Here is a 137,747-nt window from a genome sequence, read left to right as displayed (position 1 = left end):
TTCAAAACCAATTCCAATGATTCAACATTCAAAATAATTGATAAACCAATTCCTTTTTGAACCAATTTCGTTAAATTCAATTCCTCACCCAAGTGTGCACACCCCCCAAGCTAGTCTCCTTATATTACAAGGCTATTCTTGAGGAAAGACTAGGTCATACAAAGTCCATAGTCTTATCAATAAACCAAATCCGCATAGTGGGATTACCAACATGCTTAAAAAACATTAATAATAATATTTCAATGGTTCAATAATAAATCCTTTTAATATCCAATAATTCCAATATAATTCAAACTCCTTTCACATGCTTTCAAAATCAAAACCTTTTAAATAAATACTTGAGAATAAAATCTCATATTAATAACTTTTCAAAATCAATAACTCCTCCTTGAAAACCTTTTAAAATTAAATCCTTTCTTTAAACACGATAAGTAATTCAAACATGATTTAAAAATCAATCATTCAAAATACTTTTATCAATACCTCCAAACATTATTTATTTCAAATCATAGTTCAATCACCAATCAAATCATATAAAACATGTTATTCAAATCAATCACTTTCAAAGGTATCTAGCCACCTAACGTACCTTGATCCTTGCTTAGCAAACACACCAAAAGAACCTCATAGCAAAACACACCAAAAGAACCTCAAGAATCTTGATAGAACACACCCTACAAATAAATATAACCTTAATCAATATAAGGTTAACAAATAATTAAAAAACCCCAACTATATGTACATGAACCTTTTAATTAATTTTCATAAACATCATTAAAATATGATTTTATATAATTAAAACTACTCATAATAATTTTTATAAATCCCCCATAATAATAATAATAATAATAATAATAATAATAATAATAATAATAATAATAATAATAATAATAATAATAATAATACTTGAATAAGAGAAGAGAAGAAGAAAAGATAAGAAACCAAGGAAAAGAGAAGAATTGGATTTGCGTTGGAAAGAATATGCAGAACTTGCAGAGGCTATAATCCTTCGATATAACTCCGAACTGGGTGATTCTTGAGCCTAACCTCAAGGATTTTTTGAGAGGAACAATCTTTTGTGAAACGTCAATACCCTAAAAACTGACCAGAAGTGCCCAAAAATTGGCTTCAAAGATAAACGGGATGATTTGTGTAAAATTGAGAAGAAGAAAAGAAGAGAATTGGTGTGAAGAATGTGAGAGGTATGATGTAACACCCCAATAGTTCTCCCTTTTTCAAACCACTTACTTTAAATAAAATAGTGGAGAACCATTGACATGTTACCGCCACGTGTTAAAACGTTAAGGCTTTATCAAAGTATCGCAGCGGAAAAACAAACTTAAGTCTTTAAAATAACATAATTTAGAAAACAAATAAGTCAAAGCTTACAAATTGGAACCATATAAGGCCCTTATTTAAAACCAAATCAATATTCAAATCCCAAAACATATATGAAATAGCAAAGCATAAATAAGTTCGACACAAAGAACGAATACTCTCAATCACACCAATCCCTTGACAATGCGTATGTCAAATCCCCGAACTTCACATCATCAAGCTAACCTGCCCAATACTGCTCCCCAATAATACAAGTGTAATAATTGGATCATCACAGGGTCATTGAAAGGCGAAGGCCATGACCAAAAGAAAACACACACAAAAGCACGCAATCAGCAAAGCTGAGTACATACAAGCTACAACGTACCAAACCTAGCATGCTCAATTAATTAAAGTAGATAAACATACAATGCGAATTCAATAATCAAGACTCCACACTTAACAATTCAATTGACTCAACATACTTACTAACTAATTCCAAACACTTGACTCTTTATATATAATTTAATTAATTTAGTTTGGAGTAAGCAATAGACCAGGCTGTCCAATCCACCAAATCATTTTGGTCCCAAATGACCATTTGAAATAAAAGTTTAGCACGATGCAAGAATAGGCGCGACTCCATTCTCACAAAGTTAGTCTAGGATCCCATCTAACTTTCATTATAAAATAAAATGTAAATACCAAAAGAGAAGAGGACACGTTGATCAAACAAGCCTCGAAAAGCCACGGGCTACCACCGTGTACCCCAACCCATAATTGTCAGTACTCTAGAAGTGCACGCTTTCCAGAGTTTTATTGCTCATCCATGTTTCACTTTACGTGATTACAATTTTAATTAATAGCCGACTCATTCAAGAAGACCATACATAACATTGATACATCAATTCACTTTTAATCTTATTTAGGACAATGGTGATCACAACACAAATTGACCTTGAATTCCATTAAACTTCTAAATTATCCAAAATTGTTGAACATAGTCAACCCACCTAACCATTTCGGCTTAATAAACCACCTTTACTCAACATACTAACAAGTCATGATTGAGTAATAAATAAATAAATAATAACATTGTGGAATAATTAATAAATTCATTCCACTTAAACCATTCAATTCCAATCCTTTAATAATCCAAATGTGGTTAACAAACCAATCCAATAAAATATGTTGTATCAACATTCCATACAAACAATTAATCCAATATAATTCAACATACTTGCATCCATAATTCCATACAAGAATAATTAATTCACCAAAATATGCCTCATAAACATAAACACATGAATTAAATCAATGTGTAACCAAACAATTTCCATCCAAGTGTTCCCTAATCATGAACCTAAGTTCTTTCCTTTTGGTACCTAACATGATACTACTTATAACGAAGTAGACATGTACGTACCTCGTGTAAACAATCCTTTGTGCCACTTTTAATTCTAGAGAAAAATCACTTCAGAGAAAATAACCAATAATCACAAATTAATACTTACAAAAATTTCCAGCAATATAATCTAGATTAAAAGTCCTTAAAACTTCATTAGAAACATGTTTTTATGCTTAATTAATCATTAGAAATTGACTAGGAACAAAAGCCCCAAATTAATTAGTCATAAGAACCCTAAAATCCCAATTTAAATAAATTGAAACCCTAGGTTTTAAAATTATAAAATCTGAAAATTATAACATAAACAAAATCTGAAATTTATAAGTTTAAGCTACCAAAACATGATTTTAATACTAAAAATATAATCTTTACACTAAGAAATCAAAACCCAAAACTAATTATATGAAGATTAAACAAAAATAAGAAAATAAAGGAGGAGGAAAGGGGGCAGCGAGGTGGGCCACGGCTGGGCCTACGGTGGGTCGCCGGCGGCGGGTGGCGGCAGCAGCAGTTGGCGGCAGTGAGAAGCATTCTCACGTGGAGGAGGAATAAGGGGAAAAAGAAAGGAAAGAAAAAAAAGAAAAGGAAAAAAAAGGAAGAAAAAAAAAGAAAAAGGAAAAATAAAATAAAGGAAAAATAAAATAAAGAAAATAAAGAGGAGGAAAAATAAGACTAACCTTTTGTGTGGGGAAAAATTTGGGGATGTATGGGGTATTTATAGGAGAGATAGTGGTGTAGGGTTAGTTTTAAGATTGGGCCTCATAAAATTAATGGGCCAATTAAATAAATGAAATGGGCTAGCTTTGTTTAATATGTATGGCATAAATTGTTGAATGGACAATTAGAAATCCTTTAAGAACAGAATCAATCATCAACCCAAAAATAATTTGGAACTTTAAAACTTAAATCCCAAAAAAACACATATAAATATTATAAATAAAATAAAAATTCATTTATAATATATTTATAAATATGGGGGATTACATATGAAGGGGTATTTATAGGCTAGTATGGGCATGAATTATGGTAGGAAAATGTAGGAAGAATTATGGTAATTAGGGTTTAAGAGATTTCTTGGAGAAGTGAATAAAGAATTAAGAAAAGTTTGGATATTAAGGTGATTGTGTATATTTGAATATGGAATGTATGTATGTCATGAAAAAATAATAAGGAAATTAGAATTACTTGGGGAATAATCAAGAGGAACAAAAGGCAAGAGAATATGATGATTGGATACTAAAAAGATGGAGAATTAGAATTAAGGAAAATAGGAGATTCCCTTACTAGTATTTAGGAAGATTTTGCTCGGTTTAAGGAATAAAAATAATTGTGTAAATAATATAGAATAATTAAATAATTAATTAATTAATTAAATACCAATTATTCACCAATAATTAACTAAGAAAATCAAATTTTCTATATATAGAAAATCCAAATTTCCTAGCTAAATAAATGGGAATTTTCGGCCATTTAATATAATAAAAATTTGCTTTAATTAAAATATCCGAAATATGTAAATAATCCGGTTTTTAAGATAAGATAAATGGATAATAATTCTTATCCAAAATAATGATTAGTTTTCAAAAATGCTTTTGGCGCCAAAATTCAAACATTATTTTGGCTCCAAATAATAAATTTACTAAAATACCCTTTTTATAAAATAATTCCTAATTAATTAATTTGGAAGATACGTATGAAAATACGGGGTATTACAGTCGTGCCGCAATTTGCTGCCGTGGTGGTGAGGCAAGGGAGGTGTGGTGATGCTGCTAGTGGAGGGAGGTGCGATGCGTGGTGTTTTGCGGTGCTGCTACTAATAGAGGGATGTGCATGGTGGTGTTTGTTTTGCGAATATAAAAACCAAGCTAAGGGTGGAGCCAGGGGGCTGGCCCTCGTGGCCCAACTGCAAGTTTGTTTAATAGTAAAAGTTGGCCCCCTTAAATAGTTATTATAATCAATGAATTTGCCTAAAACTAATGCCTTGTAATCTATAGCTCAGTGGTAGGAGTGGTCATGACACGACCCATTAGCAAAGAAGGTTTCAAGATCGAATCTTGTTTGTTTAGTTTTTTTTTTATCCATTCAACCTTTCTTTTTGTTAATTTTGCGAAGTTTCTATTTATTAATTTGGTTTATTTGTTATTCCAATCATTCATATTCTTACTTGACTTAATTGTGTAGCGTAAATTTAATTCTTGTATTATTTTATATTTATCTTTTATCTATTAGTTAAGCTAATAAATTTAATCTTTGATAGCAAAATGGTTTATTTAAAACTATACATTGAATTTGGTCATAGTACGTTAACCTATTAGCTAACAACATTTGTTTTGCTATGTAGTAGTAAAAAAAAAAGTTATCGAAAAACATACTCGAAGCTAATTTATAATAATGAAACAAAAAAAAGTTTGGAACTGAAAACATATACTACCTCCGGTTCAATTTAGGGCCTGTTCACATTTACATAATTTCAGTTCAGTTCAATTCAGCTTTAATCAGTTCAGTCAACTCATAATTTCCCCTTCTCATAAAATATTTATTTCAACTCAATTCAATTCAGTTCAGTTCAGCTCCAATCAGTTCAGTTTAGTTAAACTCCAATCAATTCAGTTCAGTTCAGCTTCAGCTCAGTTCGGTAAATGTGAACAGGCCCTTAGTCGCAACAAAGTACAAGTTTTCGGAAACCAAAGCAAAAGATTGAAAACATAATTATGGAAAAATAAGGGTACATGCTTAACTATTAATCCAACCCAAAAAAAAGAAAAAACAAATTCAACCTTAATTAGATTAAGGAAATTTTCACATTTGCAACCAGGGAAAGGACCCTAATTCACATTTGCTACCCCTTTAATTTTTTATTTTATATTGCTACCACCTAAATCAGTGTTTTTTAAAAATCACTATCACTTAACGGAATCTGTTAGGCTTTCCGTTAAGTTTATTAAAAAAAACATTAAAAAATTTAAAAAACTAAAAAAAAAAAAAATTAAAAAATTAAATAAATAAGAACCACCCTCCCCCTCCCCTGCCACCACTCCCCTCAACTACCACCCCTTCCCCCCTGCCGGCGGCTGGCGCCCAGAACTTCGACCAAAGCCGGCGCGAACCCTCCCCTCCCTTTCCCCCACCCCTACGAAGCCAACGAACCCCCCTTCCCTTTCCCCATTCTCGCTTCCCCGTCCCCCACCCCGAACCAAAACCACCCCCTTCCCCTTCCTCCCCCGGAATCCGCCTCCAGCCATGTTCCCTCCCATCGAAATCGACCCCTTTCCCCTATCGTTTTCTGCCTTCAGAAACCCTAAACCACCACCCACCATCCCCGTCATGGACAAGGCCCGAATCGGCCACTTCGTCGAAGCCCAGATTCTCGAATCCATTGGCGTCGATTAGGTCGATGAATTTGAGGTTCCAACCCTAGCTGATGATGAGAATCATATCAACAAGCATAATTTCCAGATTCCTTTTGTTTGTGGTTGCCGGAATTTGGGTGAAGCTCTTCGCTGGATTCAAGAACGGGGAAAGGGAAGGGGTTCGTTGTGGTGGCTGGTCAGCAGCAAGAAAGGGGGCTGGGTGGCTAACGGGACTACGGGAGGGGCTGGCTTGGTGGCTGGTTTGGTCGAAGTCACGGGTAGGGAGTGGGCAGGGTTGGCTAGACGGTGAGTGGTGGCTGGACGGTGGTTGGGTGGTGGTAACAATTATACTAACGGTGTCCGTTAAGTGGTAGTGATTTTTAAAAAACGCTGATTTAGGTGGTAGCAATTTAAAATAAAAAATTATAGCAGTAGTAAATATGAATTAGGGTCTTTTTGCTGGTAGCAAATGTGAAATTTAACCCACCACTACCAACACCACAAAGCATCACCCAAACCAAACACCACCACCCAGTACCAACCCAGCACCGTCGACGCACCACCACCACCCACGAACCCAGCAAACTGTCGACGCACCACCACCACCCCACACACTCAGCAACCCGCCAACCCACCACCAGCAACCCACGAACCCAGCCACCCCACAAACCTAACCCGCCGACCTACCACCACCCCACGCACCCAGCAACCCACGAACCCAGCAACCACGAACCCAGACCCCACGGACCTCGAAACCCAGAAACACACGTTCGAGCTAGTAACCACGAACCTAGCACCGCCGAACTGCAACAACGAACCTAGCACAGCCGATTGGCAACCACCGACCCAACATTGTTGATCCACCAACCCACCAAACTGACGACACCTACCCACGAGACCAAACCCAGGAAACCCGACCACGAATTAAACCCACGAATCCCGCCGATCTGAAACCACGAAACCCGACCCACGAATCGAACCCACGACGCCACCGATCTGCAAACCCCTGCCGCTCTTAACACCATGAAGCCACCATGAAAATGGGGTTGGAGGAGGAGAGAGAAAATTAAAGGGAATCAAGGTTTAATTTTTTTTTTTTTTGAACCAAGGGTTAAATTAATTAAGCTTGGGGTTTAATAATATAATAAAATCAGATTTGTAATTTAATAAAGTTGTTAAAAAAAAGTAAGGGTATATTAGTCAATTAACACCGAAAAACATACTTCGTACTAAAAAAGGAAAGAAACAATTTTTTATGTGTAAATTGAACCACCCAAAAACGAAAATTGTTGCGAGTAAATTAAACCGGAGGTAGTATAATACTAGTAATAAGCAGTGAGATTCTGTAAAATTCAAAATCATGACGTACAGAATGTGTGGATTGTTGAAGCATGCATGGCTTAATGTTTGGAGTATGCGTCAAACTTATTCATGAAGGAGGTTCAATGAAATATGAAATACATTACTTCTTCCACAATTTTACTCTGCCTATTATATATATATACTAGATATAAGCCCGTGCGATGCACGGTTCTAGTAAATCTTTTTATTAATTTAAGATTTTTTTTTATATGAAAATCATTCATTAGATATTTGGATAAAATTCCTAGTATCATAAGATAATTTTTTTTTTAATTTTAACACTAAAGTTATCTTTCGTAGGTTTATTTATTTTAGGTGGCGCTTGAATTTAAAATCCCAAACCTTATTCTTTAATTTTTCTTAGGTGACAATATAATTTTTTAATAAAAAATAAATGACAAATTATTTTATTTATTGGTTAAAATAAGGCCTTTGCAAATGCATTTTTTTATATACTCGTTCTGTTTCAAAATGTTTTTTTAACTATAAAAAAAATTAGGGGGAATCTTCTAAATTTCTCTCTATATATAAGGAAAAACGTAGTGATATGAGATTTAGTTTTATTCGTTTCGATGAGTACATTATTAATATCTATTTTTTATAATATTTGCTAGGGAGGGATTAAAGATATTTACGATCAAAGATTTACATCCATATATGTAAAAAAGATAATTATTAGTTTATTAAATAATTTAAATTTTAATTGTTCACTATTTGTTATTTTTACCTAGGTGGCAAAATTCTTAAATCTTATTTGTCACTTTTTCTTAGGTGGAGAGTGAATTTTTAAATTATTCTAAAATAAATTATTAATCTAAAATTTCATCAGTTAAAATAATACCTTTTCTTATGCGGCTCACCGAATGCTCCCGAAAAATGCCTACTTTATTTATATATGAAAGCCTGTGCGATGCACGGTTTTTTCATATATAAATCTCAAGAAAATATATTTTCGTATAGATTCTATGTTTTTTTAAAAAAAATTATTTGATTTATTTTACTATCTAATAGTAAAAAAACACATAATATTTTAATTAAAGTGTTATTGCCTATTACAAAAGTTTTTTTTTTAAATGTAATTTATAATTCGATTTTTTTTATTGTTGTTTTGTATTTATTGTGGTTGTTAATTATATGAAAACTGAATTTAAAAATATGAATAAATTGTAAATATGATATCTTTCAAAAATAAATTTGTAAATGTGATATTTTATCTGTTACATATTAGGATAAAATCTTTAATATGAAACGATATATTTTTTTATTTTTAAATAATTTAAATCCTAAATCATTATTCATTGTTTTTTAAAAGATAAATATATTAAAAAATAATAAAATCATGTATACTATTTATTTCTATATAGATAGAATCACCAACTTCGTTCACACCTATATCTCTTCCATCTAATCAAAATGGATAAATAAAACATGTTAGCAAAAATAAAATTTATATAAAATAATCTTTATAGTCTTATAAAAGAAATCAATATATATATTTACCGGAAGTGAAAAATTGTTGTGAAATTGATCTAAAAATTAAAATTGTACAAAATCAAATCTAGATCTATGCATTGAAATTTCATCATCATCCTCAATTGCCCGAACAATAATATTTTAAAAAATTAAATCATTATTTTGTTGTCACTTACAATGCGTGCGATATTGCTTCTTATTTGTAACGATTGAAAAGTATCTAATGGAGTAAACGTTTCTTTCAATTTATTTTGGACGAAAAGTTACAAAGTTGGCTTTAATTGAGGCATGAACGCAATCATCCTGTAATTAAAAATAAAAATTAAGTTAATTTGATGGCTTGATTATGCTACCTAAATCACAAAAAAATTGTTTTAATCATAAAATTAATTAATAAAAACTAAAAAGGTTTATAATGTAAACGATTTATAAAGATATAATACCTCTTCGTACTTTGATTTTCCAATCATTTTTGAATGAATTTAATTCTCTGATTTAATTAGATCTACATGTAAAAACAAAATTCAATAAACAAAACATAAACATATAATCATTAAGTTTTCCAAATAAACACAATGTAAACAATAATCACAAATATATACATTTAACACATGAATTTAAAAATTAAACTAAGAATTACGCAACCATTGATGACCTAAAACGGACACAAAATTCGCTTGATTTGGTTTTGTATTGATATGAGATTTTATGTGTGTTGTAGAATGCGTCAATTTATAGTGGTAGGCATCACAAATTTTAATTTAATTACAATTAAAAAATAATTTTTATTTCTTATCATAAACACTATAAAGATTATCTTAGATACATAAATCCTATATCTAAAGATGATTTTTTTAAAAGATAAATTTTAGTTTTTTAAATAAATTGAGGCCTTCCAAAGGGAGGTTTGATATGTACGTGTTAATACATATCAGGGGGCATCATAGTCATTTCCCCTGGAATTTGAAAAATCTTAGTCAGCAGCCCCGTTATTCTACTCTGACACCCGTTTTGTACCATTTGAATTTTTTAATGTTCGTCTTGTTCTCTGTGCGGTCTCTCTCTCCTCATTTCACAAATTGCAGCTTCTCTTTCATCTTCTCATTGTGTTTTCTCTCTCTCCTCTTATATCTCTGTCCTCTCTCTCTTGTGTTATATCTCTTCATCTTCATTTTTGTTTTGGATTTGCTGTCGAAAAAAGCGAAGCTTCCGTTTTACACGTAGTAGTCGGCGTTTTGCGTTGGTTTAATTCCCCGGTCGCTATCGTCGATTTGCCGGACTTTGCGAGTGGTTGTCTGTCGTTTGCGGTGTGCGTCTTCAATTGCGAGTTAACCAAGGTTATATTATTTAAATTTTTGTTGGATGGCCTGTCTCGAATTAGGGTTATTTGTAAAATGGTTTAGATTGTTGGAAATATTGGTTGTTTATCAATTGCATGTATTTTTAGGGTTTTGTTATTTTGCTTTGATTGTGCGTGTTGATTGTGAAGAGTTGTAAATGTTTGTGCTGATTGTGCGTGTGTGTTGATTGTGGCGTGTTGATTGTGAAGAGTTGTTAGAGGTGTAGTTAATAAACTTGTAAATGTGTGTTTGAATTGGTTTATTAATGTATTTGTGTACTGTAATTGATGAATTGTCAGTTGAGGTCGAATTTTAGTTTCAATTAAGGTCGAATTTTGTGTATTTCTGTTTCGAATTGCTCGAATTGTTTGTATTGTAGTTGTGAATTGGTGGAATTATGGGTATTGTATGTGTTTATGAGTTAATTGATGAATTTCTGTGGTCTTTTAGTTGTAGTGTTATAATTGGGTTGAAATGATTTGAAATGAGGGGAAAAGTTGGAATCTTTGGTAATGGTTTCTTTGTGCATATGTTTGTGAGTAATTTGTGTTGCTAGAGCATGATTTGTTATTTGTATGTGGTGTTGGCAGAATGAGGAAGGCAGTAGTCCGATCAAACGGTTGGAAGAGGGTTTGGTGAGTTATTTTGAACTCTACCACCATGTCAATTATGTGTGATTGATATGTGAAATGTAAAAAAGATTAAATCTTTGTTTAAATGTGATGGTTTGTAGGGTCCTGCAAAGCGTAACACTGGTGTGAAGAGCTCTAGTAAGTGTCCTGTTGAAAAGGGTGGGGTAAAGGGTACAGGAGGCAAAGGTATTGCAATCAAAGGCCCTGGTAAATCCCAGGTGGTGGATCGGAAAGCAAAGGGTAAAGGTAAAAGGGGTGAAGAAAGTGAGGATGATGAGGACTATGTAGTGGAGGATGATGAGTACGAGGTGGAGGATGATGATGATGAGTATGAGGAAGAAGGGCAGTCAGTTAGTAGTAGTGATTTTATGGAGAACATGATGATGCAGTACATGAAAATGAAGTCGAGGAAGAGGAAAGGGAAGGATCAAAGTGTGTACAAGAAGCGAAAGGTATAATACTTTTAAGTATGTCATGTGCTAGTGTTAGTTGTATGTTATGTATTGAGTTGTTTTTATTGCTAGTGTGGTGCTTATTGTATTGAGTTGTTTTTATTGCTAGGTACCTAAACTGGAAGGACATAAGGCGTTGTCTAAAGGGGAGGTTCTGAAGACTCACCATGACAATGTAGGCAAGGTAAGGAATTAAGTTTTTGAGTATGTGACAGTTGAATGGGTAATACTGTTGTTGTGTTCTTCAGTTAGTGGGTATTGGTTGATTTGATTTTATGTTTTTGATTTGAACAGTATCCGAACATTGTATGCCGTGTTGAATCTTTCTGTGATTCTGTGAAGTTGTTTGATTTGCGAAGGAAACAATTAGTGAAGCAGATGGGGTTTGGTGGATTGCTAGAGTTGGATATGAAAAATATTCCTCGGCAATTCTGCTATTGGCTTATGGCCAGAGTACTTGAAGATGGGACAATGGTCTTTGGAGAAGGGGAAATTTCGCCTTTGTGTGCTAGTCAAGTGAGAGCTGTGCTAGGTATTCCTATGGGTTCGCAACCCGTGCCAATGGACATAGGAGATGATGAGGATAAGATAATGTTGGTGAAATTGTTGTATGATTCGTATGGTGTAGGGCCGAAGAATGAAACAATTTCTTTGAAAATGGTGTCTGAGGTTTTGTGCCCTGTTGATAGTGAGAATAACCCTTTTCCTCTATTGACAGAAAATGATGAAGAGGAGTTCATGATTGCGTTCTTGATTGTGGTTCTTGGTAAACTTTTGTGCACAACAACAAACTCGTCAAATTTAGCTTCCTCTCTTATTCCAAGTTTGACAGTGGCAACAAAAGCTAGTGAATATGATTGGTGTACATTCACTATGAATTGGCTATGTGATTCTGCGCACCGTTTTCAAGCAAAGTTTTTGCGTGATGGTTTTAGGTCTGGTTCTGGAGGTAGCTTTCTTTTTGTCATGGTGAGTATTTGTGGTAAATAATAGTTTTTATTTTATGTGTTATCCGTTGTTTTGAGTTGATGTAACACAAGTTTTGTTTTTTTAGATATTTTATTTAGATCACCTGCATAGGAGACCTTTGCAGTGGGGAGTGTTCCGTAGGGTGAAGGTGTGGAATTCTGTACAGATTAAGGCAGCGTTGATGGAAGACAAGATAAGCCGTGATGAATATGGGAAGCTGTTGGTAAAGTGTAGCCTTGATTTTACTTTTCCTGATTATGTTTTGGCTTTGTATATTTTTTTTTGTAGATCAGTTAATTGTTGAATTTTGTGTTAGGCTTTGGACATAGCTTATGGGGAGGAGCATCCTCTTGACCCAAGGGATGAGGAGTGCTTGCGTGGAGGAAGTGTCTCTTCAGCAGGAAACCAGGCAGGAATTCAGTTGGAAAAGGTTGATAATGTTGTGGTTGAAGTGATGGATAAGGTAAAAGTATTATGAAAATCCTGATTATGTGTTTTGCTGATTTTGAAAGCTAATATGATTTGGGGTGGTAATAAATTGCTTGTTTGTTTTAGGTGATTGAGAACTTGACCCCAAGGTTGGAGACCTTTGTTGAGGGTGTGGTAGGAAGGGCTTTTTCTGCGTTTGTGTCGAAGATGAGTAATATGGGTAATTATACTGTTACTGATGATTTCTGTTCAACCCATAGCCACTTGGCTACGGGGAGTAACGGTCCGTTGCCTCAGAATCGTGCCCCAATAGAAAGAGGTGTTTTCACGGCCGAGAATATACTACAGCCCACGGTGGAGGAGGAAGATCCCAGGCCTCCTAAGGTTAGTGTGTTGGAGAAGAGGCTGCTCAACTTTGTTCGTGGGTGGAAGGAATTGAAGAACGAAAATGCGTATGTGGAAAGTGTTTAAAAACCTTTTGTTATTTATTTTGCGTAGTTTACTGGTTAGTATGTTTACTGGTTTTGGCCCCTCCTGTTGATTTGTGCAGTCCTGGTCCTTGTGTAATTGAGTGTGATGGCATGGATGCATCGCAAAGGGAAACCAAAGCGTTCGAGATCATCCATCCTTTGCCAAAGTAAACCCACCGCGTTTTCATTCATGTTTCGGATCAAATCCCCCTCATTTGCCCACTGCCAGAAATTGCACGATCTGCACTTGTAGTACGGCCGGAGAGGATTCGCTTCAGAATGGGAAATCTGAAACTCGGCTAGGGACTGCCCCCCACAGTTACATTTCTTCGCGGCAATCCAAGAGATGTCAGCGTTTGTGTTCTCGAAACGCCTAAGCCTGGAACTAGAGGATAGGGAGTGCGAAGACATTGAAGTGTTTGGAAGGTAGAAGTCAGATTAAATTGCAAACCCCTTGCCTCACAAACATCCAATTTATAGCTGAAGCGCCAATAATATTGAGCGGGAAATATTTAGTGATTATCCCGCCCAAATGCTTTGAAACACACATCTACCTACAACTTAGAATAACACCAATGGAATATAAAAAACCTGCAGTGGTACCTTTAAAAAAGTGAATCGTATTTTACGTATAGAACAACAGAGAACCGTTGGACATAGTCTACCAACCATTACATATCAATACTAAACCATGGGATCTCATAATTGTGTCGTTCAACATCATAACAGAACATAATTCCACATAAGTGCTATATTTTATATTCTCAGTGGTGCAAAGAATTGCGCTGTCATATTTTACGTATAGAACAACAGAGAACCGTTGTACATAGTCTACCAACCATTAAATATCATTACTAAACCATGAGATATAATAATTGTGTCATTCAACATCATAACAGAACATAATTCCACATAAGTGGTATATATTATATTCTCAGTGGTTCAAAAAATTGCGATGGTATAACTTCGTAGATTTTTGATCTTAGACAATGACACAAATTCTGTTCCGTTGAATATTAGATAGTACCGCTGCAGATTGGTGAAACAAGTATTAGGAAATGTATTTACAAATTTGTTTCAATTTCTAGTAAATGTACAAACACATTGCTTTACAAATAAAATAAAAAAGGACCAAGCACCGGAAGTCCAATAAACGAGTGTCTCGAACTTTGTTTCATTTATCATAATTAATTTGAAAAGCGTATCAGTTCATCATAACATGTTTACAAAAGGGAAATTCAATTTCCCACGACTATCTATCAAACCATTACACTGCCTTAACAAAATGAATATGTAGTTAATGTACTTCCATAAGAAATAACAATTACCACTGACAACCATATGTCGGTTATTCCCTAAGAAATATCTTGTGAGCTTCCCATTTGGTTATGCAAATCAAATGTAACAATCCAACATCAGTTTCACACAGAATGATAACGTGAAGGATACCCTCCGTCATTAACGTATTTTGTTGTATTATAATACTCGTTGTGGTTAGAAAGAATGTGATCTGTCCTCTACATAGTAAGAGAAACCTATGAATTTTAAATAAATCTAACAGTGGTACCCTACTAGGTGTTAACTACATACATCACTAATCCAGTTAGACTGGGTTTAAAATTAAAATTGGACTTTTTCTATTGCAGTAGTACATTTTTAGGTCCCAACGTAAGTGGTAACAGAATGAGATAAGAAATAAAGGTTAAACCCTAAACCCTTGATGGTACCCTAGAGGTAGTTAACGACACCCTTCTGATATACAGTCGGATTTTATTCTGGTGGAATATTTGTTATCGTAGTGTGTCAAATTAAAATAACAATAGGGTGGATTCGGGACCAGTGCAACATGCCTGTTACTATTGTGGTTACAGGTACACGATGCTAACTATAAGCAAAAGGGGGAATACGTACAAACGTGGTACATGTGCAAACTTTGCATATTATGATTTGTCTATTAATATTGTTATGAGTGTTTAATAATAATTGGTAATTATGATCTTTCGATGACGCTACAGTAGTTCACTTTCTAGCCTCAGTAGTACCACACACTGTAACTCGGGTTGAACATTTCTTAATACCAATGGTACCTCTTTAACGTACACCGGGGGGTAAAAATCTAATTTTGCGTAATAATTCCTATTGCTATAAAAAACTAGTCTCTCTCCTCTCAATAACAATATTCAACTCACATCTAATTTTGACAGTTAGTGAAACCATTATCATCTACAGTGCTACAAAGGTAATTACTAATAATTGCATTTGTTTTATATCACAAACACATGCATTACAAAAAATTATATAGTTCGGAACATAACTTCACAATTCACATCATCTTTCTTATGCTGCATATACAACCATTGTTCAAAAAAATAAGATTCAACCTTCAGCTACTGCATATGCTGTTCCGTGATGATCTCCTTTCTTAATGTGAAGATTTTACTGGGGTAGTGGTTGATGGTCCACTGCAGTGCTGGTTAGTAGCAGTAGGGAGTGCCGCCTGACCGTTAGGATGGTGGTTTGCATGAATGTAATGATGATGGTAAGGATGTATATACTGCTGATGATTAGGCACTGTATAAGGAGCAATGGGTATAAACATCGGTTTTGGAGCAATGGGTCTGTATTTTCCTGTCGTCGAAGAAGCACCTCCAAGTGGTGATGCAGACTTAGGGGTACTAGGGGAAGCCACGGCCTGCATACAGGGAATGACAGGTCTGTAGTGATGATGGTAAACAGATTGACCATCAGTTCCAGACAGGTTGGCTGATGGAGTATTGGGGGTATTGCCTGATACACCAGTAAAATACCCAATTGATCCGTCAGCATCAACCATCTGTATTCCTCCTATAGAGTGAGGGCTATAAGGAAACACAAATCCGTTTGGTGGAGGCAAATGCATGACAAAACAACACAGATTTAAAGTCCATTAACACATCCATAAGTAATCAACATCTTAATTTGCAGAAAATAAAGAACAGAACCTGAGAATAAGATGGTGTAACATTTGAAGTTGTAGTAGGCTGTGAGTCATTTTGCACCTTTGTTGATTTTTTGGAACCTTTATTGTTTGTCTTACCCCCTTTTTTAGACTTCTCAACACAGGAAGGGAACCGCACATCAGTTGTTCTGTGAGCAGGCCTCTTCGGCATTGGGGGATCCTTCGGTACCTCAGAACAGCTTCCTTGTCTCTGTGTGGATGGGGTGACTGGAGTTCCCTTCTCACCTCTACCTTCACCTTGTGCGTTTGTATTCACCATTGAAAGTTTTTCATCCACTTGAATTTCTAATAACTGGAGGGTTGCCATCACAAGATCAGTTGTGGTTTTATAAACACAAGCCTTTGTTGTAAGTGAACCAAACTTCACCATCATTTTATCAAACCTGCAAACCTCTTCGGTCTTGTTTGGATCATGGTATGCAACCTTAACCCTTGTGTGCTTCCTTATCACATCTTTCCTCCACCGCCTAAGGATAAATTTGTCAGGTATTTCGTAATGATCATTCAGCTCGTACACCTTGATTATGTGACGACATATAATACCTTGGCACTCAAAGTACTTGCATTCACAACTAGCTTCCTTAGAAAAACGATCAAACAAAATTTTGTACCTCCGCTTCCTCTTAGAAGGTTTCTCCTTAGAAGAGTTTTTCGGCTTGTACCAAACTCTATCCTCAACCACATGCTCAACCAAGCTCTCAGAAACACATTTCTTTTCTATGGGACTAACATACAAAATCCGGCTACATTCTCGCTGGACTTGTTTGAATTTTGCATCAGTATAGATCTTCTGGAAGATCAACTCAGCTGGGAAGTCGCTGTAAGTCTTCCTGACATATCTGGCGTTGTTATCATCAACCTTTTTTCACTTAAAGCTCTAACCTCAAGAGCCTCTACATACCGCTCCACAAATTCATGCAACAGGGTGTGTTTGCTCAGATATCCATCAAAGAAGCTGTGAATGCTTTCCACTCTCTGCGTCGTCCTCATCCCAGCCCAAAACAAGTGCTTCACATACACTGGAACCCACATTCCTCGTTCCTCAAACAATCCTGCCACATGCATTTCAAAGTGCTTAAAACTACTGCCTCAAATACATTATTCAAAACTTACTGCAATTTTGTAAATGCAACATAACATATCAACACATTCACAACTAATCTGACAAACCCCATAAATAAACAGATATAATTATTACCTGCCAACCATTCATCATCTTCAACCTCGTATTTCTTCATGACCTCAGGCCATCGTTCTTCAAATTCCTCAGGGTCAAGACTATCATAAATTGCCTGCTGAAGCGCTTCCTTGAGCTCCGGATACTTCACATGCTTGCCTAACTTCTTTCCAAATTTGTTAGTGATGTGCCAAATGCACCATCTGTGGGTTGTTCCTTTTATAACAATCTTTAGAGCTTTGCGCATTGCCGGGTCCTGGTCAGTTAGGATACCAATAGGGGGTTTGTCGCCCATGCATCGAAGCCAATTTGAGAACACCCACTCGAAAGTCTCAGCATTCTCACGGGTCACAAGAGCGCATCCAAAAAGAATGGTTTGCCCATGATGGTTTACTCCTACAAAGTTGCAAAAAGGAAGTTTATATTCATTAGTCAAATAAGTTGAATAAAAAACAACTACATCCCCGAACTCTTCATAAGCCACCCTACTCCTTGCGTCGACCCATAAAACATCCTTCAACCTTCCTTCTTCATCGACTCGATGTGTGTGAAAGAAATTCGAATTGTCTTCCACCATTCTCTTAAAGTATGCAAACATGGCTTTTGCATCGCCTTCTTCAAACACCCTTTTCCGTTCCTTAGCCACTTCATCGTGTAGGTCTTTTTGCTCAAACTGCATCCCCTCCAAACCATTCCTCTGCCGAGCCATACTTCTAAAAATGGTTGCAACAGGCACCCCTGCCCTTCTTTCATGAAATAGCTGCTTCACAATATGTGGATTTTCAACCAAAAATTTCTTCCTAAATTTACTTATACTCTTCGATTTGCTAGGAGTTGGAATGTGCCCATCATGTTGCATTTCAGCCTTTGTTATCTCCCATTGTCCTACGCCGTTTACATGTGCATATACAAACACAGGACATTCACATTTTTTCGACTTTCGTTTAGGACACAATTCTTCTTCTTCACTGATTTGGGCATCTGAAACAAAACCAACTTCTGCCTTTCTCCTCTTCCGACCAGGCCTTCCATAACTTTCACACGTCCACCTACAATTCCGCTTTGCTCCTTTTCCATTATTTGCACCACTTGCACGAACAACACCAAACCCATTCTGCTGCCCATATTCCCTGAAATACTTATCCACTTCTAACATTGACTCAAACACCATTCCAATGGACGGAGGTGGCAAAGCAACATCCATCTCCACTTCACCACCGCCTTCCTCAATCTGAATACTGATGGAGACATTAGCCTTCCCTTTAGTTGGAGTCTTAAAAGACTCCTCCCTAACAACAACCTTATTTACACAAAACACAACACATTCACCCAACAAAATATATCAGCATTTTAAAAACCAATTTATCATAATTACAAATTTACAGACATACAACATCCAAATTTACAGCACATATCAAGCAAAAAACTCAGACTACAATAACAGGATCTACATTTAAGGGTAATTACATGAATTTGGACCACATGCAATTCGAGGTTACATGAATTAGGAGCACATGCAATTACATGGACCGGAATTACAATGCAATTAGTCATTAACAAAACCCTAGTTGCTTTCTCTCAGAAAACTCAGAAAAAAAAACCAACACCCACAACAATCGCTTCGTGAAAGTAGCAATTAACACTTACCCCATTCAAAAGCGCCTCCAACGCAGCCGCACAGTCTTCTCCTTCACCTCCTCCATCGTCATCGGGTTCGCAGATGCTCAGACCAAACTCCCCGCCATTGTACCTTTCGAGATCCTCCGTCGTTTCAAGGTACTCCATGACGCAACAATACAACAATAATTGGCGTTTTTTTCCCTTCAAACCTCCATTTCTTCAGTTTTTTTGAGTTCAACAATGGAGGAAAAGCTGCTCACCTTTTTCTAATTTTTTAAAATGACGAACCTTCTAAAGTTCAGTGGGTCTCTCTCTTCCAGGAAGGAAGTACATGTGGGGTTCCTTCATATTATTTTTTTAGTCTGATAAAGGTCCCACACTGTTACACCATTTTACTATTCCGTTCAGATTTTCCCTCCATTTTCACAACCCATTACACTAAAGTTGCATTTTATTTACAACTTTGCCATGTTATGCACTTGCATATACATATCAGACCTCTATTAGTACTAAATCCTCATAAATCATTATTCGTTGTTTTTACCTACGTGGCAAATTTCTTAAATCTCATTCGTCGTTTTTATTAAGGTGGCAAGTGAATTTTTTAATTCTAAAATAAAATAAAATTCTAATTTTTAATTGGTCAAAAATATACCTTTGCTTATGTGGCGCGCCGAATGCTCTCCGAAAATGTCTACTTTATTTATATATATTAGATTATCTTTGTTAGTATAAGTCTCTCGGTGCCTATACATTTTAATTCCTGGCTTTGCCCCCGATAAGAACCGTCCTGATCATACGTGTTTCAAAACGTCATACATTTTCGGAACGTCTCTGAAACGATACGCCGGCGAAAATAGGTGTTCTCGATGCAACAGAGTGTACGACCCTGCACCCTCCCTCTTTATATCTCCTCCATTGAAGCTGCTTCTGAGCTTTCTCTCTCCTCCATTGAAACAGCTTCTGAGGTAAGCTTTATTTAATGTATAAATGCTGAACTTATGAAAGATTGTTACAAACGATTTCGTGGCTGTACCGCTATAATTTTGCTGTTCATATTCTTAAGCGAGAAGAATTTAACGTAAATTTTTTGAGCTTAGTTTGATAATTGAGTCAAATTTGGTTGTTAATGTGTTGCAGGCTCTTGTTTAATGTTTTTTTTAACACTATAATATTAGAGAACTATGAAAATGGAATTCTTCCCTCATTTGTATTGCATTTAATAACAATTGAGATGTTGAGGAAGTAAAGTAGAGCTTTGGAATTGCTACCTATTAAGCTTATAGACCATTTCAATTTTTTTCACTAAACCCTAAATTTGGAACTGCTAGAGGAGTGAAGAGGGTTGATAATGCTAAGTACTCAATTGATGGAAAATCCTTGGATAGTGATGAGTTAACTTTGCACCTGTGGAATTGCGAAATTTGGAAGCTGTTAGGCGGAATTTCAAAGATTGGTAATTTTATAGCATCTTTGAATGAAATTATTGAGCTCAAACCCAATGCTTGATTCTTAGGACCTTTTATAACAAAAGGTAGGAATCGTAGAATTCTCATTTCAACAACCTTAACTGTTTATTGTGTTAGTTTTCAAAAAAAAAAAAAAAAAAAAACTGCTTATTGTGTTGAATTGGAAAGAGTATGACTTAGTTTGGTGAACTTGCTGAACTAATTGGATTATAATCTTATCTGAAAGATGCAAATTGAAATTGCTCCTTTTATTCTTGGTTGTCCCGCCTCCTGCGTGATATAATCAGTTAATCATTCCTATCTGTTTGTATGATTGGATTGAGCTGAAACCCAATGCTTGATGAGAATAATGATATGTACAAGATTGAATTCAATGGCTAAGTCAATGTAGTATATAGGGTGGCTGGTAGTGTCAAATATAAATAGGTGTAAGAGTATAAGATTTGTGATCCACGAATAAATGGGTGTGGAAAGAATTGTTGATTTTGTAAGTAGATTTAAACCAATAATGTTCTTCATAGTGGATTGAAATTTGTGTAATGTTCAGTGGGGCTGCTTGCGTTGGTTTGGGCAACGGAGACCCGAGGGTGCACCGGTTCGAAGAGTGGAAGAGTGGGACCTTGGAGGGCTTTAACGAGAGAGAGAGGGAGACCGAAAATGACTTGGTTGGAAGGAGTTAGGAAGGATGTGAAGTATATGGATTTGCATGAGGATGAAACATTGGACCGTAAGAGATGGAGGAGGAAGATTTATGTCGATGACTACACGGAATAATCAAATTTAGTTCATGTTAGCCGACCCCACTAATGGGATTAAGGCTTTGATTGATTGATTTTCAGTGAGGCTGCTTACATTGGTCTATTTATTTGGATGGATGAATTGAACCAAAGGTCGTTAGGGAATGATTTTAAATAGAACTTGAAGTGTCTACACTCTTCCTTGATTGCATTTGACAATGGAGTAAATATAGATCTAGATGTCACTATGTCAGTTTAATGAACATCTGCAGGGACTAGTACTTGGGTGGTGTAAGAAAAAGGAATACACTATTAGTTGGGCTGACTGGGTTGTGTACTGTAAGGAGCATAATCCCTCTTGGTGCCGGCTATTTACATAAAAAAAAAATAATAATAATAAAAAACACACACACACACACACACACACACACACACACACACACACACACCAAAATGTCCATGTCCAACCTGATTACCGAGTCTAGCTGGGCAGTGGAAAAGTTTCACAAAAGTGGCCGAGTCATGCGCATGGACATGTATATGTGTCCAACCCTAGCACAAGCCCTATTAACATAGCCCATCTCTCTACACACAATACAAATTCTGTAGAATTTGATCCTTAGGACTTCTTACAATAAAAGGTAGGATACTTACATCAACAGCCTTGACTGCTTATTGTGTTGAATTGGAAGGTGTATGACTTGATTTGGTAAAACTCGCTGAACTAATTGGATTATTATCTTATCTAAAAGGTGTAGATTGAAATTACTCCTGTTAATCTTGGTTGTCCTGTGTAATATAATCAGTTAATCACTCCTACCATTTTGTCCTTCATGATTTTCTTCTTCTTTTCTCATCCAGGTATCTACTTTGAAACAAAGAGGCAGATAGTTAAAGAAAATCTAATAGTGTGATAGTATTAGCTCACCTGGACGAACAAAGGATGGCAGCTTTTATGAAAAGATATGTTCTAAAGTTATTTATATCCTTGAAGTACATCACAGCAAATGTAGTAGATAGGAACAATGGGAAGATTTTTGCCTCTGCTTCTACAGTTGAGCATGCTCTCAAAAGCTCACTTGAGTGTGGTCGGTCTTGCAATGCAAAGGCAGCAACAGTTGTGGGAGAAGTTTTGGCAAGGCGTTTAAAGGTTGAAGGTCTCGACCATGGACAAGGAAGAGGGATCCATGTTGATATGAATAAGGAGGTGGAAAAATAAGGCTTTAAAAATCGTACCAAGGTGTGGGCTGTTGTGAACGCACTGAAGGACAATGGTGTCAAGGTCGTACTTGAAGAAAGAGATGATGTCTAAGCAAATTGTTAAAGCTACCTATCTGCTTTAGCTGGGTTAGTTTGGATAGTGATATATCTCCATAGGCTATACTGTGAGTCCCTCTTTCCTTTTATTTGACTTTCATTTTAAAAGTATAATTGGACAATATCAGATGCAGTAATTTAAGCAACTGAAGGAAAAAAAGAATGTAAAAGAGGGATCGTAAAGTCATGGAAATTGTTAGCCACCTTGTAGCCAATATACTCTCTGTAGCCAATATACTCTCCTTTGCTTTCTGGACCCAGCTAGCCCATAGACGAAAACCAAATAACAGAATGATTTTAGCTTAGGGGTATAACGTGTTGTTACCCTGTAAAGTCTAAGCAAGGAAATTTATGTGTCTGTCCATAGTTCATCTATGCTGAGATAATATCATTTGCGTGGTGTTATTTTATGTTGCCTAATAATTTATGGTCGCCTGGTTATCAACTTATTTCAAGGTCTTGTTTGAAATTTAGAATGTAATGGATGTAATATGTCATCATTGATAACTGAAAGTAGATTGCTTATATATGTACACATTGAGACACTATGCAAGTTTTTATTTCATACGAAGTAGTACATGTACACGATTGACTTAACTGTGCCTGCAATAAGAAGGGACTGCCCAAACTATCTTAAAAACAAAAAAAAAAAAAAAAAAAAAAAAAAAAACAAAAACTGAGAGCTTTTTGCCCCTAAATTTTGCAGTGTTAATGCATACAATTTTATTTTATTTATTTATTTATTTATTTATTTTTAATATAAACATCAGATCTATTATATGTGCAGAGAGTCAGAGACATGGAATTAGTGTGGCTTTGCCAACTTCATTTAGGATTTTGCCGAATATGCTGATGAAGAAACGCTGCATTTGTTGGACACTTCCTAAATTGCCATAAAAGTTCCAAGCTGCTTGGTTTAAGACAGACGATAGTGCCTGACTAGTGATAGCCATAATTTCTTCTCACTGTGCGAGTATGATTAGGTTAGATATTACTCAGTTGCTGTAGATAGGAAATTTCTGAAGCATGTTGAACATCACTATAACGGTTGCTTTATTATGTGTTAGTATTCGTAAATGGATGAAGATTTTGATTCGTAATGAGGTGTATTGTGTATATATACAAAAGAGCTCAGAGAGTTCATCATCTGCTTGACATGTCTTCAATGCTAAATTCATTTTCATTCCTGGATTTGTCTTATGAATAAAATGAATGACAACATTGATGAAAATTTCAGCCTGCTGTTTTGACTGCTTCAAATGTTATCTGATTCTCTGATTCCATCAAGTTGGCTGCTTCTCAGCTTCCTTCAAATTGGCTGCTCAAAAATCGGGTCATCTTTATTTTTGGGAAATTAAGCAACTAGCTCATTATTCAATAAAAGGTTCATAGTTAGTTAGTTACATATGGTGAGATTTCCATCGGGACATGTTTTCCCAAACTTACTCAACACCAAAGGAACTAGTTTTGCGAGATGATGGACTATTTAGACTTTTAGCGAATTAGCGTATAATTTTCGAGCTTGAAGTACATTTTTATCGTTCACTACGAAGTATTAGTTGATTAGCTAATATTTTAGATGTTTAATTATTATTATTTTTAATTCTCCCAATTATAGAAAAGAACAATGAATATACTGGTATAAAAATATGAACCAAGTAATAGGGTAACTGCAACATGTACAAATCAGTGTTGTGAGTCTTGTGACTGAGACGCTCAGACTGAATTAGGAGAACGACAATTAATTTGGTTTTGGCCATTTGGGCACCATACCATTTCAAGGTGAATACATTTTTTGTTTGTATTCTCTATTCCTCTGTTTGTCTGCTAGACTGCTACCAATTGTACTTGTGGCTCCTTTTTTTAATTTCTTTTTATTTTACTATTACTAGTTTTTAATACTTTGATTTTTAATCTTGGTCTAATTTTGAACTCACAAACTATTATACGAAATATTTATTTTAAAATACATAAAGAGTATAGAAAATATAAGTGTAAGTTCCACCTTAGAAGAAAATGTAAGAGGAAAAAACTACTCACGCTAAAAACAATTAATTTGGGATAATATGAAAAGAGAAAATGGCATTTAGTTGGAAATGATAGGAGTAGTTTATAACAAGTTTGTCCTATAATATTAAGTATTTCCATTTTTATATATCTTCATGTCTTTCATGATGAAACTTGGCACCTAAGTGATGCACGGCTTTTAATCAAAATGTTAATTTTTCTCAAAAATATTAATAGTAATGGCATAAGAATATTACAACTAATTTGCACATTGATATGTCTAAATTTAACTTTCATTATTTAACATTATAAGAATATTATTATTATGATTAGTTTAAGAATATTATATGTTTTGCATAAGAATATTATTGTATGATTAATTTAACTTTCACCCTCCTAATTCGATGCATAAATATATGAAAATGTCATTATTTACAAACCATCCCAAAATTTCATTATTTACAACACTCGTCAAAGTGTCTTCTGTCTTGACTATCCTTCTCCCAAAAAAGGCCACAAAACCCATCAAACCCGGCCCAAACCCACTACAGCCCATAACTCACATAACTGAGCAGGCGTTCGGGTTCTCATCACTGAAGAACCGGGGAGCCTCGAAGATCTCAAGAACCCGACCCGACCCGTCAACAATCCCGACATAACCCGACCCGTCAACGATGTACTTAAGCTCCTTCTTTTCCCCTCCTCCTCCACCACCACCGCCGCCACCACCGCCGCCGCCTTCTTTCTTCTCCTTGTCCTTCTTGTCGACTACGATCTCCACCGTCTTCTTAAGCTTCTTCTGCAGCTCCTCAGCCATCTTCTTTCCCTCTATCCTTCCTGTCACCTTCACCAAGTCCTTTTCCTTCTCAATGCTCACTTCATGCACACCTGTTTTATTCATCAAACCAATACAAAAAAATTAAAATTGTTAAAAATAACTTAAAAAGTAAATATAATTGTAAATTGTTCACATTCTTGTAGAATTTGATCATTTTACCATTGTACGATCTGATTGTCTTGTACAATTTGTCACCACAGCCGTCACAATGGTACGCCACCTTCAATGTCACCGTTATCACTGGCAGCTGTCATTCATTAATTCACAGAAATTATTAATCTAAATTATACATGAAATTTATATGTTTTGCATAAAAATGAACTTTTTTTTTTTAATTTTAATTGCATAAAAATGAAATATAATTTTGATTATTTGCGTTTAACAGCCGTACAGTACTATTTTCTGAAGCGAATTAGTGTAGGTGTATTTTCTGAAGAACAGAGAAAATGCCAAATAGATAATAAATGCTGTTAGTCTGTTACTTCCATTAAAGATAATTACAGAGTGAGTGTATTATCAGCATTCTCATATCTTATTTTACCCAATTCCTTAGTGTTAAATGTTAATGCTGGAATGCACGATAAAATCATGGGTCGATGAGTGTTATTAATGTTCAATAAATTAAATGTCAAGTATTACTACTTTGGACAGTGGTACATGAATCAGACAAATACCCAAATTAGTCAAGACTACGTTAAACCCCTAAAGCAAACACTTAACAAATGCAGTAAAAATCAACTTTAAGAAAAACAGAGTATGCAAGTAATGAGTAATAATATTAAGTCGGAACCCACAAAACAAACCCGAGTCGATTGGTGTAATTAATGTTCGTTATTCACATTTCCGCTTTTAGCGTCTCAAAGACTCAAACCCAGTTCCTAATTTAATCATTTCTAACCAAATATACCAAGGTAAAATAACATTCATTTATTTATTCATAATTTGATACCTCTTTTGGTTTTTCTTCCTTGTTTTCGTTCTTTTTGTCATTGTTCTTCGAAGGTTGAGGAGAGATGAGTTCAGTCTTCTTCAGAAATTTCTGGCGGAGTTTATCAGTGAGTACAACTGGATCAACTTTGTTTTGGGCCATCACTTTCACCTTGTTCTCCCCTTCAAACTCAACGTTTAGAACACCTGCATTTTCAATTCAATTATTTCCAGATTTTGAACATATTTATTCAATTAATTATAGCATAACGTTTATTTTCTACCTATTTTGACAAATTTCACAACTATTCAGAAATTGTCCAGAAAAAATAAACCAAAAACAGAGGATGAATTACTTTTCCATGTTAGAAATATTTACTCAAGTAAATTCACACTTAAATTGATTTTCTGCTAATTTTATGAGATTTCACAAATAATGGAGAATAAAAAAAACGCAAAAACCAGAAAAGAAATTTGCAGAATGAAATAAATTTAAACATTTAACTATTTTCTACCTATTTTGTCGAAGTTCACATCTATTGAAAATTCTCTTAAAAATAAACAAAAAGTGATTAAAATCAGATGATTAAGAACGAACTCTTACAATTTTTATTTATTTACCTTTTTTTTTTGTCATTATCCTAATTTCAAAGAGAAAATGTTAACTATTTTCTACCAAAAATCTCAATAACAAATACATATTGTACAAAATTCCAGAGAAAAACAAATTTCTAAAAAAAATTGAAAAAAAAAGTAGGAAAATTACCAGGAAAATTGAGAATGAATTTCCGAATCCGTTTGGTGCAACCTTCACAATGTAAATCCATTTTGATTGCAATATTCAGATGACCACTGCAGCAGCTTCCGCCACCACCACCGACATTGTCGTCCTTCTTCTCTCCTTCTTCTGCACCACCTCCTCCACCTGCACCTCCACCACCTCCTCTGTTTTTTTTCTGTAAATAAATTTCGAAATGAGAAAACATGGTAAGTCATGAGAAATAACGAAGAGAGAGAAATAGAAAGAAGAGAGAGAAAGAGAAAGAGGAGAGATAAACCTTCGCCATTGATGAGTTTTTGCAGAGCTTGAGAAATTGCAGAGAGAAAATGAGGGGGAGAATGAAAGTGGAAGAGGGTATTTATAGGAGGCCGGGGGTGTAGTGTTGTTGTAATAATGAGGGTGATATTTTTGTGATTTATTTCTGAATTTGTACCAACAAAATAAAATTAAAAAAGGAAAGAAATTTGATTTGATGTGGTGTGTACTGTGGTATGTGTGTCAAGAATGTGAATCCTTAGTCAGTGTATTACGTATAAGGGTATATTTATACAACCTAGGATCGGGCTAAAACATAAGCCCAATATAAGCTAAATACATAAGCCTAGCTCAACACCCCCCCTCAAGTTGGAGCATGCAAATCACAAATGCCCAACTTGCCAAGTAAATACAAAAATTGTTGCTTGCTTAATGCCTTAGTGAAGATGTCCGCTAGTTGGTCCGTGGTCTGCACATATGATGGTCGAATTATCCCATCCTGAATTGCATCCCGAACATAATGACAATCAACCTCAATATGCTTAGTACGTTCGTGAAAGACCGGATTCTGCGCAATATACAACGCAGACTGACTGTCACAAAATAAACTCATCGCTTGCGGATGTGAAACTCCCAAACTATCAAGAAGACCCTTCAACCACTTCAACTCATCAGTGGCCTTAGACATCGTACGGTACTCAGATTCTGCAGAAGATTTAGCAACAGTATCCTGCTTCTTAGTTTTCCAAGAAATAGGAGAATTCCCAAGGAACATCAAATAACCTGTAATCGAACGTCTCGTAAGAGGGCAACTAGCCCAATCTGCATCACACCAACCTGTCAATTGCAAGTCACAATCTGACCTCAAAAGAATACCCTGGCCCGGGCAACCCTTCAAATAGCGCACGGTACGAAGAGCTGCCTCCCAATGATCTTGACGAGGTTGATGCATAAATTGAGACAAAATATGGACCGTGTATGCCAAATCTGGTCTAGTGAAAGACAAATAGATCAAACGACCTACAAGCCGCCGATACATTTCGGGGTCCGCAATAGGTAGTGCCTCTGATTTTGCCAGAGTGTGGTTCTGCTCAATTGGAGTACCTGCCGGGCGTGCCCCTAACAAACCAGACTCTGCAATAATATCAAGTGTATATTTCCGTTGGCACAGAAATATGCCTTCCGGACTACGAGCAACCTCAATACCAAGGAAGTATTTCAACACACCCAAATCTTTCATATGAAAACAGTCACTCAAATATGCCTTGAAATCAGAAATCACAGAAGCCGAATTGCCAGAAATCAATAAGTCATCAACATACACCAGAACACTAAGATGGACATTCCCTTGATTCAGAGTAAACAGAGAATAATCAGAATATGACTGTTTAAAGCCATACCTTTTGAGTGACCCTGCAAGTTTGGCAAACCAACAGCGGGGTGCCTGACGAAGACCATAAAGCGATTTCTGAAGACGAAAAACTATTCCTGGTTTGCTACCATGAAACCCAGGAGGTGGCTTCATATAAACCTCCTCATCAAGATCACCATGAAGAAAGGCATTATGAACATCCATTTGATGCAATTCCCAATTTTTCGCAGCCGCAACCGCTAAGAAAGTTCGAACTGTAACCATTTTAGCCACAGGAGCAAACGTCTCATTATAATCAATGCCCTCAACTTGATGATTGCCAAATATGACCAGACGAGCCTTTAATCGTTCAACTGTACCATCAGAATTGTACTTGATTTTATAGACCCATCTGCAACCAAGAGCCGTCTTCCCCGGAGGTAATTGAGCCATCACCCATGTCTGATTGTCTTCCAATGCTGCAATCTCCTTCTGCATTGCTTCTCTCCACCCTGCATCTTTCATAGCCTCTTTGAAATTACGAGGCTCAGTCCCTGCAAATACAGCTGCAAGAAATATACGGTGTCGCAGGGAAAAATTTTCACAATTCACATAATGTGCTATAGGATAAGGAGTACCTGAGGAGCATGGAGAAAGTGAACTAGGAGGACTCGTCGCTTGTACAGTATGTGCCACATAATCTTGATGCCAACCCGGTGCACGTCGTACACGAACCCCACGACCAACATCAAGAACATTTTCATCACCCTCACCTACGTCGCTAGCAGCTGCCCCAATGTCAAGGGTGCTGCCAGCACTGCTGTCCCGGGCTGCTGCTGCTCTGTCGTCCACCGCAGAGGCAGCGCTGCTGCTGGCCAAAGCAGCCCCTGCCGCAGGCTGGCTGCGGTCACTGCCAGCTGCCGCAGGTGGGCTGCGGACTGCACTGCCAGGGGCAGCAGCAGCAGTCTCGGCAGTGGGCTCTGGATGCAGCTCTCGGCTCCCTTCACTCACCTCCAAAACCGCCTCCAAATCATCCAAAAAATCAATATCGACCCCCACATTATCCACATCCATATTATGCATGTCCACATTATTTTCGGAGCCATTAATCAAGTTCTTTTCACTAGCAAAAGGGAATTCATTCTCAAAAAATTTCACATCACGAGACACAAAAATCTCCCCCGTTTCAAGGTCATACAATTTCCACCCCTTTTTACCGTGAGGGTAGCCTAGAAAAACACACTTTCGACTTCTAGGTGCAAATTTATCTCCCTTGGATTTTTGGTTATGGGCAAAACAAAGAGAACCAAAAACACGCAACTCATCAAAGCTAGGCTCTTTATCAAATAAAATTTCATATGGAGTTTTGTTTTGTAGTAACCGAGAGGGTGTACGATTAATCAAATATACCGCCCCAAGAACACACTCACCCCAAAAACCAATAGGTAAATTCCCTTGAAACATCAAAGCACGAGCCACATTCAATATATGTTGATGTTTTCTTTCAACACGGCCATTTTGTTGGGGTGTCCCAACACATGAAGTTTGAAAAATAATGCCATGTTCATTGAAATACGGAAGCATACAATTGAATTCAGTTCCATTATCACTCCTCACCAATTTGACGGTCGTTTCAAATTGACGCTCAATCATAGCAAAAAATGATAAAAATGCGGAATAAACTTCAGTTTTGGAATTCAACAAATAAACCCAAACACCTCTTGAAAAATCATCAACTAATGTCAAAAAATAATGTGCACCACAAGTAGACGGAGTTTTATACGACCCCCATAAATCACAATGAATTAACTCAAAAATTCTACTAGCCTTGCTATCACTATTAGGAAAATTATCCCTAGACTGCTTAGCTTGAGGACACACATCACAAGCTTTATTTAAATGTTTCATAGTAGTACTATTACTAACAGCAGGAACTAACTTGACAACTTTGTCTGACGGATGCCCAAGTCGCCGATGCCATAACTCGAACACAGACAGCCCCGGAACTTGCACCACACATACTGTAGGAATTCGCCGAAAGTAATAGAGTCCGTCCTTCCGTTCACCGGCTCCAATCAGGCTCCCCGAATGTAGGTCCTGTATAGCACATAAAGAATTAGTGAAACGAACAAAACATTGAGAATCATCAATCATTTTTGACACCGATATTAAATTGCATTTTAATTTTGGAACAAATAAAACATGCTCCAATATTAAATCATCGCTCAACCAAACTCGACCCTCTTTCAAGGCCACGGCTTGGTCTCCATTAGGCAAGCCCACGGGACACGCTGCAATTGAACACACATCCAACAAGCACGATTCATCCCCGGTTACATGATGAGAAGCCCCCGTATCTATAATCCAAGAACCCGGCACACACTCACCTTGCATTCGCTCTTGTTGATTGTGAACCATATTTAGCAAAACCTGAACATCGGAAGGCTTGAGATCGGCCAAAGACACACCGGCAGAAGCTTGAGGAGTTCCTGTGATGTTGTTAGCACGAGCAGCAGGGGCAGCAGGTGTGTGCTTCGGTGCAGGGGCAGCAGCAGCAGACTTCGGCAGTGAGGCAGGGGCAGGGGCAGGGGCTCTGTCTCGCCCTTTTCCTTTCCCTTTGAGCTCGAACCACCATTCGGGGTAGCCATGGAGGTCAAAGCATCCTTCCACATCATGTCCCGATTTTTTACAGTGAGTGCAATATAATTTTGATCGATCTGGACGATCAAAATTACCTTTCCCACGCATAGAAGGCACAGCAAAAACATGAGCCTCCTTCGATTTCTCGGCTTTTCCTTTTGCAATGCCACGGGATTCCTCCTCTTGGAGGAAAGCTTGATAAGCACGGTTCAAATCAGCAGGGGGTTGTTGAGAAAGCAAGTTCGTCCTCACCACCGCATATAAGTCATCATCAATACCAATCAGAAATTGGTGCAAAATTTCTTCATCTCGATCCTTAGCAAACTTGCCAGCCACATTACACGTGCAAAGTCCACACTCGCAGCCATGGAGGGGCTTGATTCGCGTGAGTTCATCAAATAACCCCATCAATTTCGTGTAATATGCTTCAACAGTCATACCCTTTTGTTGCTTGCAATCGGTGATGCTAGTCCGCAATTGTTGCAAACGAGGTCCATTCGAAACACAATAGCGTGCCTCTAAATAATCCCATAGGCGCTTCACCTCCTCAAAGTAAGGGATCGATGCCGCAACCTTAGTGTCCATAGACCGCAATAACCAGGAGACTAGCATCGAATTGACCGTCTCCCAATCAAGCAGCTTCTTCTTCTCTGTAGGTTTGGTGATGGTTCCATCAACAAACACAAATTTCCTCCTAGATCGAAGAGATAGTGTAATCGCCCTCGACCATGCCAAGTAGTTATCACCTGTGAAGATGACGTGTGTAATCAAATTACCCGGTTGATCACCGGAGCCAAGGTAAAACGGAGAAGCAGGATCAATCTTTCCGGCCTCCATTGTTGATGATTAAGCGTTGGAAAAAAAAAATCAGTGTTTTAGGGTTTAGAGTTTTAGGCCTGATACCATGTCAAGAATGTGAATCCTTAGTCAGTGTATTACGTATAAGGGTATATTTATACAACCTAGGATCGGGCTAAAACATAAGCCCAATATAAGCTAAATACATAAGCCTAGCTCAACAATGTGGGTTTGTGGTGGTGTAGTAGAGGGCATAGAGGAGTGTGTTTTCCACACTGCACTGTCATTAATGGGGAGGGAGAGCAGACTGCAGAGGAGAGAGAATTGTACGATATGTGTGCTGTGTTTTTTTGGCTTCACTTGACTTAAGCCCCAAGTTTTAGGAGGGAATAAGTAGGGTACCATCCCACGGCTACATTTGGATTCGAGTCGAGTCGAGTCGTGTACCTATGGTGGGTGAGTTTGTAATGGGGCATGAGTTTGAGAGTCGAGACCCTTCTTAAACTGTATCAAGTCTCTTATTATTTTGATCAGCCTAGTATTAATATTTTCTTTATTTGATACGTATCATTTGTTATATTATGTATTTATGTATATTCTTTGTTTTTGAAAATTTGTAACACTTAAAAATGACCCATATGGCCATATATAGTACTAGTATAAGAAATGAAGAGAGAGAAGGTTTCACTTATTTTGTATTACTGCTCCCATCTGCTTTATGAATGTTTGTTTTATTTATTTTATTTATTTATTTATTTATTTTTTTGGTATTTTAGTTGGTAAAGCTTACTAAATATACAAGTGCTCCAATTTTAAGAAAAGAGGGGAGGCATGTTGCAATAAATATATACTTTATATAATTTTAAAATCAAACTCAAATTTGTTACTTTAATTTAACAATGACATTGATAATTATAGGTAAATACTCTAGGTAAAGATTATTGAATAACATAGAATCCAACTTGCTCAGATTATGACGTATATAAAGTTGTGTTGTTTAAACATAAACTTGAAATGAACTTTTACAACCTAATGCGCACTATACACCCAACAATATACTTCAATTCATATATATGTAGCATGCATAAAATTGATGTGAAGTCATGAATTCACTACTTAAACGGTTAAACCTATAACCTCTAAGAAAGTCATGCATTTCTTTTCAATAATTATTCTACTACTTAGAATTTCGATCCTAGTTTTCTCCTTCCATTAATTATCATTGTGTATTTATGACTGCAATATGTGAAGCTTAAATCACCTAAATGGTTCATTGGCCAAAATTATTCTTTATGGCTTAGCTATACTCTTAAACCCTCAAATTGCAATTAAGTATAAAAGATTATTGAACAAATAAGTGACAAAGTAATCAACCCCTTCAAAGTTCAAACCAAGCATACTAGTCGATACAAAGGCCAGAGTTTTTGCCGGAAACTCTCAAAGTTTAGGGCCTGTTCTAATTTACTGAACTGAATGTTTTATGAGAGGAGGAAATTAGGAACTTAACTGAACTGAAAATAAGCTGAAGAGAACAGATCCTTAGTGTAGATGTTAAGCGAATATGATCTTTTAATTGTGCTTGCAATTAGCCATGCCCTACTACTCCGCCGATGATATCAAAGCTGTACATTGCAATTAGCCATGCCCTACTGCTCTGCCGATGATATCAAAGCTGTACATACAGTCATGAACTCATTGCCAAATTAAACATAGCCTCTATGATGGACATAATTTGTGTGTTTTGCTCAGCAAGTGTTCTGCCTCCATGTCAACATGTTATTCTACTTATAAGTTACAAACGCTACAATGTCACATTTGAAGAGCCTTCATGATCTTCCATGGGTTCATCTAAATTCTTTTTTTGCCGGTGAACATCGTTGCCCTCCTACAAGCTAATAATAAAGATCAGTTCATCTCACAAGTTGTCTGTCTATAGTGTTCATTATAAAGGCCAGCCTGTTCGACTTTTTGAAGTACCATAGAGCTACAAGCAAGGTGCTATTTAAGACCTACTTGATGCCCTCTTTTTGTCTATCTTGACCAATTGAATCAGACCTTTCAGCACTTACAGGGGACTATTCCAAGGCATCATCATCTCTCTCAAAAGTTCGGGGAATGAAGATGTTCACTTATACCCTAAGGATATTTGAACATGTGACCTATCATAACATACTCTCAATCTTAACCACTAGGCCTAGACTTAATCGGTAACAACCTGGAGGAGATATAACATAATCAAGCCTTCGCTTCTAATGTGTGAATTACTTGCTTGGTAATCCCAATACAAGTTCGATTCATATCTTTCTATTTATAAAATCCTTCTCTTTGCTTCATAAATTCACAAATAATCCCACTAACTCACAACAAAGAAAAGGAAAGCCACAAGAAATTGAGAAAATTGGGGCCTATATATTTAACAACACCGTAATAGGAATGAACAACTTTCAGCATACACAATTTGTGAGCAGATTGTAGAGGATAGACATTGGAAACATGTTCTTTATTCTTGGTCAACAGATTACATACAAGGAAGTTGACTGTTTATTTCCTTAAAAGAAAAGAATTTATAGAGCAAATATACAATATCAATGACGATGTTTACAGCTTTAGGTAACCTGACCATTATCTGAATGTATATGTTTGTTTACTAGTAATCTATAATTGTAATGTTGCCTTCTTGTTTCAGCTAAAACATGAACTGCATCCCGTAGAACAAGAAAGTTGAGATGCAGCAAAATGGATTTACAGCTTCATAACTTGGATCGTGATTTTTCAACAAGCTCTCGTCTGAGAAGCTTTCCTGAAGCTGACTTTGGGATGGCACTTAAAAATGTTACTTTCCTTAATCTCTTGTAAGGTGCAACCTGTAGAATTAGAGAATAATTGACAAATATATCCATAAGATTGTACTCAAGTTGTTTCTAACAATCCTAGACAGACCACACCCTCTCTGATAAGGAATTATGTAAACAGATTTGAGAAAAACAAGTGCTCATTTCGTTATCTACCTGATCCGCGACAAACTTCTTGACATCTTCTTCCTGTAAGGAACTATTGGGTGATCGAACCACATACGCAATAGGAACTTCGCCAGCTTCATCATCAGGAAATCTAATAATCATAAAAGCATAGATTGTCAATAAATTAAACAGGTGACCTAAAGCCTAAGCTCTAAAAAGGGTGTATGAGGGACAGGGTGCTTAGTTATAGAAGCTTACGGGATGACAGCAGCATCTAGTACTTCAGGATGTGAAAGAAGAACTGCTTCAAGTTCTGCTGGTGCAACCTAATTGTAATAAACAAGGAAAACATACTCTATGTCAATTATTTTAAATATAATTTGAAGCTTTCATTGAGCCGAACATGTCTTTCAGAAAACAACCTTGGGTAAATATGAGCAATAACTAAATCTGCTTTTTTTTTTTTTTCCTAATTGATGTTTAACCTTACGAAATATTATTAGCCCCTCTTGGCTCTCTAAGGGTATGAGGTATTTGTTTCAACTTGTTTTAATACTGCAGGAATCAGTAGATCTCTCCAGAATGCGGTCTAAAGGAGAAACATTTCTTGAAACAAAGATCAAACAGATTAAAGCTACATATAAACAGATAAGAGCTTTGAGCTCTTGACCACATAATCATGATTTGAAGGAATTTGTTTACTTTTTTTTTTCTTTTTAGGCCTGCAACAGAATGCTTCATGACTAATGTATTCTAAGAGCCAAGAACATCTGCATGATTTGTATATATTATTATTCGCCTACTAGGGAAGATAAAATATCTACTTTGATCAGTACACCTTCTTCCTATGACACTGTTTAAGTTAACAGGACCGTCCACAGAAGAGATAGTCAAAATATAAGATTGCAAGGTATTTACTTCTGATATATACTGGAGTGTTCTACAAATATTTGGGTGTTTTTGCATGGATGATCATAAATAAAACGAGGAAATTGCATAACTATAAGGCTTCCCATTGTCACTAGCGCTTAGAAACATTAGTGATGTGTGTCTTTCAATAATAACTTAATATGTATAAAACGAGGGAAATGCAGTAGGTAATTAATTTCACCAAAGGTTGTTTTAGTACCTATTTTATCCAATTGTCCAGGCAAAAGACACAAGAATGGTTATGCGATAACAATTACAATAATACACTCTGGTCTCTGGAAATACATATTTTGTATTTTTAGTTATCCTCTGATCTTCTAGGGAAACAATCACAGAAATAAGATATGAATGCAACATAATAATATGCAAATAATTCAGATAGGATCATAAAAGAATCAATACCTGAAAACCCTTGTATTTGATGAGCTCTTTCAGTCTGTCAACCACATAAAGTTGCCCGTCCTCATCGAAGTACCCAAGATCTCCTGTATGTACCCAGCCTTGATTATCAATAGTTGACTTGGTAGCTTCTGGATTATTTAAGTAACCTGCACATTGAAAGTATATCAAATACTTTATCAAGTTGGTCACCTATAGCCAAATTAGAAAGCACAGTAACATTGTTTAACCAAAAGGGCAATTTATTTAATCGGAAGAAGTAACTGAGACCAGAGACGTTTTTATTGCATCATTATTGATGCAATTGCAACCAGGTGAAATAAAAAATTTAAAAAAAAATAGTAAAAGTATACTTTATCCACCACTGCACTTTTCTTTTGAAAAAGTTGGTTAAAAAATCCAGCACATCTTAAGCTTTGCTTCTTTCAATTCTTTGACCTTAAGTGTACATTGTGATGTTTAAGCAATTAAAGATGCATGTAAAGCTTTTCAAGCAGAAGGCCTAGACTATGAATATGCTTTTATTCTTTTGGAAAAATGCTGGTTCAAAAAGATTAGAATGTTCTGTTATCAAAGTAAAAGGTTCCAGAATTTAAGCACACAATTCTGCGGACCTACCATTTCAAGTTTTCATATCATAGACATGATAGTTACTTTCCTAGGATTAAACAAAAAGATCAGGAGTAAAAATGCTATGAGGACAAAGAATCTTATGAGGACAAAGTACACAAAAGTTTGCCTTTCCAAAGGGAAAACATTTAACACATGCAGCACAGAACTAACAATCACCTTTCATCATATTAGGCCCTCGGACCCATATTTCACCCAGTTGCTTCGGAGGAAGAGGCTTCAATGTATCTACATCAATTATCTGAGCTTCAACACTTGGAGCCAACATTCCAGTAGAACCAGAATGTCGACCACCTAGTCTTGGGTGTTCTACAGAAATAATGCCACATGTTTCTGTCATACCATACCCCTGAAAGTATAATGTAACACTGCATCAGAGAAGCCGCTCTGCCAATTTTATCAAGTAGAAATAACAATGATCTCTAAAAACCCAGCAGACACTAATTATGACACGTAATGAAAATACATCGATAAAGTATTACTAGACAATTCCATCAACAGTTAACAAGCTGAAATAGATACCTCCAATTCCAAATTTCAAGTCAAACATAGCCATAATATTTCTCCATCAAATATGAACTTTGTTTATGAACGAACAGGGCAACATAATATGCTAACAGGAAATTATCCAGGGATATAACGGAATACCCAACCCAAAAAATCAATAATCCGACAATACAAAGAAACTGTTTCCAAGAAAACCAGAGTCAAAACAATTTTTTGAAATCATAGGTTCTGAGTTGTTTATATTGTTGTAAGGAAAATAAACAAATTATTAAAGGAATAAAATAATAAGGGTTGTTAAACAAATAATAGTTCTGTTTTAGGAGAGTATTTAAAAGTAATAGCCTCCCCATTCACACCTCTACTCAGGCCATTAAAAAACATGTGCAGGCAATTTAGAACTGTTAATTAAACATGTTTATCATGTGAAATAAAACATCATAAACAATTGCATAAATATGATCAAAGGGAAATTAATTTCTAAGAAATTATACCTGCATTATTGCAGCCTGAGGCACAACTTTAGAACACTCCTGCATCATCTCCTTCCCCAAAGGCGCGGCCCCGGAACCAATCTGCTTCAAAGATGACAGATCATACTTCTTAACAGCACTATGCTTAGCCAATGCAAGCACAATAGGTGGAACAATCCACAATTTAGTAACCTTATACTTCTCAATAGCTTTCAACATCAACTCGAAATCGAATTTCGCCATACTAACAACAGCATTACCCATCTGCAACTGACCATACAAAACCACAGACAGTCCAAACACATGAAACATTGGGATCACACACAAGAACACTTCATCGAATTCGCCCTCGAGTTCTTGATCACTTGATACCATCAATGCTGCAGCAATGAAATTCCCATGAGTTAGTATCACACCTTTACTAACACCAGTAGTACCAGATGAATACAAGAGTGCAGCAGTGTCACTTTGTTTAATCACAACCTTTGGAAAATCTACAGCAGACCCATTAACCAAATCATTGAAATAAACAACTTTAGAACTTGAATTCAAAACCCCATTATCCTTAGACCCTAAAATCAAAGCAGGCAAATTAAAACCCTTAAGTTTATCCCAAAATTCAGGGACTGTTACAACCAATTTGGGTTTACAATCATCAATCTGTTTCTTAATCTCTGAAACAGTATAAATAGGATTCACAGTAGTAGCAACTGCACCAATTGCAACAATACCCAGAAAAATTACAGGGTAATAAATTGAATTTGGAGCAAGAATTAGAACAGCTTGCCCTTTTTTAATACCCAGTTGAGTTAATCCATGAGAAACCTTAGAAACTATGGATTTCAACTGGGAAAAATTCAAGGTTTCCCCAGAATCAGAATCAATCAAAGCAGGTTTTTCAGAGACACAAGAAATATTTCTGAAAAGAAATGAAACCATGCTAAGATTTGGATTTTTGGGTATGATTGTTTGTGGTCTTAATGATCTGTAAACACCATCTCTGCCATAACCAGAACGCTCCATTGCTTGAGTTTTTTGGCGATGGAGGAGAGAGAAAATCTAGGAAAAAAGGATGGGATTGGAAGAAAGATTCAAGATTTGGGTGAAAATGACAAGTTTAGGAAATTGAAATGTAGACATGTAGTGGATATTCAATAATTCATGGAGTTTTGGACGATAGTCAGTCACAATGTTAGGGACAGGGAAATTGATGTACACCTTAAAATTGGCCAGTTAGGAAGGATGGGAGACCACGTAACGCCAAATATTAATGAAATGGCGTGCCGTGGTGACGTGGCCTAATTGGTAAGATTTTTACCGTGTCAATTTGAATGTTCGGATCAGAATTATTTTTAACCTTAAATGTTCGGATCGGAATTAATTTTAAACTTGAATCATATTAAATTATTGTGTTCATACGTGTCGAAATTTAAATTGGATATTTTACGAGTTGATTTCGGATCAGGTCAATTGAGTTAAATTTTAACACCATTACAAATTTGGTTTCGTCAAACCAATTGTTTTAAGTTTTGGGGTGCTTAGAGAAAGTGTGAAACTGAAACTTGTTAGATTTTATAAAATTCTTTAAATGAGAGTGTATTTTATTAATCAAAGATATTAAGGTTACGGTATGACTTGTTCTAATTGCGTTATAATAAAAGAAAAAATATTTAATTTAAAATAATCTTAAGAATATGAAAAAAAAAATCTTATAATATTCTTTCACACTCTAATCGTCGTAGCAGAAGGAGGTTGTATATTAAAATTGGATTTGAAATTCAAAAGTAGGCTTCAAGGTAAGCTCTTAGTAAAAATATTGAGAAATTGATACTGCATGAGAATAGCTGAACAAGGATCCAAATCCATCCTAAAGCAACAAGTTTTGTAGATTGGTATTGAACCAGGTTCTATAAAGATAAATTGTACTAACATTGTTACAATATGCTCATGTAGCTTGCCAAAGAGGACAATGTTGCTCAAGTAAAGGCTTGCAAAGCTAACAACTCCTTAGAGACAACATTTTTGATGTCCAAATTTTCCACTTCTACACTTAACCTACATAGGGTAGTCTGACGCTTAGATGGTCAGGAAATAAGATTGTATCCAAGGATTCAAGGAAACAACAATATCTTGAAGTCTCTTGAAGTCGAAAGGCAAGTGTTCAGACAATCACCCCAATATGTAACCAAACAAGTAGGAACAAACTAATTTATATGCAAAACCTTTTAGGGCTTGGTTCACATATTTGGTTACAGATTTTAAGGGCAGGAGAGATTTCGAGGGTTTGTCTCGATTCATTTCGTTTATGTGGGCCGTTTGGTTATCTCGCAATCACAAGCTCTTTAGACAGGCTGTTGTCTCTCCATCTTGGATTCTTCATCTGACAGAAGAATGGGTTTCAAAAGCTTCGGAGATTGACGTCCTCTCTCATTTTTCTTCCATCTCACAGCATTTCAAAATTGCAACTCCGACTTCGTTGTCGCCTGGTTGTCTCCGGGGGAATGTTTCTGACACTATGGATTTCTGTCTTTTAGTTGATGGGGCTTGAAATATTCAAGATAACACAGCAGGTGTTGGTTGGGTTATTAGGGAAGTTCATTCGGATCAAATCATTGGGGGTGGTCTTTGGGCAACCAAGTCATCTTCAGCTCTTCAGGCAGAACTTCTAGCGTGCTTATGGGCGTTAAGAGCAGCTAAGCATAAAGGGTATCTTCGTTTACAGATCTATACAAACAGTGCCCAGGTGGTTTCTTTACTGTCCAAGGAGTCAGCAGCAGATATTTCTTGTTATTGGTTATTATTGGCAATCAAGGATGTTATTATGGAACTCTCGGTTTGTAGGATCAAGAAGGTACCTCGGTCCTGGGTTTCTCCGGCTCACTGGCTAGCAGCTCAAGCTCGGCGTCGTATTTCTTTGTCCTGGTCTTTTTAAGAGTCTTACTGTTTTCTTTTCATTGTTCTCTTTGTCAAAAAAAAAAAAAAAAAAAAAAAAAAAAAAAAAAGTAGGAACAAACAATGTTAAATACTTCGTAACTCATTGCAAAAAATATTTTCATCAAAGCAAGTAAAAGTGAACTTTTTAATGTAAAAAGGGGTGAATTTACAAAAATAATACGAAGTACATTGATAAATACTCCCTTCGTTTTTAAATTCTTGCTCCATTTTTTCATGCGCGGAGTTTTAGGAGAAATTGGAGAAAGTAATAAAATATGGAGGTAGTGGGGTAGTTGAAAGAATAAAAAATTGTATAAAACAAAAGTAGTGGAAGAATAGGAGGAGAGAGAGTATTATGTTGGATCCACTAAGTATGAGAAATGAAATAAATATTGTAAAAGCTTTCCAAAAAAGGAAATGGAGCAAGTATCTAAAAACGGCCGAAAAAGGAAAGTGGAGCAAGTGTTTAAAAACGGAGGGAGTAATAATTTGGGGGTATTTTTCTTTTAACACTTATAAAAGGAGTGTGAGTATAAATTAGGATCATAGGAGGAAAGAAAAATAATAATACTAAAGTGGTCTTATGATGATAAGACGGTCTTATTTACTCCGAATAAAAGTCTAATCTCTTCAGCTTAATTTCTGTTCAGTTTCTAAATTCCTTCTCTTATAAACAATTCTATTCAGCTTGGTGCAATTTAATTTAGCTCACTTAAGTTCAGTTCAATTCAGCTCAGCTCAATTTAGTGAATTAGAACAGACACTAAATTTGTCTCTATACTATGTATACATTTTAATATGGCAAAAAATTGGTTGAATAGAACAAGTGACCTAACTCCCTCCGTTCTTTTGATTTTTGATTTGTTTTTTTGGGTACGATTATCTATGATCTTTATTAACCAATTAACGATCTCCACTGTCTAAGAAAAAATCATAAAATTGGAGGAAAGTTTCAAAATTAAGCTGAAAATGACTGATTTAAAACATTGAAACTCATAAAATTGACCAGTTAAGAAGGATGGATGACAACGTAAGATGAACAAGTACAAGTCAAATGTGGCTTGCAGCAACTTTGGACCAACACAACTATAAAATCACCTTGGTTTTTCCCTCTTATACATTCAAATTGTTCTTAGCAAAGTGGTTAAATTAGATAATTCATCATTCTCAGTTTGTTTCATCAATGGCGGCGGCGATGACGGAACCCAAGGAGTCTGTTTCTAACAATCCTGGCCTTCATTCTACGCCTGATGAAGCTACCAAGGGTTATTTTATGCAGCAAACTGTATAGTTCAATCTTTATTTTATGAATTTTTTATTTGATTTGTGATGTTATTGTGTAGAGTTTTATACACTTTTTTGGATTTTTTTATCTTCAGATGTTTCGAATTAAGGACCCGAAAGTGAGCTTGGATTTCTACTCTCGTGTATTGGGCATGTCGTAAGTTCTCTAGTTTTTTTTTTGAGAGCAAGCAAAGGAGGTTTCATTCATTCAGAGTGGGACAAATTGTCCATTAGTACATACGGCCTAACATCACTAGGACAACAATTAGACCAAATTTGTTCTACACCAAACGGAATTAGACGAGCTAAATGGTGAGCAACAAAATTTCCCTCCCGCTTAACATGAGACCAAGAAATAGAATCCAAGTAAGAGCACGTGTCTAGCACATCGTCAAGAAGCGAATCCAAGTCAAAGAGGAAGGTGGATGCCTTCGAAAGCCTAGAGATAATGGTACTGTTGTCGGATTCAAGAATCACATTCTTGAAACCTTGCTGTCTGGCCACTTTTACAGCAAATAAAGCAGCCTTGCACTCTGCCAGCTCCGGTGTCCAGAAGGCCTTGTAGCGTCTGACCCCTGCAAATAAGACCTCCCCCTGATCATTTTGCGCAACCACTCCAAGTCCAACCTAGCCCTCAATGTTCAAAGCAGCGTCACTGTTGATTTTGATGCAACCTTGGGGTGGAGGTTTCCATACTTTCGAGCTTCTAGCTTTTCTTGGACCTTTACACCCGTAAATCCTTGTATTGTATTTGTTGTAATCCTCCACAAGGCTAGCCATTCGCAAAAGGACCGTGAAGTGAGACGTCTCCTTGTTGTTGAAGACTTTATTGTTGCGCCTTTCCCAAATAAGCCAGAGCAGTGCTGCACCTTTTTGCTGCATTTTCTCATTCTGCTCACCCCAGAACTCAAGCAGGTCCTTGAAGTCAGGGAAAGCCTCTGTATTTGCAAGCATATCACACTGAGCTTCTGACCATAAATCACGCACTGCTGGACAATCGAAGAGGGCATGGTACATGGTTTCAGCATCGTTCAAGCACCAAGGGCAGCTCTCATCCTCTGCCATATGTCTGTGCTTAAGTAGAGAACGCACAGGGAGAGAATTAGTGCAAGCACGCCACAGCAGGTGTCGCACTTTGGGGGTGGTTTCCAGGCTCCACAAATTCACCCAAGCCTTGTGAAACAGATCAAGATTACAGGATTTGCCAAGCATATAAGCAGTCTTCACCATATACAGACCATTGTTTGATAAAGCCCACGTTAGACAGTCCTCTGGGGTCCCGACACTCAGGGGGATTGAGAGAATACACCTAGAATCACGTTCATTAAATAAACTCGCTATAAGCTCATGATTCCAGTCCATGCTCTCAAAATCAATAAGATCACTCACATTGCTAACCAAGTCGTTCCTGGGGGACATAATTTTTGCACCATGTTCATCGGCAACCCACGGGTCATCCAGAATGCTGATTTTGCTGCCATTACCGATCCGCCAAATAAGACCCTCCTTGACAAGAGCCTTCGATCCCCAAATGCTACGCCATGAGTAGCTACAAGACAATCCCAGAGAAGAATTTAAGAAGTCTCCGTTGGGAAAGTATTTTTTCTGAAAGACTTTACTTAATAAAGAATTCGGGGATGAAATTAAGCGCCAAGCTTGCTTCCCGAGCATGGCTTCATTGAAAACAGCCATATCGCGGAAGCCAAGCCCTCCAAGGCTCTTCGGATTACAAAGGGTGTCCCACTTAACCCGGTGGACCTTGCGACGATTGTTAGAGTGACCCCACCAAAATTTTGCCGTCAAGGACCTAATCTCATCAATCACCGAAGATGGGATTCTATAAACCCCCATAATGTAAGTGGGGATCGCTTGGATAACAGATTTGATGAGTGTTTCCTTCCCCGCTCTAGACAATAGTTTCTCTTTCCAACCCTGCAACTTTTTCCAGATTTTGTCTTTGAGGGCACAAAATATGGCTTTCTTCGATCTCCCAATGATGGTAGGAATGCCAAGGTGTTTTCCGTGCTCATCCACAAGTCTCATTCCCAAAAAATCCACGAGCTCTTTCTGGACTGACTCACAAACGCCTTTGCTAAAAGAGACCTCCGATTTTTCATAATTAATTTTCTGACCGGAAGCTGCTTCGTATTTGTTGAGGATTTCAACTATCTTGGAGCATTCTCTTCGGTTGGCTCTAGCAGAAAGCAAACTATCATCAGCAAAGAACAGATGGGATATCTCGGGTCCATTCCTACTAGCCCTGGCCCCATGAATTTCACCCTGCAAGACCGCCTTTGAAAGAAGGCCTGAAAAAGCATCAGCAATCATAATAAATAGATACGGGGACAACGGATCGCCTTGCCTCAAACCTCTCGAGGGCTTGACAGCGCTGCACACAACTCCATTAATGACAAAGGAGTAAGAAACCGTCGACACACAGCTCATCACCACCTTCACCCAAGGATCAGCAAAACCCAATTTTAACAACAATTTCTCAAGGAAAGACCACTCAACTCGGTCGTAGGCCTTGCTCATATCGAGCTTTAAAGCAATTGTCCCTTTCCGCCCCTTGTTCCTCTTTTTCATGGTGTGAAAGAGTTCCAAGGCAATAAGGGCATTGTCAGTAATTAACCTTCCTGGAACAAAGGCACTTTGATTTTCAGAAATAATATCAGGAAGAATCGACTTCAAACGCATGACAATAGCTTTTGAGGCAATTTTATACAATACATTGCAGAGAGCAATCGGCCTAAATTCTGTCATATTACGGGGAGCTTTTACCTTGGGAATGAGAACGATGTTTGTGCAGTTGATTTCCTCTGGTGAGAGGGAACCATGAAGAATGTTGCACACATGAATAGTGACATCATTCCCGATAATGTGCTAGAATTTTTGGTAAAAGATGGCGTGGATCCCATCGGGGCCGGGAGCTTTGCAGGGGTGCATCTCACATATGGCTATGTAGATGTCACTTTTAGTGAAAGGTCGGAGAAGATGATCATTATCGTCACTAGAAATAGATGGAGTGACTGCCGCCAGAACCTCTTCACTGTTTTCCTCGAATTGCAGACTCGAAGAAAAAAGTTTGGAGTAGTAATCTTGGACAATCTGCTCGAAGTCCTCCTCCTCCGTACACCATTCACCATTCTCATTTAGTAGCCCTGTGATCTCATTTTTCTTCTTACGCTGGGATGCCTTATGAGGAAAATACTTCGTATTTTTGTCCCCGTCCTTAATTTCCACACATCTCGACCTCAAGTACCAATAGGCTTCTTGCTTTTCATGTACCTCGTCAAGTTTTTTCTCAATTTCAGCCCCCAAACGGATGTTGGTCTCGGAAACATCACCCTCTTGGATTGATTTAAGTTCCTGCTCCAAGTCATCAATTTGTTTATTGAAATTGACAAATTTTTTTCCACTCCAGTTTCTCAAAAAATCGAGAAGCCTACCCAGCCGTTCAAACATAAGACTTCCCTCCGAGTCACTCCAGACCTGCTTAACCATCTGTTCACAATCCGGTTCGAGCAGCCATGCTGTCTCAAACTTGAACGATTTCTTCCCCCTCTTGCGCTTGCATTTAGGACTTTTTGTCTCACTAGAATAGGGGTATGGTCGGACTTAAATCTGACAAGATGCTCCACACACACATCCGGGAATAAGGAAAACCATTCGTCATTGCCACAAAAGTGGTCAAGTCTTTCACGAACCATTGTAGAGGGAGTAAGGCCTCATTCCCATGTGTACCATTGTCCCTCATATCCCAAATCCCGCAAATTGCAAGTGTCAAGAACCTCACGGAAGTCTTTAATGGCCCTGCGTTCAGAGACGGCACCCCCCTCCTTTTCTTCCATGCTAAGAATTTCGTTGAAGTCACCTCCAAAGAGAATCGGGCCATCAATGCTGTAACACCCCAATAATTCTCTCTTAAAAACCTGTGAGAAACCTGTATATAACCTGAACAAATTCAAGAGAATTACTGGTGTGCTACCGCCACGTATTCAAACGTTAAGGCTATCTCAAAAATTAGCAGCGGAAAACCAAAACAGTTTTAAATAAACCTCAAAACAAAGTATTTAAATCAAAATAAGTATTACAAGTTGGAACCATTAAGGCCCTTATTCAAAACCCAAAAGAAATAATAAGTGATTAAATTCAGTGTTTAAACAAACTTGAACCAAGAGAAATAGTGTCAAATAAAATCGAGTTCAGATAAAATCAAACTTGCAAAGGAAATGAAATGTAAGCAACCAACTCTCTACTCAAGATCCCACAACCCTGATGAATGCTGCATGTGAGAGAACCTGCGGTTATTCTGCTCCCCAATATTACAAGTGTAAAAATTGGATCGTCACAGGGTCATTGAAAGGCGAAGGCCATGACCAAAGAAGGACACACACACAAAAGCACGCAATCAGCAAAGCTGAGTACATACAAGCTGCAAAGTAAAATAAGGAAATACTTAACATGCTACTAATAATCAATCATACGCATCATTAAATAACAAACTCAACACACGACTCGATTATCCAATTTATTAAGACTCCACTAATTAATAGTAGCTAACTCATTTCAATTTATTCATTGGATTTAGCAATAGACAAGGTTGTCCAACCCATGTCCCATTTGGAACATCAATAAAGAAAAACCCCATGCCTCCTTTCGGAAACATCAATAAACATCCAACGACCACGGGCGCGACTCCGTGACCGTAGTTAGTATGAGATCTCACCTAATTCCTAGTTTTAAGAAAAATATTTGAAATAAGAGACTCGTAGATCAGACGGCCTCGAGAAAAGTACACGGCTAATACCCCATGTACCCCAACCCCTGATTGTCATTACTCCAGAAGTGCACCAATCCAGAGTTTTATTGCTCATCCATCTTGCACTTTACGTGATTTACAGGTTTAGACTTGGTGATGACTCATATGCATAACAATACAATCCATCCAATATCAATTCAATCAGGTAAAACAACTTTTCAATTTCAATTCTTGATTTATTAGTGGCAAGCAACATTTATTATTTATTCCTTTACTACCTCGGTGTATAAAACACCTTGAGTGCATAAGACACCCCAAACTCTTAACCTTGTCTTATAAGACATGAACCATTCCTTTACTCATCCTATTTCATTAAATCATGAATGAGTAATAATTAAGTCATTTCACCAATCACATACCTTTGCCTCTAAGCGCACCTTGCATAATTAGAACATAACCAATAATTGCAATAAGGAATAGTGCACGTCAAAGGAAATTCACAATGTATAACCAAACAATTTAACCCAATCATCCCTAGACATGATACTAAGTTCTCGATTCATCCTTAAACATGCACCTAAAAGCAAGGTTTTGTAACTTGTACGTACCTTGAGTAAACAATTCGATTGGCCACTTTAGAAACTAGAAATCACCTTCTACAAAGTCCTCTCCTAAACCAAATAATAAGAAATAAATCAATACCAAAGCAATTAAAATTACAGCAATACTAAAGCATTTAAAAACCTCTCAAACCATTAAAATAAAGCCTTTAAATTACTCCCATTAGCCAAAACTAGTAGTACAACACCCCAACTACAAGTTTATGTGTTAAAATCATGAAAATATAGTGTTTTATACCAAATTACAGCAACTTTAAAGTGGTTAAATAAATCTGAAAATTTGTTTTAAGCATGTAAAATAATCCCATAAGCATAATTATTTGAAATAGTCATTATGTAGCAAATTAGTGTGTTAAAAACCCAAAAATACATCAATTCAATGCAATTAGAGGCTTCAAAATAAAAGGTATAAAATCTGAAAATTATTATTAAGATTAGAATATAAGGTTCAAAGCTTTTTCAATCACAAAATACCCACAATAAATATTTTATAGGTTTAGAAGTATAAAAACATGAAATAAACACTACTAATCCATAAAAATTGAAACTTTATTAAATCTGAAAATTTATATACAACCAAAATAATCATATTTTGACATACTTTGAACATAGAATAATTAAGTAACTTGTTTAGTACATAATTAAGCCTTTAAACATGAAAAATCAACACTTTAATACCCTAAATTCATACATAACCAAATCTGAAAATTAATATAGTAATTTAAACATACAAAACCCATAAATTTATAATCTTTTGTAATTTATACATACTATTAAAGCCTAATAACAATAATTTCATAATTGAAAACCAATAAAAATTGAAGCTTTGATTAAAAATAACAAGGAATAAGTGAAAGAGAAATAAGGGGAAAGAGAAGGGAGGAGGCAAACTGCAGGGCTGCTGGTGGCTCGGCTGGGCGGCGTGGCGGCAGAGGGCGGTGGTCCGGCGGTGTTGGGCGGCGGCAGGAACTGTAGCAGAAGGTTTCGTGTTTTTTTTTTCTTTCTTTGCTCGTGAAACAGTAGGAAGGAGGAGGAAAGTTTATGAAAGCTTTCTCCTTTTTTTTTTTTTTTACGTGAGAGGGAAGAGAAGAGTGAGGGTTTTATTTGGGCTTTGGGTTTCCTAATTAGATTAGGAGTAATATTTGGGTTTTGGGCTATTATGTTAGAATTGTTTGTAAATTAATAAAAATACACTAGTTTATTTAAATCCTTTCATAAAAATAATTTATTTAATGAAATAGCCATAAATATAATTGTAAGAATAATATATAAATAAATTATAATTAAATTAAAATATGGGGGATTACAAATGCTATCACAAAGGGATTTAATTAAGAGCCAAGTTTTGTGTTTTTCAACGGTATCCGTCCATCCATAAATTCCCACAAAATACCAAACAGAATTTCCTTGCATTACTTTACCACAAATGTGGTGCATCGAGAAAGAAATAAGAGCAAAGTCAATTACACTACTATTCCAGTACAAGCACAAACCACCCGAGAGACCCTCACTACTAACACCAAAAGCACAGTCAAAACCTAGCCTATGCTTGACATTTTCAGAAGCTACATTATTAATCTTAGTCTCAAAAAGAAAAACAAGACTAGGGGCTAAGGAAGCACATCATTTACAAAGCGCTCCTATTGCTCGAGGATTGCCAAGGCCTCGAACATTCCAGCATAAAGTATTCATTGCTTTTCGAGGGGTTGGTTGATTCCAACACCCTCTACTTGATTTACCCCGTCTCCGGTGTGAGCGTTACAACTGAATTTTGCCTTCTTTGCATCATCAAAACTAGACCTCGATTCCTCTGCCCCCCTCTTCCTAGTGCTCAGAATTGGATTAGAAGGGCAGATAGCAGCACTCTCTTTAAGCTTTTGGATAGCAGCTCTATCCACTCTTTTCCACCCTTTTGCCTTATCTGTTTCTATGCCTTCCATTAACTCCACCTGCTGATGAATTGGGTGATCCCAAGCTGTTTTGGGAGTCTGAGAAATTAATTAAGGGTCGAGAGCTCTGTGGCATCAGGTGCAATCTTTCCCATATCCTGTTTCCCATGATCAGTAGAAGCAACATGTAGCAGGGCTTCTGTCTTCTTGCTTTCAATGCTCTTCGCACGCAGAACCAATTTCATGCTCCCTTCTACACCTTCTGCAACTAATTTAACCTTTCTCTCTGCAGGAGTAGCATCAAGAAAATTGTGGTCTCCAGGGGAGTTAAAAAGGAGTTTGTGTGCTGCTCCTGGTGGACCAAGCTTGATTACCCCCGGATCATTGAAGTTCTTTGGCTTGTTGGATGAGAAAGAGCGCAGACTCTCTTTCCATCTTCTCTCCTTCTCTCATTCATTCAGACTGAATTTTTGCCGTTTCCTAGGGGTTGCTCTAAGCCAAGGCCCGTATTGGAACACCAAGTCTTCCTCCTCAGATCCAGCAAGTTCTTTGTTGTGGCAATCCCAATCAGTGTGATCCAGCATTCCGCAAAAGAAACAAAAGTCAGCCAGCCTTTCATACTTCATATCTATCCATTTTGATGAGGACTGGCTTGTAGCAAGCATGAATCCCCTGCGTAGCGGCTTCCTGATATCCACATTGATCTTCATGCGTACAAATTCACTCCAGCCTAAAGGATCCTCGTCATCTAATTCAACAAAGCCTCCTAGAGATTCACCAATATCATACATTGTAGCATCATTGTGCTTGTTAAAGGGAACGTCGAGCAGTCGCACCCACATGGGAGCATGAGTGAATTTAATCTCCGAAGGCTGTTCGTCCCCTTGGAGATCTTTCATCAATAGTATCTTGTCATCGAAGAACCACGAACACCCTTCAATTACACGTTCTTTGTCTCCCTCACAGAAAAATTGGAAAACAAACAGATTAGTTTCTACAACCCTAATCGCAACCCCCTCCTTGAGTTTCCACACAGTCTGTAACGTTCGTTTTAGGGTTTCGGAGTTATAGGGTTTGATTGTGCAAAGCTTTCCTACCATCGACAGTTTCAATTGAGCATTCGATTCATCCTGGTTTGATTCAAGGGAATCCCCCCCAATAACCGCACCTTCTTCCTCTGTAAGTTTTAATTTCTCCCATTCCTTGACTAGATCATGCGCCATAATTAAAGAAACGCCCAAGGGTGTGATAAATCCGAGGAAAGAAATAGGAATCAAGAAGAAAACACGATCAATACGAACTCAACAGTACTACTAGACCCTAGAAGGGACTACTATAAACCCTAAGCGAGGGACTTTGTATGGCATTTCTATTTTTTTTCGTAAGTTCTCTAGTTTGATTATTAATGATATATGAAATATTATTTTGTAATTTATGTGTTTTGAAATTTGTATGAATTCTTATAATTTAGAGTTTTGGGATATTTTTAGATCATATAATAATTGGTATACCTTGTTTAACTTTGGTGTAACTATATTACTCCATCCGTGTTTAATTAAGCGTTACACTTTTTATGACAAAATTTTACTCCCTTCGTTTTTTTTACACTTTTGATTTTGCAATATTTATTTAAGTCGATTAAATTTCTTAAAATTACCCCACTTACGGCTTATTTCATTAAAGTCAATTAAATTTCTTAAAACTATGTGTCGGTTATAATGTACTAACACTTAAAGGGCATATATATAGTATAAGGGTTACATATAAGCATACAATATACTTGCTAAAATGGAATTAAGTTGAAAATTCATGACAAAATTACGTGCAAATTAATCTAATTAATGTTAATCAATCTTCAATATTTTCTTTTTTAGGCTATGTTTATCAATCAGTTTAGAATTGTTTGTATCAATATTAAGCCTTTTTTTTTTCCATTATGCATTATCCAACTAACCTCTATTGTCTTTATCCCATTGTCCTATCAACTTATTGATTTAATTGTAATATATCAATGTATGTCTTTTTGCAGACTTCTCAAGAGATTAGATTTTCCTGAGATGAAATTTAGTTTGTACTTACTAGGTTATGAGGTAAAAGGGATACCTATCTTTGACTAAAATATTTAATATCTTGTTATTTTGTTAGTTTCCTACTTTCCTTAGTTCTAAGTATTTTTGAGCTAAAGGGCTTTTTAAAAATAATAATAATAATAATAGCTTGTTATTTATTTATTTATTTTTTTTTTTTTTTTTTTTTTTTTTGTTTTTGAAGAAAAAAAGGCTTGTTCTATCTATTTTATTTTGACATCTTAACTTAAGTTCAGTACACGAGTCGTGTCTTTGATTGATGTTAGTTTTACATGTTGTAGGATCCTGCTTCAGCTCCTAGTGATCCAATAGAGCGAACTGTTTGGACCATGAGTAAGAAAGCAACAGTTGAACTTAATCAGTGAGTGTTATATACAATTCATTATGATCTATTTCATTCTACTTTTGTTGCCTTTCTATTTTCCTCTAACATGTTGGTATATATACTTCAATTCCCAGCAACTGGGGTACAGAGAGTGATACTGAAAGGTTATCACAATGGAAACTCGGACCCTCTTGGCTTTGGTATGATATTTATTTCTTCAACGAGTTACATTTACATGAAGCCTAATTGGTTAAATTAAAAGTTATAGGACCCATATTTTTATATCTAGGTGTTATCAGCATGCATTATTGTCTTTTGTAGGTTATTAAGGGCTTGTTTTAATTGACTGAACTGAACTGAACATTTTATGAGAGAAAGAAATTAAGATAAAAATCGAACAGAACTGAACTTATTGAAACTAAACTTAATGGAAATTAAGATAAGGGTCTGTTCTCATATGATTATTTTCAGTTCAGTTCAGTTCAGCTCCTAATTTCCTTCTCTTATAAAATATTCATTTTAGTTCAGTTCAGCTCTAATAAGTTCAGTTCAGCTCATTTCAGTCAATGAGAACAGACCCTAAGTTATATATTAGCAACAATCTAATTTAATTTGTATTTGCTTACAGGACGCATAGGGATCACTGTTGATGATTTTTTCAAGGCATGTAAGAGGTTTGAACAATTAGGTGTAGAGTTTGTACAAAAGCCTGATGATGGTAGGTCTTTAAATTTCATAAATACTTCGTATAATATAATCACATTTAATATTTATCATATTTTGTTTGTGCAATTTATCATTTGCAATATATGTTAAAGGAAAAAAAATATATCAAGGTGCTTGTGTTTGTCTAAATTTGAGAATGGCCTGGTGCTGATTGTCTCCTCCGTCTCTTTATTAGAGTCCCCTTTCTAACATTTGTTACTCACATAATAAAAAGAAAGGGGATTTCAATAAAGAGACGAAGGGAGTACTATATATTTTTTTTTTGAAACCAGGGAGTACTATATATTAGGATTAGCTATTATATATTTTTTTTGTAACAAGGATAAGCTATTATATTTGAATAAAGAAAATTTCTCATATGTCTTGTGGTGAATATTTTGCAGGAAAAACGAATGGGATTGCATTTATTAAGGATCCTGATGGCTACTGGATTGAATTGTTTGATCTTAAGACAATTAAAAATGCTGCTGCTGGTGCCTCTTGAAGCTTTCTTCTAGGTGGCTTTATGTTATACAGAGTGTATCTTTTAAAGTTTTGTTGTATGTTGAATTGAATATGTATCTATTTCGTATAATGTTGCATATGTTCTATTTTTTTTTTTAAAAAAAAATCTTATCAGCTAGCTTAATCTTGTTAAACTTTTATATATATATATATATATATATATATATATATATATATATATATATATATATATATATATATATATATATATATATATATACACACACACACACGTAAGACGATAAAAAGCATTTCGAATCAGGTATACATGACAAGTAGAAGAAGCACAAAGAGCATGTGGAAATTGAGTGACGAGAGCTATCTGTTCTTTTACTACTTCTCTCATATACTCCTTTTTGTCCCAAAATAACTGACGATCAAACTTGAAATACATGTCAATTTATTAATATTACGATAATTAAATATTATTTTAAAATATTAAATATTTTGATCTTATATATTTATATTTTAATTTTAATATCTAATTTAATAATATATTCTAATAATATTTTTTTGGGATTTTCTACGTATTAACCCTGTGGTATTCACTTTCCAAGTTGTGCCCCTCCCTTAGTCCCTTTTCAAACTTCCACGCTCTAACCCCAAGGTACATTAAGTGATTACGCTGTAACCTTGGCGTATACCTTCCGTTAGTTGTTACCATTAGTGGGGTCCACTTTACACCTATTTAACAACATATCTTGTGTGTGGTTGGTCACACCGTGTGACCACTTATAAAAGAACAAAGTAACCCTTGTATTATTGACCAAGTAACCCTTGCAATACTGACTGAGTAACCCCTAGAACACTGACTGAGTAACATTAACGAAGTAACCCCTTTAACACTGATCAAGTAACCTCTTTTACACTAATGAAGTAACCTATATGAATGTGGCCAACCACATATAAGAATTTGTGCCTATTTAATTTTTTTGCTCGATTTGTTTGCTAAAAAAATATTCCGCTAAAGGTTTTATGGGTCATTTTATCCCTTAAGGATCCATATTGAGCTTGGATTTTCCAAAAAAAATTAACATTAACATAGAAGCCCCGTTTTGTGAATTCAGATTTTCGTAGTTAAAATTAGAATTCACAAAATGGAGCTTATACGTTTATTTGTCAAATCTGAGCTCAATTTGGACCTTTAAGTGCTAGAATGACCCCTGAAACCTTTAACGGGATATTTTTCAGCACGCAAATTGAGAAAAAACTATTAAAAAGTGCAAAGTGGGTCCCTGTAACACCCCAATAATTCTCTCTTTAAACCTATGAGGACCCTGAACAATATTCAAGGGAATTACTGGCGTGCTACCGCCACGTATTCAAACGTTAAGGCTTTATCAAAAAAATAGCAGCGGAAAAACTAAATCAGTTATAAATAAGTTTCAAAACCAACGAATGAAACCAAATTAAGTCATACAACTTGGAACCATTAAGGCCCTTATTCAAAACCCATTAAAAGTAGTAAGTGATTAAATTCAGTGTTCAAATAAATTCAAACCCAAAAGAAATAGTGTCGAATAAAATCGAATTAAAATAAATTCAAACTTGCAAAAGAAAATAAAATGCAAACAACCAACTCTCTACTCAAGATCCCACAACCCTGATGAATGCTGCATGTGTAAGAACCTGCGGTCATTTTGCTCCCCAATATTACAAGTGTAAAAATTGGATCGTCTCAGGGTCATTGAAAGGCGAAGGCCATGACCAAAGAAGGACACACACAAAAGCACGCAATCAGCAAAGCTGAGTACATACAAGTTGCGAAATAAATTAAGAAATCCATAACATGCTACTAATAATCAATCATCATGCATCATTAAATTATAGACTCAACACACGACTCAACTATTTATATTACTAAGACTCCATTAATTAATAATAGGTAAATCATTATTTTTATTCATTGGATTACGCAATAGACAAGGTTGTCCAACCCATGCTCCATTTAGAACATCAATAAAAGAAAAACCCCATGCCTCCTTTCGGAAACATCAATAAACATCCAACGACCACGGGCGCGACTCCGTGACCGTAGTTAGTATGAGATCTCACCTAACTCCTAGTTTTAAGAAAAATATTTGAAATTAGAGACTCGTAGATCAGACGGCCTCGAGAAAAGTACACGGCTAATACCCCATGTACCCCAACCCTTGATTGTCATTACTCCAGAAGTGCACCAATCTAGAGTTTTATTGCTCATCCATCTTGCACTTTACTTGATTTACAAGTTTAGACTTGGTGATGACTCATATGCATAACAATACAATCAATCCAATATTGATTCAATCAAGTAAAACAACTTTTCAATTCTTGATTTATTAGTGGCAAGCAACATTTATTATTTATTCCTTTACTACCTCAGTGTATAAACACCTTGAGTGCATAAGGCACCCCAAAACCTCAACCTTGTCTTAGAAGACTTAAATTCTTCCTTTACTCATCCTGCTTGCATAATCATGAATGAGTAATAAATTAATCATTACACCAATCATATACCTTTGCCTTTAAGCGCACCTTGCATAATTAGAGCATAAACAATACTTGCAATATAGAATAGTGCACATCGTATGAAATTCACAATGTATAACCAAACAATTTATCCCAGTCATCCCTATACATGATACTAAGTTCTCGATCTTTCCTTAAACATGCACCTAAAAGCAAGGTTTCGTAACTTGTACGTACCTTTAATAAACGAATTGGTATGCCAAATTACTAACTAGAAATCACCTTCAATAAAATCCTCTCCTAAACCAAACAATGAGAATTCAATCAATACCCAAGCAACATAATTTACAGCAATACTAATTAAGCTTAAAAGCTTCAAAAAATCATTGAAACGACATCTTTAAACCTCCCTAAAGTCTAGGTTAGTAGTTTAGAAATATTAGCATAAATTTCCATAGAAAAATCCTTTAAATACATTTTTATCTATACTAGGGTATCCTACGCGCGCGATGCGCGCGGAGGGGCTAGCTCTTGCGGATAAGTTGTATTGGCGTGTATTTACACCTTTGGTTAGGGTGGTAGACCTAGTAATTTTAATACTGACTATTTGATTTATGTGCATATGTGGTGAATTTGTAGAATTATAAGAAAGCCACCAAAATCTTTTAACACATTTATTTTTTAAATCCTCAAAAGTTTGACAGTGTTATTTCAAAATTATTATTACTATGTAATATTTAATTGTTTTCCATCCCTTCATATTTTAAGCGGCCATTGTTAGTTTAGAACTCTTAATTGTTGTGCATGTTTCAATAGTACTTAGTATAATATTTCTATCGTGTTTTTCTTCAAATGAATTTTTTTGTGAGCTTTGGTCATATGGAGTAATAATATGTAAACAAGTTCTTTAATGTTCTACGACGACCATCTAATATCTATATCAATACTAAAGCAATAACCAATTAGTTATATTTTTCATCTTAAATTCTCTTCATAATTAATACCATTTTTTTCTACCACCGATTTCCCTTGATTTTAGGATCTTTAGCTCTTTATACCTCTTGATAACATACGCCTGCTCAAATATCACCAAACTATTTAATATATGAATCCCATTCAAATTCTATGATGTTGTTTATATGTACACTTAAAAAGCTAATAAACCACATAGTGAGGGATAACTCAAGTGGTTAGAGCTCCCCTCCCGGTCCAAGAGATCTTTGGATCGATTCTCATCATCCGCCCTTGTGGCTCTCTAAACACCAAAAAAAAGCTAATAAACCTTAACAATAGTTGCAATTAAAAAACGATAAGTTTTTTTTTTTTTTTTTTTTTTTTGGGGGAGGGGAATGATAAGTTAGTAGGATTTTATTCCAAATCAAAGTTCGCAAGAGTCAAGAGACTTTGCGGAAATAAGAAGAGCAACTATGAAAAAGTAAAAATAAACCGTCACTTGGTAATAAACCGTTTCATTGTACATACAAATTTTTTCTTTTTAAATAATAATAATAATATCATATAAGTGTAAAGCATTAGAATTTTTTTATTTTAAAAAAAAAATCATTACAAATTATTTGTTAACAAAAACAAAATTAATTAATGATATGTTTAATGATAAAAAAACATTAAATATATTGATGATAGTAAACATATTAATGAGGGTATTAAAGTAAATACACATTTTGTACACAACTTTGTAAATAGTTTTCAGGGTATGATTGGTAGTACACTATTCCTTAGAGATGTTTTCTACTTTTTATAAGGTAGGGAAAATTTCAGCAAGCTAAAAACATTATAAAAATCTGATATTTAATTCTAAACAAGTAATTTGAAGTTATTGAAATTCTTATTTACTATATAGTAGATTAGTAGACTTTAAACCCAAAAATCCATTAGTTTTGAACTGATTAAAGACTCCAAAAATAATAGACAAAAATCTGAAAATTAAAGTATGAAACTAAACTTCAAAGTTCCACATTTTATAGTTTCAACATACTTATAATAATCATTTAACGGAATTGGAAACATGAAAATATGAAACTAATACAAATCAAAACCCAAAATCAAATCTTTAAAAATCTGAAATTTTACTCATGAATCAAAATACAATAAAGATCATAACTTTGTGGATTTTTGTATCAATTGAACTCTTTTAACTAATAATAATAATAATCAAAATCAAAAACCAGTGAAGATTAAGACTTGAAGTAATTTAAGAAAAAGAAGGACAAAGGAGAACAGAAGAGGTGCAAACTGCAGCTCGGGGTGGTGGCCGAAGGTCGGTGGCACGGCTGGGCAACAGCGGTGGTCTGTGGTGGCAGCGGTGGTGTAGCAGCAGCAATCTGAAACTTTTTTTTGTTGTTGTTGTGAAACCGTGAGAGAGGAGAGAAGGAGGAGGAAAAAGGGTGAATGAATTTTATTTTATTTATTTATTTTTTTTTTTACGTAAGAGGAGAAGGGTTTGAGGGTTTTGGGGTTTTTATTTGGGCTTTAGTTTCCTAATCCAAGTAGGAGTAGGATTGGTATAGGCTTGAGTAAGATTAAATATTGGGCTAACATAAACTTAAAAGAGAATTATGATTTAGACTAAGACTTAATAATTTAGCTTACTAATAATGAAAATATTGTTACTTTTTCATCAAAACAATTCAAACTATAAAATTAAAATAAAATAAAATTATCTGTATAAATAATAAATAAATATAATTTAATTAGTTTGAAAATACGGGGGATTACAGTCCCACGTACAACGGTGATCGTTACGTTAACGATAGGATAACGACAAGGTGACTATTGAGACATAATTGAAAGTTAAAGATTACAGTGTGTAATTTTCAAAAGGAGGGGGCACAGCTTGGAAAAGTCAATACTTGAGGATTATGATGTAGAATTTCCCTAATTTTTTTATGAAAAAAGTTCTAGAGGACATCATTATATTTGATTAAATAAAGTCATACAACATCTATAATTGACAACTAATGATAGTGAAAACACATTTAACAAAATCAAACAAGAATTAGCTGGGAAAGAGCTAAAAATCCAAATAAACAAATATAACAATTCGGCACGTTCTCGATACGTTGTTTCATACAACTACTTTTTGAGTTCATCTATCGTCTCTTCATAATTTTATTTTGTGAAAAAGAAAATTCTTGTGCTGATTTTGTTACCCTAATCTCAGTTATAATCAATCATATCCCTGCACAATTGAAGACGAGATTAAACGCAAATAACACATTGTCTTTTTGTGTTTCGAAGATTATGTATTTTGATGTTATTATTTGAATGTTGGTACTTACAATTGTTGTTTTATACTTCCCCCGTTTCTATTTAGTTGACGGCTTCAATTTAGGCATACATATTAAGGAGATCGAGAAAAGGGAATGATAAAACAAGTGGGGTACACTAGTAAATACAAAGGTATAAAACTACCCAAAAAAGAAAACGTGTCAACTAAAAATAAAAACTTCCTAAAAAAAAAAAGAACTTGTGTCAACTAAAAAAACCGAGGTAGTTATACATTTAGTTTGGTTTTTTTATTTAGGGTTCATCGCTGTGGTTTTCTATTTTATGATTTATTGTTTTTTAAAATCATATGATATATGTCACATAATGAATAAAAAAATTGTTTAAACTTATTAAAATCATTATAATTTAGAAAAACGACAACAGTAAAGTGGAAACACCTTTTCAGGTCTATTTCTCTTCAGCTTAATTTCAGTTCAGTTCAGCTACAATCGGTCCAGCTCTTAATTTCCTTCTCTCATAAACAATTCATTTCAGCTGTATTCAATTCAATTTAGTTTTGTTCAGTTCAGCTCAGCTCAGCTCAGTATATCAGAATAGACCCTTCCTTGCTTCTTGTTTTTGGTTTTTAGTTTTCAAAAAAAAAATAAAAAAAAAATAAAAAAACTGAAAATAAAAAACAATGCCAAACAAGCCCTTAGTTATATGTTCGGATTTAGTTTTTTTTTTTCCTATAAAAATATATTGAAAGTAAGCATATAAATAGTGCAATAATCAAACTATTTATTACAAAATAGAACCTGTAATACTTTATTTTATCTTATCCTATCCTCCAATCCTCCAATCCTCCTATCCTATCTTATCTTATCCATATCCCTCATACCAAATGCCCCCATATAAAAGTAAATGGAAGGAGCAATAGTGTAAAAATATTGGTGTGAATACTGTGAATTGTGACATCATCAAGGTAAAACCACTGTCACACACACTATTCAGTTATCACTCCAATGGCTTCTTCTTCTTCTTTATTCATCTCTCGAATTTCCCCTCCCTTAATTCGTAGCTTCCAATTCTCTGCTAAATTAGCTTCTTCATCTTCTTTCTCTCTCCTCCCTAACCTTACCCAGGTTCAATTAAGATCATCATTCTTCTATAAAATCAAAACCCCATTTCAAATTTCAACATCAATTTTTATAAATTGGTCTTCGTTTTTTTAATTCAATTTTTTTTTTTGCAGCAAAGGAATCGAATTCGATCGTTTTCAGTCAATTCATCAATGGCGGCGGCTTCATCGGAACCCAAGGAGGCTGTTTCTAACAATCCTGGCCTTCATTCTACACCTGATGATGCTACCAAGGGTTATATCATGCAGCAAACTGTATAATTCAAGCTTTTTTTTGAATTTTTTTTTTGAATTTTTGTATTTGATTTGTGATGTTATTGTGTTTGATTTATGAGTTTTATGATTTATTTTTGGGTTTTTTTTCTTCAGATGTTTCGAATTAAGGACCCGAAAGTGAGCTTGGATTTCTACTCTCGTGTATTGGGCATGTCGTAAGTTCTTTTGCTTGATGATTAACAATAATTTTTTCAATTTGTGTGCTTGAACTGCTTAAGATATAGAGTTTTGGGAATTTTATGGATATCTTGGTGAAATTTTGTTGTAATTATGTTATGCTATGTTATGTTATGGAATATAATCATGATTGAACATCCGCATTTGGTTGATGGGTGTTACTTTGAGTTATCAATGTTATAGGATGATGATATTAGAATAAACTTGGAAAATTAATGATATTAGAATAAACTTGAAATGCCACTAGATAGAAGATTTTTGTTTATCATGATGATAAACGGGGGGGTTCCTCTAAGGGTAGATTATTATTTATATTATAAACAAGGTGTGGCTAATTATTTTTACTTTTGAAAAGCACAAGTTATTCTAAAACAATGTCCATATCAATATCTTAACACCCTTCAAACACGCACAAGTTGTGGACTCATAGGAAGGCATATTAGCTAGTAAGTGAGCGGTTCTTTAACCTGACCATTGCTATGAATGTAACTCCTTAAACAGGATTTAGTCAAACTAGCCAAAGTAAGGACTTCACTAACAATAACAATCCACTAATTTGCAACTCCAATCAGATTTGCTACTGCCTGGGCTTGGTCTGCAGCAGGGCAGTCTTCCACTGCATGAATATCAGTCTTGATTGCACAATGGCACGGTTGGCACCTGCCAAAACCAGCATTGGCACTGGACATATGCTTATTAATGTTACCTCTTGTTTGGAAGGCTCATTCGCAAAGCCTTTAGATAGAGACCTTTCTTTCCAGGGTGCACTTGTGCATCCCGTAGTCCCGTATCTGCCTCCAAATGTAGATGTTACTAACCAAGGTAGAAGTCATACTGCTGTGCTATTTCCTCCTGCTGACTAAATCATGTCCAATTCTAAGAGAGTAATGAGTAATGACCATGTTTGTGTAAAGAGCCATCTGCACTGGAAATGTTTTAGTTTGATTGTAGTCCTGTTCATGAATAATGTGATGAATATAGTCCAGAACATGTTTGATTTCCAGGGTTCCACCCCAAAGTCTATAATCCAAAAAGTGAGCATGTTACCTGTTTGCATTTCAGGATTTTTGGCATCATGAATTTTGTTCTCCTGGGATTTAGTAAAATCAACTTCCAATGTACCTGTATCCTATTTCAATTTTGGTGTCAGGTTATGAAGGAGATTGAAAAGGGTAGGAGAGAGAATTGCAGGGGCGGGGGGGAATAGAGGGAAATGGATGGAGGATTTAGAGGATGTTTAGGGTAGGTATGAATGTGACGGAGAAAGAGAGAAGCATTATGATTTATGACATTGCTATTGGGATTGATTAGCATTGCAGATGAATAATGCCTAGTTGCTAATTGGTTATTAGGTGTGTTAGGAATCACAAAGTAAGAACAATAACCACTCTTGTGTAACCAAACATGTTAATGCAGGTAGTTATGCAAGTTATATTGCCTTACACTCTCACTGTAAACTAGTTAGTTTTGTTTGGGGTGGGGGTGGGGGGGGGGGGGGGGGGGGTTCAAAAGTATCATTAACTCAGATTGAGCGAGTGACAATAGGCGTGCACAATCTTTTAGCTTGTGACAAGTTGTTACTCTGGAATGGTTGTAACTTACAAGCAACCCAAGCATCAGTAATTAAATTAGAAGTTTTGGTTGTTTTGATCTTTTGAATATATTTACTGACAGCTGGAACATTTTGGAGCAAGTATATTGAGCAATAGTTTATTTAGTTAATCGAATCTTAACTTAAAAATTTCTTGGATTACCTCATTGTTATGCCATATTCACAGAATCACAGTAGCCTGCCTTTTTTTACAAGTATTGCTTAAACTCCTTTGCTTGTGGGTTTTTACCCTTTAATTTTTTTGCCATTTGTCAATTTGTGGGCTTAAAAGATTTCGATCTATGCTTATAAACTTGTTTTACCAATATAAAAAATGTATGTACTTTTTCTGCAGACTTCTGAAGAGATTGGATTTTGCTGAGATGAAATTTAGCTTGTACTTCATGGGATATGAGGTAATAGGAATGCCTATCTTTGACTAAAATATTTTGCAGCTTGCCATTTGGAATTTTCCTTATTTTCGAGTATTCTTGCCAATTATTTGAGATGAAGGGCTCAAGGACCTAAATTTATGTTCCATGCCTTGTTTATGTATTCAATTAGTCTACTATATCTTTATGTGTTCTATTTATCTATTTATTACAGTACTACCTTCTGCTTACCATAAAATGAGAGATTACAAGCATATTATAACAGATAGGACTTAATAGTCTATTTGGTCTGTGCAATCAACTCTTGAAAACACCACATGTCTTAGCCCACAAAGGAATTAGTTTTCTCCATAGCAAGCAAATCACTTGATAAGGTGGCTCCCAAGTAGTTAGGTAAATTTCTTTCTTGCCACACACTACACAACTGTCATAGATTCAATGTACCGTTGAAACCCTTTCTTTTTGGCTCTTCTGAACCTCACAAAGTGCTTTCCTTCCAAAATAATAATAAAAATAACCCTAAAATTCATGCAAAGAAAACAACATATTTAGAACAGTGAAGTCTTAGAGAAATTGAATATTCAGTTAGATAGCCAAACTTCTTCGTTTTTGGAGCATTTTATTGGAATTATTCATACCCAATGCCAACCATACTCAAAATCTCTCACCTAAGGAGGGGTTTTGGCCTTTCATATTGATTTGTTACCAAAAAGGAGAATTATTATGGTGGCATGGTCAAATAACATACTACCTCCGTTTCATTTTATTTACGACGACGTGATTTTTACTAATATCTAGGTAAAATTTGTTTGTGACTTTGTGAGTGGTAAATGGAGAGAGAAAAATAAACTTGCATGTGATGAGGAGAGCGATAGAAAGAAATGGCAAGTAAAAAAGGAAAAGAAAACATTTGTTGCAAATAATTTGTAGTATCTATTTATGGTAAATGTTGCAAATAAAAGTGGGTAATTAGGGATAAGTTTCTATGAACAAGCATACATTAATTCCTTTTTTTTGCCCGAACTATTTTCTCTGTGATGACGCAATATTGAAGGTACTTACATTTAGGAGGGAACTTGTGTAAGAACCATTTTCATCTTAGAGCAAAATTCTTGAATTCAGTCAATGAGCTGTGTCTGTGATTGATGTTAGATTTGCTTGCTGTAGGATCCTTCATCAGCCCCTGGTGATCCAGTAGACCGAACTGTTTGGACCTTCAGTAGGAAAGCTACAGTTGAACTTACTCAGTGAGTGCTATATGTTGCAATTGACGATTCATTATGACCAATTGCTTGCTACTGCTTTTGCTCTCCTATTTACCTCTAATATGTCGGTATACTTCTCAGCAACTGGGGCACAGAGAGTGATCCTGAATTCAAAGGTTATCACAATGGAAACTCGGAGCCTCGTGGCTTTGGTATGATATTATTTCCCTTAGAGTTTGTCTTGTATCTTGACTGGTTCATGTATTGTTATTGTATTGTGGTATAACTTCAATAGAAAGTTTATAAAATGATGTTAACCTCAACCTGCTCTTTCTGAGGAATAACTCTTTCATCCCTAAAAGAAAGTTGCTTTATGTTGATGTCAAATATGAGAGAAAAAGAAAACTTTAAAATAATTTGTCGAGTAGGATTGTTTGTAATGAAGTTGGTAAGTTGCGTAGGATTAGTAGCTTAGTACAAGCTATTGTTGGAGACAAACTTTTTGTGATGATTATATAAGAAAGAACAAAACCGTTTTTCTCAATGGTGGATAATATATACTGGGAAAGCTACCTGTAAGGTTTCTAGATGTTCTCTGGGCGGTTCTGTTTGATGTAATGTCAATATGAACTTTCCATGTATCTAGATAGGACCACCTCTAACCCCAAAATTCATAGATTTATGCTTGGTATTAATAGGGATCAGCAAGACCACTCTTATGCTTCACGATCTCTATTACCAGAGTCAGACTCTCTAGTTTGCTTGACAATTTGGTCAATCGGTTAACTTGTGCACTGCATTGGAAGTCAACTACTCTGGCTTATGTGCTTAAAATGGTAGTTTGACAGCTTCTTGTATAAGATATTTTTTTACTTATCACTTATTGTGAAGTTGTGAAGTTGTAGTTTCAAACTTCAAATAGACAATGTTTTCCCAAGGAATAAGAATAAAATTTAAAGTCCCTTTGTCCCTGGTCTTTAATTCAAATTAAAATGTATATTTGTTATGAATAAATATAATTAGCCTTAAATTTATTTTTTTCTTCCTTAAACTGATGAAGGTCAATGTACATGAGATTTTAACGTGGGTTTTAAGAAAAAGAGACATAATTAATGGCTTAAGTTCATTCTACCTTCTTTCCTTCATCAATACAATTTTTAGTGATGAAGTGATGGTCAACTATTCGTCACTAGGACAGAAATTGGCTTTTTAACTTTCGTATCTAAATGCAAAAAAAAACTAGAAGAGAACAAGAATCCTAAGATGGAGTGTATAAAAAGGCATGCCTTGGGGCAAGGAGACTTGGCTGTAAACCTTTCTTGGTCTAGGCGAGGCCATTTTTACGAGGCACACTAGAGGCTCACAACTTTTTTTTTAACCCCAAAATCTTTTTTGCTTTTTTGCTAATGGTGGTTATATATATGTATATACATATATATATATATATATACATATATATATATATATACATATGTATGTATATATATACATATATATATATATATATATATATATATATATATATATATATATATATATATATATATATATATATATATATATATATATATATATATATATATATATATATACATATGTATGTATGTATATATACATACATATGTATATATATATATATATATATATATATATATGAACCAAGGAAAATCCTTGTTCATTATAAAAAGTTGAAGATTAATAATGAAATCAATCAATCAATCAATCAATCAATCAAAGCCTTAATCCCAAAAGTGGGGTCGGCTAACATGAACCAAATTTGATTATTCCGTGTAGTCATCAACATAAATCTTTCTCCTCCATCCCTTACGATCCAAAACTTCATCCTCACGTAAATCCATGCACTTCATATCCTTCCTCACTCCTTCCAACCAAGTCATCTTTGGTCTCCCTCTTCCTCGTTTAATCCCTCCATGGTCCCACTCTTCCACTCTTCGCACCGGTGCACCCTCGGGTCTCCGTCTTACATGTCCAAACCAACGCAGACGATTTTCCCTTAATTTATCTACAATGCCCGCCACACCTACTTTCTTGCGAATAACCTCATTTCTGATTCTATCTCTTAAAGTGTTTCCACACATCCACCTTAACATGCGCATTTCCGTAACCTCCATCTTTTTAATATGCTCTTTCTTAGAAGCCCAACATTCTGTACCATAGAGCAACACTGGTCTTATGGCAGTCCTGTAGAATTTTCCCTTCAACTTTAAGGGAATGCTGCGGTCGCATAACACTCCCGTGGCCGCTCTCCATTTAAGCCACCCTGACTTAATCCTGTGGGTCACGTCTTGATCAATGTCACCATTCTTCTGGATGATCGACCCTAGGTACTTAAAACATTCACTCATGGTCAAATCCTTTCCATCCAAACTCACCACTTCATTGCTTGTCCCCCTCTGAGTGCCAAAACGACATACCAAATATTCAGTCTTACTCCGACTTAGCTTAAACCCTCTAGATTCCAACCTTTGCCTCCATTGCTCCAACTTGACATTAACCCCATCCTTAGTCTCATCCACCAAAACGATATCATCTGCGAACAGCATACACCATGGAACCTCATCTTGAATTGGTCTAGTTAATTCATCTAGAACCGTTGCAAAAAGAAAAGGGCTTAATGCAGACCCTTGATGCAATCCGATTGTAATAGGGAAATCTTTTGTCAACCCTCCGCATGTCCTCACATTTGTTGACACATCCCGATACATATCCTTAACTAGGTCTACATACCTTCGTGGGATACCTTTCTTCAACATTGCCCACCAAAGTATCTCTCTTGGCACCTTGTCATATGCCTTCTCTAAATCAATAAAGACCATATGAAGATCTTTCTTCTTTACCCTATAAAACTCCATCATTTGTCTTATCAAATGGATTGCCTCCATAGTAGATCTCCCAAGATTAATAATGAAATGTGGTAAGAATTTCCACTTTTAAGTTTTAACTCTAATAGTCTAATTTAATAACTATCACTACATATATTGCCCCCAAATTAAGAACCAAGGAAATATGGTGAGGGGATTTCTCCTATTCTTAGCTTTTCTTACTGTACAGTCAATAGTTTAGGTCGTGGTTGGTTGATTATGGTTGTGGTCATAATTTGTATATTTGGTTGGTTAATGTTATGAACAGAATTCCTTATTGTTGTGGGGTCCTTGGCCTCATTTTGGGAAAAAAAAAGAAGCTTAAATTTGTTTTCTTTTGTTTTTTTATATCACTGCAAACATTTTAAAATTTCTGGATCTGCTATTCTGCCCCTGTTTCAAACCAATTTTCTCTTCCATTTACTGGCCTCATTTTTTCGTAGCTCTTTCTATCCTGGTGCATTGAGCTTTGATTTATGTTTGTTAAGTTCTTAGCAACAAACGTATTTGTATTTGCTCACAGGGCACATAGGGATAACCGTTGATGACACTTACAAGGCATGCGATAGATTTGAACAGTTGGGTGTGGAGTTTGTAAAGAAGCCCGATGATGGTGGGTTTTTTGTTTCATCAATTTGATCATTTAATGATTATCATGTTTTGTTTGAGGAATATAACCTGAATTGCTGACCACCTTTTCATGTGTGATGTATGATTATATGTTAAGAAAAAAGAAAGCCCTGCACTTGTGTTTTGTCAAAATCTTGATCTATTTAGGTTGAACATTTTGGATGTAAGGAAGTATTGTGGGTAATATTTTGAGAACGGTGTCTGTTGGTACTACACTAAGATTAGCTATGATACTTTGAATAGTGAGTAGGTTTCTCACTTCTCTTGTGGTGAATATTTTGCAGGCAAAATGAAAGGGATTGCTTTTATAAAGGATCCTGATGGCTACTGGATAGAAATATTTGATCTTAATACAATAAAAAGTGCTGCTGGTGATGTCTCTTGAAGCTTTCTTCCAGGTGGCTTTCTGTTACTTTTTTAGTCATACCAAGAAATTTTATTGAAGATATATCTATTTTACTTCATGCTATATGTAGTACTGGCATTTTGAGACTCAATAGCTGTCTTAATGTTTTAAACTTATTCCTTATGTAAGTAAGATTGTTACGATTGCATTAGATTCTTTCTTGAGTAGTTGAGAATCAAGATATATTTGGGAGGGACCCATGAAATGTGGTATAGATTGAGAGAACTCAAAGATGAAAAAGTAATGTTCCTACTTTTGGAACTTCCCAAAAATTTAAGTGTTAATCAAAAGAGAATGGGGAAGTATATATCTCTGGCTAGAAAGTCTTGATTCTGGTCACGAAGTGGGTTAGATAGCATTGATGAAATCTCAAATTGTAAGTTGAAATAGTACTAAATCCATATATTAAGACCTTTTATTATGAATGCTAGTTGAGGAGCAAGGGCCTAAAAAGGCTAGGTTTTGGTAGCTGAATCATGCAAGAAATGGGAGCATTTCATTTGGTGATTAAAGAGCTTTAGGTTGGTTACTTGATCTATTATGCCCACAGAATCTAATATATGTCGCTCTCTAGATATTATTTGATGCACTGTTGTTCCATGACTGCAAGAGCTGAGTGGATCTTTGAGCCTGATGTATAGTGCTCATGTCATTGATAGTGTTTTAGGCTTTGGTGGCAATTTAGGAACCTGCTACTGAATAACATAAGGTCATTAATTTCTGTGCCTAAGTGAGGTCAATGGGTTATTAGAGGCTGTTGGGACTTGAGGTTCTACTTTTGTTATGTCTTGCAATATCACTTCTGCTGGACTGCACGAGTTTGTGTTGGTTCACCAGTATATTGGCTATTTTTGATCAACTCGTTTCTCCACATCATTGCAGTAGTGGGATTGTTATCAGGTGGTTCCTATATATTGGTAATCTTTATTGAACTATTTTTTTCAAAAGCAATATATAGATGTTGCAAGTGGTTGAAGATGGTAGGATCTACTTGTTAGATAGTCTAATTAAAGCTACAAGAACATTTAGGAATTAGGAGTTGGCCTGCTAGATTCTAGTTGCTCCTCATGAGCCCGCAAGTTTGGGTCCTTGAAGTGGGGCAGTGTTAGGTGATTGCGAAATATTATGATATTTGAGTGTTTCAATAGAAAGTTGCTCTAACCCAATTGAAGAGATTGATGGCTATATTCTTTCACTTAGATGTTAAATCTTGTACAACTCACCATTCATGTACAGAGTACCAAGTTTGATCACATATTTTTGCTAAAATGGAGTTTATAAATAGGAATTGTTATTTTTATAAAATGTTTTCAGATTTGTCTCGATGTATATTTTTAGAGTATCAATTTTTTACGAAGTATAATTTGTCTAATAAAATGCAATTGATTCTAATGGTCAGTTATACATTGACAGTCGTAAAAGTAAAACAGTTGCAAGTAATTATTAACTGTGGAAGTACATTTATATTGGTTGTAGCTACTGCTAGAAACGCACCAACCATAGGCTTGTAGGGAAAGTTGCCTTCCCTATCCTGGGTAGTAATTGAATTACAGAGACATCCATATTTATGGGGTGTTATGTTATCTGCTGACTGCTGGTCTCCCTAAAAAAATATAATTTCATCTGCTGGTCTGTTTATTTTCCTAATATAAAGGTCACATTTGTGAAAGTTTGGACCAGTGGATAATATTTGTTTGTCAAATGTGTTATACCAGCAACTGTGCTGTGGAGGAAATGTTGACTGAGATTTCAGGCAACTGGCATTTCACATGGAAAATTGTCTTTGAAGTTTTGAAAGAGGACACTCGTGTGAAATGTTAATGATCTTGGATGATATATCACACTTAAGAGCATGCTTGGATTGAGGGCAATGTGTTAGGGGTAATAAAATCAAACAAATGAAAGACGGTGAGAAGGGTTTAAAAGAGAAAGTAATAGAAGTGTGATGAGAAAAGTGGTAAGGAGAAACTTATACCATACTGAATGTATAGTTATCCTAGGGTGATTGTGGATAACTGTTACTCCCACTTTGAGGGTAGTAATTTCAGTCATCCTTCCCTCTTCCTCGTACCAACAATACCTTCTTTCCTTTACCAGCACCTCGTCCCATTAATCACCTCCTCTCGGCTCTACTCACATTTAATTTCCTCCTTATGACCTTTATTACTCATTTAATGTGTTTCCCTCAATACAAGCATGCTCTAAGGGAAAATTATGTACCTGATGATTATGATATTGCTTGTCATTAAGTATCACATAAGATATTCTGGAACTTGGGTTGATGAAGCCATACCATGTGTCACCAATGAACTTTGGAATTGTCATATGGATTGAGATTTATTCAAGAAGCTGTTTGACTTCTGTTTAGTTGTCTCTCATTTCTTAAAATAATGCATTTCTTAACAAGCAAAATGCTCCATACATTTTCTTATGGAAATATGTTATTTTATTGATTATCTCATTCCCTGGGTTCATGTACTACTTGTTGGTTGGTAAAAATAAAGATTTAAGGATTCTACTGACATTGCCCCTTGTTGTGCAGAATTCTTCTCGTTGATGACACCGGACGATTCCATATGGGCTGCTATTGATTGCTGATGGAAGGGCACATATAGTCTGGCTTTGAATGTTAACAGATGTTTTTAGCTTCAGATTTTGATGTGATTCTTCTTTCCGCAGGAAACTTTTACAATCCCATATACAGTAATAAACAATAAGTTTCATTTGTTAATGTATGATTTGTTATACAGTAATAATTGAAAGAAGATTTTGATGTGCTTTGAATGTTAACAGATGTTTTTAGCTTCAGACTTTTATGTGGTTCTTCTTTCCGTATTACAATCTCTAGGTTTGTTGTTTTATATGATGATCCTGTGAAGGACAATCTAAATCTTTGATAATATGTATATGATGATGCCATTTCCAAGGGAGCCTAATCCATATATGATATGTTGTCCAGAATTCTACATTTATTCACAAAATTTCACGTTATTCATAGAAAATTAGAAGTTATGTCGTATAGTGTTGTGTGCCAAAAATAACCTTCAAAAATTCCAAGCTACTTAAAGCCTTGAACAAAATCTGTTTCTAAGCGGAAACCAAGCCTTTTTCAGTGGTGATTTGTGTGTCAATCCCGCACGCCGCACCTCCATTTTCTAAATTTGTGCTCTTCTTCTTCCCATTTTCTTCCCTTCTACTAGGTTAACGATTACGAGTAAAAACTTAAAATGTTGTTTTTGACAACTTTTCCTTTACTCCTCTTATGTAGGTTCTACGTAGTATAATGTATCTTGGTAAAAATTGATTCCTCCAACTATGAAACATGTAGGAAATACAACAATAGTTGCACTAGCTGGATAAAAGTTCACTTAAAAAATGAGGATCTAATGGGGAATCAATTCTTGATTGTCTTTCATATGTTTAAGTAGGGAAATTCTTACAAGGAAAGAACACTTGCTAGAAATGTTTATGACTTCCGATGAGATATACACAGGTAAATGTATCCAAAAATTTTGCATAGAAGAGGGAATCAATGAAGATCCCATATATGCAAATTAGATAGCAAAGATAGTGAAGAAAACATACAAGAAATGATGACATAGTAAAACCCCACTAAAGAAATCATTACATCTTTGGCTGTAGCAATGTTTTTAAAGAATTTTAATGTTTATTTTATAAAAGTATCTTTGTAAAAGGAATAAATGATATCCATTTGCTGAGTGACTGAGTCAGAAGGCATTGTTAGCCATAAAAAGTGTAGTAAGGTATGCAAGCCCTCTACTATGTAAAGGACCTTAGGGAACAATTTGAAGGCAGAGTTTTCTGAATGAATCTTAAAAAACATTCAGGGTGAGTGTAGAATTATCAGAGTTCTTTAAAATAATCCATGAAGACATTCTCTAGAGTAAAGAACTTGCACTAATAGATAGATTGGTTTTCATCTGCTATCCTGATCTTTCAACTTGAGTCTTGTAATCCTCTATTTAAATAAAAGTTTCTTTTAAAAGGGAACGTGATCCTCTCAAGCCTTATATTGCAAATGAAATAGTTTTTTGTCTAAAAGATTATCATAATATACAATGTAGCTTTCTCTCTCTCTCTTTTGAGTTCGGGCATTAGCCAAAACTCTTTAATTAAACAATTATTGTTGCGAAACATGGTAGGCTATTAGATTTAAAAGTCAGATTATTATAATATAAGTCATTAAAGATAATCAAGTTAATTAGTAAAATGAGCTAAAGTAGAACTAAGTAAAAATAAATAAAAACCCAACCTAAGTAATAAAGAGCCAAAGTAGAACTAAGTAAAAAGAGTAGCAAGTAAATAAACAAGTATAAAGAAGATACAAGAGTAGCAAGTAAATAAACAAGTACTTTCTTCGTTTCAACTTAGTTGACACCTTATTATTATTATTATTTTTAATCATGTTTCCAATGCATAAATGCCATATTATAACTACTTATACTATTGTAAAAAAAATATTAAAAATTGAATATATACAAAGAAGATACAAGAGTAGCAAGTAAATAAACAAGTACTTTAATTTATTCGTTCCAAATTTTTTTTTTTTTTTGAGGGAATTCTTCGTTCCAACTTAGTTGACACTTTTTTTTTTAAAATTTTTTATTATCATGTTTCCAATGCATAAATGCCATCAAAAATATATTTACTTATACTATTGTAAAAAATTATTAAAAATTGAATATACATAATTCCATACTTTTTTTTTTGAAAGAATAATTCCATACTTTTCAATTATTAATTAAGTTAAATATTAATAAAAACAAATGAAAATAATTATTAACATTTCCATTTTAAATCTAAGCTATGTCCTCTTACTATCACACTCTATGCAACATACACTTTTTACTACGTATTTTGTTTCATATATAAACAATTAAACATCAATTTAAGAGCGCTTATTTAGTTTGTACATCGCCCGAGCCACATACTAATTTACTTCGTTTAAAACCGTACCAGTATTGAATTTAGTTTTTCCTTTAGTTTTCTACTTTTCTTAGTAACTTAAAATAATAAAAATAAAAAATCCACATAAGTCAAACACATAAAAACTCCAAAGTCTCCATTAATCCACTGGTTCAATTCTCCCTCTCATCATTCTGGGTTTCCGCCATGAATAAACCTTACAAAAACCTCAAAACTCTCTTCAAATTCCACCCCATTTCACCATTAACACTCTTCTTCTTCTTCATTATCTCTCTCCCCTCTTCTTTCTCTCTCCTCCACCTTCACCCTCCACCATTACCCCTCCTCCCCATTCCCACCTCCCAGCAGCTTTCATGGCAGCTCTCAGAAATGGCCATCTTCCTCCACTTTGGCACCAACACTTTCACCAACTCCGAATGGGGCGACGGTAAATCCGACCCATCTATCTTCTTCCCCTCCAATTTCGACGCTAAACAGTGGGTTTCCGTCGCTAAATCTGCTGGGTTTAAGCGGGTCATTTTGACTGCGAAACACCATGATGGGTTCTGCCTTTGGCCGTCTGATTACACTGATTATTCTGTGAAATCGAGTAATTGGCGAGGTGGGTATGGCGATGTAGTGGGTGATTTGGCTGTTGCGGCGAAAGAGAGTGGGATTGAATTGGGGTTGTATCTCTCTCCTTGGGATCGCCATGAAAGTTGTTATGGAAATACTTTGGAGTATAATGAGTTTTATTTGGCACAAATGACTGAATTGCTAACTAGGTAATTAAGTACTCAACTTCTTGGTGTTTTACCAATTTATTGGAATTACTTGTATATATTACAGTAATGATTAACTTAGATATACAGTAATAAAGCTAATCAGAACCTATACTATAGAAACAAATTATAGAGGATGCATGTTATTTTTTTCTTCAGTTTTGTTGCTGCTGCTGCTGCTGCTGCTGTTGTTTTCTTCAGTTTTGTTGTTGTTGTTGTTGTTTTCTTCAGTTTTTTTGTTGTTGTTTTCTTCAGTTTTGTTGTTGTTGTTGTTGTTTTCTTCAGCTTTGTTGTTATTGTTGTTGTTGTTGCTGTTGTTGTTGTTATTGTTGCTGTTGTTGTTGTTGTTGCTGCTGTTGTGATCGTGGTCGTGGTCGTGATCGTGGTCGTGGTCGTGATCGTGGTCGTGATCATGGTCGTGGTCATGGTCGTGGTCATGATCGTGGTCATGGTCGTGGTCGTGGTCATGATCGTGGTCGTGATTGTTGTTGTGGTGGTTGCTGTGGTTGTTGCTGTGGTTGTGGTGGTTGCTGTTGTTGTTGTTGTGGCTGTTGTTGTTGTTGTGGCTGTTGTTGTGATTGTTGTTGTTGTTGTTGTTGTGTTGGTGGTGGTAGTGATAGTGGAAGTGGTAGTGGTTTGCCATTGTTCTTGGCGGCAGGTGGTGGTGGTGGTGTTGCCGTGTTGGTGCCATTGTTCTTGGTGCAGAAGTATATACTAGGCTTATTTTGTATCTTCTTTGTCATGGCTTAAATAGTGCAATCAAACTGCACCTTGCTTTATTATGTTTGGTTAAAACTTTAAGCAATATTTGGCAAAAATAATGAAATATATCTTCTCTTCAAAGATAATCAAATAGAATATGCAATTTTCGAGTTGTAGCAATCTGTAATGAATTTTCAATCTCCCTTGATATCAAAGCTAACAAACATATAGTGTAATGGGTAAGGTAATATTAATCTTTTGTGTTGTTGTGGTGATATGTTGCCTATTGAGTTTAATCCTTTGCTTTTCTAGTGTGTTGATCGAACAATTGTCCATCTATCAATCTGCATTGTGCTTAAAAGTTTTATTATGCTCAATTGTTCGATCAACACTGCATTCATAAGTCATAAAAGAAATTTCAAAGTGATTTGTACAGTGGCATGAGACTTTTAATCCTTGGCTCCTATTGGAAATGTACAGTGTTTCATATATCTTTCCCATTGGACCCAGCTTGCATGATTTAGGATGTAACACTACCTTTGAAATTAAAACCTCTGGTGCGGCGGCTGATTATCTAGTACTAAACACTCTGAAACTTTTTAGATAAAAGCATGTTTTTACCCCATTCTGGATATAACTCCAAAGTAATTTCTGGTGTTGTTAAATGAAGTTAACTACCATAACTCCTAAGTAATTTCTGGTGCTGTTAAATGAAGCTAACTTCTTGATGAAACAGATATGGAGAGATCAAGGAGGTATGGTTGGATGGTGCCAAGGGAGAGGGGGAGAAGGATATGGAATATTTCTTTGACATCTGGTTTGATCTAATTCATCAACTGCAACCTAAAGCTGTAATCTTTTCTGACGCTGGACCTGATGTTCGGTGGGTTGGAGATGAAGCTGGTGTTGCTGGATCAACTTGCTGGTCTTCTTTCAATAGGAGTGCTGCGAAAATTGGTGGAACTGATCCCCAGTAAGTTAACTTAGACCCTGTTCTTATTACCTTAAAAATGAGTGAAGTTAAGTTTAATTTAGTTCTGACTACTTTGATTACACCTACTGTGCACATTTTCATATTCCTAGGAGAATTACTTTGTATTTTACCGTCTGAAAATGAGAGAGAGCAACAATAGAATTTACCATGTACATAAACATGCGTCTATTGATAGACGCTCGTGTGTCGTCTTATGGAAGAGGGAGGGGTTAATTCCAGCTGTTAGCCTGATTTTTGGTTGTCTAATAGTCTGAAGAGTGAAAACCATTGATATCATATAAGATTCAAACTTCACCTACATCTTATATTGATTTTTAATTTTTTTTGCTTCTCTGCTACAGAAAAATAGTTGCTTAGATGAGACCAATCGTTGATTAAATGCAATCCTTTTGTGACTTTGTAGGATATAATTTTAGAGTGCAATAGTATAAAAAGCTAAATCGCATTCTTCCGTGGGAAAGGCGTTACATATTTGACATTATTCATTACAGCTCAAGCTAACCTGCCCATTATACTTATTGAACCTAAAAGGTATTCACAGGAAGGAGACCCATGGGGGCATGATTGGGTACCTGCTGAATGTGATGTCTCCATCAGACCTGGTTGGTTTTGGCATGCATCTGAATCACCAAAATCTGCACTGTTTCTACTTGACATCTACTACAAATCAGTAGGCAGAAATTGTCTTTTACTGCTAAATGTTCCCCCAAACTCTTCTGGTCTTATATCTGATGAAGATATACAAGTACTTCAAGAATTCGCTGAGCTTCGGAGCTCTATTTTTTCCAATAACTTGGCTAGGCATGCCATTGTGTTTGCCAGTAGTACACGAGGAGATAGTGATTCTCGCTTTAGTGCCTCCCATGTTCTTGAAGAGAATATTTATACATATTGGGCTCCAGAAAAGAACCGAGCTCATTGGATATTGTATTTAGACTTGAAGGATATAGTCGCTTTCAATGTCTTGCAGCTTCAAGAACCAATTCAACTAGGGCAAAGGATCACATATTTTCATGTTGATATTATGAAAGATAAGGGGCAATGGAAGAGAATTTTAGATGGGACTACAATTGGACACAAAAGACTTTTACAATTTCCGAGAGTGGAATCTCAGTACTTGAGGTTGGTGATTGAGAAAGCTCGTGGAGACCCTCTTATTTCCTTTGTTGGGGTTCATATAGATCCTTATTTAACCCTAACAAACTTATCTGATACAAGTCATACAACCAAAAAGCTGCCATCAAATGGAAACCATTTATTGAGCAAGTTTAAAGATACTCTCTATTCAATACCATACAGAAAGATGTCTCTCAGATCTCAAATTTAGGTAAGCCTTACTATGCGAGCATGTAATACTGTGGGAATCTGGTGGGATGCATTCCACCACTTTTTCCTCTGCTTTATTACGGTCCTTGAATGTAGTTTACCATCAATCTCGGAGTATAAAGTTCAATGGTACAAGATCAGAAGTTTAAATAGCTTTGCCTCATTTGTTCTTCTGAGTGGCAAAAGAAAGTGTATTAATCTCGATGTGTTTATTCTAAACATCCATAGTACATATGTTTTGTACCATTTGTATATCAATGATTCAATACTCTGTATAATGCTTATTGTTGTATGTTTGAAATGATTACAGAAATGAACAGTTTGCTCAATGTACACTGTTGAAATTTGTGATTCAGAGATTATTTTTTTATGCAAATGCTGTATTTTGGCTACATCATGTAACTAGTTCTGAAATTCTTACTCTTACAATTGCCATGTTCTGCTGTTTTTCTGCAATTACATTTCATTCAGTTGAAAGTTTGAGAATACTCGTAGTGTGAGGACAGAGGTCCTCTTTTCTTAACTATATTCAGAAATGATACATCTTCAGTTCTCTGCTAGTATCTGTAGTTAATATTCCGTGTCTTCATTGAGTAACATCACTTTTTCAGATTTGCTGATTTCTTCACACTGATAGAGTTGCTCTTTGAAACTATCTTGGGTCAAACAACAAGTATGATTTTGGTAGAGATACTAATTCTAGCAATAAGTTCAGTTTTTGCAAATTATGCACAGCTCAATTCGGATGCAAGTCAGTGTGGTTAATTGCTATCCTGCACCCCTCATTATATGTAAACATAGCGTAGAAAAACGGAACCAGGGACATGAAGAAAAATGAGGTTGGAACCAAAATTCCGGGCTTTGTTGTTGATACATCTGAGTACTTCGTGGTACTTAAATTCTTAATAGATGGGAATCTCTTTTCTCAATTATCATCTCTCAGTGAAACGGGCGCACTTGTTTATATTTCTATATCCAATGAGCTCACCAAATAGTGTGCATCCTCTACAAGTTGTAATGATATGGATGAGGCATACGTAGAATATGCTTTGCGCTGTATGATACATAAATTTGTTGTTAGGGGAATCCTTTAAGAATGATGTTCATGAGGTGGCGAACAGCCTTGCGAAGTATGATTCTCACATGATTGACCCTCTAAAATTCTATTGCTTCCCTTGTGATCGCGCTGTGGATGCTTAAACATAGGACAAGAAGAGAGTGAATTGGTTTGCGTTCTTGAGGTCTACAAGCAAGCTTTTGGGCACACGCTTTGCTTCTTCCTGACCTGGTGTATTTATGATGCTTTATGTCTACAGCCCATTTCTCTGTCTTTTATTTGCTCTAGCTTTTCATTATAATACGAAGTATATATAAATGGTGTTTACTATCATAACTTGTGATCAACGAAATTACGATGATTAAATACATTAACATTCAACTCTTAGGGCGACAATCATCAACGAAATTACAATAATTAAATACATTTAACATTCACATCTTACAACATATTTAGGGTGTCGCCCGTAGTACTAGTTTATAATCACAAAAGATCTTGCGTGGACCTGGTCCACAATAAAATTATTGTGGACCTTATAGTCTCACGTGCAAGCAACAACACAGGCAGCCCGTTTTATTCTTCTCAGTCCATATACAAAACAACCCACCTTGTTCCTACCCAACAATAAACCTCTATACGAAAACCATAGCAACGCTAAAGCTGCAAAATCCATCAATGGAAGAATCGATCTCTACGAATTGCTGAATTCATCAATGGAACAACAATATTATGTTGCTATCAATCTCAACAAATCAATTCAATATATTTCAGATTATTCGCAAATTACAATTGAAGATCTCAAAACAATGGACCCGAACAGCATGAGGTTGATGATTTTGTAGAAGACGAACCAGAGGATCGGATAACGATAATCTTCAATTGAGTGCTATTTCTACTGTAACTGATGGTGATCGAATGCTATTTGATTGCGTTTGGGTGATTTGATTATATTTAGGATGACGATATTCAACATATTGTTTTGTAGTTTTGATTTGATTTAATTTTTTATTTATTCTGAAAAAGATGATAGACATATTGTGTAATTGATCTAATTTGGCTTCAAATTTTTTTTTCTTCAAATTCTGTTTTATTTGCTCGAAATTAGGGCTCACAAACCTTAATTTATTTTGGTTTGGTATACACATCCTTGGGTGTGTGTGTGTGGTGCCTTGAGTGGGTGCTGCTGTTTGGTTTGGTGCGTTCTTTTTTTAGCGTTCTGTTTTGGTTTAGTTTGCGTGTGTGCTGTGTGCTTTGGTGGGTCTGTTGCTTAGTGTTGCTTCGGGCTTTGGTGCATGTGTGGGTTCTGTTGCGTGGTATTGTGTGTTTGCAGCACTGCGTTGTGTATTTTTGGTGTGTGTGTGGCTGCGTGTTTTGTTGCGTGGTGTTGTGTGTTTGCATCACTACGTGGTGTAGTTTTGGTGCGGTGTGGTGCTCAGGAGTGCTGTGCTGTGTTGGTGTGTTGTGCTGTGCTCGCTGTGGTTCTGTGCGCGTGTGTTGTTGTGTTGCTAGGTGCTGTGTGCTGTTGTGTGCATTCTTGGCGGCATATTGTGTTGGTATTGTGGTATTTTCTTGTGGTGTGGTGCGTGTGTTGCGTGTGTCACACCTCTCTTGTTTGATTGTTTTGCTCATAGCTGGGTGCAACGGAGTATTATAAATCTAATAAAAGTCACTATGGCTATTTTGACTTTAACGTTGCTATCCTAAGGGTCACTATGCATACGGCATACCTAATTAATTTTGTTTCGTATATGATGAGTTTGAAAATTGAAAGGATTGTTATTGTGAAAGAATCAATAATGTAACAAACGTGAGTGATGTTCTTCTGAGTTATGAGAAAGTGTTGTCATGGTACTCAATTTTGTTGTGACTTGTGAGTTGTGACCCTTATTTAAATATATATTGACCTCTTATATGTATATAGTGACCTCTTATATATATATAGTGATCCTTATATTTAAATATAGTTATGGTTATACATAGTGACATTTATTTAAACATAGTGACCCTTATTTAAATATATAGTGACCCTTATTTAAAATATTATCAAGGCATATTTATACATGTATACAGTGAGTCAGTGACTCTTATTTAAAATATTATCAACCCATATTTATACATGTATATAGAGTCAGTGACTCTTATTTAAATATAGTCATAGACTCATAGTTATACATAATGACCTTTATTTAAATATAGTGACCTCATTTTAATATATAGTGACCTTTATTTAAATATAGTCATATATATTATCGTATTTTTACAACATATTATTGAAATTATCTTTATATAGCCTATGTAGGATTCGAACCTACATCATTGTGCATCTGCACACTGCTCTACCAATTGAGCTAATAGGCTTTACTATTAAAAAACAATTTTCACTATTTTCCAACGAGATATAACATGATTGCACAAATAGCTAATAGGCCTAACACCATGTCACAATTGTCACTTATCATATCTAAATAGCTTAAAACCAACTTGTAGCTATTTTGATTTCATAAATAATCCAAAATACATCATTTATTTCTTTTTCCCTATTTTTTATGCTTCATCAACACAATATGGAGTAACACATTATACAAAGAAGTACATGTTCATTTACAACTTTTAAAACTCTTCATCAAAGTCATAATAAGCAACAGAGCACTTCCTTGGTAAGCAACAGAGCAGCACCAACAAACAAGTCAGCTTGCCCAATCTTATCATACATGCACCATAACCCCCTTTAACAGCACCACACTCACATCCCTCCATTCAACCAAACAGCAGCAGCAAAATTCTTAATCTCCACCTCGTCAACAACAAAAATTAATCATAATAATTGACCATATTATTATCTACTTCAACTAAAAATTGAGCAAAATTCTTAACCTCCCCTTTGAAATCATAGTTACCCTATTATCTCCTTCAACTAATAATTGACCAAATTTCAAAAAATTGAAAAAAAAACATACAGTGACCCTTCGTATTATCATCCAAATCCTCACTTTCAACAATAATTACGCGAAATCAAAAACCCTAATTAAATAGCTAATGTATAAACATAAAACAATGAGATTCAATTTAAGTATAAATCAACATAAATTGATCAAATTGAAACCCTAATCGTTAATACTACATAAAATTCAAGCGAAAATCCCAAAAGAGATTCAATTCAAGAAGAACAACAAAATAATAAGCTTAAAAAGTTCAATAATCAACTCAAAAATAAGAAATTTACCGCAGTTATGTCCATCGTCGGAATTTGCCGAAGAAACGAAGGTCGTCTTCCTCCAAAATGTTCCACCGCCTCTAGTTATCACCATTGAAGAAGAGGCTAAGAGGTCTTGAAATGTAGAGAGAGAAAAACTCATATGGGCGAGCTTCGAAGAGAGAGAAAATGGACCTTTGAAGAGAGAGAAAATGGACCTTTGAAGAGAGAAGATGGAGCTTGAAATTTGGAAGTTCATGTGAAGAGAGAGAAAGCAGAAGATAATGAAATAATTTTGTAGCTTGTTTGAATTTCCAAAACAATTAACCCATTCTGTTCCTTATGCACGTGACAGGTACTTGGTCCACAATAATTTATTGTGGACCAGGTTCATTTAAGAATTTTTGTTATAATCAAAGTTGGAAATTGTATGATATAAAGTATACGAAACCTTTTGATTCCCAAAATGAGTATAAAACACCATGATAGCTAATTAAGCAATAAGAGACTTTTTATTTGTTGCTGAGCTCAAATTGGTTATATCATAAATCAAGGGTCTTACATAAATAATCTCTAACCTTGAAAAGGGAAAAAAAAATATGGTGACCTCTATTCCTCTATTGCTAATACTACAGTACTAAATTTTCTGACTGACATGATATTACCATAGCAAAGAGCCAAAGACTAATATCCAGTACTTTGCTTAACAGACGGCAATAAATAACTGCATTATGTTCGGGTCGTGAAGATCAAAGAGAGAGTAATACCATGGCAATACCTTAATCGGTGATGATGGATTGATGAAAGCACATACCAACAGTAAAAGACAGCAAGCCATGGAAGTTTTAGTTGATTTTAACATCACGAAGAAGCCGGGCTGCCATGGCACCACATCTTCGCACTTCCCAGTCAGTAAGATCTTGGCTTGACTCTTCTGTAGAATCCGAGCCACCTCTATCATTTTTCTCACTCTCAACTTCATCCATCCCGTTAGTCTTTCCTTCCCTCTGGTTACTTTCTCTCTCTACAGATTCGGATGCTTGATTATTCTCTTGTTCTACTGCCAACGTAATTCCCGCAGAATTTTTTGGTTCCATTAAATAGAGCTGGATACTTGGATGCTGATACTTTCTGTCCATCTGCAACCACATAAGAGTTTCCGAGTTGGGCACTATGTAAGGATTATTCTATGAAAGCAATACTTTAAAGAAAAGGCTGTTACAAAAATAAACTACAGTTTTATTAATCTTGTGCTTAACTTGATGATCTTGAAATTTAAAACGGAGTATTGATATGTTCATTTTATATAGTATTTTACCCCCGTCCCTTGGTCATAATTAGTAGTGTTTTTGGCTCTTTAGAGCCACTTTTATTACTAATATGTGTTTTCTAGTGTTTTCGTAGTTTTGGTTGAGTTTTGTAAGGAATTGCACCTTTGGAGCATTTTCCCGGGATTTTATGGAGCAACTACGAGCATTAGAGGAGCACGACCATCTTTCGTAGCCCAAGATCGGTTAGAGTAATCAAGCCGGTGAATAAGGGCTCGACTTGTGTGAAGACGATGCATTTGGACCGAATGATTTAAGCCCCAAAGAGGATATTTGGTTTGGGCCAAGTTACGAGCCCAAACGAGGAGTCCAAGCGGCCCAAAGGTGTCCGCCCGATGGTCCGCCCGATGATCCACCCGATGGTCCGCCCGATGATCCGCCCGATAGCGCGCCCGATCGGGCAAAGAAGACTTATATCGCAGCAGCCCTTCGTCCGATCAAAAAGGCGCGCCCGATCGGGCGGTGCCTCGCCCGATCGGGCGCGTGTTTCTGGAGGACGTTTTAAGCGTCGTTTGATTTGTTTTAACTTAGGATTTTCTAGCTTAGTATAAATACGCTTTTGTTAAGCGAATTTAGGGGGGAATTCTTTTCTCCCTTCCCTTACTCTCTCTTTTCTCTCTCTAACTTTTTTCTTTCTCTCTTCTCTTAAACTCTTAGTATTATTTTCTCTCTCTACAACTCTTGTTCCTTTTAACTTTGGTAACGAGTTCTTCTCTTTTAATCTCAGTTATTTATTTTATTTCTTTACTCTATCATGACTACTTTTATTGCTTCGTTTAGTTTAGATTTAATTATGTCTGAGTAGTTTAATTCTAGGGTTTATGGGGATCCATAATTAATATGAAGGGATAATTTGTTATTGTTGATTATTGATATTGCATGATAATTTCTTATTGAATTGTTTTAATTCTTTGCAATTAGATTATGAATCGAGCAGATGTAATTTGATTGTGAATGTTTAGCAATATTGAATTGATGAATCGAGCAGATGTTAATTTAGTATTAAAGGCTATTTTCAATAGGAACTTAGATCTAGTTAATTGCGAGAGCCTGTTAGATCTATATTGGTTATTAAATTGCGAGAGCCTGTTAATCATGTTATCTATGCAATGTTGATTAATTGATTGTTATGTTTTATCCCGGAATATTAATTATTGGTGAACCTATGACCCTAGGCTTTCTTATTATCGACTTTCTCTCTAAACTCAATCTTCGTAGTATAATTTCACATTACAAACAACAAATTGGTTACTTTAATAATTTAGATTATATTAATTAATTAGGAGTAGAAAGACCAGTTTCCCTGTGGATTCGACCCTACTTCCCTATCTACTTTAGTTAGAGGATTTAGGTAATACTTTTGATTAGGTGATACGACTTTAGCCTGTCAAGTATATATACATCTCCGAAGATTTCAAAGATGTTTACTGCAAGCCAAAATTTCAAACTATTTACTAGATGGGATATAATCAAATACTACCTCCGTTACAGGTTATGTGCAACGATTTGACATAAAGTAGAGAGGGAAAATGTCTAATCGTTGCACTTTATGTCAAATCGTTGCACATAACCTGTAACGGAGGTAGTATTATCATTTTTTTTTCTAAAGTAGTGAGGTAGTAGGCTTCTTGCTAGCCTGCCGAGGGAGTAACGATAACAATTTGTTTGACAACTGCAACTAGTAAGGATAAGGTTACAAAAATCTATGTTAAAATGTGAGGGAAACGTTATCTATGTACAATAATCCTTAGTCCTTGCCATGCCTTAGGCTAGGCAAGGGCCTCATGAAGCAAGATATTAGGTCAACAGTGATTGGTTATGGATAAATAAAGTGATGTACCTTGGTTCTTGGAACAGTTTTGACATCAAAGTTGCTCTTCCACAATTGAAGCATTTGTTCGTGGACGCTTGTAGAACGTATCTCATAACCCAACTGTCCAGTAAAATTTTAAAATGCTAATTGATACTTGAACTGAAACAATTGCTATAGTAATACAGTACTAAATATACAGTTTTTTTTTAACATCTTTACCACAATGGTCGTGCGTGGTCCTGACAAAGCATGTATCGTTTGCAGCAGTGGATCAAGGAGATGTTCAGCATAAACCTGATATCCACAGTTCCACACACATCAGATCCATTGTGTGCAAAATTAATCTATACCACATTGTTATTTGTTGCTAGTCCTATACCATAGTCCTCCAGAATACAGATATGCAAACAGACAAGCTATAGAAATAAAAATAAAAAAGAAGAATCTGCCCAACAGTCACCTTTTATAAATAAAAATTAGAGAACAAAAGGCCAACTAGATTTATACCATTTAAAGAAGAATGTAATTACCATGCACATGCCTTGTTTCATGAATCACAACGTAGTGTGGCTGTGTAATCTGTATAGACTGTATTATCAGTTCACATAAGTCTTCCAAAACTGACAGAAAGGTTGGATTTACACTCCTAAAAACCTTTTTTTTTTCTTTTTTTTTTTTTGTGTTTGGACTTTTGCACTCCAAGTTTTAATTTTACCATGTTCCAACACAGTTACTTTTGGTCATAAGCTTATATACCTTGATGCCTTGAAAGGGATAATAAATATGAAAAGATACATACCACATCAGTGCCAATCACATAATCATATGGAGGATCCACAGCTTGTATATGATCCTTATTACCCCAATCCAATTCTGCAACCTTGATAGAGCCGAATGAATCTACAGTCCAGCTCTTGCACAAGTTAGACACAAAATTATACAGAACATTGATGCCAACAAAGAGTGAAGGGTAGAGGAAATATAAAGAAGAAATAGGTTAAAAAATAAATCCAAAAACATATCACAGCAGAAGTGAAATTTTTTAGCATAGTTCATTTTGCTCTTTACTACCTGCATTGGCATTTGCCTGCATGATCCATGAAGTATTACGTTCAACATTTCGCTGTAGCAGAGGCAGAACTTCTTTCTGATCAGTTGTGACCACTTCACATCCTAACATAGCCATCCCTGGTTACCCAAAAAAGAATTTAAAGGGATGAATATCAAATTTCTAGATAATGTTGAAGTTGGGATGGACCCATTATTCTCTGAACATGTGATACATTGGTTTCCAACATAACTGAAGACAGACATCTAAGGAGCAGGTATGACATACCAAAGCCAGCTACTCCACAACCTGCTCCAAGTTCAATGACTCGCTTCCCTTTGAGTTTAGATGGACAAAATCTCCCTTTTCTGCTATTCCTTTCCTGAAAAAGTGAGTGAATCATCAATAGGAAACATCTCAAAAAATTTACTAGCATACTAGATGCCTACGATATAAGAAATTTAATAGTCCAAAATTCTTTTCCCTAAAATGTAAAAAGGCAAAGCATAGAGTTTATACCTAATACTCACATTTCCATATTAGGTGTGAAAGTCAAACATATAGAAGGACAAGCCAAGTATAATCATCCTAATCTGCCGTTCTTTTCCTTACAAAAAATGATACGAACAGAATGCATTTCACAAACCGTCAATAGATGATTAGATGTGAAAGCCTAGCATGAACATAAAAAATAAGTTGCTATACCATGTTAATTTCTAGACAGATTTAAGAAAGGTTAAATTCAGCAAATCAGCATACTGTTGCACAGTTGACATCCATGGGTCCGTGGCAAGGCACAGTCAACTCAAATACCCCACCCCCCCCCCCCCCCCAAAACAAAAAAAATAAAATAAAAATAAAAATAAAAAAAATTACAATTATAGTTGAAACCAAAATACAACAATTGCATTAACTGCATACTAAACTCACATACTCACCTAACCTCACATATTAGCTCATCAAACAAAGAAGATAATAAAATGTTCTAACCTACTATGTGCTTATGTTACGCAATCTAACTTTATAACTCAAGACAAGATAATAAAATGTCTCAACAATGATGACAACAAACACAATAATTCCAGAGAATGCTTGAAACCTTTAAATTTATAAGCCTAGGAAAAGATATATATACCAGATACTTGGCAAATACCATTGATGCATCCCATACTGTAGTTCCCAAATGCTTGGAATTTGGATCCTGTCACAGAAAAAGAGAGAGAGAAAAAAAAAAAGGTATTACCAAGAATTATTAAGGACAGGGGAAAACAGGAAAGTGGATATATAATTTCTTGGGTAAGGGTGGACAAATTTTAACAGAATGATTAAAGGCTAAAATATATAAAAGTTTATAAACTTTAGTACAAAATCAATTAAATTTTCGAAAAAATAAATTTCAACTCATCCAAGCAGCCAAAAAAAATTCCCTTAAGCTCTGCATAGCGGAACTTTGTAATGCTCTAATGCTCTCTCCCAATAAAAAATTTCTCTAAAATTCACAATAACTATCTAAGAAAATTCTGTGTTAGATATTTACATATGGATAGGTTAATTTCTAAAAGCCAATGGCGGTGTTTTTAACTAAAGCTCAAGCTCAAACCTCAATAGAAAGCTTCATCGGCAAACCAGTGCAAATTCTTCTACAAGCATTACCCAAAAACATGTATTCAAATGAGATTTGAGGAAAGCATTTATTAGAAACAACTGCAGTGTGAACCACAACTGCAACAACTACATATGCTCTACACAGACTGCATGAGGGTGTTGTACAGCTCTACTTCTCCTTTTCATAGTAATCATCTCACTTTTCGTTTTGGTAAATTTCGATTTGAGTTTCCTAATACTCTTAACGATCTTGCTAACGAACGCCCCTGAGTCGTTGGATAAGCATTTAAAATATTACCTAAAGTGCTTTTAATTTGGGAATGCATGACAAAATCACGCGTCGATCGGTGTAATTAATGTTCATTTTAATTTAATCTTTCTATTTTAGATAGCTTATCCAACGCCCCCGGGGCGTTCGTTAGCATTGGCCTACTCTTAAATATCTATTATCTCCGCACATTTAATGCACTAATCAACAAGAAAAATAATTCTATCAAATTCATTTACATTTCTTAATTTGTAGATTAAACAGGAACAACCAAGTACTTTGAAATAAGTTTTGAAAAATAATATCCACACATAAAACCCATCACTTCCCGAAAAGTAGTAATATTAATCACAAATTTTTTTTGTTGAGCCAACAAAAACGAAGCCATAGAGCCCCGAAAAAGCAGGATTAATATTCAGAGAGTTAGATTCCTAGGAAGGTAGAGGGAGCGTGCCTTTAAAACTAGACAGGAAAAGGTAGAGCACCTGAGAAAATTGCAATTGATTTCCCAGTAAGTCTATTGTAACAACTGATGTGTCTGGCAGATTTAACCTGCAATAGTACATCAAGACAATGTAAGAAACTATTCTAAGTTAGAAAATTGTCATAGTAGCTCTACTCAATTAGTTAACTACAGTTTAGACATTTCAAGTTCTAATACGAATGGCAACTGATCAGATTTAAATCAGGTACAGCCACGTCTATAGGCATCTATTTGAAAATCACCAGTACCCACTCCCATATAATTTTTAATAAATACATCCATATATGTAGTCAATGATAGAACTGAGTAAATAGATTATCTAACGGATATTCAGATACTTTATTATTTCTGCTTTTGGCAATGATTTACAACGTGATTGGATCATACAGCCATAAAACCAAATAGAGTACTCCATATATCATAAAAAAAATATCTATCAGGTCTCTGCGAAACACAGATCAAGTACAACATATGCATTTCATGAAAGAAGAAACACAGTTGTTTCCAAGACCTGGCACAGGTATCCTATAGTGTTGGTAAAAAACATCAGTAGCTCTGTAATACACTAATACAAGCATATGTTATCTGGATATGCATGTACTTTGGGCTAATAATATAAGTGACGCAATGTCACCCGTATGTAATTTGAAAATCCATATCCTAATTTAATCCATAAAATTTATTGGACTCCTACTTTTTCAACATATCTAATTTGCATGGAGACAAATCTGACAGCTACAGGTGGACGGCCTGCCAAGTGCCAACCCTACTGCAAGCCTAAGCATACTATACATTACGATTGGTTTACAAGTGCAACACTAAAATACACTTGGTTGTCTACTACATTTCACTTGAATCAGTTCAATTAATAAGCCATGTTTCAGAAATGAAATTTTGGAAAAAGAGTGAAGGAAATTAGATGATTAAACTGAAGTATACGGAATGGCAAGTAAATTTATAGTTAATATTCTGAAACTGCAAGGTACAAGGAGTAAACATATGCCATGTTCAAGTTGACACCTCCTCAGGTACTGAATAACGTAAAATTAAATCTTAGAAGAAAATGCATAGGTCTTTAAAGATTGTCTAGAGAGGCTCCATGTTGGTGACTACTCTAACAATTAAAACATTACATCTAATTGCATATATGCCATACTAAAATCAAAATATCATATCCACATCCTTCCTCTTGATTGAACATGACCTTCTATCTAAAATTCTTTGTCCCAAACAATTCTAGCATAAAAAGAAACAAGACAATCTTTTTTGGATCTAGGAAACAACTCCTACATTTATTTTCATTTTGCAAAATACTCCGTAGAAGAGCAAACAATAGCTCAATAAAATTCATAGTATGTGTATATCCATTTTTGTAACATGGCACTGATGAAGGCATAGTCAAGCATTTCTCCTGAAATATGCTATTGACCACCATTATAGACATATAAGAAAGCATGACATATATATCTAGCATTTACTTAAAATTAAATACCTCTTTCACGCAGACTGAAGAGCGAAGTCACTGCAAATAAAATTCAGACATACACTAATTATAACAATAACTTAATCACCTGTCAGACTCCATATTTGCATCAATTCCAAAATACAATAGCTTGCAGATATTTTTTTGCTGTGAGGCCTGTGACAATAAACCATAATAAGTAAGTAGAAAAAAGAAAACCAATCAATTTTGATAGAATGAAGACTGCTTGCAGTCATGGAATGTGCTATGCTTCATAACTTCATAATCAATAAGGCAGCGCTTAAACGGTCCAAAAAGCCATTTGTACCCACATTATATATATACATTTGAGATTTGACTATACAAGCAAAGCGTCTATACTCTATATAGTTCATCAGAAATTAGTTACCATTACTACCCTTTTTCTCAAAATATAAATTGATATGCCAAAGTTAATATATGAGAATTTGACAACTAATTTGCTAAAAATATAAATTTAGCTACAAGATTCAATGTCATACAATTCTGGAATTTTTTTCTACCAGTGTTTCTGCCATGATTATTACTTGTATTATAACCTACAATTAATACCCAGTAAGTTCAGCTGTAACAAAAACGTTTGCAAAATCTGGTAATTTAGAAACATACCCATAAAATTAGAATTGCAAAATTTACATCTTAAAAAGATAATCCGAAATTTATCAGCAACCACCAAAACAAGTAAACGCAACTAATTCTGCTATTTGCATAAACTATCAAAAAAAAAAAAAAAAACATGACGTTGCAGCTATTAATTTCAGTCCTACAATCAAATCAATCAGATAATACCAAAATCAAATTTCACATAGAGCAAACATTTTATCAATTGAATGCACTTTGAGAGCCAAAATTAAAATTAAATTGACAACATAGAAGATGAAGTTAGAGAAATACCCAGAAATAAAAATTGGAAGATGAAGTTAGAGAAATACCAAGAGAGGAACAATTTGTTGCAATTAAAGAGATAATCAAACTATCAAAGGTACTACTCCGCTCCGCCACTGTCTACCGGTAATTAGAGGTGATTATTCGACAAGGTTGTCCAATGGTAATTGAGTCGGGCTATTTTTTTACTTTTTCACTTTTTAGTACGAACAATTTCGCCAAATATTTATACGGAAATTTTGTCTACAACTACCGTAAAGATAGAGTGATTTGTGAAAAACTACCCATTTTTAATCTATTCGTTTAGAACTACTCGAAAGTTAAAAAACGTTGGGTAGCACTACCCATTAATGTTTTCCGTCCAATTAAAACTTTATTAGGCCCACTTTTTCAGTATTCCCACTCAATTAACTCCCATAATTACCTTCTCTCTCCTCTTTAATTAACTTTCCCTCAATTCTCACTCAAAAACTCCAAGAGAACATACTCAATCAATTGAACACAAGTTCTCAATTATTCATGTGATGTTTCACACTTTCCTTCTAATTCATTGTTTGTTGAATTTGTTTACAAGTTTTAATTGAACGCAATTAACATAATTAGGGTGTAAATAGTGATTCGGATTAGGATTTATTGGTTCAAAAAAATCAGGATTTTTGATTTTTAGGGTTTAGGGGTTCAATTGAGTTCTAGGTTTCGGTTATTTTGACTTTGAGATTGAATTCAATTACATTTAATTACTAACTGGCCATTGTAATTGGTAGGATCTCTAATTGACCATTGTAATTGGTAAGATGTCTAAATTTGGAGGTTTTGATTTCAAAGGTTTAGGAGAAGTTAATTAGGGAGGAGAGAGAAGGTAATTAGGGGAATTAATTAAGTGGGAAAAATGAAAAATTGGGCCCATTAACGTTTTTTTTTTACGGAAAACATTATTGGATAGTGTTACCCAAACTTTTCTTAACTTCTTGGTAGTTCTTAACAAATAAAAAATTAAAAATTAAAAAAAAAAACGGTAGTTGTTCACAAACGGCTTTATCTTTAAGGTAGTTCTAAACAAAATTTCATATCTATACAATACTAAAAAGAGAATTGTAGCTTTGGGTAAAAAGGGCATTTCCAAAGTAGCATGACTACTAGCATCTTTTGATATAATTCCCTTTATGTCCCTTTTTTTCTTTTTTTTTTATTGTTCGTAAAGAGCATCAGCAATGAAGAGTATGCAACAATCCTTTCCCAATTTCTCTCTCCTTTCCTCCACTTGACACATCACACTCTCTTTCTTCCACATCACTTCCCACTATCTCCATCCTTTTACCTATCCTCTTTCTTAAATATTTCCAACATCAATGAGTATCCTTTCCCATATACTCTCTCCTATTTAAATATACCCCATCATATATTCTCTCTCCTATTTACACACTTAATTATTATTTTAGTTTGTAAATTTTATTTATTATTATTATTATTATTATTATTATTATTATTAATCGAACAAAAATACGTCAACTAATACATTTTCACATTAATATAAAAGATTAGTAAAATACGAAATACATGAATTAAAAGACATAAATTAAAATATGAAATACACGGATGAAAATAAGCAACGAAAATAACACACATAATTTAAAATTATTAAAATGCTAATTTTCAACCGAGCTCCTTGACCTTGCCCATAAATGCTCAACCAAGTCATTCTTTAATGCCTCATAAACTTGTCTATCGCGAATCTCCCCTCTTGAAGCTATCAATCTACTAAAATTATCAGGATCATACTGCCCAGGAGATACGGTAAATGTTGTTGCATTTCTGGTTGAGGACGACCCTGACATATTTTCAGGTTGTTCTTGAGCGAATTCAAGTGGATCTTTATAGTTTAAATATGTATCACGCTCGTCTTCAACTATCATGTTGTGGATGATGATGCAAGTCATCATGATTTTCCACATCAACTCTACACTCCATGCCAAAGCAAGCTTCCTAATTATTGCAAACTGAGCTTGTAACACACCAAATGCACGCTCAACATCCTTTCTAGCACTTACTTGACGTGTAGTGAACAATTTATCCTTTAAGGTTTGTGGGACAACAATAGCGTCTATGAATGTCGACCATTTTGGATAAATCGCATCTGTGAGATAATATCCTTTGTTGTAATTATTTCCGTTAACAGTGAACAGAACTTGTGGAGCACGATTATTTATTATATCATCAAACACCGGAGAACGCTGAAGTACATTAAAGTCGTTGCAAGATCCAGGCGTGCCAAATCCATAAATCCCTGGAAGCAATCGCTTCTAAAATGACAGTCGCCGTTTTAGATCTTCCTTGATACATTCCTTTCCATCCAGCTGGACTATTTTTCCAGACCCAATGCATGCAATCAATGCTGTCCAACATGGCAGGGAAACCTCTATCCTCCCCTTCTCTAAGGAGGCGTTGGATATCTTCCAATGTTGGCTTGTGAAGGTACTCAGTTTCAAATTGAGCAATTACTCCGTCGACAAATTGTGCAAGACATTCTCAAGCAGTGCTTTCACCGAGCTTTAGATACTCATCTACTTGATCAGCAGAACAACCATAAGCGATAAAAGATCAGAAAATTCATGACCATTTGATCATATATATCATCAGTTGAACTTGAAGACGAAGAAGAAGAACTTGAAGAGTTTGAATCGAAATTCATATTATGTTTATTACCAAACAATATTTGAAATAGAAGGTTTTGTTTTAAATTTTTTTAAAAAAAATGCTAAGGGGAAAATAAGGTTGATATCGATAGATGTAATGTTATTGGGAGTAATATTATGAATTTTATAGCTAAAAATAGGATAAGGTTAGTCAGATGATAAGATTTCTTCCAAGGATATATGGTCATAAAACAAAGGATGTCAGAAGATAAGATTTTGGTTAGATGAATTGTCATGGGAGCAATCTGATAAATTATCTAGACAAAAAACGATAAGGATAGTCATAAGATTAGATTTCAGATGATGATATGTGGTCATAAAACAAAGGATGTCAGAAGATAAGATTTTGGTTAGATGAAATGTCATGGGTAGCAATCTTATAAATTATCACAACAATATAAAGTAGCATTAACAGACTTGAACTCAATTTAGTAAACATAAAGTTCATATTAATACATAGAAATTACATTCATATTAAAAAGGTACATTGACAATAATTCTGCAAAACTACAATGATAATAAAACAATAATAAATCATGATTACTCGGTACAATCAGGTAAATTAAATCAAATCGAAAATCTACTACTAAATTCATCTCTAAGTTTCTTATACATTTCTAATTCAACTTCATTAAGAACGGGCTTCTGCATTAATCTTTCTAACATTCTAAACTTCATGGCCTTGTCCTTTAGCCTTTTCTTTTCTTCAACTTGTGCTTTTTTAATTTCATATCTTTCCTTCAACTGATCCAGAAGTCGCCCACCCAAATCATTCAACTTATCACCAACTTTGTTAAAATTTGTGTTTAACGCTTCAAGATTTTATACTTGAAGTTGAAGTAGTAGATGTTTTACCTTTCGTCTTTGTTTGTTTTATGCCAGCTGGTCTTTTACCTCTTCCTCCAACCTCGGATGGTGAATCAGGTTGTGATCTTTTACCGCTTCCCCCACTTTTGGTTGACGTTTGTTGGCCACCGGGTAACATAGTCGATTGATCTTTGGCCAAAGATGGATCCCATTTCTGATATTTTCTCAAGTCCTCAAAACAGTGCAATAGACAAAACATCTTGTTATTGGTTGCATAGTAATCTTTGTGAGCAAATTTCTCCAAATTTTGCTCAGACTCACCAGTACCCTTGGTTTGATAACGATACCCACGTGCATCTACCCATTTACTACAATGTAAATTTATATGATCCTAGCGATTTTGCATAGGTTTAATGTTTCTTACCTTTATTTCATCGGGGTTTTCTATTCTAGAACGTTTGTACCGGTTATAGATGTTAACCCATAACCCACTTCTCTTTGTCTTGGTTCCTCTAACTACGTCACCCCCTGTGTTTATGTAGGCCGATACAAGTGCTTTGTCTTCAGCTATGCTCCATGATTGGTTTTTCCTTTGCCCGGTGGTGTTGACATTTTGTTCGGAAACAATTTCGACCTCAACATCGTTAATGTCTTCTAGATGTTGCGCCCCCACTAATTGTTCCACATGCTCATCACCACTCTACTCTATTGGAGTTGCATTGCGGCTACCACCAAAACCTCCCGGTGATTGATCCATGTTCTGAGTGAAATGTTCAGAAATGGGGAAACCCAGCATATTAAATTACCAAGAGATTGTTGAGATGACGAGCTACTTTGAGGAAAAAGGAAAGAAGGTTGACATTGTGGAATATTATTGACATTTATTGGTCTTGATTGACTATTAAACCATTGCAAAGCAGCTTGAAATTGAGGATTACTCAATAAATTTGGATCAAAAGGAGGATTATTTTGATTATATTGAAAGTTTGGATTATTTGGAAAATTCATATTATTCCCGTAATTTGAATTATTACGATCCATATTGAATGGTATTTGAAATTGGAAGTGAAATGTTGGTCAAAAAAGAAATTAGTAGTAGAAGTGTTATGGAAAAAAAAAAAGACTTGGAGATATGGAACTGAAAATATGAATTGGAAATATGGAGAGTAATTTCTAACTGAAAATGAAAGTTTGTGAAAATATGGACAAATTATACTCATTTTATAGAGAAAAAAAATTTCATGACCGTTGGTGTTTTTAGTTTTCCCAAGTAAATTACCGTTTACATAATATAGTCGTTATACAAATTTGAAGCAAAAAAAAATTCAAATGCAATAATATCATGACAAGTGCCATGAATTACCATTGCAATGCAATGGATTCATATCCATTGAATGTCAGCAAAGTTACCGTTGTGACGGAAAATTCATCCACTTTTTGTAAAATACAGGACCCACTTTTTTGTCTTTACTTGCTCAATCTTGCGCTTGGGCCGAAGAAGTTATCCTTTCCATGGAAATGAAATAGTGTATTCCTTTGTGTAAAAGGATCCTACTTGATAAACCAACATTGCTAAGGATAAAGTGGCTCTAAAAGGATTACAATCCTTGCCACTGCTGGTGCTCTAATACTACGTATATATCTATAGTAATATATAAAGTGAAAGAAGGTTTTGGGTGATATATTTTACTTTTCCAAAATACCCCTCTCATCTTTTATATTTATTTTTTTTTAAATTAAAAATAAAAATGTAACTACCATCATACCAAAAAAAAAAAAAAAAAAAAAAAAAAACAAACAAACAAACAAAAAAATTCCGTCTTTTCTTTTTTAATTTTTCTAAGGAGAGTCAAAATTTTTATTTAGCCTACAAGAGTAACATGACATCATCAAAATATTTTTTTTTAATATTTTTATCAACAATTCTTAAACCTACTAATAGTTTTTTTTTATTAGAATAATTAAAGAGATAATATTGTGAAGAAAAAAAAACAAAGAATCGAGCTTGATAGATTACTTATATTGCGCACGCACACATGTGTGCATCACTTAGCTTGTTTATATAATTATGTAGATAGTTCTTTTTTAATTTTTCTAAGGAGAGTCAAAATTTTTATTTAGCCTACAAGAGTAACATGACATCATCAAAATATTTTTTTTTTAATATTTTTATCAACAATTCTTAAACCTACTAATAGTTTTTTTTATTAGAATAATTAAAGAGATAATATTGTGAAGAAAAAAAAACAAAGAATCGAGCTTGATAGATTACTTATATTGCGCACGCACACATGTGTGCGTCTCTTAGCTTGTTTATATAATTGTGTAGATAGTGATGACCGCAAATTATCTAGAACTTGTGATATTAATCTTCTCTGTATAACAATGTTTCTATTAGATAAATACGTAGTATCATAATTTGATACTTTGAGATACGAGTTAATTTTTAGACTCATTCATGGCTCACCAAGGAACCGAGGGAGCAATGACTTATAAACAAGTTTTGTGTGTGGTCAACCACACAAGGCTATCATATTTGTTTATATAAACTGTAATAAATTTATGACCATAAAAAAAGGACGAATAAAAAACCATAGAGGGTAGTATTATACTTCCCCCATTTCACTTTAATTAATACCTATTTTTAAAATAATTAGTCATGTTTGTCAATACACAAATGCAATCATTAATATTCTTAATTACTGATAGGAAAAAATCTTAGATAGTTGATATTTAGAAATTATAAATCATGAAGAATTTTACAAGATCCTACATGACTATAATCTCATTTCATATAAATCACAAAACTTAGTCAAAAGGAAATGTGGGAATAGTGCTAAAGAGTCAAAACGTGTCAACTAAAAAATGAAAGAAGTATATATATATATATATATATATATATATATATAGTTAATTTATAGTTGTTTTTTTCTTTCTTATGTATGATAATTATCATATATATATTTGTCTCATTAAAGTCAAATTAATATATAAATTTAATATTACATATGCTACTACATAAATCCATGATTGTTTAGTGATATCCTATATAATATAAACCTTTATATATAATAACACATGTATCGTAAAAGAACAAATTGCACGAATATTCTTACATTCATATATTAAGGTTAAAATACATGTTAAATTTAAGCATAATTTAATTAGATATATAAACAATAGTAATGATAGCAATTTTCGACTATATATATATAAGATGTTGGTTATACAAAATCATATGGAAAAAAGGGACACAAAGGATCGGAAGCTTTTTCAAAACGCTCTTGATCAAGTTAATTTATCAAATCAAATCAATACGATTTTACGAGTGTGAGGCAACTATAGTATTTTTGTAAATATTTAACATTTTTTGTGTAAGATGAACATGCTTATACTAGATAAGCTATTGCTATTATAAATTATCAAAATAAGGAAAGGTGAAATTGAGATAGATCATTCATGTTTATAGATTTACTTTGTAGATCAAATAGAAGAGATAGAAAGTACAAGCATTTACTTAGGTGGCATGGCCTTATAAAATGAGGTAAAAAAATATATATTATATAAAAATATGTTAAAAGTGAATACAACTTTAGAAAATTAAGGAACATAAATATTTCGAATTTATTTTTGGCCCTCAACTTTTTTTCTTCTAATATTTATAATCTTTATGACTTTTCACAAATGGAGGGAATGTTTGAGAAAAAATTTACATAGGCAATAATTTTTACCGGCCTACATTAATTATTTCTTCATCTCATCTATCAAATACTTAATTTTCTTTATCAAATACTTAATTTTCTTTATTTTGGAATCAAATCATTATTTAGATTGTATTAGTAAAGTATGTAAAATGTATTAGTCTATAAAAGCTCTCTTCAATTTTACAATATATGCCACTACTTTAGTTAATATATATGTTTTTAATTTACAAATTTTTACCTTTAACGCTTTTCTTAGACCACTCTCACTCATGGGCAAAAATAAAAATGTCACTCTCTCTCTACTAACTTTCTCGCTCCTCTTTTCCATTTTTTCTTATGGGCATTTTATTTAAGAACTCTTCCCACACTTATGGGCTAAACAAAAAAAAAAAAAAAAAAACCACACCACCATCTCTCCTATATTTTCTCTCACAAACACTCATGGGCCCATAGGTACTGTAGCAATTTATTTTTGTCATTCCTATGGGCATTTGATAATCTCCTCATGGGCATATTTTTTTTTGCTCATGAGTGGGATAACATTTTTTGCATTTTTACCATTAAATTCTCCTCATGGGCATTTTTTTGCCCATGAATGAGAGTGCTCTTCCTCTTAGTTGTATTGTTTTATGTTAGATTAGTTTCAAAGTGTGTCAAATTTTTATAATTTTTATTTTTTCATAATATTGTCAAAAAAAAAAAAAAAAACAAAAAAAACTTGTAATGTGTAAGCTTAAATAAAAGAAGTGTATTACTCTATGAGTACATACTCTTTTCATCCCATCAACACAAGTGCTCATTCCTTATATATTAGGGGAATTAAGGGTAGTGAAAGAAGATGTAATATTCTTAAGAGTAGAGAAATTATTAATTACATGGAAAATGACAAAAAAAAAAATATTGACGTTCGTAATGAATACTCTCTTCACTTTGTTGATCAATCACTAAAAATAAGAAAAGGGGGAATCCTTATAATTTAAAATTTTGATTACAACTTTGTATTTAATGTTTTGTTTTTTCTTGTTTTATCTATGGGAATTGGTTATAATTAAATCTCATATAATAAATTTTGATTGGAAGATTTACCATGTTAGCAATCTACTAACACATATATTAACCAATCAGAATTGTTTGACTCTTAAAATACCCAAGTAGATTTTTGACAAAAAAAAAACCCAATTAGATTAACTATTACAGATTATGAAAATTATTCACCCTATAATAATGTTAGGATATATTCAGTAGGGGTATATCATTTTGAAATGCCCATAATAGTATATGGGACTAACAAAGTGAAGCGGAGAGAGTATGATTAATTTGAAACAAGGGTAATTTTTATGGAAATGGTTAAGAAAAGAAGGCATGTATGTAATGACACAAAGATTGGGAAATAGAGAATTACTATATAAGGAAAAGGTAAAAATTACATTATGATTAAATTATATTATAATATTTTTTTAAAAAATTAGCTACTAAGGCTCTATTATCTTAACTTAATACTCTGTATATGGTGAGCTAAAATAACATTTGGTAAACTAATTATTTTTACTAATTTTCTACATTGACTGTTATTGATTAAAAATTTATTTTAACTAAAAAGATTTTTTTTTGATACAATTAACTTTTATTTACTAAGCTAAAATTAATTTTACGGAATATAAATTATTTTTACATATTATTATTTGAAGAAGATGAAAAGAAAATAATTTAATTTTGTACACAATTAAAAATTCAGTCAATAAATAGAATAAAATAATTTTATTTACTTTGAAAGTTGTTTGACTGATATGTCTATTTATATAATGATTTACCCCCATCCCTTGATTATAATTAGTAGTATTTTTGACTTTTTAGAGCCAGTTATATTACTAAATTGTGTTTTCTAGTGTTTTCATAGTTTTGGTTGAGTTTTGTAGGAAATTGCACATTTGGAGCATTTTCCAGGGATTATTTGGAGCAACTACGAGTATTGGAGGAGCACGACCACTTTTCGTAGCCCAAGGCCGATTAGAGTCATCATACCGGTGATTAAGGGCTCGACATATGAGATACCGAGGCGTTAGACCGAGTTATCACGTCCAAAAAGAGGAAATTTCGGATTGGGCCAAGAATTGGAGCCCAAGCAAGAGTCCAAGGCCTCGCCCACCCGGATAGGGCCTCGCCCGAAGGCGCGCCCGGTCGGGCGGGGTGGAAGAAGAATCAAGACATTTCTTTGCCCGAGCTCGCGCCTGGCCAGGCGCAAGAGAAGCTTCAAGGGACGAAAAGGAGGTTCGGTCGGGCGGGCTTCGCTCGATCGGGCACGTGTCTTGGAGGAGTGTTTTTCGACAATTTTACTTAGTTTCTAATTAGGATTTTTAGGGGCTTTGTATGAATACGTTTTAGTGTTTTTGGTGCAATTTACCTCTTCTCTTAGTTTTTCTCTCTCTACTTAGTTTTCTAGCTTAAACTTCTCTCTTGTTTTCTCTCTCTACAACTCTACAACTTTGTTCTTAATTTAGTCCATTATTTCTGTTAACTTTGGTAACGATTTCTTCTCTATTATTCTCAGTAATTTAATTTCTTTATTTCATCATGACTTGTTTATTTGCTTTGATTGTTTAGATTTAATTATGTTTGAGTGGTTTTCTTTCTAGGGTTTGTGGGGATCCATAAATAATATGAAGGGGTAATTTATTATTGTTGATTGTTAATGCTTGATTAATTTCCTATTTATTGATTTGATGTTATGCAATTAGATTAGGCCTGGTTTAATTGTATGAGTTTTGCAATATTGATTCGAGATTCGAGAGATGAGAATTGATGTTTAGGCATAGTTTCAATATGTAGACTAATTTATAAATGGTTAAGTCGAGATTCCAGAGATGAGATTTAATACCGGTAGATTAACTCTGTGATTGTAATACGTAGCAAAAGCCCTTTATGATCTGATTAATTGATGCATTGATGATTGATTATTATGTTTTACCCTGGAATATTATTTATTGGTGAACCTATGCCCTAGGTTTTTTTATTCATTGTTTTCCCCTATTGTTAATCTTTGTAGTTTAGTTTTCTCATAATAATAATAGATTGGTTAATTATTTTGATAAGGTGATAAGACTTTAGCCTGTCATTGACGTGTGCGTAGCACGTGCCGATCCAACTAGTTTTATTAATTTATTTTTTTTAAAAAAAAAAAAGAAAAGAAAAAAAACCAAACTTACTAGCCTAACAAAGAGGTGAAACATTATTTATTTAGGTACTAATAACATAATAATGGAAATAATGAACTAAATATTCCTCAAGCTTTTAATATACCTACTCCGGTGGGCGGCTTATCATTTTTGCATATATAGCTCAAAAAGTGGTACTACATAGATAGCAAATAGTTGAAGTTGTATCATTTCTACATAGCGTTAATATTTAATAGCTAGGATCACTTAAGCAAATATTCCAAAAATAATGGTTTCTACAAATATATTTTTTATAATTCTCTTCATTTCAATATCTACTACTTCTATTTTCCATCTCCTCCAAATCCTCATCCCCTTCTTATAATCCCCCTCCGCCCCATCATTAGACTTCGATATCTTGGCGCTACAATGACTTGAGGGATTATATAGAGTCATACCGTGAATCAAGTTCCAACAGCCAAACAAGGATTATCTTTGTACGGTGGATGTCATATGAATAACACCGGTCACTTTAAGTTAAATTCTTATATGAGAAATAAGAACTCATAGGTACTACAATGATGGGAGAGTACCTTTAGGGAACTGGGTGAGATGCACCTCTGACCTTACAATGCAAATGCAATACAAGTAGTGTGATACTCGTATTATTTATAAAAATTGTTACTCCATCTGTCCCTAAATTACATTCCTACTTCTAGCATTTATTCCTCACATAATAGAGAGAAGTAGGAATGTAATTTAGGGACAGAGGGAGTACAATTTTAATTATTATTTATATCCGTATTATTTCTTCTAAATAAACAAATTGTTATAATTTTAATTACTTATACCTCATGCAATGTAGTTTCTTGTAAATAACATGGTCATATATTAGCCAAACTTTCAATAAAGTAACATCAATTTTTGGAGGCATGAGTGGAAAAAACATGGGTCTTGTTCAGGCTTACCACTCGTAGCTTATTTTCAAAATAACATATACTTGACAAGAAATCACACACCCGCAATTCTATCAGGTCATGGAATGGAAGGTGGTGAATTTTTCAAACTACATATTTTTATAATAATTAAAATAATATATATATATATGTGTATGTATGTATGTATAATATATGTATAATATATAAATAATATAAAATATATCATTTCATATAAAATATATTATAAAAATAACATAACAGTGAATATGGACTAAATATTCCTCAAGCTCTTAAATACATACTCCTGTGGGCGGCATACCATTTTGCACAAGATTAAAAGGTGATACTATATAGGTAGCAAATAGTTGAAGTTGTATTATTCCATACATACCGTTAATAGTTAGAAGTATTCTAAACAAATTTTCAAAAAATAATTTTTTTTTAATTTTTTCATTTTCTTCATTACGATATTTACTACTTTTGTTTTCCATATCCTTTAAATTTTCCTCCTCACCCTTCCTATAATCCTCCTCTATCCCATCATTAGACTTTAATATCTAGACTCTACAATACCTGAGATGTTATTAGAGCCACAACAAGCAGACAGAGATTATCTTTGCACGGTGGGTGACATGCATGTAAATAACACCAGTCACTTTAAGTTAAGATGTGCACTTTTGGACCTTACAATGCAAGTGCGTTACAAGTAGTAAGATACTCGTATTATTTATACAACTTGTTACAATTCTATTTAACATGGTATCGGAGCCAAAATCGATCTAAACCCTAAAACTCTAAATTTTTCTAATCCCCATTATTAATCTCAAATTCTAAGTTCTATTTCTTAAATCAATTTCTATTCCTTTCTTTCTAGTTCGACTTTTTCTAATTCCTAATCTCCACTACCAATTTCTAATTCCTATTCCCAAAGTTACATTTTTTTGTTTTCTTTCGGATTGTAGTTTGTAGGTGCTGCGGCATATTTGCACTGCGTGGGTTGCTATTCTACTGCTTCTATGGTGATTACCAATACCTTAATGTCTTCTTCTATATCTTCCGCATGCACGAATAATTTGCCCACTGATAATTTTCTACACAAGCAACTACGCAAAACGAAATTATATTGCACTCATTGTAATCGTACGGGACACGATTTTGATGGTTGTTTCCTTGTTCATGGGCTACCCGAATGGTGGCTAAACAAGTACGGCAGCCAAGGGAAATGTACGGCTGCTGCTGCCTCAACTACTCTTCCTCCTGCCGCCCTTTCTCACGCTGCTACTGCTGCTATTTTGTCGTCTGCTGCTGCTGCCCTTCCACACGCTGCTACCCTGTCATCTCCTTCGTCCTCTGCTGCTCTTACTCTTGCTACTGCTACTGCTATTCTACCCCCTGATGCAGCCCTTGCTCACGCTACGGCAGCGGCTCCCTCTAATATCACTACCAATTGTTTGTCAGACAATAGGAACGGTGATTATTTCTCTCTATCTTGGATTATTGACACGGGTGCCTCACATCATGTAACGGGTGACGAGTCTTCATTATTTGATACTCAATCCATTTTACCATGCCCTGTTGGTCTTCTCGATGGTGCTCAAGCCCTTGCAACAAAGAAGGGTCGTGTTTTCTTGGCGGATGGAATTATTCTTAAACACGTTCTGTTTGTTCCGTAGTTAAATTGCAATTTGATTTCGGTCTCTAAGTTGATTGATGATTCTAATTGCTTTTTCCGATTCACTAATTCTCTTTGTGCTATACAAGATCAATCCTCGGGGAACTTAATTGGAGGCGGTGAACGGATAGATGGACTTATATTATTTCCGGCGTCTCCCAAAAGTATGTGCTCTCACGGGTCCGGACAATCCTACATTTGAGTTGTGGAATCGTCGTTTGGGGCATCCGTCGGAGAGAATTGTCAAATTGCTTCCTGCTATTCGAGGTAGTTCTACTCCTAAGTGTTTACATAAAGCATGTGAAATTTGTCCTCTAGCAAAACAAACCCGAGCCAGTTTTCCTGATAGTGATAGTCGTGCTAGTCGTATTCTTGAAATGATACATTGTGATTTGTGGGGACCGTATAAGACGGCTTCTACTTGTGGTGCTCGTTATTTTTTTACTATAGTGGATGATTTTTCAAGAGGTGTTGGGTTTATTTGCTGAATGATAAAACTGAAGTTTATTCTTCTTTCTGTTCTTTCTTTGCTATGGTTAAAAATCAATTTGATGTTACTGTTAAGTATGTACGGAGTGATAATGGAACTGAATTCAAACACATGCTTCCCTATTTTGATGAACATGGCATTTTCTTTCAAACCTCTTGTGTCGGTACTCCTCAACAAAATGGTCGGGTAGAGCGTAAACACCAACATATATCGAATGTTGGTAAAGCATTGATGTTTCAAGGCAATTTGCCAATTGATTTGTGGGGTGAGTGTATTCTTGGGGCGGTTTATGTTATTAATCACACTCCTTCTCTTTTACTTGATAAGAAAACTCCATATGAAATGCTTTTTGGCAAAGAACCTGATTTTGATGCATTGCGTGTTTTTGGGTGTCTTTGCTTCGCTCATAATTAAAAAGCTAAGAGTGACAAATTTGCTCCTAGGAGTAGGAAATGTGTGTTTGTGGGTTATCCCCATGGCAAGAAGGGTTGGAAGTTATATAATTTTGAAACTAGTGAAATTTTTTTCTCACGTGATGTCATGTTCTATGAGAATGAATTCCCCTTTGTGTCTACTAGTGACTCTCTTAATGCTAGTATGGGAACCGAGGGTGTGTCACAAGACAATGTGGTAGTTGATCATGATTTTTTGGATGATTTGGAAACTGTGTTGGAGGTCAGTGAATCCTCTATTGACAGCGGTTCACCACAAGCACCGACCAGCCCTGCCACTGCTTGTGACGCCGCTGCCACTACATGTACTACCCCCCATGATACTCACACTACTGCCACTTCTGAGCCATCTGCTACTGCTTCTGCCTCGGAGGTTGCTGATCCGAGCCTCTCCTCTACATCATCTCTTGATCTTGGTCGTGGTCAACGACATAGACATCCCCCAGGTTGGCATCGGGATTATGTTGCACATACTATTTCTGTTCCGAGTCTATCTATCCCTCCTAGTTCACTGTCTACTCCATGCTCCTCAGGTACTCCCTATCCTTTAGCACATTTTGTGAATTGTGATAAATTTTCTGTGCGACACCGTGTATTTATTGCAGCTATTGATACGGTGGTTGAGCCTCCTAATTTCAAGGAGGCAATGCAAGATGAGGGGTGGAAAGAGGCAATGCAAAAAGAAATTGATGCATTAGAAAACAATGGAACATGGGTAATGGAAAAATTACCTCCGGGCAAGAAAGCTCTTGGGTGTAGATGGGTTTACAAGGTCAAACTTAATTCTGACGGCACACTTGAGAGATTGAAGGCTCGTCTGGTTATATTTGGTAATCATCAGGTTGAGGGTATTGATTATACCGAGACTTTTGCTCCTGTAGCTAAAATGGTAACTGTTCGTGCTTTTCTTGCTGTTGCTGCTGCAAAGAATTGGGAATTGCATCAGATGGATGTCCACAATGCATTTCTTCATGGTGATCTTGATGAGGAAGTTTATATGAAGCTTCCCCCTGGGTTTCATGGCTCTCAACCTGGTATGGTGTGTCGTCTTCTGAAGTCATTGTATGGTCTTCGCCAGGCACCTCGTTGTTGGTTCTCTAAATTGGCCTCATCTCTGAAAAGGTACGGATTTCTGCAATCGTACTCTGATTACTCTCTCTTTACTCTGCAATCTGGGTCTATTCAACTGAGTGTTCTGGTGTATGTTGATGACTTGATAATATCTGGTAATGATTCTTCTGCAATTTCAAAATTCAAATCATATTTGAGTGACTGTTTTCATATGAAAGATTTGGGTGTGTTGAAATATTTTCTTGGCATTGAGGTTGCACGGAGTCCAGAAGGCATATTTTTATGTCAACGGAAATATACACTTGATATAATTGCAGAGTCCGGTTTGCTAGGGGCACGTCCGGCAGGTACTCCTATTGAGCAAAATCATAATCTGGCAAAATCCGAGTCCTCTCTTCTTTCTGATCCGGAAATATATCGGCGGCTGTCGTTTGATTTATTTGTCTTTTACTAGACCTGATCTAGCTTATGCGGTGCATATTTTATCTCAATTTATGCAAACCCCGCGACAGGACCATTGGGAGGCTGCTCTACGTACAGTGCGATACTTGAAAGGATGTCCGGGTCAGGGAATCTTTTTGAGTTCAGAGTGTGATTTACATATTACGGGTTGGTGTGATTCGGATTGGGCAGGTTGTCCCTTGTCGCGCCGATCTATCACTGGCTGGTTGGTGTTTCTTGGTGCTTCTCCTATATCTTGGAAGACTAAGAAGCAAGACACTGTGGCCAAGTCTTCTTCAGAGGCCGAATTTCGCTCTATGTCTAAAACTACTGATGAGTTGAAATGGTTAAAGGCTCTTCTTCTGAGTTTGGGTGTCTCGCATCCCTACGCAATGAGTTTGTTTTGTGATAATCAATCTGCTTTGTATATTGCGCAGAATCCGGTTTTCCATGAGCGTACCAAGCACATTGAGGTGGATTGCTATTCTAATTATTATTTATACTCGTATTTTTTTTTCTCTAAATAATACAAATTGTTATAATTTAAATTACTTATACCTCATGTAATATAGTTTCTTATAAATGAAATGGTCATATATTGTCCAAGCCATCAATTTTTGGAGACATGAATGGAGAAAACATGGGTCTTGTTCAGACTTACCACTCATAACTTATTTTCAAAACAACATAGACCTATAAAAAATTACGCACCCTGTAGGCGTCGTTCGAAGTGCGCCTACGTTAAAGCATGGTGTGAATATGCTTGGCACTCATAGGAAGTGGGAATTGACATAACGATTAGGGACAACGAAAGTAGGGAGCCGCCAACAAGTTTTTAAGGAACTTGTAAACCGTTAACGGATCATTATAAGGCAACCACAAAAAGGGACAACGATAGGCAACAACGATTGACTCGTGAAGGTTACACCCCATTCATAATGCATGAGATTACTAACTCCATATGGTTCGGAACCACGAAAGGAGGATCGGGGATGATGGTATGAAGTGAGTCATGGAGTCACATTCGCCCGTATTGGCCTCTACTCGATTCTTATTGTGAAAAGTATTCCTGTGATCTCAAAGGCATACAAACAAAATATTCGATTCGCTCCAACCTATTATTATGCTAAATTGGTTGAATATTAATGCAACATATAATTCTATAATATTGGTGATCAATTGATTAGATAACAAGATTAAAAAGGAACCTAAACCGGTTGTCCAAATTATCTTATTAGGCGTGATTTTCAATTACATATTCCCTTTAAACATGCAATATCGTGATCAATAAATATTGAATAAATAAACATTAATATTGAAAGCAATATAGCAATAAATCCAACAATATAAAATCGTTAGAAAAATAATAGAAATAAAAGGAACATGATTCCTTACTTTGATTTTGTTTGCTTGCTACTATAAAAACAATAAACGCGTTAGTAACTTCAAGGAAAATTAATTAAACAATAATTAAAATGGAATTAAATTAAATTAAATAGAGTTGATTTGGGGCCAAACCCTCAAATAGTTCTACCTTTCACGCCGTGGTTTAAGGATAGAACCTCGGGTAAAGTACGGACTCCTTGGAGTGCTTAAGGAAGGTATTTTGAAAGAGAGAAGGGTAGGCTAGTGTTTAGGCTAAAGCATAGAAGAGAATTGAGAGAGTTAATTGATGCCCCGTACATCAGAAATGAGGTGGTATTTATAGAAAAAAAGTGCTGAGGGAACACACGGAACCCTAAAAAGATAAAAACCCTAAAAAAGTATCCCGCGACACGGAAAACTGTACCGTGACACGGAAATTCCACCGTCGACGGGAAGGATTCCTGTGACACGGTGCAATTTTGAGTGACGCGGGATGTTTTTAGCAAGCGGGGGAAGAAAACGCGTTAGGGTTTACGCGGAAAGGACACAGAAATTCCCGTGTCACAGCAAACTTCCCGTGTCACGGGATTTTTCACCGTTAGACGGGAGAGTTTCCCGTGACGCGGTAGTTTCCTGCCGTGGCGCGGGAATTTCCAGCCCACTTTTCCGTCTAAATACATTTTTAACCCTAATTTCATTCAGCATTTTAAGTGCCGATTGATAATTTCGAGCCATTTTCTGACTTATTAATATTTGGGCTAAAATAAGAAAATAAGTAAAAGAAATAAATAAAAGGTTTGGGCCAAAATGAATAATAATAAAAAATAAAAAAGAGGTTTTGGGCTGAAATTAAAACTATGCTTTTACCAAACATCAAGACTAATCCATGGACTGTTCAAAAATATGAATTTAATTAAATATGATTTTTAAGCACTCTCGGGATTAAATACTGAACCCGACCAATAATGGCGGTGAAAGGTTGTTCATCATCGGGTTTGGTTTTGGGGAGACATTTTTAGGTGTCTACACACCCACATTTGTATGTTGTATAAAAATTTGTTTATTGTATAAAAATTTCTCTTTTATATTTTTATATTGTAAGAAAACAACAAAATAAGGTGGGAGTGGGGGAGGAATTCTTGATTGGACTCTAACTGTTAGAGTCAATTCATATCGATACCAACAAAACATTTTTACGTTTGTTAATATTACTGAATAAGGTGGTTGGTATCATGGTGATACTATCTAAAGTATGTAGTATAATGAAATATCAACATGTGTTATGACATTTTTTTTTAAAAGTGCGGTAAAAATGAATGGACAATTATGCCCTTGTTAAAGTCATTAAAATGACTCTAACAGTTAGAGTCCAAGAATTCCTCAAGAGTGGGGTAGGTGAGGAGAGAGAAAATGTGAGAAAATAATTTTTATTACTGGTCTCATTTCATTATTTTAAGTAGTAACGTGTCAAGTATTGTGGGACGGACGAAAAATGGGAACTGTGTCAAGTATTACGGGACAGGAAGTATTTACATAGATTTTAAAAAGTTTCTATGTACTAATTACATGTCTTTTGGTTATAGGTATTAGTCATTCTCCCATTATAACATATAATTTACAGAGTTATTTGACAGGGATAATCAATCTTATCACAAAAAAATTCAAATTAGATGATGTGCATGACATACCTCCACCACCAAGTATTTTATGGAGGTTTGCATTTGTGTTGATTGACAGCTACACAATGTTATCTGTAATCCGGTTATAATTCTTGCTAAGAGTAGGAAAAGCAAAAATTCGTGTCGTGCTCATGTTTGGTCTTATGTTCATTTCGTGTTGTTTACTAAATTTAACAAAAATTATGTAATTCTTTTTTAAATTAAACCTTTTGCTTTTGAGTAGGGTTGGCAAAATTCATATTGTGTTCGTGTTTTGTTACGTGTCAATTTTGTGTTAGTTGCTTACTAAATCTATTAAAAACTACCTACAGTGTAAGATAGCTCCAAAATTAGCCACTTTATCTAAACTATTTGTGCTTGGGTCTTTGTTGATTGCTAGATATCACGCTACGTCTAAGTATCTCTTTCCATTTGTCAAATAATAAAGACAATTTTTCGGATGTGACGAGACTCTCAAATATATATGAGTATGTGTGTAAGAAATTGGAGCCAACACATTGACAAATGGCATGCATGCATGCAACTAAATGACTCATCACTTGCATGACTGCCAACATCACATGACATTCGATTAAAATGGGTACATCATGACCGTTAATTGAAGTTTCTAGAAATTTTCTGATATTTTGTTTTACACTTGGCATTCTATTAAGATGATTACATCCTCATCATTGATTGGAGTACGCGGTTTCTAGAGAATTCTTGTAAACACATATCAAAAATTTAATTGGGTATTTAAAGAGTAAGTCAAACAATTCTGATTGGTTAATATATGTGCTAGTAAATTGCTGACATGACAAATCTTCCAATCAAAATTTATTATGTGAGATTTACTTATAGCCAATTCCCATAGATAAAACAAGAAAAAACAAAACATTAACTACAAAGTTGCAATCAAAATTTTAAATTATAAGGATTTTGTTAAATACGAAAGAGAAAAATATAGAGAGATGAGGAAAGATTGTTACGTTGTATTTTATATTCCATCTAGTGCGGGATATATATACATGTACATTTCCTAAAGTTCCATCAACGGATAAGACCAAATATCCAACTCTAGAGTATTCTAGATAGTACATAAGATAATAGTCATCCATATTTAGATATTTTCATAACACTCCCCCTTGGATGACTATATATTGAATAAAACAATAACTAACATTTACTATAAAACCCGTACAAAATAATACACTATAATGCGCATAAGATGCTGCCTCTTTAAAAACCTTACCAGGAAAACCCAGTGGGAAAAAACCATGGTTAAGGAAAAAAGAATGCAGCACGCATTAACTCCCCCTCATGACTACATCACTTGAGATCTTTAAGACGACGCAATCCAATGCCGTAAGCTAACTTTTTGAATGTTGCTGTCGGAAGAGCCTTAGTGAATAAGTCTGCTAAATTCTCACTTGAACGAATCCGCAATACATTTATATCTCCATTCTTCTGAAGATCATGAGTGAAGAAAAATTTGGGTAAGATGTGCTTTGTTCTGTCGCCTTTGATGTATCCTTCCTTAAGTTGAGCAATACAAGCTGCGTTATCCTCATATAAGTTGTTGGTGCCTCTTTCCCAAATGATAAACCACAAACTTCTTTTATATGTTGAACTACTGACCTTAACCATACACATTCACGACTAGCCTCGTGAATTGCTAAAATCTCAGAATGATTGGAAGAAGTAGCTGCAATGGTTTGTTTCATGAAACGCTAAGAAATGGCAGTACCCCCATATGTGAACACATATAGAGTTTGTGACCGACCATTATGAGGATCAGATAAATAACCTGCATCTGCAAAACCAATCAAATTTTCTTTGGACAACTTTTGGAAAAATAAACCCATATCCTTCGTACCTTGAAGGTAACGAAGTAAATGCTTAATCCCATTCCAATGCCTTCGGGTTGGACATGAACTAAACCTTGCTAATAAATTAACTGAAAATGATATGTTGGGTCGTGTATGACTTGCAAGGTACATTAGTGCTCCAATTGCACTAAGATGCAGTACTTTAGGACCAAGAATTTCTTCATCATTTTCCCGAGGTCGGAATGGATCTTTCTCTACTTTAAGTGATCTTACAACCATAGGGCTACTCAATGGATGTGCTGTATCCATAGAAAATCTTTTAAGAACCTATTCTATGTATGTTGATTGATGCACAAGGATTCTGATGGGCGTTAGAACGGTCGCTCATTCCACACTCAATTAAACACATTTATTAACAAACACCTTACAAACCAAGCATAATGACAAGTAAGAGTTCGGTCCACAAGGAACGGGATATGTTGCTAAAGATCTTAACACTTAAGCTAATTCGAAGTCAATGGTGAATTGGGTTTCGTCAAGTAGACAAACAAACTATGGTTCTAAATCAATGGATTAAAGACACTAGGGAATGGGATCCACTCAAGCAAGGCAATTAGGCAAATGGGGAGTAAAATAGACAAGATATAGCAAGGACTATATGTAAAATCAACCTCATGCAATGAGAAAACAACTCACACTACTAAACTTAGATTCCTCATTAGTCTAGCAATAGATGATACATAATCAGATTGCAATAAGTAATGACATACTCAATTTACACTTCCATGTCAAATTAGGCATATCATGCTATCAAGCTCCTAAGTCAAGGGTAGCTAATCCTATCATGAAGAACTAACAAGCAATCTCATATAATCAATTTAATTGCAATACAAACATCAATGTTTCTCCCATATTTGCATAACTAACCCAAAAGGTTGAGCTTCACCCAACCCCTAGCAAGAAGACTACTCACAACTCATATTTATCAACATGCAATCAACAATTAGGGTTCTAACTACTTCAATAATTTGGGGAAAAGTGGTTAACGATTGAAATAACTATCATCCAATAACAAATTACAAAAAACTAAGAAGATTTAAATAACATGCAAAAGCAAATGAAATCAGAAATTAAGTAGAAAAAGGTTGGAGAAATTATTAATTGAAGCTTGAAATTGAATAACAATGGAGGAACTTGTCTTCTACAATGATTGAGATTGAGAATTCCAAACTAATAATTGAAATCTAACTAATGATTTGAGAGTATTTATGCTCCTACAATTACAAACTAAGAGGAAGTACTGCAAACTTGGCTGCCGCACAATTGAGCAAAAGGGGGTATTTATATGACCCTCAAATAAAAAAGACGGAGAAAACAAGAGTCGGGTACGGCTACAGGGGCGCACGGACGTGCCAGGGGTGGCACGGACGTGCAGCCTTAGTGGCACGGACGTGCCACCCTAAGCACGGCCGTGCAAAATCGGGCAGTAGCTTCAACTTAGGCCAAGTGAGATGCACGGCCGTGCAGCTTCTGGCACGGACGTGCTGGCTGACTTGCACGGACGTGATTAAGCCTTGCACGTCCGTGCCAAATCAGGCAGTGGCTTGACTTGGCTGGGACACTCCTGCACGGTCGTGCAGGACATGGCACGGTCGTGCAGGGTCTTCTAAGCCCTTTTCTTCACATTCTCTTCAGTTTTGCTCCTTTGTCACGGCTTTTAACCTCGGTTTGTTATCCATATGCTTCAAATCATCGGTTTTTGGACCTAAAAACTCAACAAAAACACTAAAAACCCGTGAAGCAAGGGATACACAAAAAGTGAAAGAAAATAGGATAGAAGTGAACCAAAATGCTAATATATCAAGTAAACAAGGTTCAAAAATCACCCTAAAATCGTATCAAATAACAAGTTATCAGATTCCATTCTCTAGGTGCTCTATTTGTAACCCCAAGCAGAATTTTATCTTTCCTAGATCTTTCATTTCGAACTCTTTCTTTAAATAATTTACAGTCACTGAAATCTCTCAGGAGTTCCAATGACATTCAAATCATCAACATACACTGCAATTATAGCAAATCCTGATCCAAATTTCTTTATAAAAATACATGGGCTGATAGGATCATTCTTATAACCTTCTTTCAACAAATACTCACTTAGACGGTTAACCACATTTGCCCAGATTGTTTCAATCCATAAAGAGATTTGTTCAATTTAATACAGAAATGTTCTCGAGAACTAGATTTTGCTACTTCTAGCAGCTTGAATCCTTCTAGGAGCTTCATGTAAATGTCATTATCCAGTGGGCCATATAAATAAGCTGTGACTACATCCATCAAACGTAAGTCAAGTCCTTCTCTTATTGCCAAACTAATCAAAAATCTAAAAGTAGTTGCATCCACCACAGGAGAATATGTCTCCTCATAATCAATACTAGGTCTTTGTGAGAATCCTTGTGCAACTAAGCGTGCCTTATATCTTACAACTTCACCCTTTTCATTTCTCTTTCGCACAAAGACCCATTTATATCCCACTAGCTTTACACCTTCAGGTGTACGGACTATAGGTCCAAATACTTCTCTTTTTCCAAGAGACTTTAATTCTGCTTTAATTGCTTCTTTCCATTTTGGCCAATCATTTCTTTGTCTACATTCTTCAATGGATTTTGGTTCATTATCCTCATTATTATCCATAACATCTAATGCTACATTGCATGCAAAAACATGATCGACGTCGATTTGATTTCGGTTCCATGTAATTCCAGACATGATATAATTTATTGAAATTTCTTCATTATCAAGTACCTGAATTTCTTCTTGTATCATGTCTAAAGTCTCTTCTGGAGATCCTTCGGAAATTGTTTCTTCAATTTGACCATCATCAATCAATGCTCCTTTACTTTTCCGAGGATTCTTATCTTTGGAACCTATTGGTCTTCCACATTTCTGATGTGGTTTAGACTCATTAGCAAATTTATTTTGTCCTTCCGGGACATCTATTTTAAATGGAGCATTTACATCTGGAATATGTGACTTGGTCACTCTTTTTGGGTCAGCAAACGAGTCTAGCAATTGATTCGCTAAACTTTGTAAATGAATTATCTTTTGAACTTCTAGTTCACATTGTTTAGTTCGAGGATCAAGATAGGATAATGATAATTCAGTCCATTTAATTTCCTTTTCCAGCTCTCTCTTTTCTCCCCCTAATGTTGGGAAAAGTGACTCGTTAAAATGACAATCTGCAAAACCAGCCGTAAATAAATCCCCTATTGTAGGCTCAAGATATTTAATTATTGACGGGGATTCAAACCCAACATATATCCCCAACCTCCTTTGAGGACCCATCTTAGAGCGTTGTGGTGGAGCTATTGGAACATAAATCGCACATCCAAAAATTCTTAGATGGGAAATATTTGGCTCCTGACCATAAACCAATTGTAATGGGGAGAACTTGTGATAACTTGTTGGCCTAATGCAAATTAGTGCTGCTGCATGTAATATAGCATGTCTACAAGCAGAAACTGGGAGATTGGATTTCATAAGCAATGGTCTAGCAATTAACTGAATACGTTTTATTAATGACTCTGCCAGACCGTTTTGTGTATGAACATGTGCTACACAGGATGTTCAACATTTATCCCAATGGACATGCAATAATCATTAAAAGCTTGCGATGTAAATTCACCAGCATTATCAAGCCGAATAGTCTTAATGGGAGTATCTGGAAAATGTGCCCGTAACTTAATCAATTGGGCGAGTAATCTCGCAAACGCCAGGTTACGAGTTGATAACAAAGACACATGTGACCATCTAGTTGATGCATCAATTAAAACCATAAAATATCTAAATGGTCCACATGGGGGATGTATGGGCCCACAAATATCTCCTTGTATACGTTCCAGAAAACTAAGATTCAAAATTAATTTTAGCTGGTGATGGGCTAATAATCAACTTGCCTTCTGAGCAAGCAGCACATGAAAAGTTATTATGAAGAATCTGTTGGCTCTTCAAAGAATGTCCACATGAATTCGTAATTATTTTTCGCATCATTATTGAACCGGGATGGCCTAACCGGTCATGCCAAACTACAAAATTATCAGTGAACTTCTGGTTTACTATAGCATGAGCTTCAATAGCATTGATTTTTGTGCAGTTAAACCACTGGAGAATGTAAGTAGTTTCTCCAAAACATGTTTTGAGCCTTGAGTTATATTTGTGATTTGAAGGAATTCGTTATTTTCTTCATTGATTGTCGATAACCATTGTTGCGAATATCCTTACAACTTATTAAATTTCTTTGAGACAATTAATGGGGAGTATAAAGCATCAATTATTTTAATTTCAGTTTCCCAAGGCAATTTTATAGTGGCTCTTCCGGAGCCCTCAATGATATTTGTACTAGCCGATATGGTACTCACATTAATCCTTTTCATCATCAAATGAGAGAAATATTTTTTATTTTTAAGTATTGTATGAGTAGTTGCACTGTCAACAAGAAATAATTCTTCACCATTCATAGCAAATTGAACTTGAGTAATATCCATGTTCTTCATGAAATAAATGTCAAAATATTAAGCATAAAAATAAAGATGATAAAACAAAGAAATCAATAAAAACACTCAAATAGTTCATAAATTTATAAAGCAAAAGTCCTTATTACAACGAAAAAAATAAACTTAAGTAAATCACTAGAATAAGCAAACATAAGTCTAATACTTAAAACTGACACAAAACAATATAATTTTAATTATTCCCTTTCTGGGGCAGTGAAGAAATCAGCAACTTCTAAATAAGTTATACTGCCAAAATTAAAATTATTCCCTTCCGGGGAAGTAAGGAAATCAGCAACATCAAATTGATTGGCATTGCCAAAATCAAAATCACCTTCACCATCTTCAAAAACAAGGTTTGCCTTAACTTTCTTTCCTTTCTTCAATGATTCTTGGTAAAGTTCAACAAGATGCTTTGGAGTTCTACAAACCCGAGACCAATGACCTTTTGCTCCACAACAGTAACATATATTGGTATCACTTTTCTCTTTGTCATCCCTACGTTCCCAAATCTGGTGGGAATGTGAGTTTGTGAAATGACCTCAACGACCTCTACCATATCCACGTCCACGACCCCGGCCGCGCCGTTGGCCACGACCGCGACCTCTACCTCGACCACTATTGCTGGAATGGTCTCTGTTTTTAGTTTCTTTCCCGTTATGGGTTGTCACATTCGCTTCAGGGAATGGAGTAGAGCCAGTAGGACGCGATTCATGATTTTTCATTAACAGCTCGTTATTTTGCTCAGCCACAAGAAGACAGGATATTAATTCGGAATATTTTTCAAAACCTTTTTCTCTATATTGTGTTTGCAGGACAATATTATTAGCATGGAAAGTGGAGTATGTCTTTTCAAGCATTTCTGCATCAGTAATATTTTCTTCATATAATTTCAATTGAGAAGTTATTTTAAACATATCTAAGTTATATTCACTAACAGATTTAAAATCTTGCAATCTCAAATTCAACCATTCATAACGAGCTCTAGGGAGTATCACTGTTTTTTGGTGGTCATACCTTTCCTTTAGATTACTCTAAAGGATTTGTGGGTCTTTCATAGTTATATACTCATTTTTGAGCCCTTCATGGAGGTGATGGCGAAGGAAAATCATGGCTTTAGCCTTATCTTGAGGTGTTGTTTTATTAGCCTCTTTGATTGTTTCACCAAGCCCTTTAGCATCTAGGTGTATTTCAGCATCTAACACCCATGATAAATAATTCTTTCCGGTAATATCAAGGGCCACAAATTCGAGCTTGGCAAGGTTCGACATTTTTCACTATACAAAATAATATTAAAAGATAAGTATATATAAATAGTATCCAAAATATGTACAAAACGTTATAATCATGCATAGATAGACATGATAAAAGCCTACGGTACGATGATACATTATAATCATACATAAATAAACCAGATACAAATCATGCATAAATAAGGACGAAATAGAAGATGAGAATGTTAGCATGGAGAAAAATAAGACTGGAACCTTAAATTATATATCATGCTCTGTATTCGTTATATATGTTGATGTTCCAATAAATTAGAATGCAAAAGTAGATAAATATTAAATTATAATTGTTACGGGCTGCGATCATACTTACATGACAATAATAATATGCTATTCTAGATAAATGTTTGGTAATCCTACTCAGTAAACTAGCAATAGTGCAGATAACGTGTTAAATGTGGAAGAGAAAAATATAGAGAGATGAGGGAAGATTGTTACGTTGTATTTGATATTCCATCTACTACAGGATATATATACATGTACATTGCCTAGGGTTCCATCAACGGATAAGACCAAATACCCAACTTTAGAGTATTCTAGATAATACATGGGATAATAGTCATCCATATTTAGATATTTTCATAACAGATTCCTCCTTTTCTAATTTCTAGTGATTGATCAACAAAGTGAAGAGAGTATTCATTACGAACGTCAATATTTTTTTTTTGTCATTTTCCATGTAATTAATAATTTCTCTACTCTTAAGAATATTATATCTTCTTTCATTACCCTTAATTCCCCTACTATGAGGAATGAGCACTTGTATTGATGGGATGAAAAGAGTATGTACTCATAGAGTAATACACTTCTTTTATATTTCAAGCTAGCACATTACGAGTATTTTTTATTTACAATATTATGAATAAATAAAAAAATCATAAAAATCTGACACACATTGAAACTAAGCTAACATAAGACAATACAACTAAGAAGATTATAAGAAAAGCATTAAAGGTAAAAATTTGTAAATTAAAAACAGATATATTAGCTAAAGTAGTGGCATATATTGTAAAATTAAGTAGTTGTGGAAATAGTTTACATAATACAATTATTTTGTATATTTCCTATTTAGAATTATACTAGTCTAGATACAATTAATGAACAAGATGCAATAAGACTAATAATCTAGTTCTTCAAATGTAAATTCATTTCCTATTTGCGTCGATTTAAAATTTTATTTCCACTTTACAAACCACTTATGAATCTATGATTGTTGGAAGCTTCGTTATATACTTCCTTGTTCCTCCGTCCCAATAGTTCCTATTTACCTATTCTAGAGATCCTAAATATTGTTTATGTTTCTATTTTTGGATGATATGTATAGATTATTATACCCAAACTTCGGTACCTCGCTTTTAATTTAGGAAGTTTACTTACCTTTTTTTTTTTTAATAATTTTTTTTTTTTTAAAAAAAGCAAATAACCGGCTGTTGAAGGTTAAAGGGGGTTTTACTAGTTTTAATACTCTACTTTTACTTTTAAAAGTTCATTACCTCATCTGCAACTTTCATCAAAATTCAATACCTTATTTTGGTGTTTGGTATAAATGTTAGAAATGGAGTTGAAAGGAAACCAATATAATAAGAGAGAGGAAAAGAATTATTTATCACTTACCTTTTCATTTGTTAGGTTTAACCATGAAAAGGAAACACTTAAACATGATTCCCTTTTATTCTTTGTTTTAGAAGGAAAGTGTAATTATTGTTTTAGGTTAGAGAGGTAATAAATAGGTGGAAACCATTATTCCTAACTAATGGTAATTGTTACCTAAACTTTCTAACCAAACAACGTGAATGATTTAATTTAATCCGTTTCCAACCCAAAACACACTCTTACGAAACATGCTCGGAATGAGTACATGAAAATGAATTATGATCGTTGTTCCTAAAAAAAAGGGATCTTGCTAACGAACGCCCCTGACACATTAGATAAGCATCTCTTAAATAGTATTAAGTTGGAAATGCATGTCAAAATCACCCGTCATCGGTGTAATTAATGTTTATCAACGCCCCCAAAACGTTCGTTAGCTTTTGCCAAAAATGAATTTACGATTGACGGTTGTCGTTACTCTAAAAATAAATGACAATTATGTCATTAAACCCCGAGTCCGTTTTTTTATTTCACCGTTGACTATTACGCTGCACCATTAAACCCCTTATCCCTCTTCCTCTAACTCTCCTCCATTGAAGCAGCTTCCGAGCTTTCTTTCCTCCATTAAAGCAGCTTCTGAGGTAACATATTCTGCTTCTTCTTTCTGCTATTCATCGAATATCAATTTCAGAAGTTAGGGTTAATTATTAATTCAATTGTCATTATAATCAATTTAGGGTTCTTCTAAGTTTAATCATTGAACTATTTACTATAATTACTGAACCTATGAAAACTTCGATCTTCTGGAACTTTGTAATGTGAAATTCACATTGATATTCTTAAGCGAGAAGAATTCAATGTGATTATTGGAGCCTAATTTGATAATGGAGTCAAATTGGGTTGCTAATATGTTGCAGGCTGTTGTTTATAATCCTTTTAATGTAGGAAGGAACTATGAAAATGGACCTTTTCTCCCTGAGCCCGGGGCGGCTGCCGCTCTTGCCTTGGCTCAGGGACGGACCTGATTGCTTGCTGTTGTTTAATATCAGAGGTAGCTCTGCTGTTAGAATTGCAAATAGATTTTCGTATTGTACACGAACAAGTGGCGTGCAGGATCTACCATCTTCGAAGCGAAGGTCTCGTGGACCAGTTATGGCAGCAAAGAAAGGGTCTGGCGGTATGTGTCTTAAATATTTGAATTTGTTATTTGCATTTGTATCGAATATGTAACTGTGGCATTTAGCTTAGTTGCGTTGTAACCACTCTAATTTGATTGCTATTGAAGTGTATAATTATCTAACAAGCTATGATTGTAATTATTAATTTATTAGAATCCGTTGAGCTCAATGCGATTTTATTTATGTTGCTCGTGCCTTGTCTTCGTCTCAAGCATTAGTGCTTGCATTGCTTTGTCCAAGACCTTATGGACCCATGTCTGCTACATTATATTGCATTCTTAATGTTTTGCCATTACAGTTTACGTTGTATTTGGATTGAGGGTTTCAGGAAGAGGCTAAGATAGGGGAGTTTATCTCCTTCGCCTTGGTGTTCGTCATGCTTTGGTAATGGGAAAGATTTGCTTAAATGCACTTCTCCAAAGAGGCAAAGTTTCAAATTTTCAAAATAATTATTAGTGATATTGATGTTCTTTGATGATTTGGACCTTCTAAGAACATGTGGATATTTTTCTATTGTTTTGATTTTAAAGGATACTGGTGCAATCTGATAATAGTATCCTTCTTTTCTCATTGTGCCTTCCCTTACTTGCACAGCCAAACACCATAGAAGACGATTCTCCTTCTCTGTCCATCTCATAAGTACTCTCCCCCCACCCTGAAGAAAATCCCAATTCCACTATAGATTATTTATAACATATACCTTTTGAGTTTTGGCTTCGTCAATAAAACTTGGCTACAAAAATTAATAAAGTAATGTTGGTAAATGTGAGGAAATGGTTTCTTTGTTCTTTTCTCCCTCCTTAGGACATTCTTGTTTCCATTCAGGTACAGAACAAGATGGAAAGTACAAAGACTCTGTAAATTTGCCTAAGACAAATTTTGGTATGAGGGCCAATTCCGTAGTGAGGGAGCCTGAAATTCAGAAATTATGGGAAGACAATCAAGTTTTCAAGAGAGTTGTAGAGAGAAATGATGGGGTAAATTCTTAGCACTTCTTCTGGTGCAGTAAATTGAAAACATGACTGATTTTCTCTTAATCTGGCAGGGTACTTTCATTCTTCATGATGGTCCACCATATGCTAATGGTGATTTACACATTGGGCATGCTTTAAATAAGATTTTGAAGGATATAATTAACAAATACAAGGTGATGTTCCTTATCTTGAAATTTACTGCATACATGATATTATAGCGTGGGAGTGTAGGACTGATTCCATAAGAAATAGTGGCCTGTTTACCTGTTGATTTCTTACGGCAATTGTTGGTTTAAATGACTTCTTGTAAATTTTGCAATTCTCTGTATTCTAACTCAATGCGCTTGCCTGACAAGTATTTGGTCCTAGCCTACTCTGGAGTTTATAGGTTTTGGGGTGAGAAAGGCAGAAACATTCCAGATACTATACAAGTGTTAATATAATATGAAATCTTTGGCAATAGTGCCTAGTGTTTTTAGATGAAGCTTTGTGATTATGGTTGAGGAAAAGGAAGGAGACAAATAGCAAAAAGGGAAAGATAAAGGACATAAGAGAAATCAGAGAGGTGAAAGAAGGAAAAATTGAGGAAATTAGGGGAACATATTAGTAGGATGAACAATCAATAATTCTTACCATCAATTACCAGTGGTACATGTTGATACAACAGAGGCTATGACCATGTTTATTTTTAAATAGAACAAAGATATTAGAGGACACTTCATCCAACGTCTCAGACCTTATCCTACTATGATATGGTTTGTTGGGTTTTGTGACACGCCACCTCATCTTTTTCAACTTTTTATTTATTTTATTTTATTTTATTTATTTATTTATTTTTTTGATGAGAAAATTTAAGTAAAGTTAGATAAATAAGGTAGGTGCCTTCATGTATAGCTCATTGTTAATATGATATAGTATGATCTAATGTGAGGACGAAATGACAAATATATGGTCAAATTCTTTTCTTTTATTTCAATACATAATTTATGAATTTTAACATCTCGTACCCGTGTCCCCTATTTTGAGACATAAGTTTTCCTGTATCTGTTTCGCACCGTATCCGTTTCAGTTGCCGTCATGTGCAACCTTCGTTAGTCCATTATCCTTCATCGTTCAAATTCCATGATTGCAATGACGCTTCTAATGTAGGAACTTTTATCTCTGATTAGATTTGTGTTTGGTTTAAGTATATTTTTGCACAGGTGGTGTTATGTGCTATACGTCTTTAATGCTGGGGGATAATCTATTTGATTTTTTACACTTGTTTTTAATAAATTTGGAATTCTGCATTTCTAGGTGAAAGCTTTTCTTTACAAAATTGGTTCTGGTTATTGTGCAAATCAGTCCTGTCTAATAAAGTTCATCATGCCTAAGAGTCCTGTCTAATAAAGTTTTCTTATTCTACGACAATCTCTTTGCAGCTTCTTCAAAATCATGAGGTTCATTATATTCCTGGTTGGGATTGTCATGGCCTTCCAATTGAGTTAAAAGTTTTGCAGTCTATGGATCAAGAATCCAGAAAGGAGCTCACTCCATTAAAACTGAGAGCTAAGGCGGCAAAATTTGCTAAAGAGACTGTTAAAAATCAGATGGCTTCATTTAAACGCTATGGAGTTTGGGCTTCTTGGGAGAAGCCTTATTTGACTCTGGATCCTGCCTACGAAGCTGCTCAGATTGAAGTTTTTGGCCAGATGGCCCTTAAAGGGTATATTTATAGGGGCAGAAAACCAGTTCACTGGAGTCCTTCATCACGAACAGCTCTGGCAGAGGCTGAACTGGAATACCCTGAGGGACATGTTTCAAAGAGCATATATGCCAGTTTTAAAGTGGTTGAACTGTCTTCAACTTCCTGTAAATTATTGGAGGAATTCCTTCCAGACCTTTGTTTGGCTATATGGACCACAACTCCATGGACTATTCCAGCTAATGCAGGTGAAACTTTTTTTATTCTCTCTCTTCTCCGGATATTAAAAGCAACCACGGCCACTTTGTTTGTATTGGCCCTATTGGGGTAACATAGATGCGTATTACTTGTCACTTTAAAATGCTTTAACTGGATTAACAAAAGACACTTTTGGGGACTCCGAGTAACAAAAAGTCACAAATTATATACCTCTATTACTTGTAGTTCTTGTTCCATTTACTATTGTCACTTTAGTATATCAATACATTTCAGTGTCTGTAATATCAATTTAGAGTTGGGTGTGATTCCTTAAAAATAGTTGACAATACTTTATAAATTAGAGCTATCTGAATGCAATACTGTTGCCGCCAAGAAACATAGAGGCCCTATTATTTGTCACATTTTAGTTATAAACTTTTCAAGACACATTCTAAGGAATGGAGGAATTCCGAGGTAGTTCTTAGGACTTTAGGAGTGTTCACAGAAACTCAGCCTCATCCCACCCCTTCCCCTCGATATCCAATAAAAGGAGGTGGAAGATTTATTTGAGTTTCTTGGACTTACTGGTCTGCCTTGCTTCATTGCTGGCTTATACACTCGTATGGATGTTTTAAACTCATGCCTGGTCTTTTTTAGAAATGTAATTTGTGTACTGACCTGTGGCATTTTACTCTTGCCTTTTCAATGCACAGCTGTTGCGGTAAATGCAAAACTCAGTTATTCTGTTGTTGAAGTACTTTCACCAGAAGAAGTTGATGGAGTGTCTCCTTCTAGTGGAAAGAAAAGGTTTGGTAGTATTTTAGGAACATTGAAGAAACCTAGTCTTATAGTAGCCACGGATCTTGTAGAAACCTTGGAAGCTAAATGGGGAGTGAAACTCCTTGTCAAGAGAACATTTTTGGGCTCAGATATAGAAAATTGCAAATATTCACATCCGATTGATAAACGAGAGTGCCCGGTGGTGGTGGGAGGTGACTATATCACAACTGAATCGGGAACTGGACTCGTACACACAGCCCCTGGTCATGGCCAGGAGGATTACATAACTGGTCTGAAATATAAATTGCCTATCTTATCACCTGTGGATGATGATGGAAAGTTCACAGCAGAAGCTGGACAATTTTGTGGGCTAAATGTCCTTGGGGATGGCAATTTGGCCGTTGTTGATTATTTGGACGAATGCTCATCACTTATTACAGAAGAACCCTACAGGCACAAGTATCCCTATGATTGGCGAACCAAAAAGCCTACTATATTCAGAGCCACTGAGCAATGGTTTGCATCAGTTGAAGGGTTCCGACAGGCAGCAATGGAAGCAATTAGCAGGGTGATGTGGATCCCAGCTCAGGCAGAAAATAGGATATGCACTATGACTGCAAGTCGCTCTGACTGGTGTATTTCTAGGCAGAGGACATGGGGTGTCCCAATTCCTGTATTCTATCATAGAGTGTCGAAGGAACCTTTAATGAATCAAGAGACTATCAATCATATTCAATCTATAATATCTGAGAAGGGAAGTGATGCTTGGTGGTACATGACTGTAGAAGAATTACTTCCTGAGAAATATCGTGATAAAGCATCGGAATATGAGAAGGGTTTTGATACCATGGATGTTTGGTTTGACTCTGGCTCGTCTTGGGCTGCTGTTTTGCAGAATAGAGAAGGTCTCAGCCTTCCAGCAGACTTGTATTTTGAAGGATCAGATCAGCATCGCGGGTGGTTTCAAAGCTCTTTGTTAACTAGTGTTGCTACTAGGGGAATTGCTCCATATTCCGGCGTTATAACTCATGGATTTGTACTGGATGAAAAGGGTTTAAAGATGAGCAAGTCCTTGGGTAATGTTGTAGATCCTCGAGTTGTAATTGATGGTGGTAAAAACCAAAAAGATTCACCAGCCTATGGAGCAGATGTCCTCAGACTTTGGGTGTCTAGTGTAGATTATACAGGTGATGTGTTGATTGGAGCACAGATTCTTCGTCAGATGTCTGATATCTATCGAAAGCTTCGTGGAACTCTGCGGTATCTTTTGTCAAACCTGTACGATTGGAAGGTATCTATAGAAATTTGTTAAAGCAATGGTTTCAGTCACTGAGAAAAGTTTTTTAATACTCCAATTGTTTTGACGGAAAATATTTTCAAGGAAAAATGATTTTCTCATTTTCAATTGTTTGGTTTGTGAAGGGTGGAAATCAGTTTTCTCTAAGATGGAAAATAGTTCTCGCAAGACTCTAAAATATTTTCCTTTTAAAAGGAAGGCATATTATATTTTCCTCCCTACTCCTAACATACCTTTCACTCCTCCCATCCATCTTCTCTTTTCCACTCCCATTTTCCTCCTCTTCTACAATTTTTCTTGCAAGAAATCAAAGGAAAATTACTTTTACATCTGTGTTATCCCTTAAAAATTGTTTTCATTCTTGTCAGCATGTGTATGATGGTCTGTTGAGTTGGTTGAGGGATGAGATGGCTATCTGTGTATGACAGAGAGAATGGTGCTCAGGTGTGAGCATATGAATTGGTGTGGTTATCTTGCATTGAAAATGGCTCAGGAATCTGATTTCTCTTTTTCTTTAGTTGCTAGGGGAGAGGTGTGCACATGCTATGTTGCATGTACATGTGATCTTGATATGTTTAATTGCATTGCATATAGGAGCGCCCGTGTGCGAGTATATGGTTGGGGTGATTTTATTAGTGTGATGTGTACCGGTTATTATTACTATTCTGTTACTCTCTTTTCTTTCTTTTGCCAAGCACTTTTTATTTCCTTTTATTTATTTATTTATTTTTTTTTTATAATTTCTCTCTTTCTAAATTTTTTTTTTCCCCTCTGCGCAGGAAGAGAATACTGTTTCTTACAATGATTTGCCAATGATTGATCAACATGCACTCTTTCAGTTGGAAAATGTTGTCAAGAACATTACTGATAGCTATGAAAAGTATCAATTTTTTAAAATATTTCAGGTTAGGCCATCAAAACTCAAACCATAGCCTTTGTTCACAATTAAATTGATGGTTTAATTTTAGTTAAGTGCATCTTGGAGAACTGGAGCAAATAGAACTCTGCATTGTGATGGAGTGACTATTCATAGGGATACATTCTCAACTTTTCATGATGTGATTAATGTAGTTTATCTTCTAGTTTGAGCTCCATTGATAAATATTGCTCTTATATGAAGAGTTGGGCTTGGAGAACAGGAGTGTGTTGGAACCAAGATGGCAGGAAAAAAAAAATTACATTCTGTGTCTGTACTGTAGGCTTTTTAAACGAACATGCTGTCTAGTTTATATTTATGACGGTAATTTGAACAAAGCATAGAGTGATTCTCATTAGGATTGGCTTCCTCCCCTCTCCCCTTCCCTAAAATTTTAATGGATATAACATACTTCATCCAAAGGCTAAAGAAGTGCCTTGATGAATTTCAACTTTTATTGTCGCCTGTATAATTTATTACTTATTCAAAGTGTGTTTTCTTGAAAATTTTATTACAAAGGTTTAGATAGTTGTCCAAAAGAACGACAACTCTTTCTTTTCCTTTATATCTTGTATTTGAGTTTGGAGTATATAGACCTCTCTCATGTAAAGGCTTGTTGCATAGACCACTACTCATTTGGCTGAAATTCTATGTAAAGAGGATCTATCTCCATGTAAAGAGGTCTCCTATCCATTAGGACTTAGGAGGATAACTTATGTGGTTGCTTATGGAGATATGGTGATTTTGGCTCACTTTAGATTCTTTGGGCAAAACCTTGTATGTAGATCGCACAACCTAATCACAATGGAGGATCAATTTTAAGTAAGTTGATTGAACTATGAAACTAGAGATATAAATCACCTCCTTGATTAACAGCATTACGGGGGCATGGTGAATTATAAGTAAGGAGATCAACCAGAGATATCTATCTCCTTGTAAAGAGATCAACTTTAACTGCTGCCTTCATGGGAAGCTGCAATGTACTCCTATTCATAGGGAGGACAGTTCATGTGGTTGCTTTTGGAAATGTGGTGATTTTGACTTATTTTTAGTTTCTTAGGGTAAAACCTTGTATGTAGATCTCACAACCTAATCACAATGGATGAGAATTCTTCAAGCAAAGGTGATTGAACTATGAAACTAGAGATATCAACCTCGCCCCCTTGTTTAGAAGCTATAAGGGGACTCACTAACCCAGTGAACTATAAGTTATTGAAAATAATTAAGATGGTCAAAACAAGGATTTTTTTTGGACTTTTACCACCATTAAAAACTCCGATTTTTTTTTTTAACTACATCAAATAATTTTATTTTGTAATTTACCACAAAATGTACTTCCTCTAATTTTTTTTAATTGCAACTTAGAAGAAATCATGTTTGCCAATGCACATTTCATAATATAAATGTCTTAATTTTTGTTGTAGTAAAACTTTTAATAAGTTAGATATTATAAAAGTATAAGTTTGGACGAATTTAAAAAGATCCCACATGACTGTATTTTTTCCAACCTATTATCAAATGAGTGACTTGTGAATAGTGTAAAATTCCAAACGTTGTGACTAAAGAAAAAAGGGAGGAAGTAGTAATTTTGATATTACCACCACTTAAGCAGATTTTGTCCATTTATCAATTATGCGGTGGCAAAATGAAAAGAATTTTTTTGGTAAGGTGGTAAATATAAATAACAATAATTTTAACAAAATTGTATTGTTATTTACCACTTCCCCCCCCCCCCCTTTGGATTTTACCACCACTTGATAGCTTTCGTCCACGAATTTGTTAGGTGGTGGCAAAATCAGTTTATTTAGTTTATTTTTTATTTTAAAGGGTGGTAAAAAATTTTTCAAAAAAAAAGTGTTAAAAGTTAAAAAAAACCCTCATAACAATTGAAATGTGAAGGATGGTTATTCAGATTGATCATTATAGCTTTAATACTTTATGTTAATGGTTAAGACTTAGGAGGCGCTAATGTGCAATGTAGAATGGAATAACAAGAATTAGCTGTCAACCTGTCCTGACGCTGGCCCATCAGAATGCTTGCAGGCTGCCATGCTGTAGTGTTCCGAGTGTGAATTTTGTGATAGAGGAAGTGAGCTGCTAATTGATTTTCTTAAACCCGGACTTGATTCCATTAGGAAGACAATTTATGTGGTTGCTTCTGGAGCTTTCTGGTAATTTTAGCTTAACTTAGGGTGAAAAACATCCAAAGAGTGATATAAGTAGCATTTCCCTGGTGGATGTAATTGAAGGTGATTGAGTGATGAAAGCTATGGAACTTGAGATTGTAGTCATGAGCACTGTTGAGAAAGCAATAGTTATGCTGGTAAATGGGAAGATGGCCAAAGTAATTGAAAAGTTAGACAATTTTTGACAATAATCTTGGTAATATGACATATCATTATTGCCTGGAATCCTTTTCTTCATGGATAAGAGATAGAATATACATTGGGGCATCAACAATGAGCTAGCAGTGTTTCCAGACTCAAGCACGTTGAAATGCTTACAGGCGACTGTGTTGTCTTGCTACTGTTTTAAACTCTTAGATAGAAGCTGTGGGCTGTTACTTTGTGTGCATACAAGCTTTGGGCCATGCTCATGTTCAAACAGGAACCAAAAAAGAGAACCAACAGTTGCATTACAAATTAGCTGCTTTTTTAATATGATGCAACGAGGCTTTGAATCTGACTTCTGAATCACCACTTTCTATGTTTTAGATCCATCTTGATTGGATCAACATTCAACAGTGAGGCTCTTGGTCTCCTGGTTTTCAAATTTGAACATTGTGCTCCTAAAAAGTTGTACTCCGCTGTTTTGTTGTGTTGTTTTACTGTGGTCTTGCTAGTGTAAGATTGTTGATGAAATTTGTTTTACATATTTCAGAGTATTCAAAGGTTTGTGATTGTTGATCTGTCAAATTTCTATCTTGATGTTGCTAAAGATCGTCTGTATATCGGGTAAGCATTTCTCCACATATTTAAACGTCCCCTCCTTTTCTCTTTTGATTTTTTCCTTTTTCATTTCATTGCTGTGGTTTAGTTTACTGTTTCATTTTCCTGGCATAAGACGTTGAAGAAATATATTTTTTGTTTTATTCTTGGTTGTGGATGGAGGGGTAGGGGATTGATCCAGAATTTTACTTCAACTTTATGCATAAATCTTGTTTCCTTCCAAAAAAAAAAAGTACTTCCTCCATCTTCTTAATTAATTGTTCCACTTTGACTTTTGCCTGATTTATATGTTTTGCCTGACCATGTATACCTACTTATATGAAAGACAAATGTTATTTTGTAAAATCTCATTGAATTTGCCTCAATGTATATTGTCAAAGTATCAACATTTTATAATTTAAGCTTATAAATAATTAAAGATATTAATGATGAAAGTTATGCATCGACAAACGCGAAAGTTAAAGTAGAACAATCAATAAAACATAAATAAAGGAGAATATGTGTGTTGTAAAAACTCAAAATATCCACTTTTAATATTTTTAGCTATGAAGTGAGTGATGAGGAAGGATTGTACTAATTTTGTACCTGCACATATACTTGCCACAAGTTATAGGTGGTAATGGGAATATTTTTTTTCCCTTCTATAAATCCGATCAGCAAAATATCAACTGCCTATTAACAAAGAAGGCCATGGAGCAAACAAGGAACGAGCTTATTTATTCCACTAGGGTTGTATCTAAAACCCCATTTTTAATTAAAACTTCAATTCAAAATTTGGTGGTTAAGGTAGAATTATGTACTTGTAAGGTGAGTGGTAAGTGGTAGAGCGAGATGCTATTGAATTTTATACCCGCCATGGGGTGATGAGCAAAGCGTGGATGAGAATACATATAGTTGTATAATTTAAACATCAATTATTTATTTTTGAAAAAAGAGAGGATGGTTTGTAATGAGCTTAGTCATCACTCTAGGGGAATATATTATGCCCACATTTTGAATAATAAATATTGGCAAACTAAAAGACCTTTAAAATGAGAAGGATGAGAAGTATTTTATATACATATTTTTCATGCTTGTGCATATATATTTTGAAATAAATGTGCACCCTTTTTATTTTTTTTACTCATATGATGTGCATATTTTTAGATTTCCAAGATCAAAATCCATTTTTGAATTGAAAATCAAATATGCACATTCACTTGAGAAATTATGCATATTTTATTTAAAAATATTGCACATCAATCCCTCTCATTCTTGGTTTAAGAAACTTCTCATTGGATTTTTTAAAAAAAAAGTTAGTATATACTTCATCTGTTTCTTAATACATGCAACATTTGACTTTATAAAGTAATATCATTAACTTTGACCTTATTTATTGCTAACATACAACTGATACAAGTATTAAACTAATAATCATCAATCTAATTATTGTTGGGTTGATCTCAATGTATAATTTCATAACATCAAATTCTATAATTATTTCTAATTTACAAATACAAGATATTGATGGTCAAAGTTAATATTATAATAGTGAAAAAAATCAAATGTTGCATGTATTAAGAAACGGAGAAAGTATATAGAACAAGAAAGAGACAGAGTGAGATTAGTTATCAACGTTATGTGTTGGTACACGTGTAAAGGCAAATGGTTGGATTATGGCTAGGGATGACAAAGGGTCGAACTCAGAGCGGATTATGTTAAATCAGACTCCGACCCTACAGGAAGTCGGAGGCTTAATCCGACTCCGACGTCCGACTCCGATTCCGACTTCAATATCCGACTCCGATCCGACCCGACTCCAAGTTTTTTTTTTCGTCATTCAATATACTTTGAGAAATGGGCTATTTGGGCCTTTACATGTAACACCCCCAATTTACTAGCTAATAATAAACAATAAATTAAAGGAAAATAAATAACCTTTGAATAAAATTGCATAAGCATACACCTAAATCGGAGGTATTACCGCCACACTCGACAACCTGTCAAGTGTTAAGGCTTACAAAATCCCAATAATTACAACCCAATAAATCTAAGTGAGTTATTCATACAACTTTACAAACTTGTTATAACCGACTAATCGAAACACTTGAGCTCCTTTAGCTACAATCACTTGATCAACCTGCTAAAACAATCTTGTCTGCTCACCATTAAGGACAAATTCCAAAATAGATCGTCGCAGGGCCACCATAAGAAAAAGACATGTCCGCAAACACAAGTAGCACAACAAAATAACACACACGTCAGCAAAAAGTTGAGTAATCATCACATATCAGAATATATAGCATAATAGAATGATTAAAATTACTAGATCAATTAAACAATGTAGTTCGAAACTACATCACACATTGTACTCTGAAAAATAACCTTTATCGACTCAACCTCGAATAATAATACGAACCTTTTACTCAATTAACTGATCATACCCAATAAGTGTGCCATGCTCGTTGTTCTATACCTAGCCTTGGACATGAGTAATTCGAATAAAACCAACAAGTATAAAAACTTGAATACTCTCAATAACCAGAAAAACACCTTGAACCAGACCACATACGGGCCAATTCCCACTGTAGGGGACCATAGAAAAATAAATAAAATAAAGATTGTACCTCATTCTTAACTCATGATTATCATCTCCTTACCAACATGCCAAGGACTAAGGTCTATAACGCCGAGCCTCAAACCAAGAACAAAATAATAATTTCTCAACCTTTTGATCTCATACTTGATCAAATAATCATTCACAACTAATAATGTATATCTCAACAATGGCACAGATTCCCAAATAACATATCAATTCGATTAATAAATATCTCAACTCTTAGGGTAATAATACTAGCACCCAAAATAATCAAATCTCAACCCAAAAATAATACTCTGCATTAACAACCCTAAAACCTCGATAAAACAATACTCCAAATAGAGACAACATTAAAACCCTAGAAATAACACAATCAATCAATTCGACAATTAAATCACATAATACCACATACTAATCATATACATATAAATCATGATCATATATAATTCACAAATTATAAAATTTAAACATAACAATACAAAGTACAATAATTAATACTAACAATTTGTAACCAAACAAATCACAAAATTAATTGAGATCGTGTGATTACCTTAGACAAAGTACAACGGAATGACAATATTCAAGGCAATTTATATCAAGTGACGTTGCAATTTGTGTAGCTTTTCTATTGATCTCACCATAATGATATAAATTATTATCATCATCATATTAAACATTAGATATGATGATGAGAATAAAAAGAAAAAAAAAACAAATCTTGGTTTGGTTTGTTTCACGCACAACCAAAGGAAAGAATAAACGGCTCTTCTTTTTATTATTATTATAAAATAATAATGTAGGGTTAAAGGATATAAATACTATCAAATAAGATAAGAAAATAAAATTTAAAGTATACAACTCTAATTTTATAATTTGTAAAATCATAAAATATACGGGTATTACAATCTACCCTTCTTAAAACAAGTTTCGTCCCGAAACTTAAAATAGAAAAAAAATTTAGGGTATTTCATTACAACCCACACCCAATGCCACCATGACCCACACCCAATGCCACCATTACCCACACCAAAATTCACGATCTATTGGAGTCGGAGTCGGATAATCCGTCAGAGTCGGACATTTGTCGAAGTCGGATTTTTTTCTCGGATTTTTTGTAGGATCTGACTCCGACCCTCCTTCGACTCGGAGTCGGATTATTTAAACGGAGTTGAACTCAGACTCGGAGCGGATTTTTTTACCTCGGATCGGGGCGAGTAGGGTCGGATCCGGACTGGATTGCAATCCCTAATTGTGGCACAATCTTAAAACCACACATGCCTTTATTATTAAATAATACTCCCTCCGTCCCCTTTTGATAGTCCCTTATGGGCAAAAATCACGGGAATTAAAAAACTTAAATAAAAGTAGTAAAATTACATTGGGAAGATAAATTTACATTGGGTATGTAAAATAGTAGAGAGAGAAAGTAATAAAAGTACATTGAAAAACAAAATTTTTATAGGAAAGATAAATTTGCACAAATATTGTTGTAATTAGAGAGAATTTTGATAAAAAAATAGATATTAATGGTACTTGAAAAAGGCAAATGGGACTATCATTTAAGGACTAAAAATAGGCCATAAGGGACTATCATTTGGGGACGGAGGGAGTATAACTTTCCATCCTTAGATTAATTTGATGTAGATTTGTTGAAGTGTAGCTACAACATTAAAAACTCACAAGTATTTATGTCTTATTACATATTTGGCCTGGAATTTACTGCTGCATTTGGTTAAGCTTCTGCAAAGTCTGTTGTCTTATTCAAATTCACAATATTGGTATATGGAGTAGAAATCCTCTCTACCTGTTCTGGCTTCACTAAATTGGGACGTTTTTCAGGGGATTGACGAGCTTTACAAGAAGAAGTTGCCAAACTGTTCTGGCAGCACATCTTCTTTCAATCGTGAGGGTTATTGCTCCAATATTGCCACATTTGGCTGAGGATGTCTGGCAGAACCTGCCATTTCAGTTTGCTAATGATGATGGCTCCACAGCAAAATATGTTTTTGAGTCAAGATGGCCAGTGCTAAACGAGCACTGGCTTGCTTTTCCAGATGATGAAGTGCAGTTTTGGTCTAAAGTTCTTGAGGTAATTTTCTTAGCACAACCTGAGAGACCAGTGTAAGTGGGACTTTCAAAATATATCATGTAGTTTAGGTGTATACAGGTGGTTTTCAACATGCCAAAGTTCCCTCTTTCACTTATTTATACAAAGCTAATTGCTACACGATGCTACTTAGCTACAATATACATATAAAATGAAACTTAACTGAGTAGGGTGCTTAGTGTTTACTCCTTTTTTTTTTTTTTTTTTTTTTTTTTAACTACTTTGGAATTAAAGCCCAAACTTGCATTTTCTTGACAAATTTTCAATCAACTGTCTGTTTTTATTTTTATTTTTATGAACGCATAAGGTTTGTCATTCTGATGCTGATTTCATATGGAAACCATTCTTGTATAGTGGATGACTACTATAGACAAAATCTTGGTTCATGCAGCCGACTCCACTCTATGGGGAATATGGCTATGCTGTTGTTATGTTCATACCTTCAGAGTAATCAAGTTAAAATTAACACTTGATGCTATCAAGAATCTAAAGATTTCAATATTGCTTACTGTTTTGTTACTGTACTTGATTGTAGAAATTTATTTCATTTAATTTTATTATCGGTGTAGTATATGTAATTTTATTATCGGTGTAGTATATGTATTAAGTATTTCTTAAAAGGTTAAAAAGAACAGGTCCTTACTTCTTCTAATTTTCTAAATGACCAAGTTGCTGACCACGTTTTAAACATAGTATTTCTTAAAAGTTAAATAAGGAGTACTCTGATTTTCTTATAAGTCAACGAGAAAAAGAACTTATTTTTCTTATTTTCTACTCAACCAAATGCCTACCACCTTCTATATAAAAATCTGGGAACAAGTCCAACTTTATCATTCCTTTAATTGACCGATTTAAATCTATAAATTAGTTTTAATCAGTAAATTAGATTCAGTTCATGTAAAGTGTGTAGTGCCATAATTTTCATTGAAGTTCACAAAGCAGTCCGTATTACGCTGATGATTTGATCTATTGCTTGTGGTACTCTCTCTCTCTCTGATTTGATCTATTGCTTGTGGTACTCTTTCTCTCTCTCTCTCTCTCTCTCTCTCTGGGAGTTTGTGCGATTGTTATGTCTCTGTTATCTACGTGGCGTTTTCTCCCCATTTGTATGTTTGTGTATTTTACACACTCTATCTTGCCTGTATTCTACCTAAAGAATCTAATCTTAGAATAAACATCAATGTTTGCAGTTGCGAACTGAGGTAAATAAAGTACTGGAATTTGCTCGAACTGAAAAGTTAATTGGGTCTAGCTTAGAAGCAAAGGTTTATATTCACACCCCGGATGCAAGCCTTGCCAAAAGATTACATCAGATGTGTGAAGCAGAGAACGATGCTGATTCACTTAATCGTCTTTTTATTACCTCCCAGGTAATTTTACCTCTTTTGCCACCTTACTAATTCTTTCCCTGGAACACTTAAAATTCAAGTTTATCACTCTCTTAATAATTGGTTATACAGGCTGAGGTTATTTCGTCTTTGGAGAATATTCCAAGTGAGAAAATACCGCACACTGGGGAATATGTTATTCAAGGAAGTGATAATAAGGTCTGGATTGGTGTGTCAAGAGCAGATGGCTCAAAATGTGAAAGATGTTGGAATTACTCAACCCAAGTTGGTTCCTTCACTGAACACCCGACTCTTTGTCCTCGTTGCTATAATGTTGTCGACGTTCAGCCAATCCCTGAACTAGCTGCTGTCAATTGAAAATTTGAATTTATTTTATGGTTAACCAGAATTATTTGGGTGCATATTGCCTCAAATGAGTTTTTGTAGCTGCAAAGTATTTGTAGATTATTATTGGTAATTGATTAAACTTTACTGTGGCTAGAAGGTTATAGCTGGCTTCGTCATACAGCATCAGGTATTGATGATTTTGTACAGAATAATTTCATATGCAATGCAGTCTATGATATCACCTCTATATTCGTTTAGTAAAATCACTCTCAAGCTAACAAGTATCAGCAAAAGTACCACTTTATGAGATGTCACAATGTGAGCTCTGAAGCCTGGTTTACTCTTTTCTTTTTCTTTTTTTTTGGAAAATTTCTTCTTGAATGGTGAAAATTGGTTGCCAAAGTGCCAATACAATGTTTCTGTGATTACATTTGCTTCCCTATCATAATCTGGTTTGTCCCATACTTCATATATATCTTTCAACTCGCAAATGTATATCCACTTGATAACCTTTCTTGTAGAAGGTGTAGCATTGGAGTATCCTTCTTTAAATTGATCGTGTGAGAAAAGGGCAACTGCAAGAGGGGCACTGGTTGAACTCTTTAGTGTAAAAGTTCAAACATCAGCATCAGAGGTGGATGCATATCTGCATATGCTATTTCTTTGCCCCTCAGCTGCAGCAGCTGATTTCTGACCTATCATGCCGCCTCGTCTTGGAGCATGAGATATCTTCAGTTGTACAATTTCACTGACTACTGTTGCAGGTTTTTGGGTAGAGAAGTAATGTATATTCCCATTGGTCTATATGGTATGACTTTAACATTTTCTATCAAAGATGAACTGATGAAAGAAAAAGAGGAAGAAGATGAACTAAAGGGCAGATTACAAATGCATCCTCTTTGTAAACAGAAAATTACAAGTTTACCCCTTGATAAACATCAAATGTTTGTCTAGGGGAAAATTTGCCAATTGCAGCCGGTAACAGTACCCGATTTGCAGGCTACAACCATCAAAGTAACCTAACATTGTAAACTACATACAAAATTTGATTTTCAGCCACTTTCACTAGAATATATCATTAATAACTGATATAGAAATTAATGTTATTATTGTTAAAAAAATAACCCCCAAACCAATACTAGTTTGGAATCATTAATTGATATAAACAATTTGTGTAAAATATAACCCCAAGCTAATATTAATGTAAACTCGAAGGGTGAAAAACATAAAGTGCATGTTAGCGAAAGTATATCCACTCACTACAAAATACAGGTGTTATCTTTTTTTTTTTTTTTTTTTTTTGGTGAAAAAATACAGGTGTTATCTAATACTTACCTCTATTTTTTTTATTGATACGTATTCCTTTTTAGCAAGTTTATTTTTAGTAGACACGTTTTCTTTTTGAGTAAGATTTATACCTTGTAATTACTAGTGTTTTTCACTTGCTTTATTATTCTCTCTCATTCTTTATCCTCTCCTTAATATGTGTGCTTAAATTAAATGCCTCAACTAAATAGAAACGAAGGAAGTAACATGCAAGTAGGGCAGTCAAAAGCTGACACGACACGACAACTCGACACGAAATAAGCGGGTTTGAGTCAAGAATTCTCGACCCGTTTAAATAATTGAGTCGACAAGAACACAACACGTAATTAAACGGGTTAGGTTTGGATTGAAATTTTCAACCCGAAACCGACATGCATAACCCGATTATGTAAATGGGTTGAACGACAACCCATTAACACGAATCCGGCACGCTCAACCCGATTATTAAGTAGAAAAAGAAACCTGAATTTTTTATTCTAAATTTTTTTTTTTTTTGAAATGTTATTCTAAACTTGTATTGTACTGGTTGTAGAAAGCATTGGCACTATAATTAAATTTTGGGGATTGTTTGACGGTTTAATTTGGCAGACAAATATATATATACATATATATATATATATATATATATATATATATATATATATATATATATATATATATATATATATATATATATATATATATATTTAACTTTTTACATTTCACTTTTCCACTTTAGAGGAATCTATATAGTACTCAGTTACTCTTTAAAGGAAGGGAAGGGAAAAGAAAGGAAGAGAAGGGAAAGGAAAGAAACTATCTTATCTAGCCCAAATTTTTAAATAAAACGGATGTTCAGTTTATTACTGAACATTCGTTATAAAGTGACAATAAGATAGGCAAAAGTTACACTAAAACACACAAAAGTTACCCTGACATATATAAGAGTTATTTATGCTTCATTGATAAATTTGACAAAAGTGACACTAAATCTGACAAAAGTGTATCCGATGTATAGTAAATTATTGAAAACTGGGTGTATACAAAAGTTTTCCCTTATCTAATGTTTGGTTTGATATTAATAAAGGAAGGGAAAAGAGGAGAGTCAATATTTTGGTATGACATTAGTGAGGAGGGAAAGGGAAGGGAAAATCATTTATTATTGAAAATATACTTCCTCCGTTTTCTTTTACTTGCAACACTTCCCTAAAAAGGAAATGTCACAATATTTGCAACACACTATAAAAGGAAAGTTACTTTAGGGAAAAACTATACTATTTCCCTTATTTAAAGCACGTGGCCCACTAAATTACACTCCTAACATATATATCATGTAAACTCCATTTTAAAGTTTATTATATCATGTAAACCCCACCTTTCTTAGGAATTTTTTATATATATATATATAGGGGAGGGATCCGGTGAGAATATGTCTATATGTGAGAATTCATACTTATATGAAAACTGATTTAAAATTTAGAACATGTGAGTTAAAATTTAGAACATGCGAGTTAAAATTTACAACATGCGAGTTAAAATTTAGAACATGTGACTCAAGTTAAAATTTTGAACATATGAGTAATAATATAGAACATTTGTGTGAGTAATATGTTTAGAACATCTGATTTAAGAGTTAGAACAAGTGATTAAAAATTTATAAAATTTGTTTTATGAAATTTTAAACATATGAGTAAAATTTAGAACATCTAATTTAAGATTATGAACATGTGAATAAAAATTTAGAACAAATTGATATAGAATATAGAAAGTGTGAGTAAAGAATTTAGAACATACGAGTAAAAAAAATAGAACATACGCTTTAAAATCTGGAACATTTAATTAAAATTATAGAACACACGTTTTAAAATTTAGAACATATAAGTTAAAATTTAGAACAAGTTATTTAAAATTTATAACATCAAACTTAACTAATTTATGATTTAGAACATGTGAGTACTAAATTAGAACATTTGATTTAAAATTTAGAACATACGAGTAAAAATTTAGAACATAAAGAGTGTTCTCACATAAGAAAAATTCTCACATAAGAAAAATTCTCACGTGAGCCTTCCCCTATATATATATATATATATATATATATATATATATATATATATATATATATATATATATATATATATATAGACATATATATACATATACACATATATACATATACATATACACATATATACATATATGACTCATGACAAGAATTGTAATCATGCCACGTGTCATCATTCTTGTCACGTAACTTGATAAATGATGATGTCATTTTAAAACCGATCATCAATGTTTCCTCACATTCATTAATGGACGAAAATAGCTTTTTACCCCTACTTGCTACCAATTGGACCCTCTCCACTTTTGATTGAGTCTCCCTCAATAGAAATAACCCGATATTATTAATTAATATATCTCATATGACTATCTAATTCATCCTTCTTGTTGACAAGATAAGATGTATCCTAATCTGTCCTTTATATAATATCTATGTTAACTCCCTTTGCAATAATCCTTTAACTGTAGAAGTAGAATGAATGATGACAGAAAGAATAAAAATCAATAGTCGAGATAAGAGTGAGTTTTAAACTAATTATATAACTTTAATTTGAAATACCTAAAATCTTATCATAAACTTTGTTATCCTATCGCCTTAATTATTTCGATAATATATTACATCTTATATAATATCTTTCATAATGGTAGTATATATTTTCTCATTCTCTTTTTTATAATTTTTTTGTATTTGAAAATTTATTGAGAAACTTAAAATTGGATGAAATTTGTTATTGAATTTTTTTTGATAACTCAAAAATTCAACCTAACATGTCTCCATTAATTTCAGAAATTTTTAAATTTTGTGTCCTTTTAATCGTTAATCAATGATAAGAAGTTGTGTCTCCAAAGTTATACATATATTGGTAACTTATGTACGTAGTAATTCAAATAACTATGTTTACTCAGACTATG

General features: G+C 34.9%; 6 protein-coding genes, 1 long non-coding RNA gene and 1 pseudogene across 12 annotated transcripts; 5 read left to right on the top strand and 3 right to left on the bottom strand.

The window, feature by feature from the left end:
* The first annotated feature begins 19,764 nt into the window (after positions 1-19,764).
* LOC145621406 (uncharacterized) lies at positions 19,765-23,668 on the top strand. The gene is made up of 3 exons (XR_014108411.1): positions 19,765-19,965; positions 22,065-22,588; positions 23,308-23,668. It is a non-coding gene; the product is annotated as an uncharacterized LOC145621406 (long non-coding RNA).
* Positions 23,669-25,086: 1,418 nt separating this feature from the next.
* On the bottom strand, positions 25,087-27,359 carry LOC145619586 (heavy metal-associated isoprenylated plant protein 3-like). The gene is made up of 5 exons (XM_081674299.1): positions 27,351-27,359; positions 27,059-27,248; positions 26,315-26,499; positions 25,525-25,612; positions 25,087-25,415 (listed from the first exon to the last, which is right to left on the bottom strand). Exons 1-5 carry the CDS (start codon positions 27,357-27,359, stop codon positions 25,087-25,089), a joined length of 801 nt encoding a protein of 266 aa, XP_081530425.1.
* Positions 27,360-34,506: 7,147 nt separating this feature from the next.
* On the bottom strand, positions 34,507-39,123 carry LOC145621060 (putative CoA ligase CCL7). The gene is made up of 6 exons (XM_081675793.1): positions 38,035-39,123; positions 37,196-37,385; positions 36,410-36,555; positions 35,336-35,403; positions 35,126-35,228; positions 34,507-34,981 (listed from the first exon to the last, which is right to left on the bottom strand). The coding sequence occupies exons 1-6, from the start codon at positions 39,034-39,036 to the stop codon at positions 34,868-34,870; spliced, it is 1,623 nt and encodes a 540-aa protein (XP_081531919.1). The 5' UTR covers positions 39,037-39,123; the 3' UTR covers positions 34,507-34,867.
* Positions 39,124-42,127: 3,004 nt separating this feature from the next.
* Positions 42,128-53,124, top strand: LOC145620957 (lactoylglutathione lyase-like; annotated as a pseudogene).
* A 6,593-nt stretch (positions 53,125-59,717) lies between these two features.
* LOC145621164 (lactoylglutathione lyase-like) lies at positions 59,718-70,331 on the top strand. 2 transcript variants are annotated; one of them, XM_081675897.1, is made up of 9 exons: positions 59,815-59,968; positions 60,079-60,219; positions 60,334-60,395; positions 62,364-62,424; positions 63,568-63,647; positions 63,747-63,817; positions 67,011-67,100; positions 67,402-67,515; positions 70,066-70,331. In XM_081675897.1, the coding sequence occupies exons 1-8, from the start codon at positions 59,849-59,851 to the stop codon at positions 67,500-67,502; spliced, it is 726 nt and encodes a 241-aa protein (XP_081532023.1). In that variant the 5' UTR covers positions 59,815-59,848; the 3' UTR covers positions 67,503-67,515; positions 70,066-70,331. The 2 variants fall into 2 exon arrangements, with proteins under 2 accessions (XP_081532024.1, XP_081532023.1); XM_081675898.1 differs by lacking the exons at positions 59,815-59,968; positions 70,066-70,331 and adding an exon at positions 59,718-59,808 and having other exon boundaries at positions 67,402-67,585.
* Positions 70,332-72,584: 2,253 nt separating this feature from the next.
* LOC145621163 (alpha-L-fucosidase 1-like) lies at positions 72,585-76,659 on the top strand. Its single transcript, XM_081675896.1, has 3 exons — positions 72,585-73,234; positions 74,670-74,906; positions 75,459-76,659. The coding sequence occupies exons 1-3, from the start codon at positions 72,657-72,659 to the stop codon at positions 76,252-76,254; spliced, it is 1,611 nt and encodes a 536-aa protein (XP_081532022.1). The 5' UTR covers positions 72,585-72,656; the 3' UTR covers positions 76,255-76,659.
* Positions 76,660-80,996: 4,337 nt separating this feature from the next.
* Positions 80,997-89,559, bottom strand: LOC145619356 (uncharacterized). Of its 4 annotated transcripts, none has more exons than XM_081674035.1 (10): positions 89,483-89,559; positions 88,621-88,688; positions 87,051-87,117; positions 85,828-85,893; positions 84,981-85,074; positions 84,716-84,832; positions 84,444-84,544; positions 83,864-83,938; positions 83,672-83,764; positions 80,997-81,642 (listed from the first exon to the last, which is right to left on the bottom strand). In XM_081674035.1, the coding sequence occupies exons 2-10, from the start codon at positions 88,632-88,634 to the stop codon at positions 81,349-81,351; spliced, it is 921 nt and encodes a 306-aa protein (XP_081530161.1). In that variant the 5' UTR covers positions 88,635-88,688; positions 89,483-89,559; the 3' UTR covers positions 80,997-81,348. The 4 variants fall into 4 exon arrangements, 2 of the variants coding, with proteins under 2 accessions (XP_081530161.1, XP_081530159.1); XM_081674033.1 differs by having other exon boundaries at positions 89,445-89,530; XR_014108120.1 differs by lacking the exon at positions 80,997-81,642 and adding an exon at positions 84,175-84,232 and having other exon boundaries at positions 83,690-83,764; positions 89,445-89,531.
* A 28,082-nt stretch (positions 89,560-117,641) lies between these two features.
* On the top strand, positions 117,642-133,753 carry LOC145619438 (isoleucine--tRNA ligase, chloroplastic/mitochondrial-like). 2 transcript variants are annotated; one of them, XM_081674125.1, is made up of 11 exons: positions 117,642-117,774; positions 118,079-118,310; positions 119,137-119,288; positions 119,357-119,458; positions 120,707-121,217; positions 121,881-123,238; positions 124,024-124,149; positions 127,041-127,114; positions 131,526-131,775; positions 132,984-133,163; positions 133,254-133,753. In XM_081674125.1, exons 2-11 carry the CDS (start codon positions 118,088-118,090, stop codon positions 133,497-133,499), a joined length of 3,222 nt encoding a protein of 1,073 aa, XP_081530251.1. In that variant the 5' UTR covers positions 117,642-117,774; positions 118,079-118,087; the 3' UTR covers positions 133,500-133,753. The 2 variants fall into 2 exon arrangements, with proteins under 2 accessions (XP_081530251.1, XP_081530252.1); XM_081674126.1 differs by having other exon boundaries at positions 117,669-117,774; positions 118,051-118,310.
* Positions 133,754-137,747: the final 3,994 nt, after the last annotated feature.

The sequence above is a fragment of the Chenopodium album genome, chromosome 27 (assembly GCF_948465745.1).
Source record: "Chenopodium album chromosome 27, dcCheAlbu1.1, whole genome shotgun sequence".
Classification (NCBI taxonomy): domain Eukaryota; kingdom Viridiplantae; phylum Streptophyta; class Magnoliopsida; order Caryophyllales; family Amaranthaceae; genus Chenopodium; species Chenopodium album.
This window is presented reverse-complemented; position numbering and strand designations above follow the sequence as displayed.

Coding starts and splice junctions, on each gene's coding strand:
- LOC145619586 (XM_081674299.1), bottom strand. Junction 25,613..26,314: donor AGGAAGAAAAACCAAAAGAG/GTATCAAATTAT, acceptor AATGAATGACAG/CTGCCAGTGATAACGGTGAC. Junction 25,416..25,524: donor GACAATCAGATCGTACAATG/GTAAAATGATCA, acceptor TGAATAAAACAG/GTGTGCATGAAGTGAGCATT.
- LOC145621060 (XM_081675793.1), bottom strand. CDS start 39,036: ATGGAGCGTTCTGGTTATGGCAGAGATGGTGTTTACAGATCATTAAGA. Junction 35,404..36,409: donor TCAAATACAAGGGTTTTCAG/GTATTGATTCTT, acceptor TATTACAATTAG/GTTGCACCAGCAGAACTTGA. Junction 34,982..35,125: donor AGAAGTTTGTCGCGGATCAG/GTAGATAACGAA, acceptor CTAATTCTACAG/GTTGCACCTTACAAGAGATT.
- LOC145621164 (XM_081675897.1), top strand. CDS start 59,849: ATGGCTTCTTCTTCTTCTTTATTCATCTCTCGAATTTCCCCTCCCTTA. Junction 63,648..63,746: donor GCTACAGTTGAACTTACTCA/GTGAGTGCTATA, acceptor TATACTTCTCAG/CAACTGGGGCACAGAGAGTG. Junction 67,101..67,401: donor TGTAAAGAAGCCCGATGATG/GTGGGTTTTTTG, acceptor AATATTTTGCAG/GCAAAATGAAAGGGATTGCT.
- LOC145621163 (XM_081675896.1), top strand. CDS start 72,657: ATGAATAAACCTTACAAAAACCTCAAAACTCTCTTCAAATTCCACCCC. Junction 73,235..74,669: donor ATGACTGAATTGCTAACTAG/GTAATTAAGTAC, acceptor TTGATGAAACAG/ATATGGAGAGATCAAGGAGG. Junction 74,907..75,458: donor ATTGGTGGAACTGATCCCCA/GTAAGTTAACTT, acceptor TGAACCTAAAAG/GTATTCACAGGAAGGAGACC.
- LOC145619356 (XM_081674035.1), bottom strand. Junction 85,075..85,827: donor TGGTATTTGCCAAGTATCTG/GTATATATATCT, acceptor TCACTTTTTCAG/GAAAGGAATAGCAGAAAAGG. Junction 84,833..84,980: donor TTGTGGAGTAGCTGGCTTTG/GTATGTCATACC, acceptor TTGGGTAACCAG/GGATGGCTATGTTAGGATGT.
- LOC145619438 (XM_081674125.1), top strand. CDS start 118,088: ATGAAAATGGACCTTTTCTCCCTGAGCCCGGGGCGGCTGCCGCTCTTG. Junction 121,218..121,880: donor GACTATTCCAGCTAATGCAG/GTGAAACTTTTT, acceptor TTCAATGCACAG/CTGTTGCGGTAAATGCAAAA. Junction 133,164..133,253: donor GTCTTTTTATTACCTCCCAG/GTAATTTTACCT, acceptor TTGGTTATACAG/GCTGAGGTTATTTCGTCTTT.